The sequence below is a fragment of the Erythrolamprus reginae genome, chromosome 2, assembly GCF_031021105.1.
Source record: "Erythrolamprus reginae isolate rEryReg1 chromosome 2, rEryReg1.hap1, whole genome shotgun sequence".
NCBI classification, from domain to species: Eukaryota; Metazoa; Chordata; class Lepidosauria; order Squamata; family Dipsadidae; genus Erythrolamprus; species Erythrolamprus reginae.
In genome coordinates this window covers 312,520,949-312,642,844 of record NC_091951.1, presented here as the reverse complement: position 1 = coordinate 312,642,844, position 121,896 = coordinate 312,520,949, and the positions used below count along the sequence as shown (strand labels likewise).

Below are 121,896 nucleotides of genomic sequence, written 5' to 3'. Positions count from 1 at the left end.
AACTTCCGGCTTCGGCTTCGGGAGGCTGCTGGGAAGCCAACTTTGCCCACCCCTGGAATAGGATACCTTCAGAGTTTGCATTACTGTAATTGTATTGAAAATACCAGCGGCAGAGCCACGATGCCTTTTTAAAAAGAGAAATCAGCAGTCCTACAAAAACAGAAGTGTGTCCACACTTTGCTCTTACTGACAGGCATATGTGCGCTTGACGGTGTTTGTGTGTGTTGCAGAAATGTTCCGCATGATAATTGTAATTAGCAATTACAGAAATGCCTATTTATTTATTTATTTATTTTTATTTTGTCCAATACAAATTGAAAGTTAAAAAGAATAAAAACATGTAGTAGTAATGAACCAAATATATCTATTTTACTAATTTAATGTATGTTTACAGGCTAACAGTATAACTAGTAAATCACATAGATATGCATAATATATATTACATTACATTTATTAAGGTAATACTTAGATTTCCTTGCTTAATTCAGAAAATCAACAGAGTTTTGTAATATGCATTGAGATAACTCTTCCATCAGGATCACAAGACTAAAGGAGGTAAACCATTGCCCAAGTTGTGAGCTGAGTTTTAGATATCTTGAACAACATCATGACCTTATCCCTGAAGCTTATATTTTGAAAGAACAGCCAAAAAAACATATAAAAGATAAAATAACAATTGTGAAATTATTACCCGTACAAGAATGGACATCTCAACACCTCAGCAGAAATGATCTACCATTTGAGTGTAGCAAATGAGGGGGGGAAAACAATTATGCAATCAGGGTAAATACTATATGGAATTAAAGTTAGACATGTGTCAATAAGTTAAAAAACTGTTTTAACATGAAAAAATGCTGACGGATGTGTCAAAAAATATTACAATGGTAGTAATTCTTTCCAGATAGGCTTAGGATAGTATCCCCAACTATATGCTGGTTACTATTCCATCAATTTATAATCAAGTCAGAATTTCATGTTAGAATTTGGACTGCTCAGCTTTCCCATCAATGGGAAAACTAGACTAAAACCAAAGTTTCAGCAATATACACAATTACAGTCTTTGGAGAGGGCTAGCATACAAATCTAATAAATTATTATTATTATTATTATTATTATTATTATTATTATTATTATTATTATTACAAGTGGTGTTCTGTTACAGCTAAACTGTAAGTAAATTACCGGTAAGTAAATTATCTCAGCGGCTCATACTAACTATATCATGGAATCAGCGGGATGTGGCACCAATCAGGAAGTGGTACCAATACTGATGGGGAAGAGCTTTCAAAAAAATGGGAATCTATGGTTATGAAAAAGATAAAATTACAGGATGATTGACACAAATAAAATTTGAAACAAGTCAATAAATGATGAGAATAAGGCATATTAACTAATGTTAATAGGGTACAGTGAACTATATTCCACTACTTTATTCATTAATAATAGGTGCAGATGGCAATATAAATTTGCAAGTTAAGCTTAAATTCCTTGCTTGAGGATGTTGTTCTTTCATAATCTCAAACATGTTGAGATCCTTCTCATCAAACAACCAGCCAATCATGCTGATTGACCTGAGGTTGGGCAGTCGAGAAACACATTGAACGAAAGACTTCACGGTTACTGCTTGGCATTTGATTTGATGTGTAACAAGGCGACTGAAATCCATATTTTGTAAGGCTGGCATGTTGGACAACGCTTGAAAGAAATTCCTCCAAGTCTCTTCAGCAATGTTATGGTTGACTGAGAGGCACAGAATTTCAAGTTTTTGAAAACCTCCATCGGCAGCTACATTTGCTGAAACAGAAACAATGAGTAGGAAAATGAAATTATTTCCAAATAAATTGTACACCATGGTATTCATGTCCTGTATGCAATATATTATATATATTATATTTATTTGATTTGTATGCCGCCCCTCTCGGTAGACTCGGGCGGCTCACAGCAATAATAAGAACAATATACGGTAACAATCCAATAACTAAATAACTAAATAATTAAAAAACTAAAAAACCCTTATTTAAAATAAAACATACACTCAAACATACACTCAAATAAAACATACACTCATGCATAAAATATATAGGCCGGGGGAGATGTCTCAATTCCCCCATTCCTGACGGAAAAGGTGGGTCTTAAGAAGTTTATGAAAGGCAAGGAGGGCGGGTGCAATCCTAATCTCTGGGGGGAGCTGCTTCCAGAGGGTTGGTCCCTCCAGCCGACATTGTTTAGTCGACAGGAACTGGAGAAGGCCAACTCTGTGGGACCTAACTGGTCGCTGGGATTCGTGTGGCAGAAGGCGGTCCCGGAGATATTCTGGTCCGATGCCATGAAGGGCTTTATAGGTCATAACCAACACTTTGAATTGTGACCGGAAACTGATCGGCAACCAATGCAGACTGCGGAGTGTTGGTGTAATATGGGCATACTTAGGGAAGCCCATGATTGCTCTCGCAGCTGCATTCTGCACGATCTGAATTTTCCAAACACTTTTCAAATGTAGCCCCATGTAGAGAGTGTTACAGTAGTCGAGCCTCGAGGTGATGAGGGCATGAGTGACGTGAGCAGTGACTCCCGGTCCAAATAGGGCCGCAACTGGTGCACCAGGCGAACCTGGGCAAACGTCCTCCTCGCCACAGCTGAAAGATGGTTCTCTAATGTAAGCTGTAAATATGCAAATAATCTGCAAGAGGCATGATGGCTAGGAAATTTTGAGAATTAAAAGCCGCACATTTGAACGTTGCTAAAGTTGAGAAATTAGCATAAAGAGGAAGAGCATCCTCTTTATAATAAAAAGGAATGAACAGCGTGTCCAGCAAACCTGGAAAACAGGGAAATCAGGGAATTATCAGGGAAATTGACAGTTCGGGAAATATCAGGGAATTATCAGGGAATTCATGAAGAAAACAGAATAAATCAGGGGGGGAAACCAAACTGTATTAAAATGTTTAAAAGTCAGGGAAAACTCATATTTTTTAAAAAACGGATTGCACTGCTTGGCAGAGTCAAGCAAAAATGAGCATAACAACTTGCTTCCTCAGCTACCGATATTTCTCCATGGCTTAGCTGTTTGCTATGACATCATCTACGACTGCACCTTAACTAGATCACAAGTTACAGGAAAATATCAGGGAAATATCAGGTAATTTCAAAATGCTTTCCCCCTGGACATTCTGAATGAAACTTTTGATATGATTCATTTGAATATAAAATGGTGATGTCACAATGATGTCACCGAACTGATTCAGTCAGTGCCGGTCCGCCGGCACTGCCAATTATATATATATATATATATTCTGAGCACGCACAAAAGCTGAGTTTCTGGCATTGCATGTGGTCGCCATCTTATTTTTGGCTTGGTGGGGGCATTTTTTGGTGGGACCCAGAGGAAGAGCCTTCTCTGCAGCGGCCCCGACCCTCTGGAACCAACTCCGCCCAGAGATTACAATTGCCCCCACCCTCCTTGCCTTTCGTAAGCTGCTTAAAACCCACCTCTGCCGCCATTCATGGGGGAACTAAGATACACTTTCCCCCTAGGCCTTCACAATTTTATGTATGGTATGTTTGTATGTATGATTGGTTTTTATATAATGGGTTTTTAACTGTCTTTTAGTATTGGATTTTGTTGTACTGTTTTACTGCTGTTGTTAGCCGTCCCGAGTCTGCGGAGAGGGGCGGCATACAAATCCAATAAATCAATCAAATCAATCAATCAAATCAGTGTGCATGTGCGTGCACGCACAAGGCACACCCACACAGCATAGGAGGAAGTGAACCGACAGCGACGTAAGTAGGAACCCACCCCTGCGCATCATGTAGTTGAAAGAAATATCATTTACATCATTTGCATGACAACATGAACATTGCATAATTTATGTCAGTTACATGACAGGCATGTGTCAAAAGTTGCTCTAAGGACTTTTTAAATGTATGTTGGCTCCATGCTCATCTTTGGGATAGGATAGTTATGCCAGGCCAAATCTCTTTTCATCTGGATAATGAAGAGAGTATGGGCCTATGCTGAAAAGATGTATAGAGAATATTTGTTTTAAGAACTTACCTATTTCCAACAGGCCTTCAGCACTTAAATACAGACTAAACTGTAGCTTACGAAGATTTGGAAAATGGGAACATTGTTGAACAATCAATTTAGCTGCATGCCTTATTCCTTCTCCATTGGGTAGAACAAGTTCTTCCAAATTCGTAAGAGAGCGCAAAGCTAATGCTGCAAAGTAAAAAATAAATAAATTGGCAATTGGGTGTCTCCCAGGAGACCTACTGTCTAGATCAGGGTTCTCCAACTTTGGCAACTTTAAGACTTCTTGTGGAGTTCAACTCCCAAAAGTTGAAATTCTGGGAGTTGACGTCCATAAGTCTTAAAGTTGCCAAGTGATTATATAACAGTGATGGCGAACCTATGGCATGGGTTCCACAAATGGCACCCGGAGCCATATTTATTTGTTTGTATGTTTGTTTGTTTGTTTGTTTGTTTGTTTGTCAAACAATTATAGGGTGATAATTTGTACATATAAAACATTAGATAAGTAATGATAAAAAGCAGACAATAGGACAGGGATGGTAGGCACAATGGTGCGCTTATGCACGCCCCTTACAGACCTCTTAGAAAGGGGGAGAGGTCAATTGTAGATAGTCTAAGGTTAAAGGTTTTGGGGTTAGGAGTAGAAACCACAGAATCAGGTAGCGCATTCCAGGCGTTGATTACTCTGTTGCTGAAGTCGTATTTTTTGCAGTCAAGTTTGGAGCGGTTGACATTTAGTTTAAATCGATTTCGTGCTCGTGTGTTGTTGCAGTTGAAGGTGAAGTAGTCGTTAACAGGTAGGACATTTCTGCTGGTACGCGAGCTATTGCCTTAACTCAGCTATAACCTACATGTTTGTGCTGGCCAGCTGATTTTTGACTTGCCCAGCGACTCTGGGAGGGCATTTTTGGCTTCCAGAGAGCCTCCAGGAGGGGTGGGGGAGGGCGGTTTTACCCTCCCCCATCTCCAGGGAAGCCTTTAGAGCCTGAGTAGGGTGAAACAGGAGCCTACTGGGACCACCAGACTTTGGGAAAGAGGCCATCTCCCACCTCCAGAGGGCCTCTGGGAAGTGAGAAAGCTATTTCGCCCTCAGCAGGCATTGAATTATGGGTGTGGGCACTCACGCATACACAATAGCGCATGTGCATGCTCTTTCGGCACCTGAGGGGGAAAAAAGGTTCGCCATCACTGATATAACCTCTTCAAGAAAAGGCAACATCATAAATGCTGAATTTTCTAGACCAGCACTATACCAAACACCAAAACATATTCATCAGGAATGAAAAGTTAAACAATACCCAGGGCTGTGCCTGTTTCCGAGTTGTTGAAAAACAGCATCGCGAGATTCAGTATCTTTAATGCTGTAAAATTTGGCAAAACAGCACCTGCAACATGTAAAAATAAATATCAGCATAAGTAAACAACTACAAATAGCTGCCTTCAATTCAAATCAACAGATGATATGATTAAACCATTACCAATATTTTTACAGCAATGAATGCAATTACAAATGAATTACAATTTTCTTGTAATTCATTTATCTGAGTTTTTTTATGGCCAAAATCTGCGAGACGATGGGTGTGTCACGACAATGTAACATCTATCCTTGGGTATATGAATGTAATATCAACCTATGTACAAAAGAGTCTGGCTTTGATCACAAATATCTCAGTCACCACCTTACAGATTTTGACACAGACACTTCTGAATCTTCCAGTTCATAGGACATCTTGCTATATGAAAAGGAAATTGAATTATTTGTGAGAATGAAGTTGGAAGAAGGAACTTGCATAACAGGTGGAAGAGTCATTACCAAAACAAATAAAATAAACATCGCTTGTTTTCTCAGGTTATAGTACTGCCCCTGACTCAAGTTTCTTTTATTCAACCATCCTAGAAACATAGAAACATAGAAGACTGACGGCAGAAAAAGACCTCATGGTCCATCTTGTCTGCCCTTATACTATTTCCTGTATTTTATCTTACAATGGATATATGTTTATCCCAGGCATGTTTAAATTCAGTTACTGTGGATTTACCAACCACGTCTGCTGGAAGTTTGTTCCAAGGATCTACTACTCTTTCAGTGAAATAATATTTTCTCATGTTGCTTTTGATCTTTCCACCAACTAACTTCAGATTGTGTCCCCTTGTTCTTGTGTTCACTTTCCTATTATAAACACTTCCCTCGTGAACCTCATTTAACCCTTTAACATATTTAAATGTTTCGATCATGTCCCCCCTTTTCCTTCTGTCCTCCAGACCAGTGTTTTTCAACCAGTGTGCCGCGGCACACTAGTGTGCCGTGAGACATGATCAGGTGTGCCGTGGGAAAATTAAACATGAATCTCCAAACTACCATTTGTGCCAGATATCCCTTTTGTGTTCATCGAAACAGGCCCAGGTTTCACACTAAGTGACTATAAATACATTTAGAAACTATATTATTAACTATATATATATAATATGTACTGCGTTAGAGTGTCATTTTGTGTCATTTTGGTTGGTGGTGTGCCCCAGGAATTTGTAAATGTAAAAAATGTGCCACGGCTCAAAAAAGGTTGAAAATCACTGCTCCAGACTATACAGATTGAGTTCATTAAGTCTTTCCTGATACGTTTTATGCTTAAGACCTTCCACCATTCTTGTAGCCCGTCTTTGGACCCGTTCAATTTTGTCAATATCTTTTTGTAGGTGAGGTCTCCAGAACTGAACACAGTATTCCAAATGTGGTCTCACCAGCGCTCTATATAAGGGGATCACAATCCTCAGGATCATTCCTCCTGTCCACTGTTGCCAACCTTTTATGGTTTTTTTTTTCTGATTACAAATACGATTCAGCATATCCAGCACTCTTATTTCATAACAACGTGTGCATCGGGGCAGATTCTTATTACTGCTGCTACCGGTGTGTTGCGTGCACTGCTTTGGTTGTTTTGCATGCATGGGCGTTTTTGGTTCTGTACATGCGCATGGAAGCAAAAACATGCTGAAATCCTGTGAGAAGATGCACACCTGCATAAGATTTGGGGGGGGTGCTTTTGTGCATGCGCAGAAGCAAATAATCACCAAAATCCCATACACAAACGCACATCCCCCACATGATTTTGCTTCTGAACATGCACACGAAGCAAAAATACACTGGGACAGAATGAATAATAATAATAATTATTATTATAATAATAATTATAATAATAATTATAATAATAATTATTATAATAATAATTATAATAATAATTATAATTATAATTATAATTATAATTATAATTATAATTATAATTATAATTATAATTATAATTATAATTATAATTATAATTATAATTATAATTATAATTATAATTATAATTATAATTATAATTATAATTATAATTATAATTATAATTATTATTCATTCTGTCCCAGTTAAATAACATATTATAATTATAATTATAATTATGTTATTTAATTATTATTATTATTATTATTAATAATAATAATAATAATAGTAATAATAATATTATTATTATTATTTATTAGATTTGTATGCTACCCCTCTCCGAAGACTCGGGGCGGCTCACAACAATAATAATAACAGTATACAATGTAGCAAATCTAATATTAAAAATTATCTAAAACCCATCATTTAAAAATCATACAACACAAGCATACCATACATAAACTATATAAGCCCAGGGGAGATGTCCCAATTCCACCATGTCTGGCGATATAGGTGGGTCTTGAGCAATTTATGAAAGGCAAGGAGGGTGGGGGAAGTTCTGATCTCTGGGGGAAGTTGGTTCCAGAGGGCCGGGGCCTCCACAGAGAAGGCTCTTCCCCTGGGGCCCGCCAGATGACATTGTTTAGTCGACGGGACCCAGAGAAGGCCAACTCTGTGGGACCTTATCGGCGCTGGTATTCCTGCGGCAGAAGACAATCCCGGAGATATTCTGGTCCGATGCCATGTAGGGCTTTATAGGTCATTACCAGAATTAAAGCTGTGCCCGCAGCACAGTGTTCACTACCAGTGCGCTATCCTCAACCATACTGGTAGCAACTGGTGTGTACAGGAGAATAGAAACAAACCAAACCAGATACATCATTTCCCAATTTGTTCAAGTCAGCACAGAAGGCTGTAATTTCTCAGATACATTTTACATTAAGAACTTCTTGAATTGTCATTTTATTAAGCAAAAGTGTCATTTGGTATAAATATGGCAAAAATTCTACATTAAATCTTTCTTACTAAGGGCATGCAGATCTTCATCTCCAACGTTCAGGTCATTGAGTAGAATTTCAGTGAGCTTCTTGCAGGAAGACATTGCGTTCATAAGAGCTCCCATATCAAAAAAAGTTGAATGTTGGAAATGGAAGAGAGAGAGATTTGGAAAGTTCCGTATGAGTTCAACTATAAAAGAAAGAAAAAGAAAGAAAAAGCACAATGTAATGTGAAGGATTTTAAGTTACTTTTGACTTTAGTAGTGTCAGGTGTACAGCAGATTCACTTCATGTTAGATCAGAATCTATTTTACTTAAGCATAAGTTTATTTATTTATTCAATTTTTTATGCCGCCCTTCTCCGTAGACTCAGGATGGCTTACAACATGTTAGCAATAATACTTTTTTAAAAAACAGAGCCGGCATATTGCCCCCACAATCTGGGTCCTCATTTTAAGAAATTTCACTTCTATTCTTTTCACCCTAGGTAGGAACAAATCTGCCAGTTTCATTTTCAGCTAGTTCCTCATGATATGAATTGCAAATTTCTTCCCACCTGATTTCCACATTGGTCTATGATGTGCATATGAAAGAAATGCTATATAGTGTTCCCTCAATTTTCACAGGGGATGCGTTCCGAGACCGCCCGCAAAAGTCAAATCTCCACGAAGTAGAGATGCGGAAGTAAATACACTATTTTTCGCTATGAACAGTATCACAAGCCATCCCTTAACACTTTAACCCCCTAAATTACCATTTCCCATTCCCTTGACAACCATTTACTCACCATTATTACTGGTACTCATCATTGAATGAGACACTTAATGATCCTGATATTTATAAACATAATGTTTTGTTAACAATATTTTTTTTTGTTATTTATTAGCAAAAATTCTTAACATAACTAATGATCTTCTTCAATCATCACTCCATCGGGCACTTCTGCAATGGACGCTGAAGGAGATGGCGTGACAGACCTCTTGGTTTTCGTGATGAACATAGTTATGGGTAGTTGTTCGCGCATTTTCTTTTTCTGGGCTAACATGGTGCAACGATGTTGTCAAGGGAGGCCTTAAATTGTATAGAGCGAGTCATGTTGGGATCCCAAAGTTCCACAATCTGTTGGAGATGTGCAGTGCTTCTGTGCACTTCTGCAAGCCATTCAAGCATTAGGCCAACCTCTTCTTCTTCCTCAGTTCGTTCAGCTTCCTCTTCTTCCTATTCTTCACTTGCTGACCTGGTGAGCTCCCCCAGATCTTTGTCTGTCAGCGGTAGGCCATGCTCATCAAGTAAACCATTGACTTCATCGAGCGTCATGTCACTGAAGCATTCTCCACCCAGTAACTGTGCCAGCTTTACAGATTTCTGGACTGCAGCATGTTGAATTTCTTTGGGAGCGAATCCCTTGTAATCATGCACCACTTCTGGCCACAATTTCTTCCAGCAGGCATTCATTGTCTGTGTCTTCATATCCATTAAGGCATTCTGAATGTTCTTCAGACATGATGCGATCGTGTACTGACGCCAGTAGCCCTTCAATGTGAAGTTTTCATCAGCGTCCATTGCTTCCACGAGGCTTCCAAGGGAACGTTTAGGAGGCATCTTGGACGTGTCTTTTAATAGTTTTAATAGTTGGAAAAGTACTCACAAATAATGCACACCAGGATAACACCGCTGATTGGTTGAGATTTCGGGCAACCAGAAATGATGGGTGAAATTTTTGCGATAGCAACACTGATTGGCTGAGATTTCGGCCAATCAGCAATGGCGGATGAAAGTTTGGCGATGACATATGACATCATCGGGCTAGAAAAACCATGGTATAGAATAAAAAACCACGAAGTATTTTTTAATTAATATTTTTTGAAAAATCGTGGTATAGGCTTTTCACGAAGTTCAGACCCACGAAAATCGAGGGAACACTGTGTACCATTTTATTATTCACATGCCAAACGGGTATATGTGGGTGTGCTAGCATATGTGCACACTGCCCCTGAGTATGTGCACAATCCCCTCCCCCAGTCCCTGCGCATGCACACAGACCTCACTGAAGCCTGGGACGATGAAAAAACTGGCAAACGGGCAAACCAGAAATTCAGAAAACGTCTGATTTGCCCCTTGTGCTGGGTTTTGTAGTCCAAAGAGTTCAGGTTAAGTTTCCTGAAGCCCCGGAGTGCAAAAATAACCCAGGTGGCAAACCGGAAGTTTGGAAAAATGGACTTTCAGTTTGCCCATGGGGCATTTGTGTGTGTGTGTGTGTGTGTGTGTGTGTGTCACCCCAGGATTTTGTTAAAATATGATCAGTTAATAATTTTACCATTAATTGTATGAGTATGCATTTAAAAATAAAATTTAAGGATGAAACACAGTTACTGCCTGAAACCCCAGAGAATCCTTCACAAAAAAATTATCTATTCTGTTCCACTTAAGAGTCCTTTGAGCTGGACTTACTACATTCTGAAACAGGAACAAGAATTCTCAGTTCTAATATAACTTAAAACACATTTTTAAAGAATGGTGAAAAAGGATTAAACCTCCCAGTTTTTCATCCATATGCAACCAGTTGCACTCTGGAATTTTATACACATAGCACTTACCTAGCCAGACAGAACCTGTTTTAAACTTAAAGTTGCTGAGCATCAATTTCTCAATTTTGTTAAGATTTTTGAACCCCTCTGGGATGGTATCACACATATTCCGGCAGTCAGATAGATTCAATGAGAGTTCCTTTAAAAACATGTATTTGTCCAAATTTGCCAAGAGAGTTTCTGAAGGCAAACAGATAATCAATACATTTATTTCTATATCAATATGTAAAGTACATTACTCAGGTTTATCATGAAATCCTGTTAAGTCTTTCCTGATACATTTTATGCTTAAGACCTTCCACCATTCTTGTAGCCCGTCTTTGGACCCGTTCAATTTTGTCAATATCTTTTGTAGGTGAGGTCTCCAGAACTGAACACAGTATTCCAAATGTGGTCTCACCAGCACTCTATATAAGGGGATCACAATCTCCCTCTTCCTGCTTGTTATACCTCTAGCTATGCAGCCAAGCATCCTACTTGCTTTTCCTACTGCCCGACCACACTGCTCACCCATTTTCAGACTGTCAGAAATCACTACCCCTAAATCCTTCTCTTCTGAAGTTTTTGCTAACACAGAACTGCCAATGCAATACTCAGATTGAGGATTCCTTTTCCCCAAGTGCATTATTTTACATTTGGAAACATTACACTGCAGTTTCCATTGCTTTGACCATTTATCTAGTAAAGCTAAATCATTTACCATATTACAGACCCCTCCAGGAAACAGTACTTATTATTAACAGTACTTATTATTAAGAAAGTTCTCAAATAAATCAAGCAAAATCAAACACAGTCTTCTCCCACCACCACCACCCTTGGTAACCACTTTTCCTTCTTCTAATCCACCAGTATTTCCTGATTTATTCATGGAACAATATATTTGTATTATTTCCGCCTGGAATCTTGCAAGATCCAGCAATATTGAATATTGCATTGTAAATTAAAAGCAAAAAAGATAGAATTACTATACCTGGCACTGAAGCGCTTGACTTAATGTGAAGGGATTCAAGTGAAGACATTGAAAGTAGTAGGTTTTCTTCCAGCTCATTCAGTTCAGCATTATCTAAGCGGCAGATTTTAAAATATTCAATATTCTCTTCAATAGCCACCTTGATATTCTCAAGGAGGCCTTTGCAATTTTGCAAATTGAGTTCAATATTATTGAAAAATGAGAAGAGCAATTTTAAATTCTGAATATCAGGAGTTTCAAGGGAACTCATACATTTGACAGAAAATTTCAGATATGGAATCTTATCACCGCTTTTCACACAGAGAAATGGAGTTATTATGGAATCTGGAATCTCTCTGCATCTATAGGTCCTAAAATTATTAATAACATCAAAGTCTTCTTGTAGTTGCTGGTTAATATTACTGAAGGTTTGAAAAGCTTGACTGTATATTGGTTCGACCGATGGAACTTCCAAGTTGAGAAAAGCACTTTCCGCTGCAACCATGTCAATAGGTTCCTCTCTTCCGGTAAGCGTTTCCTCAAATCTACTTGGTAAGAACAAACTTTCTGGATAATCCATACATAATTTATGGATGGATCCACCTTTCAACAAATATAAAGGAACTGCTTTCCCAGTCAGAAACTCTAAAATCACAGGTGCACAGATGGAAACCATGTTGCTTTCATAGGCTAACTCAATAGCAAATGTCAGTACAGTTTCGGTGAATTGCAAGTGATAATATTCCGGAATCAAACTAGAGGTAGCCTTGACAAACGCATGTTGCCTTAAATTAAGGTCTGGAGTTTGCTGCAGATAAATAGAGTTATCTGAATGGCTTTCAAGTGATTTCTTGTCATTGGATAAATTCAAGAGATAGGATACTATTATGGGTACTGCTTTGGATGGTTCACTGCAAGCATGTCTCAAAATATATTGATAGCGCCCATTAATTTTCTCAAATGTGTTGATCTGCTGCAAATATTCCAGGCCTTTATTTATATCCGCCTGTACATCTGAAGCCAGGAGCTCACTCAATTTTTGTCCTGCAAGAAATTCTTGGAAGGAAAGGTGGAAGAATTTATAGAGTGGCTGGAGCCTTTGGGCAGTAAACTTGCTCAGCAATCCAAAGTAGAGAGCTTCCTCCACATTGATGCCAACTTCAGACATGTCTTTCTCACTGAAGTTAAAGAGGGATTTGAAGAGACCTTGTAAAGCCAATTCCCCACAAGCAGACATCACAGCTTTCATGCGATCCACTTCTTGAGGATATTTCAACATGTTGTACAGCTTGTAGGCTTTTAAAATGACAGTGCCAGTGAATATATTTCCATTGGGATTCTGAGCCCAGTAGGAAGCAAGGGCTGCAACGAAAAGGGGAGTCTTCAGCATGGAACGTATGGTCTCTTCATAGGACAACTGAATAAAAAAGTCTCCCAAGAGCCGAACATTGTATGAAAATAGTTTTCGTAACAGGTAGAGGGTGCTACTTAATGGGAATTCCAAAATACTGAGAAGAGTGTTGGCATATTGGCGAATCCCTCTAACTTGGTGGGGACGGACTGCAATAATCAAGCAGTGTTTATTCAAGTAGTTCTTTTGAATCAAATCTTCGATTGCATGGGAAAGCCCATTCGTTTTCTCAAACTCATCCAAAAGGAACAGGACCTCGTTAGTTAAACTTTGACAGATGTTCTTCAGAGAATCTTCAGTCAAGGCCCCTTTAAGCCCTATTACCTGACTGCAGATAAGGTCGGCCAGACTTTGGTCACGCTCCCCAGGATTCAGGGACAAATAAAAAACCAACTTGAATCTGTTGAGTATGGGACAGCATCCAGAGGCCCAAAGAATCGCTATTTTCCGAAGCAATGCAGTCTTCCCACTACCTGCCTCTCCTTCTATGACTGTAATGGAAGAAAAGCTCTCCAGGATCTCAGTCAATGTCAGCTGCTGCTGGGGTTGATTACTGATGTCCTTGGAGATAATGGCCAGATCCCCGTAAAGCAATTTCAAGTCAATGGCAAAATGAGTGTGGTCCCCAAAAGAAAGCGTTTTCCTGAAACTGAAATCATTATAAGCCTGTGAGAGCTTCCTTTGCAGCCATTCGTGTTCATCCAGAGCAATGTCTGTAAAAGCAGAAATGAGATGTTTATTTATTTATTAAATTTATAGGCCGCACAACTCCTTACGGGCTCTGGATGACGTACAGTAAATAAAATACAATATAAAAAGCAGTTAAAAACCCATAAGATTAAAAATCATTCACATCCTTTTTGGCTGGAAAGAGGCAAGGGGCAAGCAAGTCCCCAAATTAAAACCTTTGCCAAAAAACTGCAGGGACTTACATAATAATAATAATAATAATAATAATAATAATAATAATAATAATAATAATTTATTAGATCTGTATGCCGCCCCTCTCCGAAGACTCACCAAGAGTCAAAATTGGCTCAAAGACACCAAATTATATTAGGATTAAAATAAATTCATTCTTTACTTTAGACCAATGACTTGACACATATCGGGCATCATTTACAGTATACAATAAATTAACATCTACTGTACATAAGGCATCTCTTTTGATATCCAGTTGTGCAATGCAGTTGACTGTATGCCCCTCATTTGGCCTGAAAGCTTAGGTATGCTAATTTAAATGTAAGTCTTAAAAAGAAACCTGTTGAATCAATGAACTGTATACAAATGCTACCCAGGTGTTTTTAGAGCAGGGTTATTAGACCCAGAATAAACTGAACACTTCACATACTTATCTTAAAATTTAAGGTAAAATCTCTGTGATCTGTGTCATTGCATTCAGTAGAATACTTACTGGTCATGGCTGAGCTGACAGTTTCTATCTCATTTGAATTCTCATTGTAATTCTTTTGCTAAAAAAGAAAAGCATAGTAAGATTCTGTCCTGTATAGCAGTGTTTCCCAACCTTGGCAACTTGAAGGTATTTGGACTTCAACTCCCAGAATTCCCCAGCCAGCAAATGCTGGTTGGGGAATTCTGGGAGTTGAAGTCCAGATATCTTCAAGTTGCCAAGGTTGGGAAACACTGCTGTATAGCACTGAAAAGGACACTGTTTTAATCTATTGAATTTCTGTTTGTTCTCTTTAGTCTAGACCTGCTATTTAGATACTAGTGTAGAATTTGAAGAGACTCTATCAGAGTTTGTTGCATAAAAATAAAAACCAGATAACTGATTCAGCTGGATTCATTAACTTCTTTATAAACTGTTCTGTCTGGGTCCCCCCAGACGCCAACACCAACCAAAAAGAGTAGCCAGACACACTGGTAAAAAGCAAAGGCAGTTTATATAATTCCAAGCAAACACAGGTAACAAAAACTGTTCTTACAGACAGGAACACTCTGAAGCTTCACAGAGGTTTCACGAAGGCCAGGCAATAAAACAGGATTCTTGCTGGCAAAAACAACGCTGGAGATAATAAAACCCACGCCTCCCCCAAGTCTTCCAAACTTCTAGGCTACAAGCCAAGATCAGAGACGCCGAGAATCGAAGCAAGGTCATAGGACTCCCAATTGATAACTCTCCACAAGACTGTAAGGGCGGGCCTGCCTTTTCAACCCTGCTGAGGAGAACCAAACCCAAACCCAGCTGTTGCCGATTCAGGGATGGAAATACCTTTCTAATTGGCCCCATCTTTGAGCTGCACATCGCTGCCTCATGTCTATTATAGCCTGTGCGTCTTCATCCAATGAATCCAGGCTACTAGCTGGGGAGAGCCTCCCCCCCGGGGGTCTCAGGCTGCTCTCCCTCCTCCTCTTCCTGACGTTCCTCTCCCCCGTCTGCCTGGTCCTCCCCCTCCTGTTCACTGTCCTCCTCCTCTGGGCATGGATCCGGCAGAGATCCAGCCGGTCCCTGAGGAGCCTCAGGCTGAATCACAACATAAACATAGTAATATGATATATATATTTACCAATAGCAGAGTTCTTCTTCAATGTAGCAACAGTTAAAAGTAAAACACAAGCAACTTCTAGTTCAGGTTCAGAGAGTAAAGAATGGGCTGAACCATGTCCAGCCTTGGGCTTAAATTCCAGTTTTGATCCTCTGCACAGATCTGAATCTGGTTAGCTCCCATTGGTTGATTTAGTTGCTCTGCCTATTCATTGGCTAACCTTGTTAACAATGGTTCTCCCATGTCATGAATATCTCAACAGACTCCTTGGCATTCCAAAGGGAGTGTGTCTTCAGAATAGTTGGTGACACCAACTACAATCTACCCCCATTAATTTATGTAAGCAATTATTTTATGGATGACAAGACAGAATATTGTGGAACATCATAGCATGAAAACCTTTACTGCACTAGTATGGCTCTTCCACATGTGCAAATTAGGCAGTCACCATAGTGACTGAACACTGATTACTGTACATGATTTACCTGGGACACAGTTGTTGACAACAAATTTAGAACAATTCTTAAGCCACTACCACTACCTCTACTACTACCATCAACTTCTTGTGACCTGAACCTTCTTCTATTTCACTCATTTACAATTAATGGTACTAAACATTATATAAAGATCCAATACAACCAACAGATAATGTGTAATATGCAAAAGAGTTATTGTACTATATAAGATACAAAAAAATGTAGTATCCTCCTTTTAGTTTTTGATAGTCCTATAAAAGCAATCACGCCTTCTTCAGTGAAACTCACTTTTGTATGGGTCTATAGTGTAAAGTGACCAGACGTCCCAGTTTCAGTGGGACAGTCATGCTTTTTAGCAATTTGTCCTGTATCCTGCGGCACTTTTTAAAAGTCCAGATTTTTTTAAACAAGCCACCGGCTGGAGATTGCTGGATCTCTGCATCAGCCGATTTGGGGCAGCATGGAAGCTAAGCTTCCTTCTTCGCGGCTTCCAAGCACAGAGAGAAGTTTCCTTCTCCCTGGGTGGCATGGCCAAAGCGTTGGACTCCCCAACCCCTTCTGTCCCTAGCTCAGCTCCGCTCATCAGCAAGCCCCACAATGTCACCTTTGGTCGCCTTCCCCCGGCCTCGCAACTTTTTGCTCTTCGCCCATTTAGGCTCCCGCAGCTGTCAATTAACCCCTTAGGTGTCCCTTCTCACCCCCTCCTCCTCTGACAGCCTGTCTGCTGTGCTTGGGGGCCGGAAGATGGAGTGGCGTTTGTGCTGGGCGGGAAAATCCATCCGCTCCATCCAAGTAGCAGCTGGCCTGGTGAAGGAAGATGTGCCCGTTTCGTAAAAAGAAAGAAAGAGGGTTTTTTCTCCACAAAGGGCCTTTGCCCCAGCACCACCAATGGAGCGACTGAGCGCGCGCTGCCTCTGCCTCTGTGTCAGCGTCGCCTTGGAAGCAGGTGAGAGAGGCAGCACAGGTGTGTGCCACCGATGGAGAGAAGTAGAGAGAGAAGAAAGGAAGAGAGAGAAATAGAGAAAGGGAAAGGAGGAAAGAAGAGAGAAAGAGAAAGAGAAAGAGAAAGGGAGGGAGAAAAGGAGAGAAAGAGAGAGAGAAAAAAGAGGAAGGAAGAAAGAAAGAAAGGAAGGAAGGAAGAGAGAGAGACAAAGATAAATAGAAAGGGAGGGAGGAATAGAGAAAGAGGGGGAGGGAAGGAGGGAGAGAGAAAGAAAGATAAAGGGAGGGAGGAAGAGAGACAGAAGATAAAGAGAGGAAGGAAGGAAAAAGAAAGAAAGAGGGATGGAGAGAGAGAAATGAAGAAAGAGGAAGAAAGGAAGAGAGAGAAAGAGGGAGGGAGGGGTAGAGAGAAAGTAAGAGAAGAGAAAGGGAGAGAAAGGGAGAGAGGAAAAGAGAGAGAGAGAGAGAAAAAAGAGAAAGCCACATTTTTTTCCAATAACACCCCCTCCCTCCCCCCCCCCCCCCGGCTCAATGGTGTCCCTCTTTATCAATTTTAAAATCTGGTCACTTTACTATAGTGGCAACCTGAATTTCTAGCCAAAATCTAAAATTTGTGCATACCAGGGACAATTTCTTAGAATATTACAATAAAACAAGTCTTCTTTTTTCCTCTGACACTTCTATTTATATAAATGGAAATTACTTTCTATAATGAAAAACTTAACCTATCAAATCCTAGCTACCCTCTGTTTTACCTTTTCATGCTGTGACTCTGGTTGCATTTTGCTATTTTCCGATGACAGCCGTCTTTCTGGATCTGACAGCTTACAGCTGCAATGCATTTTTAAAGAATAGCTGTGTTAACTGAGATCAACAAAATGAACTGTATCAGATACCACTAGTATTTGTATATCCTTAGATAGTGTACCATTGAATGGTTGAACCTTGCTATTTTATCTGGATGTTCTAGCTGACACTGTTCTAGTTTGCCTTAAGTTACTTTCTTTTTTTGAAATAAATAAAACTATACCTCTACCTGTATCAAAGCCTAGGATCCATCAATAGACTATCTCCATGATGGCAAACCTGTGGCAGCGGAGCCATATCGATACAAAAGCCGCCCCGAGTCTTCGGAGAGGGGCGGCATACAAATCTAATAAACTATAACTACAACTAACTAAAAGTGTTAGATATTTACCTGGGTGACCTACCCAGACAGGGTAAAAGTCAAAAGTTCAGATTTGTTTATTGCATGTTTATTGGTTGCCTTCTTTTGGTGCTTAAAATGTATCTTTGTAAAACTGCCCTGTTGCTGGCCTAGATCGTATAAATAAAAGAACTGTCATTGAATAGAGTTCTTAATACTCCATTGCTTCTTCACTGAATTGATTTCCTTGTCCTGTTAGTGAAATAAACCTTATTTGATTCAACCTTGCTTTGAGAGTTATTACATTGGCGACGAGGAAATCGACCTTCCGTGTGCTATCATGGCTACTCCATCGGTAGTCCAGCCACCTGAATTCTTTGACCCAGAAAGAATGCCTGCCTCTATCCCAGTGATCAAACCTATGGCACACATACCACAAGTGGAACATGAAGCCATATCAGTGGGCACGTAAACTCGGGTCCGGCATGCATGGGCACGTGGGCCAGCTCGGAGTTGGGAACCAGGCTGTTTCCAGCCTCTGGAGGTGGTGGGAAAGGTCTGTTTTTTGCTTTCCCCAAACTCCAGAGCCTTTCTAGGAGACGGGAGGGTGAAAATGGCCTTCCCCACCCACCCAAAACCCCTCCAGAAGCTGGAAATGTTGGATTGGAAGTCCTGTTTTTTCACTCTCCCCAGGCTTCAGAGCCTTTCTAGGAGCCTGGAGAGGATGAAAACAGCCTTCCCCATCCACTTGGAGGACCCAGAGACCAGAAATGGCCTATTTCCCAACTTGAAGATATTCTACTTATCTTGCTATGTTTTGTTCAACCCCTACCAATTAAAAAATACACATTTATCCAAATATATATTTTAATTATTATTATTATATTAATTTCTGCAAGAGTATGCATTATTTGTAACTTATAAACAAACAAATTTATACCATTTTTATAAATTATATTGCAATGAGATAATTCAGTACAATCTTCACTTACTGAGGGAAAATTTTCACATGTTCTTCCCAAGGATCATCAGTTTCTTTCCAGTTTTGCAGACACCCATTACAGTAAAAACACTGTACAGTATCATTTTTTCCTAAAAAAAAGAGGCAAAGGCAGTTTAACACAGTGGGGGGGGGTGCATGTACACACAGTATATCCACAAACAAACATGGAGAGAGGGGAGCTCAATGTTTGATCAATCTTTTTCTTTAATTATTATCAAAATCTGTAATGGTGTGTCCCTGAGCAAACAGGCAGTAGCAGAATCCAGAACCCACCCCTGGTATTATATATGTCAAGATATATTACTTATGTTAAATTTCCATCTCCTTTTTTTTACACTTTTGTACATGGGTCCTTAAACACTTAAATACAACAAATATAGAGCTAAGCCCTCAACCAAGCATAATTGCTTGATTTTAATGAACAGCCTATGAAAGGATGAAAAAGCATGCTGACACTTTAAGGAATACATTATTTAAAGTCGAAGTATCTCTTAAAGTAACTGAGCTGCCTTAATGTGTACCACAAAAGTGCTGTGTTCACACTTACTCAAAGCTAAAGTTATTTTTCTATGAATCATTTTCCAAGCATGCAGAATATTAGCAAACAGTAGTAAGATTAAATATTAAGAGTAGTGTGGTTAATGTTTAACTCTACATCAGCGTTTCTCAATCTCAGCAACTTTAAGATATGTGAACTTAAACTTTCAGTATTCCAGGAACTCTGGACATTGAAGAGTACATATCTTAAAGCCACCAAACCTGAGAAACATTTCTATATAATACAAGGAATTTTTTAAAAAATTAAAACACATTTCCTAGGCAACTGAATTAAAAATTCTTCAATATGGTCATCATTTGCAAAAACTGTTTTTTTATTTGACTTAAAATAATGTACAAATGTTTTCAAAATATTATTTAAAATAGCAAAAAATTACAAAGATGTGGGTTAGATAGAGAAGGTTATTAATTAGAACTGAATGCAAATATGAAAATTTTAATCAAACTCCAATAACTCCAACAATTGCTGACCTTGGTAAATAAGGGTTAGATTATGGAGGGTGGGGGAGAGGAAGCAAACTTACCTGTATAGAAGAAACCTACTTTAGCCAGAATTAGTGGGTCAGCATGTGCATCTTGTGGCCATGTTTTGAAGGATTCCAGACGAATCTCTTCATCCTTATAGATGTTCAGTAAGGGTTCTAGATCCTCTATTGCAATCAAAAATATCACAGAGTTTAGGAAGATATGCCTGAGATATCATCAAGTAGATATATTTTCATGATTTATAGAAAAAAAAGGAAATGTATGCTGTTTTTAAAAGACCTAGAAAACTGTAAATAAAGGAAACTGAAATATTTTTGACTATTAGTGTTGTGGTTAGCTCTGGCCCAGCTCATGCCCGAAGGACTGTGGATGTGCCGCAGGCCTGTTTTGCTCCCGGTGGAATCTGCTGATGAAGGCTCCTCTGACCAAGAAGACATGAGTGACAGGGAGGAGAGTGTGGCAGACAGCTCAGAAGGAGATCAATTATCTAGCTCCTCCTTGGATTCGGAACAAGAGTTATGCATGCGGAGAGCGATGCATAGGCAACAACAGCTGAGAGATTATTATCAAAGAAAACGAGGCCACCTGTGGTTGGGTGGGGCTGTGGTAATTAGTGAGGGTGGGTTTGGCCTGTGGGTTTGGCCTGTGGAGGATTATCTGATCGTTGTGTTTCGTGCCTGCATTGCTGACTTCGACCTTTGCATGCTGATTTTTCCCCGCTTTGAAACTAAACCGGAGCAAAGTGTGTTTCACTTTGTGAGAGAAGAAGGACTGTGAATTGCCTCACAGATGCAAGCTAAGTATCTAAGAACTGATACGGGACTTGTACAAATTACCAGGTTATTTGGAGACGAGTGCTCTTTGCTATACAAAAAGAGGGCTTAGTTTATTTGAATTTTCGGTATAAAGAACATTGTTTTGAATTTTCAAACGTGTGTATGTGTCTGAAATTTGTCTCTGTGAATTTTTGGGAGGATTCTACCAGAGAGCTCGATAGAACAATTAGTAGCTCGGGTTGGTAGTTATGTTGTGGGTTTGAGTTCCGAGCTTGGTGATTTGGTTACAAATGTTTCATCCCCATTGGAGGTGACATTTTCAGTGTGCTATGTTAGTATTCTGTACAAATGGTTGGGTTGGTAATATATAAACAAGCCAACAATGTATGGTTGTATGAGTTGATGTAATATGGCTTCAAAATGTATGCTATGTTCAGTGATGAGCTCCTACGGGTATGGTCAGGTACGCAGAACCAGTAGAAAGTTTTGGTCAAGTATGCAGATCCGGTAGAAAAACTTATGAATTTTTTTCTTTTTCCCCACTTCTGGGCTCTGGGTATATTTTTCCTATTGCAGTAAATGAGGTTGAATGTGTATAATTTTAGAAGAGCTGTGCATCCGTTTGCGTATACACCTATAGTTTAATAATGTATATTTTTGTGTACCTGTACATAATATGTATGAACACATATGGCATATATACATAGAATTAAATAGTATATTTTGGATTTTCAGTAATAGTAAACAGATAGGGAAATTGTATCTCTTTGAGGCGAGGAGAGACCAGGCACCCTAACCCTAACCCAAATCCTTGATGTGAGTGACATAATGTTGACCACCTTTAAGTCAGTCACATGACTAGTGTTGGGCGAGTCCGCGGAGAGGGGTGGCATACAAATCTAAATAATAAATAAATAAATAAATGCACAATTCGCGTCCGTACCGAATTTTGCGGTGTTCGGCATGCACCGCAAGCAAAGGGAGGTCTTTTCATGTAAAAATTTTTATTTTTATTTTTACGTGAAAGGACCTCCTTTTGCTTGCAGCGTCACTGCGGCGTCCTTTTTAGTAAAAATAAAAATAAATAAAAATTAAAAATCTGTAAAAATAAAAAACAATGGGATTCCGGGGGTGGAGCTTTGACACCACGGACTGTTCGGGTTCGGGTTCAGGTTCAGCCAAACTTTGCGTGAAGTTTGTCCGAACTCGCCGAACCCGAACACCGTTGGGTTCGCCCATCACTACACATGACCTTTAAGCCACCCCCAGACACATGATCGTCAAGCCAATCCCACCTGGTCACACGGCCAGCAAGCCACACCCACAAAATAAGGCACGGCCCCAGGGTGGTAGTAAAAAATTTTGCGGCCCTTTATTGGCTATGTTCTGATTGGCTATAGTGATGCAAGTGGCCAGAAGAGGGAGCTAGAGATCATGGCTTATTGTGTCTATTATTTCATTCTGATTTATTCTTTGACTTGATAGTGTTATGCTCTATTATTCTCTGTTATTCTGATGTGTTTGTAAGCTGTAATATCTTTGTTGAATGTATATGACAAAGACAAACTGGTAAGAAGATTATTATACTTCTAGAGATTGACTGAGTTGACCTGGAATGTTGATTTGGACTGTTCTGTTTCTTAAAGTAAACATTATATGCACTTTAACATATCTGTGTGTATGACTGGATAATTACTCATATGTACTGCATTACCCCATTTCTATGTGCATGTCCTTGATAACTCAAGGGTTGCTCTGCACACACCTTAACATGCTTATCCAAAGTGTACTGAAGATGACTTGTTGAATGGGGATGAAATGTTTGCAACCAAGTCACCAAGCTCGGAACGCAAACCAACAGCATAAAAAATCTGAAAATCATCATTTCCTTCTATGTTTTTTTTTTCATGTGTAGAGAGACATTTATACAACACTCACACTTTATCCATACGATGAGATTAGAAAAGAAAATTATTGTGAGTTAAATTGTACTCCATTGTGAGTTCGGAGTGATAGATGTTTAAATTATTAATTATTTTGAGTTAAATTTTATTCCATTGTGAGTTCGTAATGAAAGGTATTTAAAATAAATACAGTGCTAAGTAAATAAATAAATGTTTCAAAGCTTTGACAAAATAATTAACTGGGCAATGTTATCCATTGCAATCAAGTCCTGCCCTGTCCATACTGAACTGATATATTTGCTTTGCATAGACATCTACAGTATATGATCACAACCACTGATAATAATTCAAATTGTACAAGCATAGGAAGCAAAAAAAAAAGCATGTGATTCTATAGAAACTGATTTGATGTTGAATTTTCATTGCAGTGACTGCACTTTGCATCATGGTGAAAGTCTATGCACACTAAAAGTTAGTTTTAGCAGGCTACAATAGGAAAAGGGAACTCATAATGGAGGTTATATGGCATTTGGGACCTCGTGACCATTAGCATGGTCTTGCAGTCTCACATTCTTCAGATGTTTTTGATAACAAGATCCATCAGAGCCAGGCATTGAGGCCAATGGTCAAGTTTGAACATCCAAAATATCTACGCTGCTTCCTTGTGATTTAAAATCACAGGCATAGAATTCTATTTCCATTACTGTACCTGGGTCAGAAGGTAAACATTTCCTGGCAGACGCTGCAAAATGCTTCCCCTAAAAAAAAAAACCCAAAGAAAAAAAGCCATTAGAATTATTTTTATTCATGTTTCTATTTTTCATATTATTTTGATAATAGGTTCCATTGATTCTTTAAATTCAGTTTATAGATACTGTATATAAATTGCTAAATTTATGTACAGTACAGTATTACATTCCTTTCTTTGATCTGCCATGAGTTTATACTTGGAGAAATAATTATGTCTTGAAGAGGTGCAGTTCTTCCCTCTTTCCCTCTTTGGTAATCCTCCAATTAGGATTGTCCTGACAGCCCCTCCCCACCTGGTCTCAGCATTAGCTAACTGCTGCTTTAATTTCCCACAATACTAAAACAATCAAATTTTTAATTATGTGAAGGAAGAGAACTCAAGAGAAATACTTTATTTGTTTGTTTGTTTATTAGATTTGTATGCCACCCCTCTCCGTAGACTCGGGGCGGCTCACAACACAATAAAACAGTTCATAACAAATCTAATAATTTACAATTTAAAATATTTTTAAAACCCCATTATTAAGCAGACATATGTACAAACATACCATACATAAATTGTATAGGCCCGGGGGAGATATCTCAGTTCCCCCATGCCTGATGGCAAAGGTGGGTTTTGAGGAGTTTACGAAAGGCAAGGAGGGTGGGGGCAGTTCTAATATCTGGGGGGAGCTGGTTCCAGAGAGTCGGGGCCGCCAAATGACATTGTTTAGTTGACAGGACCCGGAGAAGGCCGACTCTGTGGGACCTAATTGGTCGCTGAGATTCGTGCGGCAGAAGGCGGTCCCAGAGATATTCTGGTCATGAGGTTTAGTTAGATTTTCCAACACAAAAATTAAAACCTGAGGGTAGAACCAGCATCGGATGAGACAGTTGCTTCCCAGCTGATCAGAGACCCTAAAATAGGGTCAGAACTGGTCCGGTGAGTGGTGAAAAAGGGAAGCACATTGGGACATGCTACAGGGGGTTGCCACAGACCCGCAAGGCAGCCACAGCCCAGCTTTCTGGCCATCGGCTGTGTCGGAGGCTAGAGAATGCCATCAGTCCTGACGTCAAAGCTTTGAAGTGAGAAATTGAAGATTGAAATCATTTATTTATTTATTTATTTATTAATCAGATTTGTATGCCGCCCCTCTCCGCAGACTCATCTGGGTGAGACCACTTTAAATACTATTAGTGGATTAAACTCGGCATAAAAGAATGGAAATAATGTTTTTCTACTTTTTTTAATTTGGATGATTATTTAAAAGAACTGCAAAAAAAGGAGGAAAGTGGAAACTTGATCCACTTGATTTAAGCTGAGGAAAAAGCCTGCAAAGACTTAGGGCTGGGGAAAAATCTTTTTCAGAGGGAGAAGGAATGAAAAAGTCCTGCAAGCTGGGAAGATCTGCGGCAGTTAGGGCTGAAAAAAGCCTTTCAGGCAATAGCAATGAAAACAAGCCTGCAAGCTGGGAAAAGCCGGGAAGACTGCTAGCACCTCATTAGGGCTGGGAAAAATACTTTGAAAAAGATACATTCGGAGTATAAGACGCACCCAAATTTTCAGCCTCTTTTAGGGGGGGAAGGTGTGTCTTATATTTTGAAAAATACAATATCCCATTAAAAGTATCTCCTTAAACAATCATGTTTCAATAAAATAAAAATGAAAAAAGAATACCGTAATGCCAAAAAATCCAGAATAACTTTGAATATACTGTTTAATTTCATCTCTGGACTTTTTCCTTTGAAGAAATTCACATCTATAATATAATATAATGGTAATTTATATATTTTAGATTATCACAATAGATACAAACAATTATTTGACCAAGAACTTAAAGCACAAATATAAACATGTAGTAATGGGTACACTGTATTGTGGAGATTTTCTACAATGAGCAAATTGAGTTTCATATTACAAAATAAGAAGGAGGTGTTGCTCTTGTTTTTATTCTGGGGATTATTATACTTTTTTGCTTTAGAACTAGCATACAAATATCCAAGAACAATTCTGGCGCCTGCCAAAAATGTTGGATTATAGATTCCACTTTCTGCTGTAGCAGTTTATTGGCAATGCTAGTTGGCAATGATTATTAACAAGAAAGTAAGTTGTGAAATGCCAAGATATTTTGAAGGTATCAGTTTAGAATTTTGCCCACTAGAAATGAATGCATAAATTTACCTGTTCATAGTATTTACATTGTCTTTCTAGTAACAAAACTACTATAATGAAATCTGACTACCATTTCAATTTTCAGAATGGTAGTGATAGAAGATGGAACAGTAATAACTTGGGATTGTTAATGGTGGAAAGGGTGTTTCACAGACACAGAACAAGAAAGACATTCTAACAACATTTTTGCAACTGAGAATGCATAAGGAATTTGCATTTCTACACAAGTAACCCAACCCCCACCCACCACCCCATTGCAATTGCCCTGTGGTGGATGTGTATTGAATTATGTTGTTCTGAGACTATATTACTACCACCCTACAATGATTGGTGCTTTCCTTTGAGGATAATCTGGAGACATGGTCAGCAAACAAGCTTGTGGTTGGTGATCGTAGATCAAAGATATTGTTGGCTCTTCTGTTCATTTGGATTTGCTTCAAGGAATCTGGTAGTGGGGTCTCAGCTGCTGGGAATAGAACTACAGCGCTGCTATCTTCAATACAGTGATACCTCGTCTTACAAACGCCTCGTCATACAAACCTTTCGAGATACAAACCCGGGGTTTAAGATTTTTTTGCCTCTTCTTACAAACTATTTTCACCTTACAAGCCCACCACCGCCGCTGGGATGCCCCACCTCTGGACTTCCATTGCCAGCAAAGCACCCATTTTTCTGCTGCTGGGATTTCCCTGAGGCTCCCCTCCCACCTCCAGACATCCATGTTTTTGTGATGCTGCAGGGGAATCCCAGCAGGGGAATCCCAGCAGCGCAAAAACGGGCACTTCACTGGCAACGGAAGTCCAGAGTTGGGGTTTCCCAGCGAGGGGAGTCTCAGTGAAATCGCAGCATCACACAAACACAGAGGTCTGGAGGTGGGGTTTTGAGGACTTTGGTGTTTTTGTGATGCTGTGATTTCACTGATGCTCCCTTCACTGGGAAACCCCACCTCCGGACTCCTGTTGCCAGCGAAGCGCTCATTTTTGCAATGCTGGGATTCCCCTGCAGTATCACAAAAACACAGAAGTTTAGAGGTGGGGTTTCCCATGTAGGGGAGCCTCAGGGGAATCCCAGCAGCACAAAAACGGGCGCTTCGGCTGGCAAAAGGGGTGAATTTTGGGCTTGCACGCATTAATCGCTTTTCCATTGATTCCTATGGGAAACATTGTTTCGTCTTACAAACTTTTCACCTTAAGAACCTCATCCCGGAACCAATTAAGTTTGTAAGACAAGGCATCACTGTATTAGAATTAGGAATAGAAAGACATTGTGAACTTGTCTCGTGTGTTACTCACTCAGGGAACCATTTTGCATGTTCTTTCCATGGATCATCACCTTCTTCCCAATTTCCCAGGCACCCAGAGCAGGTAAAACATTGAACAGTATCTTTTATGCCTGTATGAAAAGACAATTACACTGAGCTGAGCTATTCATCTGACTATATTAATCATTCTTGTTTACACAAACCAATAGATTCATCCTGTATGCATGGTATATATATAAAATGCTATATTGAATTTATAGACTTAATTGTAGCTTCTACTGGGCATGTAAACTTCTACTTGGCTGACCAAGAAAAAAATAGCAATAATAATGGCACTCACACTGATTTTCTTTACTGCTAGTTCACTTCCTGAAGTGCTGCATGGGTGCAGGGGTAGCATTAAAAACCCAGCTTCTGCGCATGCACAGAAGCAAAAAATAAGATGGTGGCATCTATGGCACCACCAAAAGAGCCGGTTCAGGGGCGTGGCAGGCCTGGGTTTCTGCCAGTTCACTACCATGAATATTACTATAAATATTACTTATATTTTTGATGACATTGCGCAGCTAGGTGGATAGGATAAAAACAGCATACAATAATTGTCTTAAAGTACCCTTACCTAAGTGACTTATAACTAATCAAGTACAGACTCAACTGTTATTCATTCTATAACTCTTGAAGAGAAGCATTAAGTATTAAGGAGAAGACACTAAGAAAAGTGTGGAACATTTCTTTAATTATGTCGACAACTTTTACCAAAACACTAAAAAAACCAACCCCATCAGGAAGCCCAAACGGGGGGAGGGAAGGGGGTATATGTTGTACTGTCTTACAACAGACATCATACAATTGTATTTACAAATTGATAATACAATGGTCTGTTTCTGTTTTTAATATGTATATAATCCAATAAAATTTTATTAAAAAAAAAAAAAGAACCAGTCCAAACTGGAAAGAACCCACCTCTGATACTGCCTCATAATGCTTTACAGCACTTTCTGAACAGTTTACAATGTCAGCATATTGCCCTCAACAATCTGGGTCCTCATTTTATCAACCTCAAAAGGATGGAAAGCTGAGTCAACCTTGAGGATTGAACACCAGGCTGTGGGCAGAATTAGCCTATAATTCTGCAGTATGAGTCCAACAGGACTCAAACACCAGGACATTTTGCTTATGGATTGGCATTGCTGCCTATCTTACATTTATTTATTTATTTATTTATTTGATTTTTATGCCGCCCTTCTCCTTCGACTCAGGGCGGCTTACAACATGTTAGCAACAGCACTTTTTTAACAGAGCTAGGCTATTGCCCCCACAATCCGGGTCCTCATTTTACCCACCTCTGAAGGATGGAAGGCTGAGTCAACCTTGAGCCGGTGATGAGATTTGAACCACTGACCTTCAGATCTACAAGTCAGATTCAGTGGCCTGCAGTACAGCACTCTACCTGCTGCGCCACCCCGTCTCATGCTAATAATACTGGGTGGCTTACAAGCAGCAATAACATAAAAAATAATACCACCATTTAAAACAACAACCACCACCCTCTTGAAGCCCCAGACAATTATTTTTGTCCATGGGTTTGTGGTCCAGGCACCTCCTGCAGAAAATGAATAAGAATCCTGCATTTCCCAAAAGCCCAGTTAATATGAATGAGCCGCCAGAAACAGGAGTAATGGGACTTATCTGGGGTTTTCGCTTGGTGTACAGTGGGAAAAGTTCAGTGAAGATCTGCAAAAAAAATTACTACCACACTGTGGGCGTGGTTTGTTGTGTGGGTGTGGCTTGTTGTTCATATGATCAGTTAGGAGTGGCTTACCAGCCATGTGACCAGGTGGGAGTGGCTTGACAATTATGTGACCAGGGGTGCTTAAAGATCATGTGACTGGGTGGGAGTGGCTTGCTGACCAAGATAAGTTTTCAAATAGGTGCTTGGATTAAGCACCTTGTTGATTAAGTCACATTATTTGAATAGCCACAAAAAGGACAAATAATAGACAGCATTATTTGTTGAGGAGCACAGTAACATTTTAAGGTTTTGGACTGAACCCACAAGGTTCAGTATGATAACAGATTAGGTGAATTGCTCAATTTTCTTTAATTGCTATAAATGTTCAGTTCTAGATAATGATTAAAATGAGCAAAGGATTTATGGGTGAAAACTTACTATTTAATTATTTCCTATTTTAAAAATAATTAAGGATCATACTAAGGTACAAAAGAAGGAAGAATATTTTTTTTAATTCAATAAATATTTTCAATAGTGCCACTGATCAACATAAAAAGATAATATTTCTCAACACAGAGTGTTGGAAATGTGCAATAATTTAAAAAAAGCAAATTTTAATACTATTGTTTAGCAGCCTATTAGCCAAATTTTGCATTCTTAACCAAAACCTGTAATGTTTTATGTTCTCTTTGCAGTGTGGGGATTTTATACATTAGAAAACAAATATGCTTTGGGATTACCTGTAAAGAAAAATCCAGCCTCAGCTAGTAAAACAGGCTGTATCTCTTTGCAATAAAATGGCCAGTTGCTGAAGGATTCAAGTCTTGACTCCATTTCTTGGTGGTTATTTTTTACTTCTTGGGAATTGTTCTCTGGATTCTGTACTCGAATGTCATATTTAGAGATATTACCAACCTCTTTGCCTAAAATAAAGTCGCAACTGGGCCATAGCTTTTTATGTTCCTCAAAAGGTGACCTTTCAAGACTTCTTGCAAGCAAAATTAATCCACAAGAAAAACACTGTATTGCAGTCTTGACATTGATGTAAGAGAAGCCAGCTGCAGCCATTTCTGAAGGTGCCCAACCTGATTTACCATCATTAGGTACAGAGAGGAAAGTTTTTAACCTTTTGGCTTCACTTCTCATTGTAGGATTAAACCCTCTTTCATGTTGCTTGCGAATTTGCTGGTATTCCAGCTCCATTTCTTCCATAATTTTGCTAAAATTAAAATTTGATTGAGGGAAAAAACTCTCAATATAAGTGGGATCCAGCTCTGAAATGTCACTGATATCTGCAGAAGTCTCTTCGGCAGCCATTCTACAGTGTTGAATACAAAACAAAATTGTAAGTCAATACATCATAAATGATTTGGGCTCTGAAATTACATACTGCATTGCACAAAGTGATGATAATCATGGTGCTTATTGTTTTCCAAGGAGTCAACAGAAAGTAGTCTGGGTCTGCTATCTCAAGTAGTATATTTTGCTACTTTTTTTAGAGCATTAAATTTTTAGTGCACAGCCAGATTGATTAATCAATACATTTTTTACTGCCAGCAACCGAATAGATTGATTTCCTCCATTATAATCTAACCCCATGATGGTGAATCTAAGGCACACATGCCAGAGATGGCATCAAGTGGCCTGTCAGTGGGCACATGAGCCATCGCCCCAGTTCAACTCTGCTGTGCATGCATGGCAGCAGCCTTTGGGTCCCTGCTGTGCATGCTAGGGGGTGTTGTGGTTAGCTCTGGCCCAGCTCCTGCCCCAAGGAATGTGGATGTGGGGGAGACATCCACATGCCGCAGGCCTGTTTTGCTCCCGGTGGAATCTGCTGATGAAGGCTCCTCTGACCAAGAAGACATGAGTGACAGGGAGGAGGAGAGTGTGGCAGACAGCTCAGAGGGAGATCAATTATCTCTCTCCTCCTTGGATTCGGAGCAAGAGTTAATGATACAGCCACGCATGCGGAGAGCGATGCATAGGAAACAACAACTGAGAAATTATTATCAAAGAAAATGAGGCCACCTGTGGTTGGGTAGGGCTGTGGTAATTAGTGAGGCTGCTATAAATAGCAGCCTGTGGGTTTGGCCATTGTGTAGGATTATCTGATCGTTGTGTTTCGTGCCTGTCTTGCTGACTTCGACTTGTGTGGTGATTTTTCCCCGCTTTGAAACTAAAGCAGAGCAAAGTGTGTTTCACTTTGTGAAAGAAGAAGGACTGTGAATTACCTCACAGCTGCAAGCTAAGTATCTAAGAACTGATAAGGGACTTGTACAAATTACCAGGTTGTTTGGAGACGAGTGCTCTTTGCTATACAAAAAGAGTGCTTAGTTTATTTGAATTTCCGTTATAAAGTGCAGTGTTTTGAATTTTCAAACGTGTGTGTGTCTGAAATTTGTCTCTGTGAATTTTCGGGAGGATTCTACCAGGGAGCCCGACAGAATACAGGGTTTGTGCATGAATGTGCCGGGGGCATGCAGGGGCCCAAGCATGCATGTGTAGGGATGGGACACATGCACAGGGGCAATACATGTATTGCATTTTGGGGGTTCCCATGCACGTATGTGTGCTTTGAGCACTTGGTCCAGAAAAAATTAACCATCACTGATCTAACCTTAACCTGTTTTTTTTTCATGTATTCCAATGATACACTCATTGCCAAGGTTAAAATATAGAATAATCCATGAGACCTTGAGGTGGCATAAATCTCCCATAATAGTTGAGTTATGAAGATTCGGAGTACTGTACTACAAAGCTTGGAATTTACTATACGAGTGGCTTGACAAAAGGAAACAAAATAATGCATTAAAATTGAGTAAATATTTATAAATAAAAATAATAAAGAATAAGATAATGTACAATATTAATACTAAAATTGAGAAATATGGATATGAATAATGCGTGTTATAATTAAATCTCCAATTGATGTAAAGTGAACAATGAAGTTAACAAAGCATAGGAGTCGATATGTGTACTGTAATAGGATTAATAGATATCTATGTATATTTGCTGTGTAGATAGTTTTGATATGTTTTTTTATAATGTTAATTTTCTTTTCTTTTTTTCTGAATGTCTTTTTTGTGTTTTTTTTCTCTTTGTGGTGTTTTTTTCTTATTTTGTACTTTGTTTTTAAAGTTTATACACCAATAAAAATACTTTTTTTAAGATCGTGCAGAACGCGGCCGCAAGAGTCATTGTGGGGCTTCCCAGATTCGCCCACGTTTCTACAACACTCCGTGGCCTGCATTGGCTGCCGGCCAATTTCCGGTCACAATTCAAAGTGTTGGTTATGACCTTTAAGGCCCTACATGGCATTGGACCAGAATACCTCCGGAACCGCCTGCTACTGCACGAATCCCAGCAACCGATAAGGTCCCACAGAGTTGGCCTTCTCCGATTCCCGTCGACTAAACAATGTCATTTGGTGGGCCCCAGGGGAAGACCCTTCTCTGTGGCAGCCCCTACCCTCTGGAATCAATTCCCCCTGGAGATTAGAACTGCCCCCACCTTCCTTGTCTTTCATAAATTACTCAAGACCCACCTATACCGCCAGGCATGGGGGAGTTGAGACACCTTTCCCCCAGGCTCTTTATATTTTATGTTTGGTATGTATGTGTTGTTTGGTTTTTAAATATGATAGGGTTTTATATGCTTCTTTTTTATTATTAGATTTGTTTCGCTATAATATGTTTTTTTATTATTGTTGTGAGCTGCTCCGAGTCTTCAGAGAGGGGCGGCATACAAATCTAATAAATTATTATTATTATTATTAAAAACAGTTGAGTCTTATTTCTAGGATGGTAAAGAGTGCTTCTTACAGTTTTAATTCAGGAGAAGTTTCAGAGGACAAATTGGTTGGTTTCCTTCCCCTCCAACTGAGCTTCAACTGCTAGCTGAAAAAAACAACTACTCATCATCTCTACCCATAAAATCTGCTAAAGAACATCTAGGTCAGGGGTGTCAAACTCGCATCGTAAGTTATTATGCATCTAGTTATTATGCATCCTATATTCTCTCTTCTATTCTTTCTCTAATTCTATTTCTTCGAAGGTGTCCTCTATTACCTTCATTGTGTATTATTGTGTATTGGACAAAATAAATAAATTAAATAAATAATAAATAAATAATGGTGGTGTCATGTGATGTATCGAGACCTCTCCCCTTCGCTAAAGCAGGCAGGGGTGGGGCCAGCACATAATGCATCCATCCCAAGGGCAACGAGTTTCATACCCCTGGTCTAGGCTTATGAATGTTTAAAAGGTTAGAGTACAGATTTTCCATCCAGTTAAATCTAACTCTAGGGGGCAGTGGTTATATCTATTAGCTGACGGAGCCAGCGTTGTCCAAAGACTCTTCTGTGGTCATATGGCCAGCATGTCTGTACCCTAAGGTACATAAAATGATGTGACCTTCCCACCAATGTGGTACCTATTTACCAACTTGCATCTACATGCTTTTGATCTGCTAGGTCAGTGATGGCGAACTTTTTTTTCTTCGAGTGCCAAAAGAGAGTGTGTGTGCTATTGCACATACACGAGTGCCCACACCTATAATTCAATACCTGGGGAAGGTGAAAACAATCCCCTGGAGGTCCTCTGGAGGCCAGAAACTGCCTATTTCCCAACTTCTAGTGGGCCCAGTAGGTTCGTGTTTTGCCCTCCACAGGCTTCAAAGACTTCCCTGGAGCCGGGAAGGGTAAAACTGCCTTCCCCCATTCCCCCGGAGGCTCTCTGGAAGCCAAAAATGCTCTCCCAGAGCCTCTGTGTGAGCCAAAAATCAGCTGGCCGGCACACACATGCACGTTGGAGTTGAGGTACGGCAACAGCTTGCATGCCAACAGATATGGCTTCGCATGCCACGGGTGCCATAGGTTCGCCATCACTGTGCTAGGTTGACAGAATGAATGAATGTTGGGTTTAGCCAATTATCAAGTTATGCATCTAGCAAGCTGCAGGATCGGAAATGCTCCATGCCTCCAGTTTGTGAGTAAAACTATTTTTGAATATGTGATCTTTTCAAATAGCTTTCATTCTTTCATTATGTGTTCATTTTTTACTGTTGCAACATGACAGCTGGATCAATTTTTGAAAACAAATTTAGCAATTTTTGAAACGCACGCCAGAAATGTGTTCAGGTTTATCCTGGAGAAAAGATTACAGGCATGAAGGAGAGTTTCCAAGGAATATCAGGAGAGCATCTACCCTCCTATTTGTATCCATTCTCCATACCTCAGGTTACCAGTCTAGGATGAAAGGGACAGGATTCATTCATAGACTTTAAAAATTCTTCCAAAGCCATGAAATTGTTCAAGATTTTGCTTATCCCAGCATATTATGAACATTCACTTGCTGGAGGATGGCCCTTGAGTTCCCCTGCCAGGCCGTAGAAACAAAATCTTTGGCAGGATGTTAATTATTAATCTCAAGTTACTTTCTGATTTAACAAATTGCTTCCTCCTCTCCCTTTTTGCTCCACTAATGGAAGGGAAATTAGCTATTTTAAAAGCCCATATAAAAACTCCTGTGATTCGTAGTATGATTCCGATATGTCCCAGCAATGTAGATATAGCAAAAGAAAAAAAATGTAAACCTAAAAAAAGAAATATCAATGAAATTTATTTTCAAAAGGACTTACACTGATATAGAGGTAGATTTTGTGCACATGGTATTTATGCTTCTCTCACCATCCCCCCGCCCTTTTTCTAATGTTTTTTCCCTGTTCAATGCAAAAACAAATTTCCAGGAAATTTTCTTATGCGTGAAGATGAAATGCGTGTGAATGTCTTGGAAATGTATACACTCTGAATCCAAATCAGAAATTATTACAAACCTCCTTGCTGTGGTACTAATAAAAATCATGACTTACAAGAAAGAAATTTTATATTTAATTATACATATTTTAACTGTGGCTAGGATTATATATGCGCAAAACTGGAAAGGGGAGGATATCCCCAAAGAAGAAGTCATTACAAAAATATTAGATTGCGCTGAAATGGATATGATGACAAGACGCTTAAATGATCAAGAAGATACGGAATTTTATGAAACATGGAACAAAGTTTATATATGGATAAATAAGAAGAAACAATAGAAGGTTAAGATAAATAATTAAATAAATGAGTAAATTGTTTCGGCAAAGATAAGATTTATGTGCTATAATAGAATTACCTAGAATATGTTTGTTTTAGAAGTATATTAGAATTAGTTTATATATGAAGAATTATTATGAGAAGAATTTTGAATTTATATTAGAATTAGTTTTAAATATGAAAAGTTTTAAATATGAAAAATTATAATGAGAAGTTTAACAAATTATTTCTTAACATTTATAATAATGAATTGTATTTAAATATGTATTCTTTTTTCTGTATTCAAATTTATACTTTTGAGATAAGCGGGGAAAATACAACCCCACTTTTATGTTAAATGTATGTGTGTCTGTTCGTCTATTTTATGAAAATTAATAAAAATAATGGAAAAAAATAAAAAATAAAAATCATGATTCTAACATTAAAAGAAACCTTCATTCTCACCCATGCAGGCAGTGTTCGCTATAATCTGCAGGAAACACTTCAAATTAACACTGCCTCTCTTTCCCTTTAAGTTTGAACTGCATAGTCTTGTAAAACCCACTGTTCACGAGGTCAATTAAAGTTTAAACGTAATGAAGGCAAAGAATAGGTTGGAACAGATATGTGACATTGCAAACTGAGCCAAATAGCAACAACCGCTTCATTTCAGCCACTCCCAAAATCAAAACTGGCACCAAATGGAACACGCAGGAAAAAATATAGGAGGAAATAGGAATGCATATTTGTTTTATATCGTCACAATATTCTTTGACATTATATACTGAACGTCAAATGCATTCTCAAATACAGTTCAGTTCTACTTAAAGGCATTTCATTACCCAAACTAAGTGACATCATTATGTCTGTCACCTAGTTTGGATAATGAAACATCTGCAAGAAAACAAGCAAATTCAGACAGCACAGAGGATCCTTCATTTCAGCTCTGAGCTACAAATATCATCTTTATTGATCCTTCAGCTTAGCACTGGAACTTACCTGATTCCAGATCCTGATTCACCGGACGGTTGAAATGAGTTGCTTCAGGGCAAAAAGGTTCTCTCAGCCCATATGCCAAAAGAAAACCCTCCCTTTACAGGAAAGAGGAAGTAAGAAAAATGGACTTTCCTCAATTGAGAAATGTACCCGTGGGAAGCAAAACAAAGGAAGAACAGTTTCTGTAGCAAAGTCTCGGGTAAAAATGACTTTATTGCTTGTGGTGGGGAGGTGGGAAGGCAGAGATTTTTAGATTATTTAAATCAAAGGAGTCTTCACATATTTCCAAGCCATGGAACTTGTTAGAAAAAAATCCTGGAACCCCAATCAAACGTTATAGTGTCGATAATACAAATTTGTTAATAAAATGAAAAGTAAACTGTTTGTTGTACATGCCAAAAACAAAAATGAAAGTTGAGTTTCAGTTATCGGAGTGTTAATGTTTTAAGTAAATAACTTAGTTTCAATCAGGGGTAGGTTCCTCCCAGTTTAGATCTGTTCACTCGAACCGTTAGCAACCCGCTGGTGACACCATGATGACATCACCGAATTAGGTTGGTCGGTGCTGCTCTGCGGACACCACCATCTTTTTTAAAAAAAAAAATTAAATTAAATTTTTAAAAAACTTTCCTCTTCTGTGCAGGTGCAGAAGCTCAGTTTCTGGCACTGCGCATGCATTGCCATTTTGTTTTGGATGGATTTGGTTTTGTTTTGTTTTTTCAGGTGGAGGTTCCTGCCCATCCACCCGAGTGGTGGGCAGGGTGAAGGAGACCGCTTGGCAGCAGGTTGCTCAGAGGACCCCCTGTTCTCTCCTTGCCTGCCGTCCGTGCACAAGTATGCCTGCCCTGAAGTCCTCGCCACTCCTGTACTAATGCCCCAGCCCGACTCACCTGTGCTTGTTTCTCCCGCCACTGAGAAGAGAAAAAAAGAAAGAGGAAGAGAGAGAGAGAGACAAGAAAGAAAGAAAGAAAGATAGGACAGGATAGGAGGAAAAAAGGAAAGGAGGAAAGGAAAAAAGGAATGTAGGAAAGGAAAGAAGAAAGGAAAGAAGGAAAGAGGGAGTGGAGGTGGAGAAAGAAGGAAAGGAAAGGAGGAGGAAAGGAATAGAACAGAGGAAAGGAAAGGGAAGTTAAGTTAAGGAAAGGGAAGAGAGAGGGAGGAGAGGGGAGGAAAGGAATGGAACAGGGGAAAGGAAAAGAAAGGAAAGAAATGGAACAAGAGAAAAGGAAAGGAAAAGGGGACGGGATGGACTACAGCTACAGCTCTGGATTATGGGACTGACTTTCCCATCAAAATCAGCAAGCCACCGTCTCTGCCCATCTTTGTTTTCCTTCACTCAGATTGACCAGGTGTTCTGTCCCAGCGACGAGCCACCCCCCCCCCCCCAAGAAATAGGCACACACACACTGATTTTACAATATTTGAGCATGTAATTCTAGCATTTTAGGAGCAGTGAGGTTTGGATTTAAAAATTCAGCAAAAAGCAAGAAATAGGTCTTTTCAGTGCCAGCTGCTAATTAGCGTTCCCACAATGGGCCAGTATCCAAACAGAAACCAAAACAACCAGATATTTGCTTTGATCACACAGATCTCATTCACAAACTGACTTTGAGTTGGCAGGAAGCCCAGAGATAATGATTATTAAGTACCTTCATCTTGTGTTCACATTATACACAATAATTACACAATCATGAACGTCATCATTTTAGTATCATCATGAGTTGCTTTGAATGTCATTGGAGAATCAACCTTCACTCTAGATATTAGCAGAACTTGTTAACCAGGTTAAGAGTAATTTTTAAAATTATATTCCCAGTCTCACTAATTACAATTACATCTCTAATATAGAAAAATCACTTTAAACAGATCTTATGCTTAGAGAGGGCAGCTTTCTCTTCTGCCGATGGAAGCTAAAGAAGAGTTGGACATTTCTAAAGTTTCGTTTTTAAAATGTAAACAATGTCACAGAAAAATACATAGTACTTTAAAATTATTGACATGGAAGCAAACTAATTATCTGGAATTAATTTCAACTTTCCCCTAAACTTACTGGAATGGACAAAGGAAGCTAAGATACACAGGGCACTATCACAGAAAAGAAGCATCATGTTCTGTAAATTCAGACATAATATGAAGGTAAAGTTTTCCCCACATATGCATGCCAGTTGTTTCAGCTCTGGGCGGTGGTCATATCTGTTTCTAAGACGAGGAGCCAGCGCTGTCCGAAGATGCCTCCGTGATCATGTGGCTGGCATCACTAAACGCCAAAGGCACATGGAGCTCTGTTTACCTTCTCACCGAAGTGGTCCCTAATTTTATACCTGCATTTTTTACGTGCTTTCGAACTGCTAGATTGGCAGAAGCTGGGTCAAGTAATGGGAGCTCACTCCTCACTAGGGATTTGAACCGCTGAACTGCTGATTTTTTAATCAACAAACTCAACGTCTTAGCCACTGAGCCACCACATTCCACAGACATACTACAGAAGTACATAAAAATCAATTCCATAAAGTATTTCCAATTAAATATCAGATTAAGTGCCTTTATAATTTCAGAAATTATATTTAAGGAAAGCAATATATAAATAATATTCATATTTTTTCCGGGTATAAAATTTTTCTTTATTTTTCTTTCAGCATACAATAAGCAATATGAGTGGGGAGGGATTCCCCTCTGCCTGCCGCCATCTCAAAAACTTTCAAGGCGGGTGGAAGCTCCAGCTCCCATCCATCGCCCGTTTGATGGAGCCTGACACTTCCCCCCCCAGCCTCCGTGCCTCTGCCCGGCTGTCAACTTCTGAGAAGAGGAGGAGCCGGGCGCCGGTGGCGGCAGAGGAAGGTGAACGCTGGAAAGCTGTCAGCCGGTCGGGACGCTGGAGACAGCAGCAGGAGGAGGAGGGTGGGAGGTTGGGAAGAGGCGTGGTCGGCCCAGCCGAGGGGGAGGAGAAAGGCGGGGAGAAAGTCCTGACACCGTGCCTTCCTGTCTTTGCAGCCGGCAGGAGAGCAAGTGAGCAAGCGGGTCTTCCACCCCCACCCACCGCCGCAGAAGAACGGGCGAAAGCAGCAGCGGGGTACTTCGCTGATTTAAGGCCCTGCTCGCTCACTTGTTCTGTTGACGGCTGCAAAGACAGGAAGGCGGCTTTGAGGACTAATCCCAAATCCAGGAGCTCCTCGCAGATTTCAGACTTACACTTTTTGGCCTTCCTGTAAGCAGCATAACTGCCCAGTGCAGTTGAAGGGCGAGAGATGTAATCGTGCTGGTGAAGATCAAGCTTGACAAAAATGTAAGTGTCTGAAATCTGCGGGGAGCTCCTGGATTTGGGATTAGCCCTGAAAGCCGCTACCGCCAGCAGTGGTGGCTACGGTAAAAGAAGACAAAAGCAAACTGATCACGGGGAATGAATGGGGCGCCTCCAGCTCGATTCATCTCGCAGAGTTATGATCCGCCCACACATTCGTTTCAATATCCACTTTTTCTATCTGTTTTGTTAATTCTAACATAGTCCATATCATATCAATTCTAGACCAAGATCTGTGTCTAGATGAAAAAAAGGTGTATTGTTGTTCTCTCTTATGTCTATGTCTCCAGAGATCAGTCAGGTTCCATTCCTCTATCATATTAAAAGAGGTTTTAGGAAGTATACTTCTTTTTGTTTTATTTTGTTTGTTAGTCTTATAGTTTAATCCAATATTTGATATTGCATTAAAGTCTCCTAATATACAAATATTTTCATACTTTAATTAATTAATCTATTTATGTAATCTTGGGTAGAATATTTCTTGGTTATCATTTGGTGCATAAATCGCAACCAATAATATATTTTGATTGTTCATCTTTATTTCAACCATTAGAATTTTTCCTTCTTGATCAGAATATATGTCTTTAGGTTCTATATTCTTCTTAACATACATTGCCACTCCTCTTTTACTCTGATCAATTAATGAAACATACAATTCTCCTAGAGATTTATTTTCCAAAAACTTTTTATGTTGATTTTTAATATGTACTTCTTGTAAGCAAATTCCGTCCATATTTAATTTTTTAAGTTTAGTAAATATTTGATTTCTCTTATTTGGTGCATTAAGTCCATTAACATTCAATGAAATACATTTAAATTTTAAATGCATTTTATTTTTCCTATCTTAAGGCTTTTGCCTTTCTGTTGCTGATCTGGTCATAACTCTTTCTCTCGTTTCCTTAGCCGCTATTTGTTTTTCAAATTCTTCTGCAATTGAAATATTTTCAAGTGGTAGTTATAGTATTGGTTCTATCCCCCCTGCTGCTATGTCCAATAAATTCATATTTTAAGTGCATACATCCAATTTAATACTTTCAAAATATATTTGGCCCATTATTCCATATTATTACAAAAGAACATTAGCAAAAACAAATACATGTAACACAGAGAATTATGTCTCCTTTAAATACATCATCGAATGGATGTGCAAATTCATATTTAGATACGCCTCCGGCTGATTAATTTTCCTTATCTTTCTCTTTAACTTAATTTACTGACTTTCAAGAACTGGTGAGGATTCTCTTCTGAAGAAGTAATATTTAATCAGTGGCATCAAATTCATGGTGGACCAGGATGGCTGTGAATGCAACCTGGACAGCAGTGCAAGGTATCATGAGCAAAAAGATCACAGTCAACACAAAATGCACTATGACAGACTTTACAAATGTAGACCTGAGAAGAGAAAATGAAAATTGACAGTTACATCTTAGCACAGTGATGGCAAACCTTTTCGGCACTGAGTGCCCAAACTGAAACGCGCATTCATGTGTGCTCGATGGAGTGCCAACCCCCCCAAAACCAGCTGACTGATGCATTTTGCAGGCCAATTTTCAGGACACGTTCCGGCGCTCCATTGCCTATGAAGATCAGCTGGCAACGGCACACATGTCCATAGAGGGCTCTGTGTGCCACCTCTGGAACCATAGGTTCACCATCACAGTCTTAGCACGTCACTGCATTGTTAATAAGATGGTAATGTCCTCATATGGGGCTCTCTACATGGGGCTCTCTACATGGGGCTACCCTTGAAAAGTGTTCGGAAACTTCAGATCGTGCAGAATGCAGCTGCGAGAGCAGTCATGGGCTTACCTAGGTATGCCCATGTTTCTCCATCACTCCGCAGTCTGCATTGGCTGCCGATCAATTTCCGGTCACAATTCAAAGTGTTGGTTATGACCTTTAAAGCCCTTCATGGCATTGGACCAGAATATCTACGAGACCGCCTACTGCCGCACGAATCCCAGCGACCGATTAGGTCCCACAGAGTGGGCCTTCTCCGGGTCCCGTCAACTAAACAATGTCGGTTGGCGGGCCCCAGGGGAAGAGCCTTCTCTGTGGCGGCACCGGCCCTCTGGAACCAACTCCCCCCGGAGATTAGGATTGCCCCTACTCTTCCTGCCTTCCGTAAACTCCTTAAAACCCACCTTTGTCGTCAGGCATGGGGGAATTGAAACATCTCCCCCTGGGCATGTTTAATTTATATATGGTATGCGTGTGTGTATGTCTGTTAGTATACGGGGTCTTTTAAATCTTTAAACATTTTAAAATTGTTAGTTTATTTATGATTTGTTGTTACATGTTGTGAGCCGCCCCGAGTCTTCGGAGAGGGGCGGCATACAAATCGAATAAATAATAATAATAAATAATAATAATATGCTTTTAAAAATTTTGCTAAGCAAATGATAATATCTATTAATTATAAGCAATATTTTTATTACATTGTAATGAAAGCTGGTGTATTCTGTGAAGATTGAAAATTATTACTTTTCAAGGCCCAAAATCTGAAATATAAACAATATTTTTTGCACTATAAGACGCACTAGACCATAAGACTCACATTAGCTTTAGAGGAGGAAAACAAGAAAAAAATCTGGCTCTGCCTCTGCCTCCCAGCATCCATCCAGTATTCATCTGGCTAGCATCCTTGCAATGAACAACAACAGCCTGGACATCTTCAGAACGTTATCATAGCCCCAGCATGTGGCTTGTCAAGGCTCCACTCCGTTGCACTCACCACTGGTCAGCTGAGCTGAGAAATGTCTGTGCATCTTACAGCGTGAATATTGTGGGGGGAGGGGGGTTGGTGTAGCAGCAGCAGTATTCGCTGCTGCCTGTCACTGCTGCCGCCATTCGCCACTGCCGAGGAATGCTAGAGCCTTCACTACTGAGCAGCTGATTGACGCTTGGATCATAATACCTGGAATATCACCAATCAGCTGTTCTAGGTGGCAGGGATCACCGCCTCTTATTGCCACTGTCGCAGATTGCTGCCATTCACCACCACTGCTGATCGCCACCATTTATGATCCCCACTGTCTTAAAATAGTTGATCGACAGTATTCCGGGAGGCTGATCCAACCGCCGATCAACTGCTTGGCAGCAAAGGCTCCAGGGTTCCCCAGCGGTGGCAAATGATGGCAGTAGCGAATGCTGCTGCTGCATCAACATCCTTCCCCCACAATATTCACGCTATAAGATGCACAGACATTTCCACCTACTTTGGGGGGGGGGGCGTCTTATAATGAAAAAATACAGTATATGAAGATGTTTGGATGGACATAAAATATGAACTTGTTTACAATTCAAAGTTAAAATAAATACTTACATGACGATCTCTGATTTCTCCCTGACATCCCTGACAATACCTGTTTAAAAAATATTTGCAAATTTCTATTAGGAAATGTGTGTTTATCTTTTTCTTCCAATTTATTACCAGAATTAGAAGATTGGTGGTGCTATCGTAAATACCATATGGTCCCTTTATTTAAAATAAATAAACAGAATACAATGGTTTCCATAGAGAAACATTTAACCAAGTTTTCTTTAGGGATTCACACCATGCAATGAATAGTATTCAATTGCCCGAGATGAAGGTAGGAAAAGGACTTCCTTTGTTTACTAGAACTCTGCCTCAAACCTTAAACTAGTCTTAGAAACAGTAAGTAATAAATGAAGAATCAAAATAAATCTTTTCATAAACTAAAAATAATAATTTGGAAATATTTACTTAGTAGTGAATTTGTTTTAGACAAGGGGCTAGTCAAACACTCAACCAAAAACATTAAAGGATATATCATGTAGGCGGGGGAAAAAATTCCTGGAATTTTGGATCCTAAGTATTTTTTACGTACCTTTCCCCCATATACTGCTCCAATGGAACTTCCTCAAAGACATCCAAAGGAAATAGGTGATGGTATGATCGAGCCAGATGTGGTGCAGACACTAGTGTAAGCCCTGCATAAAATAGGTTCTGTTGATTTTCAAATCTCTGTTCCTCATTCCAAAATAGTATGTCCAATATATACTGCTCAAAAAAATAAAGGGGACACTTAAACAACACAATATAACTCCAAGTAAATCAATCAAACTGTCCACTTAGGAAACAACGCTGATTGACATGTTGCCAGCACATTCACATTCACATGTTGCCAGCACATTCAACTTTGTACAGAACAAAGTATTCAGTGAGAATATTTCATTCATTCAGATCTAGGAGGTGTCCTTTAAGTGTTCACTTTTTTTGAGCAGTGTATAAAAGTTTCTTGTTTATTTTCAGCCATGTAACCTTGAAAATGAATAAGCTTATTCTAATTCCCTTAGAGGGGGTTGAAGTAAAAGTATGATGATGAGCATATGGATATGGAAGTGTAGTCCTAACAGAATAGCCACAGCCAATCTAACTGTCAGGATGAAGCCATTATGTGGAATTAGAGACTTTGGCTTGCCACTGTAGCATAGTATTAGGGGAATTGAAAGAGGTAGTTGAATGAAAGGGAAAGTTACTAGCCACAGCAAATTCTTTCTTAGAGCCCAAGGTCATTTTTTGTTCTGCATCAACTGATGAAAAGAGGAAGTTGGTGGAATCCCTGCACTCGGACTGGTCCTCGTGATGAATCTGTGGGTGTGGGGATGTGAAGTGAACCTTAACCTGGGTTGGGTACTGGAAAGAAGTTAGTACAGTATTGGAATGGTATTAGCGTGACCAACATGGCTCTGATAATAAATCGAACCTTGAGTGAGAGAATTGGTCTGGAATCTGATTTATTTCTCAGATGCTATTTGGGGTGTTGATACTAACATCTGTGATTAATTATCATGATTTATAGTTGAGTCTAATTTCAGTCCTAGTGAATTGTGGAATTAATTCATTCAGGTGTTATCAATTAGGAATGTCCTGCACACAGGAATGGAATTAAGTTTCTAATGAAACATGGCAAATACAAGGCATGTGGACTTCCCATTCCAATAAAAATATATATATTTAATGGACCAGCAACAATTTTAAAGTATTATTATTTAAAACACTTAGGCAGAGATGTATATTACTATTAAATCATAATCTCAACTCAGGCCATAAAAAGGACAATAAATTTATAATCCCAAAACTACAAAAATCCATTCAGGTATCTCAAAACATATTTGTATTCAAATCTAGCAATGCGCTGAACTGCAAAAGATTAATAAGCTAGGTATGTTTTAAGCATTAATAGATATTTATTAATGGAGCATCAGATAAGCAAACCACAGTTTTAAGTACAGGAGAAAACTTTAATCAGCTCTACATTGTTAATTTTTGTAGTAGTAGCAACAGTTCAAATTACAGTTTATTTGAAACTGTTTTGTATTCATTCCATAAACAAATTATTTCTACCTTAAACTGCAACAAATCTTTAACCATTGTTCAGACTCCAGTAGATTAACTATACTTGAGTTGGATTTTTAAATTGCTAAATAAGTCATAATAATAGCAGCCTACTTGGGACCCATGGAACAGTTTTCTAGGGCAGTGTTTCCCTACCTTGGCAACTTGAAGATATCTGGACTTCAATTCCCAGAATTCCCCAGCCAGCATTCGCTGGCTGGGGAATTCTGGGAGTTGAAGTCCAAATATCTTCAAGCTGCCAAGGTTGGGAAACACTGTTCTAGGGAATGTAACACAATTGAAGCAACAATAGATCATTTATGAAAGATGGAGGAAGTGTCATTTAACCATAGTAGAAATGCTACTATGTCACTACTAAATGTAACTACTTTGTGGGAACCTCATTTTTAACTATAAGAACAAAAAAAGAGTATGTACTATTAGGCTCCATTTATGGTAGACAAGTATAAATACCCTGATACTCACCACACACTTTGCATTCCACAGGGAGCTCACAATATTTGGCTCTACACTGGGGACAGAAATATCCTCCTAGTGTAAGGCCTGGGTCGTTGCTGTTTTCCAGATGCCTGTATTGAAATATATTGTTTCCTGAATACTTGTACTGAATGTGCTTGAATTATTTGAACAAAATTAAAGAAGAATATATTAGGTTGTACTTATATACTTAGGAATGTCCATTCCTATACTGTACTTATAATAAGTAATATTATGATTAATTCTTACAGAAACTGCCATAATCAAAAAAATAATGACTATCAAATGCTTCTATTTTATAATATATTTTTCCAGCAATTACGCTACATTTTATGGGGAAAATAGCAATAGAATTATTATTGGCAATTCGTATATCTAAAAAGATCACTTGAGTAATATTTTTGGAATGAACAAAAGAAGGTGTTGGTGAAAGCTAATTTTGATTGAAATTTTAAAATAGGAAGAAAAGGATCGCATCAAAAATATATTTGCAGTTTTCAAAACATCACTCCCTATTTCTGATGGGTGAACAAGCAAGATGGAGTTTGCCTACATTACAGAGGAGATGTAGAAAATGTATCATAAGCTACTGGGTGATCTGACATACCTTACAATTGTGCCCTTGTGAAATGCAATATCTAATACGTAATCACATATTACTTACGCCATGCTAAAAGATGGTTTTGCATCTTGGTCAGCCATTAGTGCAATTGTGTGCTGAGGAAAGCCTATGTAAGAAAAAAAAATACTTAGAATGTTTGATATTGTCCAAACGTGCATTCAGGCAAAATATAGGACACAATATCAAAAAATGTTCCAATCTGTGCAGCTGCTTAACAAAAGAACTACCCTTGGTGCACATGATTACATTTTACATATGGTAAAACAAGTTACTATTAAGACATTGCATGCTGAACCTAGAAGCAAAAAAAGACTTGGTGGAATTTTACTTCTGGGTTTCCATAATATGACCTGCATTTCTCATGTTAAAACAATGGAATAAACAGAATTGCGTAGAACATTTACAGAAATCCCGGGTGTTCAATACTGAGCTCTTAAAAGTAACATAATTCTTACCCATTCGAATAAGAGAACTTTCAGAACTAGAACTGGCTGGTGGTGGACTGACATGATGCATCAGGAGCTCCTTATAATGGCTTTCGTCTAAAATAACATGGTAAGTTCCTGCCATACAGAAATAATACAATGGAAGTTACAACCACAGAATATGTATCAAAAGCTACTGACTTCATTGCCTGGGAAGAATGACTCTTCACAAGTGAGTAAGTTCTCTAAAAAGGAAAGGTACTGTTTTCTCTTTTGGACTAGCCCAGCACTGCGGACCAGTGATAGAAGTAGCAGGGATGGGAATGGTTTTGGGCACAACCTAATCCCACACATGCGCAAATGGAGCCTCACATGTTACCCACCGCTAGCTTTGGCCAGTTCCCAACGGACCACAGCATGGTAACCAGGCCATGGACCAGGGGTAAGGGAGCCCAGTCTAGCCAATACATAGAGAACAATACAGAGCCGGGTGGCGCAACAGGTAAAGTGCAGTACTGCAGGTTACTGAAGCTGACTGTAGATCAGCGATGCAAATCTCATCACATGACTCAGCCTTCCATCCTTCTGAGGTGAGTAAAATGAGGACCTGGATTGTGGGGGCAATATGCTGGCTCTATTAAAAAGTGCTATTGCTAACATGTTGTAAGCCACCCTGAGTCTAAGGAGAAGGGCGACATGCATGCATAAATACATACATACATACATACACACATACATACACACATACATACATACACACATACATACATAAATAGCAGGAATAGTGAAACCATTTATGCACTGGACTTTGAATTTTTTTAAGGCTGATTAAAAAAATATTAGTGAAACATTGATTACATTGATTGAACCTATTACAATTTAACAATTTTAATAATTAACTTGGAATAAAATACTTAGGATCAAATTCAATTGCAAAGTGTCAGAAAGATTTGTTCAAATCTGATTGCCAGATACATAATTTATAAGAAATACTAAGGATTTTTCACCTTCTTTTTCACTTCAAAGTTACCATATGCTCCTAATTTATTTTCTTGTTATTAAAACCTGGATTGTGGGGGCAATATGCTGTTTATAACATGTTGTAAGCCACCCTGAGTCTAAGGAGAAGGGTGGCATTAAAATCAAATAGATAGATAGATAGATAGATAGATAGATAGATAGATAGATAGATAGATAGATAGATAGATAGATAGATAGATAAGATAGATAGATAGATAGATAGATAGATAGATAGATAGATAGATAGATAGATAGATAGATAGATAGATAGATAGATAGATAGATAGATAGATAGATAGATAGATAGATAGATAGATAGATAGATAGAAGTGATGCAGTGCAGTGCACTACAGGTGACCTAGAGGTGGAGCTCTTGCCTCGCAATCAGGAGGCGGTGAGTTTGATCATAGATAGAGGCAGATAATTTTCTCTGGGCACACTGAGAATATATCTGCTGAACAAAACTCCACATTGGCAATAGGAAGGGCATTCGGTCATTAAAACACTCTGCTGGCTCCATTCAGTTGCCCTTACTGCAACTGCAAGGGATTATGGGGTCGTTAAATGAAGATGATGATGATTAAAACAGAAAATACATCAATAATCTAAAATTTCCTGCAAAACAATTGCTTGAAATATGTAAGCAGCAATAAACTATCAGAGGCCCAGGGCTGAAATCTGCTCCAAAATCCTCTTTGTAGCATGTTTTTGTAATCATTTTGAAGTAGAATACACTTTTAAAAAGAATTCTGCAGTATAAATATTAAAATAGCTAACATAATTCAAACCGGAACAAGTCCATAATTTCCCTTTAAAATGCAAGGAAATAACTCTTTTAAAATCACATCACCAACTTCCTTCCACTGTCACCCTTCAGTTGCCAGAGCCTCATTACATGTTTAGTGTCACCCATAACCCTCAAAAGTTTCTCCGCTATGCTTCAAATGCACAATGGAAAGGAGAAATTGGTATAGTGAATGTTTTCCAGGGAACAAAGAATTCAACATTTTACAATGGTTATTGAACACAACCGGAAGCATATTAAAGATATATTAGACAATGGTTACAAATAAAAATTCTTGATATTGCATAGTCAGGAAAAATAGAGGACTATAATATATATTTATGAATTCATTTTATGTATAATATACATACCACCAGTTTCTCGGGCAAGCACAGTGCATACTCGAACTTCAGCAGAAAGACCAATAACAGACACTCTGATCTTAGAAGATTTTAAGGACTTTGGATGAAAAAAATGCAGAATTTATTTTAAAAACACCATCAGAATAAAAAATTATAAAAGAAAAGAAACTTCCAATATTTCATAACACCCCAATTAATTATTTAAGTATAAAAATGACCCAGTATGACAATTAAATAATAAAAAAGAATAAATTCTGTACCTTTATTAGATCATATATATTTGAGGGATCACATGTTGTTAGGCTGCTGAGTATTACTAAAACTTCTCGGCTTGTATGTCCTGGCATGTGCCTAAAGACAATAAAATATTCACATCTAATAGTTGCAAGAACAAGTTCCAAATGTATTTGCGGTTATATTGAATATGTGCAGTCTGTTTGAACATAGAAACATAGAAGACTGACGGCAGAAAAAGACCTCATGGTCCATCTAGTCTGCCCTTATACTATTTCCTGTATTTTATCTTACAATGGATATATGTTTATCCCAGGCATGTTTAAATTCAGTTACTGTGGATTTACCAACCACGTCTGCTGGAAGTTTGTTCCAAGGATCTACTACTCTGTCAGTAAAATAATATTTTCTCACGTTGCATTTGATCTTTCCCCCAACTAACTTCAGATTGTGTCCCCTTGTTCTTGTGTTCACTTTCCTATTAAAAACACTTCCCTCCTGAACCTTATTTAACCCTTTAACATATTTAAATGTTTCGATCATGTCCCCCCTTTTCCTTCTGTCCTCCAGACTATACAGATTGAGTTCACGAAGTCTTTCCTGATACGTTTTATGCTTAAAACCTTCCACCATTCTTGTAGCCCGTCTTTGGACCCGTTCAATTTTGTCAATATCTTTTTGTAGGTGAGGTCTCCAGAACTGAACACAGTATTCCAAATGTGGTCTCACCAGCGCTCTATATAAGGGGATCACAATCTCCCTCTTCCTGCTTGTTATACCTCTAGCTATGCAGCCAAGCATCCTACTTGCTTTTCCTACTGCCTGACCACACTGCTCACCCATTTTGAGGCTGTCAGAAATCACTACCCCCAAATCCTTCTCTTCTGAAGTTTTTGCTAACACAGAACTGCCAATGCAATACTCAGATTGAGGATTCCTTTTCCCCAAGTGCATTATTTTACATTTGGAAACATTAAACTGCAGTTTCCATTGCTTTGACCATTTATCTAGTAAAGCTAAATCGTTTACCATATTACAGACCCCTCCAGGAATATCAACCCTATTGCACACTTTAGAGTCATCGGCAAATAGGCAAACCTTCCCTACCAAACCTTCCCCTATGTCACTCACAAACATATTAAAAAGAATAGGACCCAGAACAATTGAACCTTCAATTGCAAACAGATGAATAAGATTTTATTAAATTCTTTCTTACTGAAAGTAGCAAACACAAGTTTCTGATACAGATAGACAAAGTTATACATATATCTAGTTTGAAAAAGTATGGCTATATACAAACAGCTTTTCTAATCATGTTCCCCTAGCTTTGTTGGATTTCAACATACAGAAATCCTGATAACTTTTGTTACTGGAAGGTGTACAGTCTTTCATGATTACTAAAATAAGCTAAGACTCTGTTAGGATAATAACTTTATCAAATTGGTCTTATTATTAATGATTTTGGAAAATTGCTTTCTTTTTGTTTGTGTTTTTTATCTTTTATTACTATCAAAGTAAAATTTGCATTCTAAAATTCTTATATTTCAAAAGGGTTAAAGGAACAAGAACAAATTAAGGCAGCCAGTTTGGCATGCAGGCAAGGCATATATTTATTAAAATATATGCAACAAAAGATGATTAGGGGTCTAGAGGCTAAAATATATAAAAATCGGTTGCAAGAACTGGGCATGGCTAGTTTCATGAAAAGAAGGACCAGGAGAGACCTGATAGCAGTGTTCCAATATCTCAGGGGTTGCCACAAAGAAGGACGCAACCTATTCTTCAAAGCACCTGAGGGTAGAACAAGAAGCAATAGGTGGAAGCTGAACAAGGAGAGAAGCAACTTAGAATAAAGGAGAAATTTCCTGAGTTAGAACAATTCATCAGTGGAACAGCTTGCCTCCAGATATTGTGAATGCTCCAAAACTGGAAGTTTTTAAGAAGATGTTGGATAACTGTCTGAAGTAGTGTAGGGTTTCCTGCCTAAGCAGTGGGTTGGACTACAAGACCTCCAAAGTCCCTTGCCAACTCTGTTGTTATTGTTATTATAGTTATTGTTATTCAGATTTAACGAGAAATTAAATGAAGAAAAGGACCAGAGAATGAGACAAAAATACAAACTCAAAAAGTATTCAAACTCAAAAATTATTTAATTGCCCTGTCAATTTTTTGCTCTTTTAATTAGTGAAATCATTTACAGCTATTTTAAAATAAAATTTCAAAAAATCACTTACATTTCCAACATATACTTACTTTAATGTTTGGGTGGCTAAATTTAAAGCATTATATAGAGAAGGCTCTCCTAGGCAGGTCATATCTACAGCTTTTTTCAGAGCTGTCACATGTTTCCTTGGATTCCCTATGAAAAGAAAAGAACCTGTTATTACTTATTAATGTCCTAGCTCACTCCCAGGCAATGGAAAATACTCCCTTAAGGGTTGCATTTGGCTGTTACTCTGTCTGCCTTTAGAAAATTAAAAATGCATTTTAATGTATGTGTTTACAAGATCAAATAGATATATATTTTATCAAAAATAATGGCCATTTCAGGAAGAAATAAGAACTGAGGAAACAGAATCAATACCTGAAAGTTCGGTCAGTTTTTCAGCTCTTTTACTCTTAGTTACAACAATGCCAATCTGCAAGAAATTTGTTTGCCGTTAACAGGATTAATTGAGCAATGAAAATTACATCTCAGAAAAAATATGGCTATATTTGCATAATAGACAGAGTAAGATGGCTCCACATTCAAACAGTATTGTTTCTCTTTGTATTACCACAGATTTTGCTGGGAAAAAGACTTAGTCAAAACAGTTCTTGCAACATCTTTACTGGAGCAAAATGCTTTAGGAAATATTTTGTAGTGTGCATCTTAATGAAGTTATATAAAGAAGTTCTTTGTTGCTTAATTGTGCTATAAAATCATGGAATCTGATAATGTAGATTTCAAAATGCTACCATATTTCCACGAAAATAAGACCCTGTCTTATATCTTTTTGAACCTTGAAATAATTGCTTGGCCTTATTGCCATGCACTCAAAAGCCCGACTGGGCTTATTATCAGGGGATGTCTTATATAGGGGGAAACAACGTAGGAACCATTGATCTCTCCTCCCATTTTTTTTAAGGTTCCTAATTTATTTGGCTACAAAACAGGCTTGATAGATGCTGCCTGATAAAATCAGAAGCCCAAGACCAGCGGTCCCCAAACTACGGCCCGCGGGCCACATGTGGCCCTCTGAGGCCATTTATCTGGCCTGCGGATCTTTTTCAAGGCCGCACTGGAAAAGCAGTGAGAACGTCCCCTTCAATCTTATCTCACCCGAGGTAAAGTAAGGCTTGCCGAAAGCCGAGCTGGGCACAACACACACACATACACACACCTCCTCTTTGAGTTGCTAGCTCCCGTTTTCTGAATGGGGATTGAATGGGAGTCCAGGGTCGGTGGGTGGAGGCTTGTCGAGTGAGTCCTCCACGGGGAGAGAAGAGGGAGGGTGAAAGAGGGAAAAGAGAGAGAGAGACAAGTGGAGAGAAAGAAAGAAAAGGGAAAAAGAGCAAGGGAAAGAAGTGGAGAGGAAGGAAGGAGGGAGGGAAGGGAGGAAGGGGGAGAAAGAGAGGGAGAGAGAAAGGGAGATAGCAAGAGAGAGAAAGAAAGCAAGAGAGAGAGAGAGAAATAGTGAGTGAGTGAGTGAGTGAGTGAGAGAGAAAGAAATAAGGTATGTGCAGTGTGCATAGGAATCTATTCACAGGTTTTTTTATAGTCCGGCCCTCCAACAGTCCAAGGGACAGTGAACTGGACCCCTGTGTAAAAAGTTTGGGGACCCCTGCCTAAGAGCAAAGGAAATCACAATTCTAAAAGTTAGAGCTTCAAGATTATCATGGCCTGTTTCTCCAGGAAACAAATATTAATTACATTTACGTAGATTGCAGAACCAAGCTGGCTTTACTCTTTCTAAGCTATGCCAAGAATCCACTTGCAACAACTGGGAAAAAAGAAAATATGCTTGCTTCCCCAACTCTAGATGATTAACTAATCACTATCATTTACCAAACATTAAGGGAAAAAGTTAATTATAGGAATGGCTGCTCTATGCATGCAGCATCCTGCCCATATAATTTCAAACTCTATATAACCCTTTTTCTTCCATTATCTATTTCATGCTGCCTTACCCAATAACAAAGTGTTAGCACAGGATTAATATGCACTGTAGCTTTGATATCCAACAACAAGGTGTTAGTACAGGATTAATATGCACTGGAGCTTTGATTTTTGCTAGGACAGAAATTAAAGTTTCTGTTTTTCTACTATATATTGCTTAGACACTAGAATCTTTTTCCAGAACTTCAAAATAAAAAATAATTTATTACTGCCATCAATATTTAAAGACAGATTTTATTTTTAAACAAATGAAGTATAAGCAACAACTCTGAAACTTTATTGTTTTCAACAGTGCACATACCTGGCTTATAGGATTTTGATCAAAATATTCTTCAACAAAATATTCCAGTAGCTACAGAATGAGAAACATTAAAACAATATATCAAATATCTTATTATTTCAGAATATTTGTGTAAGTTCATTAAATTAAGAAATGATCACTGGTCAATGGTCAACAATAAGAATTTGTGTCCACATTGTATTTGCTGTACAGATTTTGAGCCCTTCTGAATTATTTCAAAAATAATCACCTTTAAGGTACATGTTAATCTATTAGGTTTTAAATCTTGATCTTCCATTGTTCTTGATCCATCTACAACTACATACAGGTGGCGCATCTATAAAGATTAAAAACATAAAGTAAATATTATAGTATTGCATTCAAAAATAGCATTAAATATTAACTTTATATAAAACTTAACTTAAAATGACAAATGTTTTTATATACTAGTTTTATATACTAGCTTTCAAAAATTATATCATTCCTTTAATGTAGAATTACAAATTGCAAACATCCATAAATTTGTTTAAGATCCAATTAATCAAATATTATACATAGATATAGAGACTGCAAGTATCAGATTTTTTTTATGCTTCACTCTAATCTCTTTGCCTCAAGCATTATAAAATGTATTTGAACTAGTCCAAGTAATTTATTACTTACCAGAATTAAAAATAAATGAATTTATAATATATTCATTTATTTATTTATTATCTAGCCTTTAATTTCTATAAATGAGGCAAACATACTTAATACTCCTTCCTCCTCCTGTTTTCCCACAGCAACCCTGTGAGGTGGATTGAGCTGAGAGTGACTGGTCCAAAGTGATCCATCTGATTTTCATGCCTAAGGCAGTACTGGAATTCAGAATCTCATGATTTCTAGCCTGGTACCTTAATCATTGATCCTTTCACACCAAAGCCCAAGCAAGAAGCTGCCACTCACTTAATACTTAAGTCTAATTTAAGCAATTTATTTGAAGCAAAATGAGAAAATGAAAGTGTACCATCCCAAGTCGAACTTGTCCATGATGTTCAAAAGTTCTAGAAAATAAGAAATAATTGTTGTAATGTTCCTGATCTGTAGGTAAGCGGTTTGTACATTTCATTTTGTAGATTTTCTGAAAGGTATACTGTAATCCATGTAATTCATGCACTGGTCATTACCCACCAGGATTACTGTAATACATTCTATGTATCCTACAACTGGTCCAAAATAACATGACAAGACTACTACAGGGTTAATCGTCTCGTTGTAGGATAATGCTTCTAAAATTACTGCACAGGCTACCAGCTCCAATTCAAATCTCTGTATGACCTAAAAAGCCTTATGTAGCATAGCACATAGTTGTATGAAGCATCTTGATAGAATAAAATCTGCCCATCTAGTTGTTATATCATTATGCTATCTACAAAGTTTACTTGAATTCAATTTTTACCTTCTCAGTCCAAATCTCTTTTTCTTTTTTTGACATGCGACTTCCTACTTACTTAATATTAGCATTAAATATGGTACCAGCTTAATTTTAAAATCACTCTCAGTGTTTTTAAATGAATAACGGAGTTAAATGTTCAAATAAACAAACAAATTTTACTAGAACATATTTTATAATTTTAAAATAAAGCACTAAAGATAAGAACGGTGCTATATTTCATTCATCTGACTGAATATAACCATGATGGCAAACCTCTGGCACATGTGCCAGAGGTGGCTGCTTTTCTAGTTTCCAGTGTGCTCATACATGCCGGCTAGCTTTGCACATGCCAAGAGCCACAGAAACCTGAAGACCAGCTGGCCAGAACGCATTGTTCATGCTGGAAACCAGATCAGGTAGCTGGCGCACTTATGCACACTGACCAGCTGGTGTTTGAGTTTCTCCGGCTCCAGCGCGCACATACACCCGCGAACCTTTTTGGCACTTAGCACTATCCCTGGAATATAACTTCAAACAACTTCAAACAAGAGAGATCTGAATATTCCATATCCAAATGGAATGGAATTAACTACCTTTAAATTTACACATTTCTTACAAAATTATATCAATATTTATTTATTATATTTTATTTATTTATTATATTTGTATGCCGCCCCTCTCCGAAGACTCGGGGCGGCTCACAACAGCAATAAAAACAATATAAAAGTGGAACAAATCTAATATTAAAAACATATATCATTACTTAAAAACCAAACAGCAACATTCATACCAAACATAAAACAAAGTATTAAAAAAGCACTATATACCACACTCAATAAATGCTTACCTTTTTCTCTTGGCCTTGAAGAGAATATCTTCTATACTCGCTTTTAATGACCCAGATTCATCTTCTTTAAGAATTTCCCTAGGGGAAAAAAAACCAAAAGAGTAAGAATTATGTAATGTATTTACAGCAGGATGCCACACTTTTTTTAAAAAATGGAGGGAAGCTTAAGTACTGAAAAAGCAAGCTTACCATGTTCTTTCGTAACCCCCTTCCCACCGTTTGGTTCTTTCAGGTTCATCATCCATTTCTTTGAATCAATGTTTCCTAATTAAGTAACAAAAATAATTATCACAATCTAATTAAAATACTGTACTAATAGCCACACAGATGCATATATTCACACACAATGCATACCTTGAAATGATAAAAACTAATATAACCACCTCCCTGAATCGTTCAAACTATATTTATGTAACTATTTTCCCTCCATTAGTAGATATTTGCTACACGGAAAACATAAGACTTAATAAGACTTAAGTCTTAAAAATAAGACTTAATTTTTTTAAATTTGTCAAGTACGTATTTGTAATACAAATAGATATAACATTGTTTATATATAAGATGGGTACTGATAAGAGGGAACAGTTGGACAGGGACGGCAGGCCCGTTGGTGCACAATCCTAAGATTTTTATTAATATTGATTGTTTCTTCATTGCTTATTTGACCCCTATGACAATCGTTAAGTATTGTACCACATGATTCTTGACAAATGTATCTTTTTCTTTTATGTATGCTGAGAGCATGTGCACAAAGACAAATTCCTTGTGTGTCCAATCACACTTTGCCAATAAAATTCTATTCTATTCAATTATGCATGCCCTTTACTGACTTCTTAGGAGTCGAGTGAGGTCAACAATGGATAGTCTAGGGCAGCGTTTCCCAACCGGTGTGCCGCGGCACACTGGTGTGCCGCGAGACACCGTCAGGTGTGCCGCGGCGAGAGGCGGCGGAGGAGAGTGGGCGGATCGGGCGGGCAATGGGGCAGGGCGGAGAAGCCAGGGGCGCGTTTGGCTGGAGGCACCGTGGGGAGGCAGGGGTAGCCGCAGCTCCCTTAACTTCTACTGCCGCACCACCCTGCCCCTGCTCCCCACGGTGCCTCCGGCCAAACGCGCCCCTGGCTTCTCCGTCCTGCCCCATTGCCCGCCCGATCCGCCCACTCTTCTCCGCCACCGCCTCCTGCCTTGGGGCGAGGAATCCGGGAGTCCGGGACTGTGTGGCTTTGCGCCATGAAGAGAAAATGGCCGACTTTTCCCTGCTGCCGTTTTCTCTTCATGGCGCAAAGCCACACAGTCCCGGACTCCCGGATCGCTCGTTTCTCCGGTCAGCAAAGCCATCTGCCCAGGAAAGCGCCGCGCTGGCCGGAGAAGCGAGCAATCCGGGAGTCCGGGACTGTGTGGCTTTTGGCCGGGCTAATGGGAGGCGGCGCGAGGCCGGGCGCTGGGGACGTCTGGGAGGGCGAGGAGGCTGATGGCTGCTGCGCACTCCACTCTCTCTCCGGCTCTCTCTCGCTCTTTCTTTTTCTCTCTGTTGCTGGTGTGGTGAATGAGAGAGAAAGAGAGAGAAAAAGGAGGGGAGAGAGAATGAGAGAAAGAAAGAAAGAGAAAGAGAGGGAAAGAAAGCAAGAGAGAGAGAGAGAAAGAAAGGGGGGAAGGAGGGAGAGGGAAAGACATAGAGGGAGGGAAGGAGGGAGAGAGAAAGAGCAAAAAAGAGAGGAAGAAAGAAAGAGGGATGGAGAGAAAGAAGGGAAGGAAGGAAGAGAGAGAAAGAGGGAGGGAGAAATAGAGTGAAATGGAGGAAGAGATATTTTTTTTGTCCAAACTTTTCTTTAGCCCCCCCGCCCCCCCCTTCAGTGTTCCCCAAAATTTTGAAAACATGAATAATGTGCCGCGGCTCAAAAAAGGTTGGGAAACACTGGTCTAGGGCAGCGTTTCCCAACCGGTGTGCCACAGCCAGGTGTGCCGCCAAGCTCCTAGGGAAAAAGGAGAGCTTAAGGAGAGCCCTGCCCAGCTGGAGATTCCCTGGCAGCACCAGGTAGAAGCCGGCAATGCAGCACCCTTTTCCAGTGCCGCACAAGGAGCTGGGCGTTGGAGTTTGGGGTGGGGAACGATGAAAGTGCGGAGGCCAGCGCCGCGGCTGCCCCCACCCCCTAGTGCCTCCGTTCCCCTCGCGCCCCTGGCTTCTCGCCGCTGACGCCTGCCCACCCGCCCGCCCTCCCGCCCTCCCGCTCGATCTGCCCCTTTCTCCAGCTCCTCCAGCGAGCGCTCGGAGAAAACCTTCTCACAGCGGAGGTCGGAGAAGGTTCTTTGGAATGTCGGGGGTGCGTGCGCGCGCGCGCCCTATCCCCCAGCCAGCCTACCCGGAAAAGCTTTGCCGGCCTCCACAGAGAAGAAGAGAGAGAACAAGAGAGAGAAAGAAAGGAAGAGAGAGAAAGAGATAGCAAGAGAGACAGAATGAGAGAGAGAGAGAAAGAGAAAGAAAGAAAGAGACAGCAAGAGGGGGAAGGAGGGAGAGAGAAAGAGAGCCAAAGAGAGAGGAAGGAAGGAAGAGAGAAAGAAAGAGATAGCAAGAGAGACAGAATGAGAGAGAGAAAGAGAAAGAAAGAAAGAGACAGCAAGAGGGGGGAAGGAAGGAGAGAGAAAGAGCAAAAGAGAGAGGAAGGGAGAGAGAAAGAAAGAGATAGCAAGAGAGACAGAATGAGAGAAAGAAAGGAAAGAAAGAAAGACAGCAAGAGGGGGGAAGGAGGGAGAGAGAAAGAGCAAAAGAGAGAGGAAGGAAGGGAGAAAGAAAGGGATGGAGAGAGAGAGAAAGAGGGAGGGAGAGAAAGAGGGAGGGAGAGAGAAAGGGAGAAAGAGAGATTTTTTTTGTCCAAACTTTTTTGCGCCCCCCCCCCGCCCCCTCAATGTTCCCCAGGATTTTGAAAATGTGAATAATGTGCCGCGGCTCAAAAAAGGTTGGGAAACACTGGTCTAGGGATAAAGTTTTGGGGGTTTGGTGATGAAACCACAGAATCAGGAAGTGAGTTCCAGACATTAACCACTACATTGCTAAAGTCGTGTTTTCTACAGTCAAGTAGCAGCAACCCCACCTGAGTATATCCTTGGAATTTATGTAGAATTATTTTTATTTTATTGGAATTAGATAAAAACGTATCACACATTACTCTAAGTTACAATAAAATTTTATTGTAACTTAGAGTAATGTGTTATACGTTTTTTTAACACGTATATTTATTCAGATAAGTAAAAGATAATTCAAAAAAATAAAGAATATATAAACAATAATATATAGCCAGTAATGTCAAAATATGATTGATTAGAGAGGTAAATACATGACAATCGAACAAGGGGCTCTAAGGTGAACTTCAGAAATGGGAAATAACACAAAAACACGAGAAAAAAAACTTCAATGTCTGAATATGGAAGGTTCACTTTGCTGGAGCAGCAAAAAGACATTTTAAAAGAGAAAAGCATTTTGTACTCACAGCGTTTCTCAGCTGACAAGAGTTTAAAAAAACAAACAAACTCGGGACTAGAAGGATTCACCAACCCTCCTTTTTTTCCTTCGTCAAAACTCTGGAAAAAAACGTGCAGACGGACAAAAGCCCACCCACCCCACCATCCACCTACCCACCCGTTTCCTGAAAGAACCGGCAACAGCCCAACCAAACATCGCCTTATCTCTGATTCCGGTCCCTTCTTTAAAACACTCCGGGTCGAAGCGCAATAACGGCGCAACATAGTTCCGCCGAAAAAAAGCTCGAGATAGAAGGGGAAACATCATAGGTGCAGAATAAATATTTGGGGGGGGGGGGGGTTTCTCCCCTTGTTCTTAGGGCAATGGCCCCCAGAGGCTTTAATCCTGGAAAGGGGACTTCTGGAGGAGACCTTTCTAAGGCACCTTCTGGATAGAGAAAGAGTTCTGCTGAGTCGAAAAGAAGTTGTTTTGCGTAGTTGTTTTTTTAAAATTTATTTATTTGTCAAACATAGTACTACGATAGTAGCAGTTTGTTACACCGTCTGTGTCACGTAACATAAGGAAAAAGTAACGATAAAAGAGGACAATAGGGACGGTAGGCACAGTGGTGCGCTTATGCACGCTCTTTTTGTGTCATAAAAGTTGTGTCAAAGATAAAACTCAATTCCTGAGTTTTGAATTTTATTTCTTTCCGTATCAACACCGCATCGTTCTCTGTTTCGTTTTTATGTGCAATTAGACCTTGAGTGAGAGCAATCTATAAAAAAATTATCGGAGAGGATGCAGGTTATTTATTGCAGTGCAACTGTGATTGAATACCAGTGTGTCTCCGTTCCAACTCGCTACGCAGCTACACGTTTATTTTATTTTATTTTATTTTATATATACTGCTCAAAAAAATAAAGGGAGAACTCAAATAACACATCCTTGAGCTGAATGAATGAAATATTCTCATTGAATACTTTGTTCTGTACAAAGTTGAATGTGCACAACAGCATGTGAAATTGATTGTCAATCAGTGTTGCTTCCTAAGTGGACAGTTTGATTTCACAGAAGTTTGATTTACTTGGAGTTATATTGTGTTGTTTAAGTGTTCCCTTTATTTTTTTGAGCTGTGTGTGTGTGTATGTATGGTCGAACAGGTATAGAATTGTAGTTTGTATAAGCATAACATACAGGGGTGGACAAAAAAATGGAAATACCTGACTTTTTGGCATCATGTTTGAACATGTTCGAATCAATCAAAGCTTGACATATTTTAATGTCTTTTTGGTTTTTTAGATTGTTATTTGATATGATTTTTTAAAACTACTTTTTTTTACAGAAATTTAAGGAAATTAGTTATAACCTTCTAGAAATGGCAGACCTCTCAGACTTTCAAAGAGGCCAAATTGTTGGTGCTCGAATGGCAGGCGCTAGTGTAACAGAAAGTGCCCGGATGTTTGGCGTTTCAAGATGTAATGTCTCAAAAGTAATGACTGATTTTAGAAGAGAAGAGGAAACGTCCTCAGCCAAGCACAGGTCTGGTTGAAAGTCGAAGTTGTGTGAGAGAGACCATCGAACTCTAAAGCGAATTGTTAGAGCGGATCGCAAGACCACAGCTCCTAAAATCACTGCAGAGCTCAATAGACATGTACAGAACCCAGTTTCCACAAAAACTGATCAAAGGGAGCTTCACAGATCAGCAAGATTTTTCCATCCCCCCCCCCCCCGTAAGTAGTAAGTAATGATAAAAGAAGGCAGTAGGACAGGGATGGTAGGCACAGTGGTGCGCTTATGCACGCCCCTTACAAACCTCTTAGAAACAGATTGTAGACAATCTGAAGTTAAAGATTTTGGGGTTTGGGGAAGAAACCAGAGTCAGGTAATGCGTTCCAGGCATTGATCACTCTATTGATAAAGTCCTATTTTCTGCAATTTAGTTTGGAGCAGTTTATGTTAAGTTTGAAGTGCTTGTGTGTTGTTGCGGCTGAAGGTGAAGTAGTCACTAACAGGAAGGATATTTTGGTATATGATTTTATGAACTACTGTTAAATCAGATTGGAGGCAAGATAGTTGTAAATTGTCTAATGGCAGTTAGAGCAAAAGGAGGAAGGGCTCAATTTGACTGAATACATTCCTTTCCATTAATTAGGGGGGGGGGGAATCATCAGAGTATACAATATACCCACATGCTGTCTGTGTAAATGTGGAACATTTTAAATCAAGAGCACAGCTGATTTCTGAAGATGCAACTAATTGTTTGGTTGAATTGATCTGACATGGAGGAGTCAATTTAACAAAGTTATATGGGTATTTTATTTTTTTCATCAGGTCAGATTTAAGTATAAACAAGACACGACAGTAGACATGCTGGTGTGCTTATGCATGCCTTATGCATAGGAAGGGTTTCGTTCAAAAGACACTGTTTGCTTCTTACTATGATCTGTACCATCACCACTGGATAATTGTAATAAATCACACTTTCTTAACCCATTGACTTTACATGCTGGAAACCAGCTGGGAAGGTTGCAAATGATGATCATGTGACCTGCACCATGCTTCAACCATCATAAATATATGCCAGTTGCCAAGTACCCAAATTTTAATCATAAAACCATGGAAATGCTGCAAGAGCAGGCACAAGTTCTTTTTTAGCGCCTTGCAACTTTGAATGTTGCTAAATGAGTGGTTTTAAATTGAGGATTAGCTGTGATACTTCAGTTGAAGAAGTATTGGAAATATATTTTATGTTTAATAATAATAATTTATTAGATTTGTATGCCGCCCCTCTCCGAAGACTCGGGGCGGTTTAAAGCTTAATATATGTTTAGTTCTATTAATAGCTGATAATTTACATATACTTCACAAACTTTACAATGTGTTTTTGTAAGTAGTACACTCCCATATGAAACAAATACACACAATTATTATATATTTTAAGATCAACACAATGATGTTCAGTTTCATAATTTTAATGAGGCTGTCCTTCATACTCCAGAGGTCTTGTATTACTCTTCAGAAATAATACATATATTTTCATCTCTTTATTTTGAGGCAATTAATAGAATCTAAAAAATGTTAAGGAAAATGTCATGAAACAATTGACTTCAATCCATGGCTACAACCTTTTTTTCTTAACTAAAATTGGAACTTGGTATGAACCATTTGTGTTATTTTTTCTACTTTGGAAATTACTTCCCTGTGGTATAGGGCAGATCCAGGTATTTACATATCCCAGTTTAAAACAGAAGCATCAAACATTACTCTTAATCAGATAACTTTCCAACTTAATGCTCTTAACAAAACATTCTTCTAGCAGGAGATAATTTCTTGCAACACCTGAAGGGATAAGTTTGGATGAGTTTGTGAATCAGAATACCTTGTGATTCTAATGTTTAGCCTTCTAACTTATTTCTCAATTACTTCATTTGTTCAGGAAATCCTAAAGACAATTGTTTGAGCCAATGGAAATATACAATTATAAAGTACATTCAATTTCCATCATGGATAAATTTGCAGGTCCCAAGATTCCACAAGAGCAGAAATAAACTATTTGATATGAAGGTACAATAGATCTTTAAAAATAACTAGATTTGCATTAAGGTAAGTATCTTTTATTGCCGACACTCAAATGCTTAATAGAAAGGGACTAGATATATACATACTAAAATATTTGTTATGGTTCATGCGATTAGTATAAATTGGTTTAGGCTTGAGTTACTGAGATTTATTTCCTTATATAACCTGTTCCCATTAGGTTTAAAGAGATGGAAGGCTGCTATCAAGTAGTATATATAAAGTATATGTTGCAGACAAGTTACAAAAATGAAATTATAACAATGTCTAGTTGATTAGTATTGCTGGTGTAATAGCTCCCTTGCTTACTTTAATAGGAAAACAGACTGAAACTGAAATGAACAATCTCTTGGCTTAGATTTATTTAATGCATACAAGTTATATACTTTGACATTTTTATTCCCCCTTTTTGCAATATACATACAATTTTTAAAAAACTGTCTTTGTACAATATATAACAATTTATTAAATTTTATTAACTCAGTAACTTTAAGCCATTAATACAGTAATAGAAGTTACAAGAAAATCAAAAGAAGATAAAAGTTTGCAAGTAACCTGATGAAATGAAGTGAGGAATCTATCTCACTAAAGTCCTGGGTGAAGAGTCATAACAAAATAACAAAATAGGAGTCACCTCAATTTTAAGGGGAACAATTCAGAGTAGGTGATGCTACAAGGAAGGCACACATCTGGATTCCTGATATATGGACATGTGTCCATTACTTTATTACATCTAAACACATTGGCATCTAATTGCAATCTCTTTTTTTAAATTCTTTTAAACTGTTCTTTAATTCCATTCTATCTCCAGGGATTGACTCTAATACCTATTGCTTATACAATGAATAGACTAATATACCTATTAGGATTGCCAATAATAGAATCCCAAGCTATGCCCTCAAATTTATCAAATACTGATAAAATATTGCATTTCTAATTTGCAGATAAATATTTCAAAGACATTTCTGTAGGTGCAAGAAATCGGGAACCAGGGTTGGTCAAATGATTACAAGTTTACTCCATGGTAACGCTCTACAAAAATCTGTACTACTAATAGTGAAGGCAAGTTGGCAGTGGATAAGATTCAACAACATTCAAGGAGGGTGGGACTCAGATGTCTTGTTGGTATGAAGTGATTAAGTGCCTGACCCGTCCCTTGGCTCAACCTAATCATCTCCTACAATTTATTTGTTCCCCAAGGTAATGGTTCTGAACTCAGTCTTGGTTATTTTTCACAGAGAAAAGAATTGATACATTTTTCTAAATCTCTAATTTGATCATTCACGAAGAAACTTGAGATAGTCTAGACATGAAACTAAACCTAATGTTCCTATGCATATGATATGAAACAAAACAATTGATTTGTATTGTTTATACATTGAAAAAGGTGGATTTTATTGACACTGTATCACAAATTACAAAATGAAATCCAGTCTTTCAATATGTAAGCATTGCATTCTAGTCACATATTTTAGACATAATTTCCATTATTGTTAAAAAAGTGATATTAAAAAACCCCAAAATAATTACAGTGGTTATACAAATGTACAATAGATGGATCCAAACAGTCACATTTTGATGTGTGGGACTTATTAATTATGGCTGACTCCTACTGGACTCAAATATTTTTTTAAAACAAATCATGGTTCAACAGATCCAGCAACAGAGTCCAAAAGACCCTTGGACTGCACAAATTTCTGGTGTCCTTTCCAACTGTATGGTTATGGTTCTACAATGAAAGTTGTCCGCAATCCTATTGTTTAGACCAGAGGTCCCCAAACTTGGCAACTTTAAGACTTGTGGACTTCAACTTCCAGAATTCCCCAGGTAGCTGGCTGGACCTCTGGTTTAGACTCATCATATACCTCTGCTAATTGTATGGCATGCATTCCTTTTATTCCTCATCATTTCTCCCCACCTCTAATCTAAAAGAATTCTGGATGCAGCCACTGTCAGAAACCTAAAATCGGGCAGTTTTAAGGATTCACCCCCCACCCACCCCAAAAAATATTCTCCAGTTCCATTCATGAGGTACAACACTGGGACACATCCGAAATGAATGCATCTGGTTTTCCAATTCAGTGCTTATAATTTTTTCATAACCTGTAGGGTTTGATATCCGCACCAGTGTTCAATTAATAATCAGCAGATATAATTGTCAAAAGAGTACTCACATTTAAAACTAACAGAATTAGAATTAATATAAAAGTTAAGTTCTCTTGCCTTATAGTATTGTTTTCATGTGAAAATTTATATTATTTAATATATTTTAATATTTCAATATTGTTATTACATTACAGCATTAAATATATTACAGGTAGTCAGCAGTTAACATTGGTGATTTGGACTACAATTTGCATTGCTAACCACCGTGGTTGTAAAGCGCAATATCATAGGAACACATCACTTTCTTACAACACTCCCCCATTAGTGTTGTTAAACGAAGTTGAAGAGTCATTAAGCAAGTTCCAGACAGTTTGCAAGCAGGTAGGGAGGGCATATGGTATGAACATGGCAGAGCCAGAGGTAGTTTCTGTTGGGTGGGGGAGGGCGTGAGCAATCTATGAAGGAAACTTGTAACCTTTTCTGTTGGCTTCCCCATTGACTTTGCTTGTGGGAAACTGGGAGGGAAGGTTTCAAATTGCGATCATTTAACTGTGTGAGCTACTTGGCAATCACTCAGATTGCAATCACATGACTATAGGGGTGTTGGAACATCCAAAACTTCAAAGACTGGTCAAAAGTACCAATTGTTCAGCATCACTATAACTTTAAGCAGTTGTTGAATGAGTGATTGTTATACAAGGACTTTACTCATAATGTGAATACATTTGCTTTTAGTTCTGTTTTATCATTTGGCCATGATATCATATGTGTTTACAGAATAGTCTAGGGGTTTTTGGCAGATTAAAAGGATTGGTTAAATGTGCATACAATATCAGAAATAAACCCTATTGATTTGGGACTTCCCATTAAATTTGTATAGAATTGTAGTTGTTTTATATAGTCAAATATAACATACAGGCATTTTATAAGAGTTACAAATTGGACAGTCAAGTCAAATACACTAGTAATAAAGTTATATTTCTGTAATAAACTGATACTTAAAATATAAGTTGAGATTTTAACAGAATAAATTTACATTCAGTTTTACATTGTCAGTAAAAATATATTATACTGGCTGATCAGCAATGGGTCTATTTAGACACCATTTAAAAGTAAAGTATGCTAGTTTTTTATTTACAAGTAACCTAGGTATATAAAATTGGTTACGAATAAGAGAGGAAGACAGGCGTTTCAGATAAAGGACAAAGCTTATATATGATGTAATGAAAACCTTTTTCTCCTTAAGTTAAGATTTCAATATGCTGAGAAAAATGGAATGAATTAGCAAAGACAGGGAAAGCAAAAGCTCAAGCTGTCCATTGTCGATCCTGAAAACACAGGTGGTAAAATTCCTTGACTCAGTGAAACTATAAAAGATCCCATATACTGAATTATTATTTCGTGGTAAACATGGCACAAATATTGTAAAGAATATAAAAGTATACAAAGGATCTCTCCCACTATTGTCCGTCACAAAGGTATTCCAGCTTAATGAAAATTGGTGTTCTTACGCAACCTCATTTGTTTCCTTCTTGTTATGATTTCCGACTGTCATAATCATTGACCATCCTTTTGATATGGGACAGTTTACTCTTTAGCATCTTGCAGTGTGCTTTTCGGTTCTTATAATCTGTGGACTAAGGACAACGTGAAAGCCGTATTAATGTCAAACTTATTAAAAGTTAATGTTAAGAATACAATGCTAATGTAACCAATACTCTTGTTTTAATCCATAAAAATAATCACAGCAGAGGGCAGTAGCTAGCCAATTTTAGCTAATTTTTAAAAAGCTAAGCAATTAAGAAACCACCAGCACTTTGCTATTAATGACAAAGAAGACAATTGAATACTTTTTGACATGAGATTTATTTTACCAATAGTTAGAAAATAAAAACAAAAGTTAGAAATGCATGGAATATAAAAAGGATAAATGTTAAAACAGAAATTTGATAAAATAGATCAACAAAATATTATTATTATATCAATGTTATTGTGATGAATGTTATTGTAAACATTTTGATTATGGTTGCCTAAAAACAACTTTACCCAGACAAAACAGTTTGATTGAAATGGAAATTTTATGTTATTCAAATAAAGTAAATAAAACATGATGTTTACTGATATTATTTCTTTGTTGTTGTTATTGTTTGTTTGTTTTTTATTATTTATTTATTTTTCATTGTTATTTGTTTGTTATTTCGTTGTTATTTTGTTATTTATTTGTCTGTTTCAAAATATATTTGAAAACCAATAATTTCCCCCCCCAAAAAAACATGAAGGGGTGGGAGAAGAAAGAAAGAAACCAGCAGGACATCCCAGGGCTTCCAGGAAGTCATAAAACATCCCACAGAACATAATGAAAAACCATTCTTATTTTAAGGTCAAGAAAACAACAACATTTATGTATCCATGAAATCTCCAGGAATGAGGTTTGACTTGAAAAAAGCTATTTCACAACAGAAAATAGTAATAAAATTAAACTGTCCTATATTTCAAAATTAAGAAATTGTAATTCTTATAGCCATAATAGCAGAAAAGATACTTAGATGGCAATGTGCTGAACAAACTAAAACTCTTTGTCTTTATATTTGGCTAGATGCTTCAGAATGCAGAGAAACTTGAAAGCAAAATGTACTAAGAATTACTGAAGCAATTGGGTCTATTTCTAGAACTGGGCAATCCCACTTCAGTTATTTTAATAAGTCCTATTTGTGCTCTTGAGCATTGTGAAACCCTTTTTCCAAATTGAATCCAAAGAATTCTACTGCCTTAAAACAAGCAAAAAAATATCTCTACCTATGCTCTGTTCTTACAAAATGTATGAGTTAATTTGCAACATCCAAGAAGAGTCATTGCAATTTTTAGAATCTTGCAGTCTTACACCCTGATAATTAATTCCTGTTTGTTTTTAATGGAATTGTGAAATAAACAGATTCAGAATTGCAGTTTAAAAATCAAATTAAGTAGCTATATTAAATCAAGCAGTTCTCTTTTATTAATGGAATAGCACTTCTTCATAATGGACCAAATATGTGCTCTAGGATGTTATAAATCAACAGTGGGATGAAGCCAAGTCAGATTCTATTAGATTTAGAGTAACAAATTGAGTAATTTAAACTACATTACTGAAATAAGAAAGACTTGGGGTAACCAGAATTGAATTTGTGTTTGAAATACTTGTAGTGCTGATTAGTTCTGATAATTTCTCAGCTTTCAATTCTAGTTTATGTCTCTGACATCTGGCTCTGACAGATCTTACAAACTAGAAATCTGCTTATTACTATTACAGATCTGTATGAACTTGTGTTTTCTTGTGACTAACTTGTGTTTTGTCAGCTAGTACAGACATTAAGAAATCTCAACATTTACTAGGGACAGAGGTGAACAAAAAAAAGAGAAATATTTGTTTGCTTTGGTTCTGATATCATAAATCGAGAAGACTAAGCTATGCTGATATGCTGGTATCTTCAAGAAACATTATACTGTTAACTATTTTATTGAATAGGGAGTTAATTTTACATTTACATACACAGGCAAAGTTGAGCTCTTTTTAATTTTATAAATTGGTACACACATTGATCCTATATTTCTATCCTTTATTAGAATTGGAACCATCACTTGTATTAGTTCCATCACTTGAGCCTTTGAATTCATTTCCTATCTTCTGTTTCTGGGGATATAAGGTCTATCACAATTGCTTTAACTGTGGCAGCTTTCTTTATACATTCAAATCATCTACAGGTGATGTCTTCCCTGCACCTAAATAAAGGCTTTGATGGTCTTTACAACCACAATACCCTTAAAGGATGCAGATAGCGAATGCCTTTCCACCTTTCCTTATCTGAGATGGATTAACAGTCAATTCTTAAAATAACAACACACAGCAATTAGAATGACAATTGTATTCTTGTGAAGCAAAGTGCCCTAGGTACAGTATAAGAATATTCTTTTTCCCAACAGTCAGGATTCCTAAGGCAACCCATCTGCATTTCCTACTACTGGTAGTTGAAAATTCTTTCTGTAAGAAGATGAAACTTTTCTTGTGCCCTTTTTTTCTGAACCCTATGTATAAGATATGCTGTGATCAGTCTATGCACTCTTAGATCTTGAATCACTGTGATTATTGTAAATGCGACAACTATATATCTCTTTCTTTACTTTGACTTGTTTCTTAATATTCAGTATCGTAAAGCTCTAATAGACAGAGAATTAGCTCCGGGGAAAGTGCCTTTGCCTTCTTTGGTCTGTTTCCACAAGATGGTCCTATTTGTTGTTGGTTTGAACTCCGAGCTTGACAATTTGGGTGCAAACATTTTATCCCCGTTCAAGAAGGCATATTCAATACACTTTGGATTGGGCTTTTCTGGGGGGCACTGGCCTTTAAATACTTTCTGAGTCCCGGTCTGATTTTGGGTTGTTATTGACTGGCTGTAGTAGCTGCGTCACAGTCCTTGGTTTAAGTACCATCCCCGTGATGTAAATTAGTGCTGATGCTAGAACAACTCAGTAACTACAACCAGTCAACATAACCTGAAATCAGGACAGGACTCAGAAAGGTCTTTAAAGGTCAGTGTTCCCCCAGACAAGTACAATAAAAAGGCCACTGAAGATGTCTCCTTGAATGAGGACAAAACATTTGCAATCAAATCGCCAAGCTTGGAGCTCAAACCAGAAACATAACTACCAGCCTGAGCAACTAATATTCAAAAACATTTCAATGGTCCTATCCATCTAGAGTGTTTGGGAATTGGGATGTTGCTATTAAAAAAGAGTTATGATGAGCAGCTCACATAGCAGCCTGGAGATAAAGAATGAGTAAGGAAAGAGGAAAATAAACTAAATAATTTGAAAAGTAAATGAAGAACCTGAAAAGATTCAACAATGAACATTTAAAATTAAATTTGAGTCTTGCCACCCTAATTCACAAACCTACTTACTGATTTGATATCCTTCAATCTGTTATATTCATCAGCTGCAGCCTATGGGGAGGAAGAAAAGACCCAGTGTCAAATTAGACAACCATGTAGTAGTTCATTACAGTACTTCCAAATCCTTTTAGATAGATAGATAGATAGATAGATAGATAGATAGATAGATAGATAGATAGATAGATAGATAGATGAGAGAGAGATAAATGGATATAAAGAATTCTTTATTGACTAAGCATGATTGGACACACAAGAATTTGTCTTTGGCGCATATGCTCTTAGTGTACATAAAAAGAAAAGATACATTTGTCAAGAATCATAAGATACAACACTTAATGATAGTCATAGGGTACAAATAAGCAATAAAATCATACTAGGAAACAATATAAGTTGTAAGGATACAAGCAACCAAGTTATAGTCATACAGTCATAAGTAGGAGGAAATGAATGATAGGAACGATGAGAAGATTAATAGTAATAGCAATGCAGACTTAACAATCTTGTTTATCACTAATAAGAAAATCCTTTAAATTGGGTAAGGGGTTTGCGTGTCATTACCCAAAGAGAATAGCACTTTTACCTAATTTCAGGTAACTTACTCACTGGGTTGAAACCCAATGAATTTAAAGGCAAATCACTGGTAACTCTTTACATTTGAAATATTTGAAATATGTATAGATATGTTACAACATGCAGAACATGAGCCTCTCTTTAAAGCGACCGTGTCTTTTTTTCAAGCTTTCTGGCGAGTCTGAAGAAATCACTTTCAGATGGCTGAGACTGCTGAAGGCCCTAGGCCCATGATGGCGAACTTATGGCACACATGCCACAGGTGGCACATGGAGCCAAATCTGCCAGCACATGAGCCATTCCCTTAGCTCAGCTCCAGCACGTCCAGATGATTTTCTGCTCATACAGAGGCTCTGAAAGGGCGTTTTCAGCCTCCAGAGGGCCTCCAGGGAGCAGGTGAAGGGGTTTTTTGCTCTCAGAGGGCTCCAGGGAAGCCTCTGAAGTCTGGGGAGGGCAAAAAACAGGCGTACTGGGCCCACCGGAAGTGGGGGAGCAAGGGAGGTTGTGCACCCATGCCCGTGGAGCATGTGGGAGGACATTGAATTATAGATATGGGGCACCCAAGGGGAAAAAGTATTTGCCATCACTGCCCTAGGCCGCTACCTCAGGTCTGACCCAGTGCTTCTGCCTACTGCTGTGCTGTGTGGCTTACACTGTACCTAAGGCCTTTGGGCATTCCACTTAACAACCCATACAATTGCTTAACAACCACAACTGTGAGTGCTGAAATTGCAACCAGTGAGTGAAGGAGTCATGTCATCTCACTTAGCAACTGCAATGACTTACAAATGAAATTCTGGCCTTAGTTGTGTTTGTATGGAGAGGAACACCAAAAAAGATGATTGGCAGACAGGAACAAGAAAAACTTCACTTTTAAAAGGAGCCCATAGCATTTTTCTTAGTCATTGCTGAATAGAATGGAAGGATATCAAAACCCCAAAATAGTATTCTCAGACTAACTGCAGAATATGAAGCTGATCTTTAAGAATGTTAAGATTTCAGGGAGGAAAAAGCAATCAGAATTGAGACACAAACCTTCCTCACAGGAAAGCTGAACTAGTGAATATTTTTTACTTTGTTAATGACCATACCAAATAGACCTTATTGTCTGAACAAGTTTTAAAAGTTTCCTTAAATTGCCATCTCCTCTAAATCAGGGAGGCAGAATTTATATCAAATGCTGACAGACTCCAACTCCCACCAAGAGATTTAAAAAAAGACTTTTAATCACAGTCAGACTTACTGGTTAGATAAACTCCATTGTTCTGTGAAATTCATAAACAGAAAAATGCTTGTAAGCCTTTAAAGTATGATAAGACTAGTTTCTAGGAAACAAAATTATAGTGGTTATAAATGCTAATGTGCTTTCCCCTGGGTTCTGTTTATAAATGAATTTTTTCATCTTAATTCTTCAGCATCCTAAAAACATCTGAAAACAAAATAATGTAATAGTCTTTGATCCTATTATTGATTTCGCAAAAGTATGTACTGCTTCAGGTTTTAGAACATTTCAAAAAACAAAAATAGGAAGCTGTGAAGCAATCCCAGTCATGTTAAATGAGTCTGAAGGTGATTCACTCAGTGAGACAGCTGGAAAAGGTTTAGATAATTATTGCAAATTACTTCAACCTATTTTCTGAACATGACCTGAATAAAAAGTAGTTGCAACATCCTTAAATCTAGGATCAACTGTAGGGATAACTTTTCGGATAACATTAGGACCAACATTAACTACAAGCATAATAATCCTTTTCCTTATATAATTTAAAGTGTAAAATACATGAATTATCTGTTTACATAAATAAAGAGGCTACCTTATATTCTTCGCTGCCTTCAATGTAGTCATCCAGCTCTTTGTCAAGAGAAGAGAGTTCTTTACTGATCTCATCAAGTTCTGCTTGCAATCGTTTGTATTCCTGTAATCCTGCATCAAAATCTCGCTTGTATGCTTGTCTTTGCTGGTCTGATGATACAGATGGATACTCTCTAGATGGGAAGCAATTTAAAATGGATTTTGTAAAATGATTTGGGTCCATAACTATGGTCAGATTATACTCAAAATAAACTGATTCACATTTGCAAAAAAAAGTATATTGACATAGCAGTTAAGTTCATCTTTCATTTTTGCTCTCCACTACAATGATCCCTTGTTTTTCGTGGGAGATGCGTTCCAAGACCACCCGTGGAAAAAAAAATCCGTGAAGTAGAGGAAATATATTTTTTAATGTATTTAACGAGTATTTGGACTTTTAAAACCTACCCTTTGCATTAAAAAGTCATTCTATAATGTTTCTTAGCTGGAACTACGTGATATCCTACCAGTTTCTTTAATAGAGTACACTAGTACTGTAGAAGAATTTTATTAATTTTTAATGGATTAAAATTTTCAATGGATTTAAGACCCCTTTGAAGACCCGTGAAGTAGCAAATCCATGAAAGATGAACCACGAAGTAGCGAGGGATTACTGTACATATATAGCACACTTAATTGAATACTCTTTTCTATAAGCACGTACATATGTACAAACATGTACCTGTGCTCTGTTATGAAACAATGGGATCGGGATTGATAAATCGACACTTACAGCTTGGAAATTAAAGAGTAGTTAGGATCAGCCTCTCCTCTCCCTCAGGCTTGCCCCACAGAAATGTCTCCTATTCTATCCCCTTCTTTCCCTCAGCTTTGCCCCACAGAAATGTCTCCTATTCTATCCTCTTCTTTCCCCCAGCCTTGCCCCACAGAAATGTCTCCTATTTTATCCCCTTCTTTCCCTCAGCCTTGCCCCACCGAAATGTCTCCTATTCCCTTCTTTCCCCCAGCCTTGCCCCACAGAAATGTCTCCTATCCTATCCCCCTTCTCTCCCTCAGCCTTGCCCCACAGAAATGTCTCCTATTCTATCCCCTTCTTTCCCTCAGGCTTGTCCCACAGAAACTCCAACCAGAGGTTGGCAAATGGCTCATTTTCTGCCTCCAGAAGGTCTCTCAGTGGGGGGGAAGCCATTTTCACTCTCCACAGGCTCTGAAGCCTGGGCAGAGCGGGAAATGGGCATGTCATTGTGTGCAAAGGAGCGGGGAAGGGGTTATGCATGCATGCACGGAGGGGGGCGCTCACATGGAATTCTGCCTGTGGACCCACACAACCCACACACACACTCCCCCACCTTTTGGCATGCAATCCAAAAAAGGTTCATCCTTGCTCTATCTTATCCCCTTCTCTCCCTCGGCCTTGCCTCACGGAACCCCGCCCAATCCTATCCGCTTCTTTCCCTCAGCCTTGCCCCATAGAATCCTCACCATGCTATCCCCTTCTTTCCCTCAGTCTGGTACCACAGAAACCTCCTCTATCCTATCCCCTTCTCTCCCACAGTCTTGCCCCACAGATGCTTCTCTTATGCTATCCCGTTTTCTCCAGAGTTATTTTATTTATTTATTAGATTTGTATGCCGCCCCTCTCCGTAGACTATTTTCAGATTGGGAAGGGGGTTAGAACATCTAATTAGCACCAGTGTGTGTTAATAATATAAGAAATACTAATAATGTGATGGCCATTTTAAAAACTCCTTTCTTAGCTAGCACCTAGAAGCCAAGAGGAACATAAGTGCCAAATTTCAAGTTTGTAGACTTTGCGGTTCTGGAGATTTGGTGATTGCAGCAAGAGTGGTTTTCGTGTGTGTATGTCTGTGTGTGCGTATGTGTGTGTAACATATTTTTGCTAATAATTAAACAAAGAAAATATTACATAGACACACACACACACACACACAATGGTATAAGGCAGGGATTGAGTTAGCAAGATTTCTGGGCTGATACAACTTTAAGAACCTGTATATAATAATAATTATTTATTAGATTTGTGTGCCACCCCTCTCCGTAGACTCGGGGGTCTAGATAGAGGCCCTGTGAGGGCATCTATCTCTTTTCATGTGTTCTTCCAAGCTATAGTTTATTTTTATTTGCAAATTATGATTTGGGGCTGTTTCTCTGCAAAGGGACAAGGACGACTGATTGGTGTACATGAAAGAATGAATGGGGCCATATATCGTGAGATTTTGAGTGCAAACTTCTTTCCATCAGCAAGGGCAGTGAAGATGAAACGTAGCTGGGTCTTTCAGAATGACAATGATCTCAAGCACACTGCCAGGGCAATGAAGGAGTGGCTTTGTAAGAAGCATGTCAAGGTCCTGGAGTGGCCTCACCTGTCTCCAGATCTCAACCCTATAGAAAACCTTTGGAGGGAGTTGAAAGTCCGTGTTGCCCAGCGACAGCCCCAAAACATCACTGCTCTAGAGCAGTGTTTCCCAACCTTTTTTTGAGCCGCGGCACATTATTCGTATTTTCAAAATCCTGGGGAACACTGAAAGGGGGGGGGGCGGGCTAAAGAAAAGTTTGGACAAAAAAACCCTCTCTCTTCCTCCCTTTCGCTCTATTTCTCCCTCTTTCTCTCTTTTCCTTCCTTCCCTTCATTCTCTCTCTCCATCCCTCTTTCTTTCTTTCTTCCTCTCTTTTTTGCTCTCTTTCTCTCTCCCTCCTTCCCTTCCTCTATGTCTTTCTCTCTCCCTTGCTCTCTCTCTCTGTCTCTCTTGCTATCTCTTTCTTGCTTTTTTCTCTCTCTCTTGCTCTCTCTCTCTCTTTCACTGTCTTGCTATATGTCTCTTTCTTTCTCTTTGCCTCTCTTGCTATCTCTCTTTCTCTCTCTGTCTCTCTTGCTATGTCTCTCTTTCTCTTTCTCTCTCTCTCTGTGCCTCTCTTGCTAAGTCTCTCCTTTTCTCTTGCTATGTCTCTCTTTCTTTTTCTCTCTCTCTGCCTCTCTTGCTATGTCTCTCTTTCTCTCTCTCTTTCTCTATCTCTCTTTCTCTGCCTCTCTTGCTGTCTCTCTTTCTTGCTCTGTCTCTCTTTCTCTGCCTCTCTTGCTATGTCTCTCTTTCTCTCTCTCTCTGCCTCTTATATGTCTCTCTTTCTCTCTCTCTCTCAGCTGACTGCAAGCGGGAGCCCTGACGGCGGGAGCTGGACGTGGTGCTGGACACCGTATATGCCAGGCACGCAGCGCCAGCATGTATGACGTCCAGCAGCACGTCCAACCGCCACCGTCAGGGCTCCCACTTGCAGTCAGCTGAGAGAGAGAGAGAGAGAGCGATCCCTCTCGCCGCCGCCATCTCCCCCGACTGCCTGCGGCCGCTGCGGCCACCACCACCCCGCTCCCATCGGACACTTGCCGTCGAGAGAGAGAGAGAGAGAGCGATCCCTCTCGCCTCCGCCATCTCCCCCGACTGCCTGCGGCCGCTGCGGCCACCCCCCCCCCCGCTCCCATCGGACACTTGCCGTCGAGAGAGAGAGAGAGAGAGAGCGATCCCTCTCGCCGCCGCCATCTCCCCCGACTGCCTGCGGCCGCTGCGGCCCCCCCCCCCACTCCCATCGGACACTTGCCGTCGAGAGAGAGAGAGAGAGAGCGATCCCTCTCGCCGCCGCCATCTCCCCCGACTGCCTGCGGCCGCTGCGGCCCCCCCCCCCGCTCCCATCGGACACTTGCCGTCGACGCCAGAGGAGCTCCAGCTGGGCGGGGCGCTGCCGGTACTTCCGTCCTGGGGCTCCCGCTCGCAGCTGTCCCCCGCCTCCTGCTCGATGCCGCGGTTTTCGGCGCTCTCCTGCTGGGCCCCAAAGAAAGAAGGCGGGAAAAAGGTGCCAAGAACGGAGCTCTCCTTCTTCCTGCCTTCCTTCTTTGGGGCCCAGCAGGAGAGCGCCGAAAACCGCGGCATCGAGCAGGAGGCGGGGGACAGCTGCGAGCGGGAGCCCCAGGACGGAAGTACCGGCAGCGCCCCGCCCAGCTGAAGCTTGGCGGCACACCTGGCCATGTCTCGCGGCACACCAGTGTGCCGCGGCACACCGGTTGGGAAACGCTGCTCTAGAGGATATCTGCATGGAGGAATGGGCCAACATACCAGCAACAGTGTGTGCCAACCTTGTGAAGACTTACAGAAAATGTTTGACCTCTATCATTGCCAACAAAGGAAATATAACAAAGTATTGAGATTAACTTTTGTTATTGACCAAATACTTATTTTCCACCATAATTTGCAAATAAATTAGTTAAAAATCAGACAATGTGATTTTCTGGATGTGTTTTCTCATGTTGTCTCTCGTGGTTGAGGTCTACTTAAGATGTCAATTACAGGCCTCTCTCATCTTTTTAAGTGGGAGAACTTGCACAACTGGTATCTGACTAAATACCTTTCCCCCCACTGTGTGTGTGCGTGTGTGTGAATATATTTGTGTGGAATCACCCTGGTGTATTGAAGGAACATCACAGCTCCTTATTTGCCTCTCGGCCCAATGCTGAATTTGAAAATTAAGGGAGACTAGGATAGATCTATTTCGGCCTTATTTTGGCCTCATCAGCTAGCCATACCCACTGGGACCTGAACCTGCAACCTTTGCCTTGTAAGGCAGAGAATTATCCTCTAGGCTACAGTATCCAATCCCTTCAGCTCTGCACCAGGGAAGGGTTACAAGGCAAAGGTTGCAGGTTCAAATTCCAGTGGATATGGCTAGCTGATGAGGCCAAAATAAGGCCAAAATAGATCTATCCTAGTCTCCCTTAATTTTCAAATTCAGCAAAAAAACATGTGACACATACAGATAGAATTGTCGGCTATCAATAAAATTAACTGCCTTGGAAATGGCCCTGGGTTGGGCCGAGAGGCAAATAAGGAGCTGTGATGTTCCTTCAATACACCAGGGTGATTCCACACAAAAATATGTAACCCTTCCCTGGTGCAGAGCTGAAGAGATTGGATACTGTAGCCTAGAGGATAATTCTCTGCCTTACAAGGCAAAGGTTGCAGGTTCAAGTCCCAGTGGGTATGGCTAGCTGATGAGGTCAATATAAGGCCAAAATAGATCAATCCTAGTCTCCCTTATTTTGCTCCTGGGTTGTCTCAAAATAGTCACACTATGTGCTCTCTGACACACTACTAATACAGCAACTGCACCTACCATATCTTTCTAATGCATTCCAAAACCTTAATGTGTTGTGTACCTGCTTTCATAAAAGGCCTGAGCTTCATCTCAATCATATATAGGATTAGCATTTTTCTTGGTAACAAGAAGAAGTACAGTAATCCCTCACCTATCGCGGGAGTTACGTTCCAGACCTTGCCGCGATAGGTGAAATCCGCGATGGGGAATTTATCCTCCTTCCCACCAGCTCCGGATGCCTGGAGGCGAGCAACGGCCGGCTAACCTTTCCCCCCCACTACTACTTACTCTGTTCTTTGCAGCAGTTCGGCCAAATGTTGTGTTTTTTGCCTTGCCCCGGCTGTAAAGTCCCTGGTGAGCTGCCCCGGCTGTTTCTTTTTTTCTCTCTCTCTCTTCCGCCCTCGAGCACTTCCTCTTCCGCCCTCGAGCCCAGTCTGGAAATCCCCGCCGCGTCGCGTTCCTTTCTTTTTTTTCCTTTCGGCACTGGCGAGGGGGATTGAACGAGGGGACGGGCCTCCGCCGGAGCTCAGTCCCTGCCCCGCTCATCATTTGGGAGTCCCGCTGGGGGATTCTAGCGCTTGTTTGTATGGCAAAATCATTCAAATGAAGCTGACTTCAAAACCCGCGATGAAGTGAAGCCGCGGCAGGTGAAGCGCGATATAGCGAGGGACTACTGTATTTCATCCATTTTTTGTCAAAATATTAGCTGATGGTTCCTAACATGAGACTGAACCCCAATTTTTATTCCTTCCTCTTTCCACAGCACATAAACATTTCATAGAGTTGCTGGGAATCATGCAGCATATACGTTTAAATCATCAGCATCATCAACTGTCATACAGTTACAGATATTGCTAGAACTAAAATCTTCTACTGCCCTATAGACCTCACTGGCTATTAGTGCTATAACAACAACCAAATAGGAGGAGTAGCCAATACCTGTCCCAGTTCTCATCCAATTCATCACAAGATTCGCCACCTGTGGTATAATCAGCATCATAACCATCATTGTTGGGTCTTCTTGTTCTTCCTCTTTTCTTTTTCTGTTGGGGCTCCTTAGCTGACCCATTGTAACTGCTGGTGTTCACATACTGGGTCTGTTTGGGGTCTTTGGTTAAGGGAGCAACAACTTCAGGTACCCTGTTAAAAAGTAAAGATAATTAGTTCCCAGGTTCATACAGGGGGCTAATTGGATTATGCATGGGAAAAAATGATATAAAAGAAATATGTTACATGGATTTACAGATGAACAACATGGCAATTTTTCAGTGGCAAATGGCATAATAGTCTTGTATCTATATTGTTTATATTCTATAAACCAATATCTTTTCCCCAAAGGCACAAATAATAAACAAATTATTAATTGTATATCTAATAATTAGAATTGTAATTACATTTTAGCTCATTGGTAATTACCATCTCTGTTTGTAATTACCTAATAAATAATTAAAAAAACAAGCAAAAGAATGTATTGAATTGTGAATATAAATTATATTTGTATTGAAAATATTTATTCTTCGGAACATTGAAATAGAATGAAAAAACACAAGGTGATATTAACTGATTATTATGGGCTTCCATAAAATTGAAACATAATTACTTGGCATTAATGACTGGGCGAGTCACTTCCAGAATCTGAAAGGCTAAATACAATTGTTGCCCTTTACACAATGGACAGACTGCAAAGCTTAGAGCATACAACAGTTTTCAAACATAGTGACTTTGAGATGTATAGTATAAACATCAATTGACAGAATTCTGGGAATTGAATCCCACCATCATAAAGGTGTCAAGTTTGAAAAAACTAGCATATAATCACTACTTTCAGGAGCTAATAAATCAAATAATTGCATACTCTCCCCATTACTACTTCTTTCTCTCTTCTTTGTTGTCTTTATTTGTGAGTTATTTATAAGCTAATGAATGACATGAATCAAGGTGCGGTCTCCAAGTTACAATCCTTTTAAGTACAACTTAATGCTTACTTGACAAAAATGGTTTTATTGTAAGCTCCAGTTAGTTAGACCCTGTTTTTTTCTCTAATGTTTGTTTATCTAGCTTCACGCTGTAAAAGTTAAGGAAAGGGAAATATTGTTTATTTTCTACTATTCAAGTAACCCTGTCCAAATGTTTTGATATGAAAAGAAAATCTCAATCTTCCCTTCTATCATGTAGATCCGGGAGGCAAAATGTGACCATGCCCTCCCCCCTATGCGCATCAAAAATTTGGAGCATCTACAGTAGGTGGGTTTGAAAAAACAAATTGAGTGCTTTAAATGTTTCAAATTCTTTGGTTATTTATTTCATCCCTTAAAACCTTCTCAAAATGAACATTGAAGCTGACATATATCTATCCATTTTTAGTGTAGCCTTTATCTATTATTTTCTTAACTTTCCATAGGTTTTCTGCAAAGGAATTTAACGGTATTTCACATTCACCACATTCTAGTAGCAGGAAGCGGGGTTGTAGAGATATGGGGGGAATGTTATGTCTAGGGGGCATTTCTTCCCGTGGGAACTGAGATGGTGCCTGCAGCTGGAGGAAGGTGGAGTTTGGAGTCATCGGACCATGGACTGAGAACTGATGGGTGGAAGTTTGAAACTTTTGCTTTGTACTGGGTGTAATTCTGAAGTCTGGCCAGAGTCAGAATTGCACCAAGATCTTGCCAATTTGATATTTTCCTAATAAACATACTTTGAAAAAAAAAATGGATGCCTTGGATTTTTATTCTGGGGACCTAGTTCTTAGAACATTGACACAAACCTGTACTAACTACAGTGTAGCATAGGGATTCCCAAACTTGGGAACTTTAAAACTTATGGACCAGAATTCTGAGAACTGAAGTCCACGAGTCTTAAAGTTGCCAAGTTTGAAGACCTCTGGTGTAGCATGTGACAAGACCTGACTATATCTATATCAAATATATCTCTAAAGTGCGTATTTTAAAGTGTTGAAGGGCACTCTAAGAAACTAGTAGGACAAGTAGTAGGGCTTTCTGTTTACAAAATAGCTCCATGGTAGTTTCAAAATACTTCTTTATCAGAAAGCAAACTCATATAGATGCCTCCTGGCAGTATAGCATATATTACTAGGAAACCAAATAAGTAAGAAAAAACAAGCCAGGCTTGTAAACAAAAGGAAATATCTTAATATACCTCTCTGAAAAGCCTTGCATCTCTCAAATAATCTAAATTACTGTATTTTAGGAGTATAAAACATACCTTTCCTCTCCCTAAAGGGGGCTGAAAATTTGGGTGCGGTCTTATACTCCAAATGTAGCTTTTACTAAGCTGTTTTTTAGCCCTAATGAGGTGCTAACATGATCTTCAGTGCTTTGCTAGCTAATTGATCTTCCCTTTGCCTGCTACTTTCATTGCTGCTCTCTCTGAAAATCAGCTGAGCCTTTTTTCAGTCCTAATCAGGAGCTAACAGTGAAGCAATCTTCTGTAGTTTGCTAGCAAGCGATTCTCCACCTTTTTTTCAGCCCTAACATGGTGCTAATAAATGAAGCAATCTTCTGTGCTTTGCTAGGGAAGCAATCTTCCCCTTCGCCTGGTTTTCTCATTGTTCCTCTATAAAGACAGGGAGAAGTGAAGTCTTTTAAAAACTGTTTTTTATTCCCAATCAGGGGATAAAAAGCAAGCATTGGGCTCAAAACCAGCAAACTAATCTGCTGAACCTGACCAGATTAAAGACTAGCCAGATGAATACCTGGTAGGCAGATTATTTTTTCCCTATTTTCCTCTCCCAAAATTAAGGTGTGTCTTATACTCCAAAAAATACGGTACTGATGTTTCTCATTTAACGCTCTTGCAAAAATAGTTTGTTAAAAACATGGGAGAAAATGAACTAAAAGAATCTTTCTAACATTATCATATTTATCCCAAAAGATGACAAATTTACCACCATCTTCAATGAAAAAGTAAACAAGAAACATTTATTCAGACATCCTGTGCATTATCTGTTTTGCTCCACTTTACTAATTTAGAGTCACCATGTCCCACTGAAACCATTCTGAAATATTTTAATGTAAGAAATACATGCATGTGAAACACTTGCATTTGCATAATGTGTGTGTGTGTGTATATATATATACAAATATATATGCATGCATTTATATATTACATGCATGCGCACATGTGCGCACACATATGTCAAAAGCTTATTAAAAAAAAAGAAGAAGAGCCAGAACTAGTGGTTATGGGGGAGAATAAATTGAATTACAACTATATCCTGGATTTAACACACTAGCATGGGAAAGCAGTATCTAAGAAAAGAATGACCATTAAATCCAAATGATACTGTAAATGTAAATGTTTTTTGCATGGGGACACAATTTTGCGTATGCATATTTTATTCATTCTAAGTATTCATATTTCTTATTTATTCTAAGTATGCATATTTCATGCAATAGGAAATAGGTTTTAAGGCATGCATAAAATGGCAAACAGGATTCTACACATTTGAAGGAAATTACAAGTTACAGATTTTATGCATAGTATCCAAAGTCCACTAAACAAGGCTGTTAGCATCCAAAGTCCGCTAAACAAGGCTGTTAACTCAAGGGTTAACTTGTATTAACTACTGGTGATTTTAAATGATCTCATTAAAAAAACTAATTGGCTTCTGCACCAAAGAACTTCTGCCTCTCTCACATAAAAATCAGTGTCCTCTGCAAAAATGCACAAATACACTCTGACATACAGTACTTCTCTTTCCAGCAGAAACAGTATAAAGGAGGTAAAAAACAGGATGGAGCTGGAAGAAGAAAAGGTTGCTGTATTTGGAAAGAAAGCAGTGAAAAAGGAGGAGACAAAATTGGGTGGAAATTATAGGACGAGATGGGAAGGTACAACAACAGGAAAAAAATACTGTAAGATAGAACATCTTGTTAAAGATTAAAGAACAAGTCGAATCTGGCAGGCATGTAGTCCCAAACAACAAATCAGGATAACATTCTCAATTCACTGACAATAATCTCTCCATTAGGTATTGACAAATGAAGGAAAACTGAATATTACTGCCAATCAGGAAGCCAAAGTAGATTAATTGCCTTAAGACCCAGAAATATTGGCTTCATGCCTTTTGTTTACTGTAACTTTCATCATCGCTTCCTTTAATCATATTATTCAATCTAAACTGCAACACAAAGGTGATGTTGTAGTAGAAAATACTACAAGAAACAAAGACAATATCATGACGGTATAACTTATTTCAGATGGAAAGACTGGGGTTCCAGAAAGCAACTTAAGCCAAAATTAAAGCCTGGGGGGAAAAGCTACATTTAATCATTTGCCACTGTGTGACAACTCTGGGAGCGTCTAGTGGCTGCCTCCAAGACTTTATGTGATCCTGGATCGCAAGACTGTCTATCTCAGTTCTACTTTTCTACCTAACCCTAGCAATCTTACAGAGCATAGGGTTCGCCTTAATTATGTATTTATATACTACGTTATCAAAAGGCAAATTGACTATTCTTATCCAAACAATGGCTATCTTATACAAATAAAGATTAGAATTGGAACATACATATAAGACAATCATTAATACAAAACTACATTTAAACAGACTGCAGTTTCCCCATTCCCCATTTAGAACTTTTTTTAAAAAAATTGGCCATTAGGTCTGCATAAACTAAAACCTTTCCGTGTATTGAATATGCTTGTAGAGCACCAGGTAAAATTCAATTTATGGACTAAATTTAAATACCACAGTTAATAAATCAAGCACAAACAAGTAAAAGATTAGAGTTCAGGGCAAGCATGATTCCTGGTGAATGTGGAGATGCCAATTGTTTGCCTTCTTTGGGTTTTCAACATCCTAGTCTAGCTACAGTCTGGCAAACCTTAGAAGCCTCTCATTCTAGAATTAATTAGGACCAATTAATTAATCTATTATTTATTCATTTATTGGATTTATATGCCGCCCCCTTGTATTTATATTTATTAGTGCCAGTTATTAAAATTGTTAAAATATTTGGGTTGATCATGTGCAAGCATATTAATATTTAGTGGAATACAGGTGGTAATAATAATAATAATAACAAGAGTTGGAAGGGACCTTGGAGGTCTTCTAGTCCAACCCCCTGCTTAGGCAGGAAATCCTACACTACACTACTGAATAACAATTTTTTTGGATCAATTTACGGTCACAATTCAAAGTGTTGGTTATGACCTATAAAGCCCTTCATGGCATCGGACCAGATTATCTCCGGGACCGCCTTCTGTCGCATGAATCCCAGCGACCGGTTAGGTCCCACAGAGTTGGCCAGAGTTCACCAACAGCAATATGAGGATTCATGGTCTGTAAAATTGCTCTCGGAAGGAGGAAATTCTCGTATTGCGTGCCCCCATGTCTTTCAAATACACTCATGCATTTATTCAAGCAAGCAAGCAAGCATAAAAATAGGAATGATTACTCACGGGCTAACTGGGTAGTTGTCCTTGCGAATCGGATGTGCAGGAGCATCAGAAACTGAGTATCCAAAAGAACTGGCAACTCGATCTGGATAGTCAGCCGCTGGGGAAGTAGCTGGTGGTACACTCTTAACCTGGAAACGTACACACAAGATAAATGTTTAACGTTGAAAGGGATTTTATTTATTTATTTATTTATTTATTTATTTATTTATTTATTTATTTATTGTTTGTTTGTTTGTTTGTTTGTTTGTTTGTTTGTTTGTTTGTTTGGACTTCTAGGCCTTGGTAGACTCAGGGCGGCTGACTACACAAAAATACAAAATTACAGCATGTGGGAAATCCAAACATTAAAATCTATAAAACTAACCATAAAGCCCTTCATGGCACCGGACCAGAATATCTTCGAGACCGCCTTCTGCCGCACAAATCCCAGCGGCCGGTTAGGTCCCACAGAGTTGGCCTTCTCCGGGTCCCGTCGACTAAACAATGTCGGCTGGCGGGACCTGGGGAAGAGCCTTCTCTGTGGTGGCCCCGACCCTCTGGAACTAGCTCCCCCCCCGGAGATTAGGATTGCCCCCACCCTCCTTGCCTTTCGTAAATTCCTTAAAACCCACTCTGCCATCAGGCATGGGGGAACTGAGATATCTCTCCTTGCCTATGTAGTTTTATGTATGGTATGTTTGTGTGTATGCTTTTTAAATAATGGGTTTTTAGACTTTTAATATTAGATTTGTTATTTTAGACTTTTAATATTAGATTTGTTACTGTATATTGTTTTATTACTGCTGTGAACCGCCCCGAGTCTGCAGAGATGGGCGGCATACAAATCTAATAAATAATAATAATAGTAGTAGTAGTAGTAGTAGTAGTAGTAGTAATAATAATAATAATAATAATAATAATAATAATAAAACCTAAAACCTATAATAAATATTAAACTAGTCCTAAAATCCCCAATCATAACCATTCAACCACACTCATCCATACTTCAGTCATATTATTGGCCGAAACAAGATGTCAGGACACAACAGCCCTAAGGCTGCCGGCAAAAATAAGTTTTTAAAGACTTCCGGGAGGGTGGGAACAGTGCGAATATCTAGGGGGAGTTGATTCCAAAGGGTCAGAGCCACCACAGAAAAGGTCCTTCCCCTAGGCCCTGCCAGGCGGCACTGATTGGTTGAATGGCCCTGGAAAAGACCAAGTCTGTGGGCTCTATTTGGACCGGGAGTCACTGCTCACAGTCACTCATGCCCTTATCACCTCAAGGCTCGACTACTGTAATGGCTCTCTACATGGGGCTACCTTTGAAGAGTGTTCGGAAACTTCAGATCGTGCAGAATGCAGCTGCGAGAGCAATCATTGGCTCCCCTAAGTATGCCCATGTTACTCCAACACTCCGCAGTCTGCATTGGTTGCCGATCAATTTCCGGTCACAATTCAAAGTGTTGGTTTTGACCTATAAAGCCCTTCATGGCATCGGACCAGGATATCTACGAGACCGCCTTCTTCCACACGAATCCCATCGACTAAACAATGTCGTCCGGGTCCCGTCGACTAAACAATGTTGTCTCGCGGGACCCAGGGGAAGAGCCTTCTCTGTGGTGGCTCTGACCCTCTGGAACCAGCTCCCCCCAAAGATCAGGATTGCCCCCACCCTCCTTGCCTTTCGTAAACTTCTTAAAACCCACCTCTGCCGTCAGGCATGGGGGAATTGAAACATCTCCCCCTTGCCATGTAGTTTTTGTGTATGATTCGATTGTGTGTTGTTTTTTAGATATTTGGGGGTGGGGTGGACTTTTTAATCTAAAACTGTAATCTAGATTTTTAAATATTACATTTGTTACTATGTACTGTTCTTCACCATTGTTGTGAGCCGCCCCGAGTCTGCGGAGAGGGGCGGCATATAAATCCAATAAATCTAATCTAATCTAATCTCTGGCCGGCTGCTGGGATACATGAGGCAGAAGATGGTCCCACAAGTAACCTGGTACCAAGCCATGTAGGGCTTTACAGTGGTACCTCGAGATACGAGTTTAATTCGTTCCGGACCTGCGCTCTTAAGTCGAGCAGCTCTTATCTCGAACGACTTTTCCCCATAGGAATTAATGTAAATAATTTTAATTGGTTCCAGCCCTCAAAAAACTCACAAAGTTAGTCTAAATTATGCAAAAAGACATTGCAAGAATAAATGTAACTTTACTTATTAATAAGATGATAAGCTGAGAGCTTTCCTTCCCTTCCTCTTTTTACCCAAAACAATCAACATGGCAAACTTTTATTTTTATTCATTAAACTGTAGTTATTTATTCAACTTCACTGCCACCCAATCCTGTAGAGGGAGGAAAGAAGGGAGGAAGGAAAAGGAAAGCAAGAAATGGAGGGAGGAAAGGAAGGAAGGAAAGAAAGGAAGGAAGAAAGAAAGGAAGAAAGAAAGGAAGAAAGAAAGGGTGAAGGGACAGAAACAGAGGAAGGAAGCAAGGAAACTTATGAAAGGGGAGAGTAACTTCACTCAATCCTGTAGAGGGAGGAAAGAAGGGAGGAAGGAAAAGGAAAGCAAGAAATAGAGGAAGGGAAGGTAAAAGAGAGAAAGAAAAAGAGCAAGAAAGAAAGAAAGCAAGAGAGAAAGAAAGAAAATGAAAGAGAAATAAAAATAGAGAGGGAGAATGAAAGAAATGGAAGAAGGGAAGGAAGGAGAGAAAGCAAGAGAACGAAAGAAAGAAAGAGAAAGAAAGAAAGAAAGAAAGAGAAAGAAAGAAAGAAAGAAAGAAAGAGAAAGAAAAAAGAATGAAAGAGCAAGAGAGCAAGAGAGAAAAAGAAAGAGAGAGAGAGAGAAAGAAAGAAAGAAAGAAAGAAAGGCAACTTCAAAGAAAGGCTCACTGAGCATCTCTCACTCTCTCTCTCTTTCTATCCCTCTCTCTTTCTCTCCCCCCTCTCCCCCCCTTTCCCTCTCTCTTTCTCTCTCTCCCTCTCTCTTTCTCTCCCCCCTTTCCCTCTCCCCCCCCAGGCCGGCAGCGATGTTTTAAAACAGCCGCGCCGTTTGCGAGCTAACTCCTGAGGTGCGGAAGTTCGCCTTTGGCGTTTGGGCCACTCAGAATGTGAAATTCAAAACAGCGTTCGGATCCCCCCACCCCCAGCAGAAGCCAAGGACCCCCAGAGTGGGGCGGCAGGGGAGGCGATCGCCTCTCCACTCACCAAGTGCCAGGATACGAGCCGAGAAGAGCCGGGCTGGCTTACTTTCCTTCCTTCCCGCGCTGATGCAGAGCCACTCGAACAAAGCGTCACGCCCCCCTGACGCTTTTGGCGGCAAAAGAGCCCAGCGTCGCTTCGGAAGCTGCCGAAAGCATCAGAGGGGCGCGACGCTTTGTTCGAGTGGCTCTGCATCAGCGCGGGAAGGAAGGAAAGTAAGCCAGCCCGGCTCTTCTCGGCTCGTATCGCGGAGAGGGGCGGCATACAAATCCAAGTAATAAATAAAATAAAATAAAAAAATGTCTCTCCTCTCCCAGCTCTTATCTCGAGTAGCTCTTAAGTCGAGCAGCTCTTATGTCGGGGTTCCACTGTATAGGTCATAACCAACACTTTAAATTGCCTCCGGAGACCAATCAGCAACCAATGCAACTCACGGAGTGGTGGTGAGATAGACACATGCCTTGGAAGGGTCAGGGCAGCTCACATGGCTGCATTTTGCACCAACTATTAACCTAGTACTTCAGATTTTAATTGGTTAGATTTTGTATATTTAAATATTACATAACACTATCAGGAAACAAACAAACAAAAACAACTTATTGGAATGCAGAAATGGCATTAGCTTCTGCAATAGAAGCACTCCACTAATAAAGATATGGGGGTTACAGTGATAGGCCACTGTGTTCCAAGTGTAATTTTTCACTATGTTTTCTTTGGTACAACAGGAATAAACAGGAATCACTGCAATTTAGCCGAGGAAACAAACACAAGAGTGTTTATTTGTTTAATATAGCCACCCATTTAAATTTCATATGAGTCTAGATTGGATTAGCCACCAATGGAACCTCAACATATCTGGATATCTGTGAGACCGCCTTCTGCCGCACGAATCCCAGCGGCCGGTTAGGTCCCACAGAGTTGGTCTACTCCGGGTACCGTCAACTAAACAATGTCATCTGGCAGGACCCAGGGGAAGAGCCTTCTCTGTGGCAGCTCCAACCCTCTGGAATCAACTCCCCCCAGATATTAGGACTGCCCCCACCCTCCTTGCCTTTCGTAAACTCCTTAAAACCCACCTCTATCATCAGGCTTGGGGGAACTGAGACATCTCCCCCTTGCCTATGTAATTTTGTGCATGATATGACTGTGTGTATGTATTTTAGCTATTGGGGTTTTTTTTTCTTTTTAGACTTTTTAATGTAAAACTGTTATTTTAGATTTTAATTTTTAGATTTGTTATTTGTTACCATGTATTGTTTTTATCACTTTTGTGAGCCGCCCCGAGTCTACAGAGAGGGCCGGCAAACAAATCTAATACAATAATAATAAATAATAATAACATTCATGGAGAATAAGATTAACAATGGCTTCAATCATGACTATAGGGTCATTCTTTGTCAAGTGGATCAGATGAAATAAGCCTTATTTGAAGAGAAACCATCACAGAAACAACATACATGATTGAAAAAAGTGTGCTCTTTCTCATGAAATAAAAATGAAGGTGATTGAAGGTGAGAAAACAGAGTAATAGAGAAAAACTTGCTCTTTTTAATGAAGGTGAGGAAACAGAGATCTCTGTTTTCTCATCTTCAACCATCTTCATTTTTATTTCATTAGAAAGAGCACACTTTTTTCTAATATATATGTTGTTTTTGTGATGGCTTCTTTTCAAATAAGGCTGCAAAAATCAGTCAAGTGGACACCTGGTCCACTTGACAAAGAATAACCCTATACTTGCTATCTCTAGAATCAGAAGTAGCATTGCTCTGAATTCTAGCCACAGGAGAATATTGGACTGCCATCTCTGTAATCTCCTTGTCTACTTCTACTTTCCATCTGATGAAATGATTGGACAAACTGGACTGGATGGGTTCTCCTTTCATTCATCATGAGCATTTCTTCTAGGACCGGGGTGTCAAACTCAAGGCCAGGGGTCTGGATCTGGCCCACAGGGTACTTAGATCTGCCTGCGGAGTTGGCCTGGACTGGCCCGCGGTGCTTCTGCCAGCAAAAACAGGCTTCCGAGCTCCAGTTTCAGCTGCCATGTCTTCCTGCAACTCTGCCAGCAAAAACAGAGCTTGGGAGCCTGTTTTTGCTGGCAGAGTGCTCAGATCACCACAGGCCCCTCCAACAGGAGTGACGTCAAGCTGGCCACGCCAACCATGGCAGCTCCCAAGGTCGAACACAACCCTGATGAGCCCTCAGTGAAACTGAGTTTGACACCTCTGTTCTAGGACAATAGTCCCCAAACTTTTCCACTGGTGGCCCAGCAAGTGGGGGGCGGTAGTAGTTCTGCATGAATGGCAGTGAGATGACCGCGTGACCACCGGTCATGTAAGTGAAGCTGAAAGCATGGGCACTTGCCTGCCAAAGCCCAATTCTGAACAGGCTACAGCCCGGTAAACGGCTGCAGCCCGGAGGTTGGGGATCCTATTCTAGGAAAAGCAACACTTACTGCTGTCGTCTTAAGAATTTTCATATATAGGCTTCAGCTAGAAAAAGCATGTAGTAATTCTTGACTTATGATCACAATTGTGACCACAATTTTGGCTGTAAGTTGTTGGACTCATAAGTTGAGTCAGATTCAATTTTAAACAATTCTTTTGCCAGTCATTAAGTGAATCCAGCTTCCTCAAAGGTTTTTGGGAGGTTTTTTGCCAGAAATTGGTCCAAAGGATCATAAATCATGATCATTTGACTAGACACTGAACTAGTCATACATACAAGCTGGCTATCAAGTACCCAAATTGTGATCAAGTGACTACAAGGGTGATACAATAGTTGTAAGTGCAAATAGAAAAAAAACAAGAGATTGTAAATCAATCCTCCCCCCAGGTTGCTGTAGCTTTAAAGTGACATTAAACAATGTTTTTAATTAGCATATGTGTCCTGGAGGACTGAGCTTTTTTGAGATTGCTGCTTTCTTACCTTGGCATGATAATTGTTTACACTGATTTAATTGAGATGTTGTTGCTTCACTGGCTGTTATGTGATAAAAGAATGAGACTAAATGTCTGTCTTTGCTCCTTTTTTACTTGATCGGAAGAAAACTTTCTAGTAAAACTTCTGTTCTTAGTGTGAGCAGTTGTATTCAAGGATCACAACTGAAAGACGGATTCAGTGACACACTCAAATATTGCTGAAATAAAACTCACTCAGTCCTGACCACTGGTCATACTGTTTTAGGGTGGAGCGGCACTATGATTCATTAATGTCTGGAGAACAGATTTCCTACTTTGCACAATCCTAGGAACTATTGTGTATCAGTATGAGATACTTACACATGATTAATTTACACAGTGCATTTGTTACCCAATCTCTGGGTTCATACAAATCTTTGAACAAGAAACAAATTACGTACACTATGGTTGCCTGGTTTTTTTTTTAATGTAGCATACAGCGTTTGCATTTTCCAGGATTACAGGTAGTCTTTGCCTTACAGTCATTTGTTTAAAAGCTTAACACACATGCCAATCAGCCAACTGAAGAGCAAAAAAGGTCTTAAGAGCTGCCACGTTTTGAAACAAAAAGAGAGCCAGCAGGAAATGTACTCTGTTGAAATTCATTCAACAGAGAAGACCTAATTCTGCACCTGTTTTAACTCAGTGTTCAAAATAGAACTTAAGGACATTTCCCTTTCACTGAAGGATCCGCCTATAAGCCCAACTCCAGTATTAATATCGACTGGACAGATTGACAGATCAATAAGTCATACCCGAAAAGAATTTCCAAGCAAAAGTGAGAGTGACACATTTATATGTTCGGGAATGTTCATCACAAAACATTAGAATTTGTTAACAAGAATGATTAACAATGCTAACTGCCATGGCAAGATGTCACAGAAATAGACATGGTCAGTTAAATAATGTGCTATAACTTCAGGCTAAGAAGACCATGTGGCTGAAGTGATATCTGCTATCTAAAGACAGAGATCCATTGATTCCTTCAAGGTGCAGTAGTGCTTAAAAATTTATAAATCCTTTCGAATGTTCGATATTTCTGCATAAATATGGCTTAAAACACAATCTATTCTCCACAGTCATCTTAAAACTAGATAAAGAGAAGCCAATTGAACAAATGAGTTAAAAACATTGTACCGGCAAATTCCATAGAAGAATATCTATCCATGAATTGAAGTTCAAGATAAAGTGTGTCATGTGATCCCAAGCACACATGTTGCATGGCCAAAGAATGGTTCATTCAGAAGAAAGTTGATGTTTTGGAATGGCCAACAGTCAATGTCCCGACCTTAAACCTAGAGAAATGTTGTGGAAGGACCTGAGTTCCTCAGGAAACCTATCAACATCCCTAAGATGGAGCTATTCTGTAAATGCTAAATTGCCTCCAAGCTGATATGAAAGGCCAATCAAGTTATCAGAAACATTTAGTTGCAGTTATTGCTGCCCTGGAAAAAGGGGGAAAGGGCAGTTTTATCTACAAAAAGTCACTAAAGCTAAAAAAATATCCAAATTACACATGATCTCACTTCCTGAAACCATCATCTGTGATCTGTCCTTGAATACTACACTTTGCTTCCTACTTTGGTACAGAGCCCCAGACTATGCAAATAAATTAACCTCACTGCTAAAGTTGGCAACCTCCTGCCCATAACCCCTTATCTTTCTTAGAGACCTCAATCTAACTCTCATTAACTAGACCAGTGTAGTCATATTTGAAGTCCAAATATCTTCAAGTTGCCAAGGTTGGGAAACACTGAACTAGACCCTAAACCAGTGATGGGGAACCTTTTTTTCTTGGGTGCAGAAAAAGCATGGAGGTATGCTATCACACATGTGCAAGTGCCCAAACCCATCATTCAATGTGTTGGGAGGGCGAAAAAAGCTTTCCCCGCCCCCTAGAGACCCTCTGGAGGCCAGAAACTGCCTGTTTCCCAATTTCTAGTGGGCCCAGAAGGTTCATGTTTCACCCTCCCCAGGCTCCAAAAGCTTTCCTGGTACTAGGGGAAGATAAAAACGCCCTCCCCTATCGCCCCCGGAGGCTCTCTGGAAGCAAAAAAACACCCTCCCAGAGCCTCTGTGTGAGCCAAAAATCAGCTGACCAGCACACACATGTACATCGGAGCTGAGCTAGAGCAACAGCTCGGTGCCAGCAAATATGGTTCCGCAGGTTCACCATCACTGCCCTAAACAAATGCATGACTGAACCCATCCATACAATCCTATAATGCTATTACCAGTCTGGGACTTGACCAACTAGTAACGAACAATACTAACTCAACAACTGCCTTAACCTCATATTCTGCAACAGCAAAAGTGCAATTTATGGACTAGAAATAAAAGAACCCTTTTCCAACAGTGATCACAGCATGATAGACTTCAGACTCAATCCATAACTTTGCAAAAGCCATCTTAATAATGGTACACCCAAATATAACTTTTTAAAAGCCAACTATGATGGCAAAGGTAAGACGCCAACCTTGCAACTCTTCACTGGCAAACTCTACTCTCTGGTTGGAACGCTGTTGATGACCTCTATAACATCATTTTGCTAGAAGTCAAAAGAACTATCAGACTAGTACTACTGATTGATAACATAGAAACATAGAAACATAGAAGTCTGACGGCAGAAAAAGACCCCATGGTCCATCTAGTCTGCCCTTATACTATTTTCTGTATTTTATCTTAGGATGGATATATGTTTATCCCAGGCATGTTTAAATTCAGTTACTGTGGATTTATCTACCACGTCTGCTGGAAGTTTGTTCCAAGGATCTACTACTCTTTCAGTAAAATAATATTTTCTCATGTTGCTTTTGATCTTTCCCCCAACTAACCTCAGATTGTGTCCCCTTGTTCTTGTGTTCACTTTCCTATTAAAAACACTTCCCTCCTGGACCTTATTTAACCCTTTAATATATTTAAATGTTTCGATCATGTCCCCCCTTTTCCTTCTGTCCTCCAGACTATACAGATTGAGTTCATTAAGTCTTTCCTGATACGTTTTATACTTAAGACCTTCCACCATTCTTGTAGCCCGTCTTTGGACCCGTTCAATTTTGTCAATATCTTTTTGTAGGTGAGGTCTCCAGAACTGAACACAGTATTCTAAATGTGGTCTCACCAGCATTCTATATAGCGGGATCATAATCTCCCTCTTCCTGCTTGTTATACCTCTAGCTATGCAGCCAAGCATCCTACTTGCTTTCCCTACTGCCTGACTGCACTGTTCACCCATTTTGAGACTGTCAGAAATCACTACGCCTAAATCCTTTTCTTTTGAAGTATTTGCTAACACAGAACTGCCAATACAATAGTCAGATTGAGGATTCCTTTTCCCCAAGTGCATTATTTTACATTTGGAAACATTAAACTGCAGTTTCCATTGCTTTGACCATTTATCTAGTAAAGCTAAATCATTTACCATATTGCCGACGCCTCCAGGAATATCAACCCTATTGCACACTTTAGAGTCATCGGCAAATAGGCAAACCTTCCCTACCAGACCTTCCCCTATGTCACTCACAAACATATTAAAAAGAATAGGACCCAGAACAGACCCTTGTGGCACACCGCTTGTAACCTGACTCTTCTCAGAATACTCGCCATTCACAACAACCCTCTGGTGTCTATGCTTCAGCCAGCTGCAAATCCATTGAACTATCCAGGGATTAAGTCCAATCTTCACTAATTTATCTATCAGCTCTTTATGTGGAACCGTATCAAAGGCTTTGCTGAAGTCCAGGTAGGCAATATCCACGGCACCACCTTCATCCAACACCTTTGTGACATAGTCAAAGAAATCAATGAGATTAGTCTGACATGATTTGCCTTCAGTAAAGCCATGCTGATTTGGGTCCAATAAGTTATTGTTTTTTAGGTGCTGATTTATCCTCTTTTTCAGTAGAGTCTCCATCATTTTAACGACAACTGATGTCAAGCTAACTGGCCTGTAGTTACCAGCTTCTTCTCTACTGCCCTTCTTGTGGATAGGCACAACACTTGTCATTCTCCAATCCTCAGGAACTTCTCCTGTTAACAAGGATTGGTTAAACAAATCAGTCAGGGGGGTAGCAATGACAGATCTGAGTTCTTTAAGAACTCTGGGGTGGATGCCATCTGGACCCATTGCCTTATTTATCTTTAATCGTTCAAGACGTTGTTGGGTCATTTAGTGGGGGAGGGGGCTTGAGAAGACATCGGCTTCTAAGATCACTGGAGCTGAATCCATACAGTTGGAGGCAATGCTATATCCCTCTATAGTCTGTCATCTGTCTCCAGAAGTTCATCATCTTCTTCTCTTCCAGATCCTTGCATGTGTGATAACCACTACTACCACCATTGATAACCACCATAGACAAGAAAAACAAACTACCCATATCAATAAGGAAATTACAATGCAAAAAAAAAATCACTCTGGTGAAAAAACAAAGCAGGTTAGGTAGCTAACTTCAAAAACTGTTACAAAAATATATCCCACCAAATAAAGACCGACTGTTCCAACTATCATAGCAAACAAGAGGAAAACCTTCTGCGCACAAAATTGAACTGTGCCTTCTACAACAAACTCAAGGACTCAAGCCCCCTCCCCCACTAAATGACCCAACAACGAAGAATGCCATGATGAAACAATCAAAGCTAACCTTTTCAACCATTCAACCATTATTTGGCTCAGTCTTTGTAAATAGCAATGGCTCATGCCCCAAATTCCCTAATCATACCACAAATCACCGTTCCCTGTAGGCTGCGCACGTGAGCGCACGCGCACCCCAAAATACCGGGTCGCGCGCCCTTTTCCATGGGCGCGCAGTCCCCATTTTCCATGGGCGCGCAGTCCCGCGGGGGAGGGTGGGGAGGCGCCGGCAACAGAAGGGAAGGGAGCCGCAGTAGCCCCTGCCTCCCCATGTTGCTTCCGGCCCCCTCGGCCTTTCGTCGCTGCCCCCCGCCCGATCCGCCCCCTCTGCTCCGCCGCCGCCTCCTACCTTTGGGCGCGGCTCCTCCGCACCCGGAACGCACGCCCTGCCCGTCTCAGTCCCTTTGCTGAGAGCACTTTCATCCCGGGCTCTCAGCAAGGGGGTTGCAGGAGAGGCGGGGCAGGTTGCGCACGCTCCCTATCTCCATACCAGGCCACTCGGAACATTCAAAATAAGAAAAACTTTCACCAGCGAAGCCTGGTATGGAGATAGGGAGCATGCGCAACCGCGCACGCGCCCCCGACCTTGAATATCACCTTCGCCGGCCTCTGCTGAGAGAATGCCTGCCGGCGAAGGCTTTTCTTATTTTGAATGTTCCGAGTGGCCTGGTATGGAGATAGCGAGCGCGCGCCACCGCGCGCGCCCCTCCGACATTGAATATTACCAGCCTCCGCTGAGAAGAACGGAGAGAGAACGAGAGTGAGTGAGAGCAACAGACAGCAAGATAGAGAGTAAGTGAGAAAGAGAGAGAGAGAGAAAGGGGGGAGAGAAAGAGATAGCAAGAGAGAGAACAAGAGAGAGAAAGAGTGTGAGAAAGAAAACAAGAAAGAGTGAGAGAGAGAAAGCAAGAGAGGGAGAAAGTGAGAAAAAGAAAGAGACCAAGAGGGGGAAAGAGAGAGAAAGAGAAAGAAAGAAAGCAAGAGAGAGAGAGATGAGAGAGGAAGGAAGATAGTGAGAGAGAGAGACAGAGAAAGCAAGAGAGAGAGAGAAGAGTGGAAGGAAGAGATAGAGAGAAATGATAGAAAAAAGGGGAGAAAAGAGAAATGAGAAAATGATTGAGGCAGAGAATGACAGGAGAGAGAAACAGAGAGAGAAGTGACTTGATTTAACCCTGCTGTTCTGTTCGGGTCGTATGTGACCCGAAACCAAGTTTGAGTCCCTGTAAAACATTTTCCCTGCATATCTGAAACTTGAAATTTCATGACTTTTCATCATTTCAGGGGTTCTCTCTATGAGAATTTTTTTTGGGGGTGGGGGGCTTAGTTTTTGCTGGGCAAAAAAACTTCCTAATGTTATGTTCGGGTCACATACGACCCGGACCAAAAACTCTTCATTTGAAGTGCTTATGTTTGGTCAATTTGAAAACTTTTTTCACTTGGAAAGTAGTCTGAACATTTCTGCACACAATGATATGAAAATTGAAATGAAAAAAGTAAATCTTATTGGTTTATTTCGTGGATATAATGCATGCCCCCCCCGTTTTTGTGAATTTTTTTCAATTTTTCCAGTTCAATTTTTTCAATTTTTCCAGTTCAATTTTCATATCATTATGTTCAGAAATGTTCAAGCTACCAATCCCACACCAACTTTAGTAAAATAGAATGGATTTTGCTAGCAAAACTATCCATAAAGTGAAGACTATTTCAAAAAAACGGAGGGGCATGCATTTCATCAACAAAATAAACCAATATGCATCAATTTTTCCAGTTCAATTTTCATATCATTATGTTCAGAAATGTTCAAGCTACCAATCCCACACCAACTTTAATAAAATAGAATGGATTTTGCAAGCAAAACTATCCATAAATTGAAAAAATTCACAAAAACGGGGGGGCATGCAATATATCCGCAAAATAAACCAATAAGATTTACTTTTTTCATTTCAATTTTCATATCATTGTGTGCAGAAATGTTCAGACTACTTTCCAAGTGAAAAAAGTTTTCAAATTGACCAAACATAAGCACTTCAAATGAAGAGTTTTTGGTCCGGGTCGTATGTGACCCGAACATAACATTAGGAAGTTTTTTCGAACAGAACAGCAGGGTTAAAGCATATGGTAAAAGCACTTAAATAATAACAGAAAAAAACCCCAGCCCTCACCTGTTTTTATTAATAGTTATGTTTTTGGTTTTGCTGGTTGATTTAGTTTTAATAGTAATGGATTTTGGTTTTTTTAAATTATTAATTTCTTTTAATAAAAGGGATTTTTTTCTTATTTATTTATTTATTTATTTATTTATTTATTAATTATTCTATGCCGCCCAGTCCCAAAGGGACTGTCGCTCAGACACTATACTTTTCCGCCCACACCGGGAAAAAATTAGAGGGTACATTGCCACAAATACTCATGATTTAACACAAATAGACAATGTTGAAAAAGCACTACCTGGCCTAAAACCTTCCCTGTGAATTGAACCTGATGGACTATGTGTATACTTCCTAAAAAAGCACCCCACAGCCATTGCTGAACCAGTAAGCATAATCTTTGAAAAATCCTACAGGGCCAGTTCCCTACTAAACCTATGGTCACTAGCCACAGTCATACCCATCTTCAAAAAGGGAGATCCCAGTCTAGTAAAAAACTACAGACCAATATCTCTATGCTGCATCACATGCAAAGTCGTGAAATCAATCATAAACCAATCCATTACTCCCCACCTAGAAACTAACAACTTACTTTCACACAAGCAATTCGACTTCAGGAAAAAATTATCCTGAAATCTACAACTACTATACTGTAAAAACATATGGACCTCAAAACTTGACCAGGGCAAAACAAAAAACACAATTTATATAGACTTCTGTAAAGCCTTCGACTCAGTGGTTCATGATAAACTACTTCTGAAACTAAAATTCTTTTTTTTTTCTACGCCATCTCTGGACCCCTACATGACTGGATAATTGCGTTCCTGTCAAACAGACGAGTGGTCAAAATAGGGAGCACCCTATTTAATTCTGTTCCTGTTAACAGCGGTGTACACCAAGGCAGCGTACTAGGACCAACATTCTTTATACTCTATATAAATGACATTACAAGCAACTATGTTCTTTTCACCGATGATGTAAAATTCTTCAAAACCACTGACAACACTGCTACCCTCCAAAAAGACCTTGCTCTGCCCTGCACATTGGCAAAAAAATCAGAGCACCAAATACAAGCAGAATAAGAAGACCTTGCAGATGACCCTCACTCTGTCAAAGATCTTGGAATACTCGTATCAAATGACCTAAGTGCCAAAGCTTAGGTCATTTGTTGGGGGAAAGATCAAAAGCAACATGAGAAAATATTATTTTACTGAAAGAGTAGTAGATCCTTGGAACAAACTTCCAGCAGACGTGGTAGATAAATCCACAGTAACTGAATTTAAACATGCCTGGGATAAACATATATCCATCCTAAGATAAAATACAGAAAATAGTATAAGGGCAGACTAGATGGACCATGAGGTCTTTTTCTGCCGTCAGACTTCTATGTTTCTATGTAAAAAGGCTTCAAGAGATTTTACCCTAATCTTACGTAGCTTCTCCTCCGGTAATATCACACTACTAACCAGAGCATACAAAACATTCGCCAGACCAATCTTTGAATAAAGCTCATCCGTCTGGAACCCACACCGCACATCAAACATAAATACATTAGAAATACATCCAGAGATACTTTACTAGAGGAGCCCTCCACTCCTCTACTTGCAACAGAATAACTTACGCAACCAAACTTGAAATCCTGGGCTTAGAAAGCTTACAACTATGTTACCTTTGGCACGATCTAAGCATGGCTCATAAAATTATCCGCTACAAAGCCCTACCTGTCAATGACCACTTCAGCTTCAACCACAACAATACATGAGCACACAACAGATACAAACTCAAAGTGAACCACCCCAAACTTGACTAGAAAATATGACTTTAGCAACAGAGTGATTAATGCCTGGAACTCATTAGCTGTGGTTTCATCACCAAACTTCCAAAACTTAAACCTTAGATTGTCCACTGTTGACCTCACCTGATTCCTAAGAGGTCAGTTTATACAATTCATCTATCATGTAAACCATTGTTTAATAATTACTGAATAAATCACAATTGTCTCTAAGTTTAAAAAAAGTTTCCAAATACTGTACATGATTAATACACTACACAAATCATATAATGGCTTAGGGTTTTTTGTGCACTGTGCTATGCCAAATATTTTCCACAAAAATATATTGCCAGATGTCCGTTTATTGATACAGGTAGTCCTCAATTTACAACCATTCATTTAGTGACCATTCAGAATTATAAGGCTACTGAAAAAATGACGTATGACTATTTTTCACACTTATGACCACTGCACTATCCCAATGGTCACATGAGCAAAATTCAGATGTTTGGAAACTGGCATGTATTTATGACAGTTATTGTGTCTGTATAACAATCAAAGCCAATGGGGAAGAGCCAGATTTATTTAACAACCATATTATTACCTTAACAACTACAGTGATTCAGTTGTTAACTGATGGCAAGAAAGTAAAATAGGATTTAAAAATTCACTTAACAACTGTCTTTCTTAGCTGTATAAACTTTGGGCTCGATTAGTGGTTGTAAGTTAAAAACTATTGTAATAATTTCTTTTTCTAGTTGCTTTAGCAAGAATCTCCCAAGGTAGGTAACTGACATTTCAGCTGTGTTCCCACAGGGCAAAATATTTCTTAATCTTAGGTTAAGATTATTCAATATCTGATCAATATGTACAGTGACCTAGGAGACCACTAAGAATATGGTGTTAGCCTACTATATTTTGTAATTTAGTATACGCAGAGATAGGCTGCTAAGGTGGAACGGTGACGTGTGCTCTGAATGCTAGCAGAGTCCAGCACAATTATGCTATTGCAGTGTTTTTCAACCAGTGTGCCTCGGCACACTAGTGTGCCGCAAGACATGGTCAGGTGTGCCGCGAAGCTCAGAGAGAGAAAGAAAGCAAGAGAGAGAGAGAGAGAGAGAAAGAGAGAGAAAGAGCGAGAGAGAGAGAAAGAACAAGAGAGAGAGAAAGAGAACAAGAAAAAGAAAGAGAGAGCAAGAGAGAGAGCAAGAGAGAGAGAGAAAGCAAGAGAGAGAGAGGGAGGGAGGGAGAGAGAGAGAAAGACATAGGGAGGGAGGGAGAGAGAAAGAGAGCAAAAAAGAGAGGAAGGAAGGAAGAGAAAGAAAGAGGGATGGAGAGAGAGAGAGAGAGAGAGAAATATGAAGGGAGAGAAAGAGGGAGGGAGAGAGAAATAGAGCGAAAGGGAGGAAGAGAGAGAGGGAGAGATTTTTTTGTCCAAACTTTTTTTAGCAGCCCCCCCCCCCCCCCCCCGCTCAATGTGCCCCAGGGTTTCGTAAATGTAAAAAATGTGCCACGGCTCAAGAAAGGTTGAAAATCACTGTGCTATTGCACCTGGGCATGTAGCGAAATTGCACACGGACACGCAGGTCCGATTTCACTACCTGCCCAGGTACAATATCATAGTTGTACTGGACTCCGCTAGCACTCAGAGCCACGGGGGCAAACACACATCACTGTTTCATCTTAGCAGCCCACCTCTGAGTATACGGTGTGTTATAAATACATACTACAAAAGCATATTTCAAAACTGCAGCTAATATTCAGTGTTATATAGACTTAACTCTCAAACTGGTATCAGTCTACGTTCACTTTAGGATTTCCTCTAACAGAAAGGGAAAACAAAAAAGATAGTGTAACTGGTTCTTCAAGCTTTTTATGAAGCTTTGTAGAAATGTTTCTTTCAAAGAAAAAGGGAAAGGCATTTTTAAGTGCTTGACATTCTTCTGTGATTTGTTTCTTGACATTACCATCTCAAAAAGAATTGAGGTAAATTTAAATTGAAAAGGAATTGCTAATAGCCTACACATTTAACATATACAGGAAAAGCACTTCAGATTTCCAGAGCACAGTAATAAAAGCAGCCAGTTCTGGTGAGGTCTTGCATTATGCTAAAGCATACCAGACTTGGTTTGATTCTGGGTTAGTGTGATATATAAAATGGATTATCTGATCTGTAAATTGTACTTTATGGATCACATTACATGTGAAGCAGCTCACAATGTTCCAATAAACTATAGTTAAACAATATATAACAAAGTAAGTACACTCACCTGGTGTGAGAGGAAGAAAACTCACCCTACAATGAAAATGAAATTACTCAGAGAAAAACTTAACATATATAGTGCTGGGAAAAACTACTTTATTGAAAGAATTCTCTAGCAATAAGTCTTTCCCATATTCCCAGCACTCTGCACTGAATAAAACAAGTATTTATTTATTTGTTTGTTTGTTTGTTCAATTTTTATGCCGCCCTTCTCCTTAGACTCAGGGCAGCTTACAACATGTTAGCAATAGCACTGTTTAACAGAGCCAGCATATTGCCCCCACAATCCGGGTCCTCACTTTACCCACCTCGGAAGGATGGAAGGCTGAGTCAACCTTGAGCCGGTGATGAGATTTGAACCACTGACCCATAGATCTACAGTCAGCTTCAGTGGTCTGCAGTACAGCACTCTACCTGCTGCGCCACCCCGGCTCATATACATACGTGTTTTTATTGTTTTTGTTCTTGATCTTTGTGGTGGGAGTACTGCTACTATAAGCAAATAGTCCAAACTCCAAATTATGAAAAAATTGTGTTTTTTTAAGTAGCCATACAAATGGTACACAATGTTTTTTAAAGAGTATAGGAAGAATAGACATGTAAAGAAAGAATGTAGTATATAACATTTCAACACTTAAAACTTTAAAAATATAAAATCTGAATGCGAACACAGTATCTTATAAGTATTCTTGGTAGATCTATCTATATGGTGAGGTGTACGTTTATGCGGAGTTTATCTGTCATATCCGAAAGAATTCTAGCTAAATTGTTTGGGAGTGTTTACGAACACTGAATCAAGAATTGTGGGTGTTTCTCATTGTTCCCAAATAACATAAGGCCCATTCATATGTATAGTATAAACTAAGCAATGGTTTAGCAATCTGGGAATCATTGCATAGACACTCACTCAGAGCTCCTAATAACATATCCTGTCACACGGTGAATGACATTTTTCTGTTAAATATGCAATTACCATCTTTAGGTAATCACAAATCAGGAAGTATTAATTAACTGTGCTGTACAAGAAGAATTAGTAAAATAAGGAAAACATCTCAGTTTAATGCTAGACTTGTTCTTACAATGCTAGACTACTAATGTAGTCTAATGTTATTTATTGACTAATTAAGTCAATAAGTAGTACTAGAATAAATCTAGATGCTAGATTACTATTTTTACATTTAAATCCTGCCCCTCTCCCCTGGAACTCAAAGATGGTGTATAGTTCAACAATGACATCCTTGTAAAAGACATTGATCCACCTGCATAGGCACATGCTCTTGAGACTAAATTTCAATCTAGATCTGCATTGTTCATACTTTCATGTCAGGTGTATCCAGCCTTATGATTTTCCTGGCCCACAATGAGTAAATAGGAATTGTTTCGGGCCGTGCATACAATATACAGTATAATATAATGTATGTAAATAACAAACATCATATATATATACAGTATATATGACAATCTTATGGTGCCATATTACTAGCTGCATGTGACAAGTTAGACACACCTTACATACAAGACCACAAGGGCCCTGTATAATTTAGCAGTATAGTGATTCACTAATTCTGGCATTAGCTGCAGACTGAACAATATCTAAGAAATAACACTAGGTCACATAGATTTGTTTTTGTAGGTAGGGGGATGTACCTTCTTCATATGATATAAACACAATATTAGATCTCTGTGGACTCACTAAATCCAAGCAAAGATCACAGTCTCACTTTCATAAAGGTATTTTTCAGCACCCAGAGAATGCATTAGCAGTGCTTCCCAAACTTGGCAACTTTAAGACTTGTGGATTTCTACTCCCAGAATTCTTCAGCCAGCTATGCTATGCTATGCTATGCCATGCCATGCCAGCTGGAGAATTCTGGGAGTTGAAGTCCACAAGCCTTAAAGTTGCCAAGTTTGGGAATCACTGCATTAGAGAAACAAAGGCATTACCATTACTTATTTATTTATTTTGTCCAATACATACTTGACGCAAGGAAAAAAATAGAAGAATATTCTGTTTGCTCTTACCCTCAAAGAATCATTTTCCCTTTTCAAGGGAAAACTGCTCCCTCTTATTTGAACTAAGGCAAGTAACAGTGCTTGACACTACTCAATGAGAGAGTATTCTACCTTTTTCTTCTTAAATGATCCTCCATTCTGCTTTGAAAATGCTATAGAGAAATTACAATGTCCAAAAAAAAAACCCCCAGCCAGCTTAAGGGCCTCAGAATGATTTAGGATAGTGATGGCGAACCTATGGCACACAAAGCCATATCTACTGGCACTGAGCCATTGCCCTAGCTCAGCTCCAATGTGCATGTGTGTGCTGGCCAGCTGATTTTTGGCTTGCACAGAGGCTCTGGAAGGGCACTTTTGGATTCCAGAGAGCCTCTGGGGAGATGGGGGAGGGCGTTTTTAACCTCCCCCAGCTCCAGGGAAGCCTTTGTAACCTGGGGAGGGAGAAACAGGAGCCTGCTGGGTCCATCAGAAGTTGGGAAATAGGCCGTTATTTGGCCTCCAGGAGGGAAGCTGTTTTTGCCCTCTCCAGGCATTGAATTGTGGGTGTGGACACTGGTGCATGCACGATAACATGTGTGACCGCTCTTTCAGCACCCAAGGAAAAAAAGGTTCACCATCACTGATTTAGGACATTTCAGAAGCAACTTCCAGCAGCTTCGCAGACTCAGATTGACCTGGCTCTGCCTCAATTGCATTTGGGATCAAAAGTTGTAAGGGCATAGTTGGCTCCAAACGGTGGGAAATGACTTTTGTGCAGATGCACATAAAGCACTTTATATGGTTTGACAATCTCTGCTGCAAGTCTTGCGACAGCTCATCTGCTCAGGTTTTACGGCTCAACACCCTCCGCACTGCTGAAACCATTTAATGTTTTGCTCAGTTACAATAACTGTATTTAGTCTCTAACCAAGGCCATTTAGTGGACATAAAGAACACAACATCAATCTTGCGGTCTTCTGCTTAATCCTCTGGCAATTTTGGTTAGCAATTATAATCGAAGAGAAATGGATTCATGTCCTATAAATGGCTCTGCATACTGAGTAATTCTGAGTAAGTTGTTATGTACATTTCAAAGTCCTCCAAGAAACAGAGAGAAAAAAATAACAGCACAAGTGCAAAGAAGCAATAATGTTCCTCCCTCCACCGAGCCTCCTGTGCAGACAAATTTTCTCCAAAACGTTTCTTTACATAACTTTGCTATGACTTCCACAAAAGATTGTTTGTCCATAACAAACACATAAAACTTAAGTCACCAGAATGTGGTTTTCTTCCCTATTTATTTTGCAAAACAAAAAGCAAAACAAGAACAAAACTGTGAACAGAATTGGGGAAAAAAACCTACTACCAAGACCAAAAACATAATATGAGGCGAGGAACTAATCAAGAGTCTACACTTACACACAAAAACAAATTACCGGTACTCTTCTGTGATAAACACAAAAACCACAGCCACCAGTTATTCACTAGGATTTGATTTGCCGTTTGGTTTTACTCTCTCCTCTATCAGGTGAAGCATGAGTAAACAAGTTCATTAGCTAATAAAGAACACGCCCTGAAACTGTCTCACCGAAACATTCACTTTGTCTCATTTAAAGCCCTGGATGAAGTAACCAGTCCCTTTACAATAAGCTTCTTGATAAAGGTCAGTGCAAAAGGGAGAGGGGCGGCACACAAATCTAAGAAAGAAAGAAAGAAAGAAAGAAAGAAAGAGAGAGAGAGAGAGAGAGAGAGAGAGAGAGAGAGAGAGAGAGAGAGAAGAAAGAAAGAAAGAAAGAAAGAAAGAAAGAAAGAAAGAAAGAAAGAAATGTCGCAGTTGGGGGCGGCATACAAATCTAATAAATTATTATTATTATTATTATTATTATTATTATTATTATTATTACTACTACTACTACTACTACTACTACGGTACTACTACTACTATTATTAAGTCATAAGGTGCAAGGACGCAGTGAAATAGTACAAAAAAACAAATAGGCAATTTATATACAAGATTTATGCTACTATTTTTAGTTTCCAAGTCCTCTATGTAGTGGACAACTAAGACAGTAAATTACCTTATTATTTCCAACACTATAAAAAATATTTTAATCTATAATGCCTATTGGTTTTTAGATGAAAAAGTTGTAATTGGATTCACTTAAGAGCTTGTCTACTCATTTAGGCCAATAATCTATTTTGCATAGCAGGACTGCTGTAGAGAGAAGTGGGCCAAGCTATTTTCCAAAGCACCAAAAGGCTAGATCAAGAATAATGGATGGAAACGGAACAAGTAGAAATCCAATCTGGAAATAAGAAGAAATTTTCTGACAGTGAGAGCAATCAACCCATGGAAAAGCTTGCCTTCAGAATTTGTGAAAGCATCATCACTGGAAGTTTTCAAGAACAGATTGGACTGCCATCTGTCAGAAATGGTGTAGGGCAGTGATGGCGAACCTATGGCACAGGTGCCACAGGTGGCACGCGGAGCCATATCTGCTAGCACACGAACTGTTGCCCTAGCTCAGCTCCAGTGTGCATGTGTTTGCTGGGCCAGCTGATTTTTGGCTCACGCAGAGGCTCTGAGAGGGTTTTTTTGCTTCCAGAGAGTCGCTGAGGGGATGTGAAAGGGCGTTTTTAACCTCCCCGGGCTCCAGGGAAGCCTTTGGACCCTGGAGAGGGTGAAACATGAGCCTACTGAGCCTTCTGTAAGTTATGAAACAGGCCGTTTCCGGCCTCCAGAGGGCCTCCAGGGGTCGGAGGAAGTTGTTTTCGCCCTCCCCAGGCATTGAATTTTGGGTGTGAGCACTTGTGCATGCGTGATAGTGCATGCCTACACTCTTTCAGCACCCGAGGAAAAATAGGTTCGCCATCACTGGTGTAGGGTGTCCTGCTTGAGCATGGGATTGGACTGGATGACCTACAAAGTCCCTTCTAACTCTGTTAATATGTTAGAATGGATCCAGGGTATCATGAACTTCCAGGCACATTTTCCTGCCAATGGTGCTTCAATTGCTGTAGTCCGTTTGGCTGATGTACTTGAGTTGTTCAAGGCTAACCCCATCATTTTTTTGGTTGCACCACAAAGTGCCAGGAACGCCCTTCATCCTAGTCTGTGGCCAACAGCTCCTCTGCTACCACAGGTTAGGGTGAGGGACAGGGGTGGGCTCCAATTTTTTTTACTACTACTCTGTGGGTGTGGCTTATTTCATTTAATTTAATTGATTTACATGATACCCAATCCCGTAGGATTCAGAGCGTCTTATTTTGTGGGCATGGATTGATGGTCATGTAATGGTGGGCATGGCTTCGTGGTCATGTGGCTGGGTGGGAATCGTTTGGCAGTCATGTGACTGGGTGGGAGTGGCTTTGCGGTCATATGATTAGTTGGGGGTTGCTGGGTGATTATGACTGGGTGGCCAACTTGATGTCACTCATGTCAAGGGTTACGGTTAGGGTGCCTGGTCTCTCCTGGTCTCAATGAGATACAATTTCCCTGCCTATTTACTACTACTGAACATCCAAACTATAGTATTTAATCCTATGTATATATGTCACATGTGCCACCTAGACACACAAAATATACATTATCTACTATACATATTGTATGTGTATGAATACACTCATGCAGACACAGAACTCTTCTAAAACTACACATTCAACCTCACTTATTGCATTTGGAAAAACACACCCAAAGTCCACTTTCTGCCACACATTTAACCATACCTTCTGTACATTAGAATATTACACATGCCTTCAGATGTTCTTCCTTAGTTTGCACATGACTGTTAGAGCTGGAATTGTCATGGATTAAGTAAAATGTACTGAAATCCATTTAATAACGCTCTTGCTTAGCAACCAAAATTTTTGGCTCAATTGTGGTCACAAATCGAGGACTATCTCTGCTTTCCTGTGCATGGAAGCCTTGTCCTTTCTAACAATTTTCCTCTCTGTTAGAGACACCAAGATAATCCAGACAATTTAAGATTTTATGCTGTAGCACAGGGTTGGATTAGATGATCTCTGTCATATCTTCCGGCCCTAAATTGCTGTGCTATTTCAAAGTATCTTCTGAAGCCATGTCTAATGGCAGGGTTTGTGGTGCTTCCTTCCTCTTCTTCCCCTCTCTCTCTCCTCTCCCTTCCTCTTTCTCTCTTTATTTCTCATTATTTCTTTCTCTCTTTTTCTTTCTTCTCTTTCTCTCTTTCATTCTCTTTCCTTTTTTCTTATCTCTCTCCCTCCCTCCCTCTCTCCCTCCCTCTGCCCCCCTCTCTCCCCCCCTTCCTTTCTCTCTTCCTGTGTGGAACCCCAGAAGGGGAAAAAAGACATTTAAAATTGAGAACATGCCCACTGATCATCAGACATTCTTAGAGCCACACTGTTGGTTAGCTTAGAAGGGTAGCTTAACAGCCACTTACAAAAAGCTCTCAACTCAAACTCTTTCTTTCTTTCTTTCTTTCTTTCTTTCTTTCTTTCTTTCTTTCTTTCTTTCTCCCTTGAAGGCCCCCTGCATCTCTTTTGGGCCTTTATCCCCCTGGTAGTCAAAAAGAGATGCCGGGGGACCCTGGAAGCAGGGATGATTTCTAACTTATTTTGCTACCAGTTCACTTTGCTTCCTTCTGCACTGCATAGCAAAAAAACAAAGCCAAAAAACAGATGAAAAAACAATTTAAAAATAATTTTTTTAAAAAAATGATAGAGGTACCAATGGACGAGCACTGACGGATCTGCTTCGCAACCAATTAAGCAGCATTCTATATAATTGTTACCTTTTAAATAAAATAATGAAGTGGATAAACTGTTCTCTCATATTAATTATTTTCTTATTTGGGGTTCATAAACTACATAAATAGTAAAAAAAAATGGGCTGTTTAGTTTTGTGTCCTATGGAATTGTATCAATTTCTTTTCACTCAGGAATTCACTGAAACAGACAATTTGACCAGATATGCTGAAACATTTGGATGGATAGATGGATAGATAGGTTGACATCTGCCCAAACCTACATTCCTCTTCTAAATAGAGGCAAGGCCAAGAGGCAAATTAAATTAAATAACTACTTATTAAAACGAATTGCCTATAAAATAACATATAAATTCTACTTATAAAAGCAATTGCTTATTTGCATATATTATCTTGATTGGCCAGAGGCCGTAATAAAAATTCATTCATTCATATACAGTTCATTTTTGTTTCATAGAAATCCATTGATGTAGAAACCTTCTCAACTGTCTTCCAGCAAAGAAAAAGAGAGATGCATTAAAGTATAATTGGCAGAGAAGGAAAGGAGCAAGCCATTATCAAAAGGACTAAAATCAGTAAGGATTATGCTCCCACAAAGTGACAGCTGGTCCTGAGACTAATCCTAAAGATAACTATATTTTTCTGCAGCAATCTTTGCAGCTCTTTGCATATTTACATGTTCTCTTTTTTTCCCCACTCTCATTTATTTCTCTATAAACCTCCTCCAACAATTCAACAACTATTTATTAGAGAAATAACTAGCCTCTTTTCCCCAAAATAAGACATACCCTGATAATAAACTCAATCAGGCTTTTGAGTGCATGGCAATAAGGCCAAGTGCTTATTTCAGGGTTTTAAAAAAATATAAGACAGGGTCTTATTTTCAGAGATTACGTACATCAGCGTGGACCAAATCCCAGAATTCTCTCTTGAAGTTCACACTTCTTGCAGTTCTTGAGGTTAAGAAACACTTAAATTGATGACTATTCAAAATTGACTATAACGTAATTCCAGTAGAAAGAAAAAATATGACTGTCTTATTCTAAATGACCTCAACACCTACACATTATTTCAGCAAGGCACGTATTTATAAAAACAAACTCAAATGCTTCAACAGTCCCAAGTAAATATTAAATAGTTAACTTACCCATTCTTCTACATTAGGAGTTTCATCATAACCTTTTGTGGTGTCCCAGAGTATACTCATTTTGCCATAGTAACCTATTTTATTTCGGGTCTTTACTGCGAAAAATATTATTATAGCCAAAGCTGCAGCAATCAGGAAGCCTAACACAATGGCAATAGCCTGGGGAAAAAGCAGATTAGTATGTTTAGACTACTGCTTTTACAACCACAAATATTCTTAAGTAGAATGTCTGTCTTTTTGCAAATTACAAATAAACAACATGAAATCATTATGTGGTATATGAGTCAAAAATATATTCAGCCTGCTGTTTCCACTATATTGGGAAATTTTGATTTATATGGAAAAGTAAATAAATTGGGGAAAAGCTTCTTAAACACAGAAATAAGCATTATTATTATTATTTTTATATGAATGCACACAGCATGCATTATTTTAACAATAATATTTATGTAATCAATAAATATGTGCCTTATATTTATTTTACTGAACTCAGTCTGATGGAACATTAAGAAAAAAGAATCTAATCTTCTCCATGTTTAATCTACAGTATATTTTTCCAGTCAAATACATACATTTTGAATATAGTAACAAAATATGCAATAAAGTTAATTTTTTTCAATAAAATTATAAAAATCCCTTTAATGATCAGATAAATTCCACCTCCCCCACTGATATTGGTTTGCTTACAATTGCATTAGATATATTTAACATTTTTATCCATTCACAGAACTTCCCTTGGCCATAGTATGTTAGTCTAATCAAACAGAAATAACTGCAGCCAATATATTTAACAAAACATTTATATATGTAGAATTTTAATTAAGGAACAGAACGAATAGTTGGACTGAAAATGTACAGATATGAGCATATATACGAATGCAGTCAAATCACTGTTAGAATCCTGCACTTATATAGTAGAATAAAGCAAGTTTTAGTTTCCACCTCATAATTTTGTAGGTTAATTCTTAGCTAAACTGGGTAGCTATGGAAGTGGTATTCTCCAAGTTAACTGCACTAGAATTTCAATAATCCCATAGTTATTGGCAGGGTATTATTGGTGTTGTAGCCCAAATTATCAACAATGTTGAAGCATTGATGATGTTATCTAGTTTGGATCATGAAATGTCTGCAATAAAACAACCAAGCTTATAAAGAACCAAGATCCCCCCCAAAACATCTAGCAAGCATTGTGTCAGAATTTGTTTAGAAGGAATGAGATCCAAGTTTGCTTTTTTTTTAATTGTTTTCCTATAGTTAGACTTTTTTTAAAAAATCATACTGCTGCAAAAATGGGTGACTAAAATTTGATGTCCTGGACAAACTAGTGAAATCACTTCTGTACAAAACTAAATTTTAATTCTATTTTTTACAACAAATACAGCGGTACCTCATCTTACGAACGGCTCTTCTAACGAACTTTTCAAGATACGAACCCGGTGTTTAAGATTTTTTTGCCTCTTCTTCCGAACTATTTTCACCTTACGAACCCAAGCACCTGCTGCTGTGATGAAGGGGTTTCTTCCCCCCTTTCTTTTAAGAAAGAAAGGGAGGGGCAGTTTGGAGGAGTAAAGATTTTGTATGCTTGCAAAGGCACTGAAAGGGTGTCTTTTTAAGAAAGAAAAGGGAGGGGCAGCTTGGAGGAGTAAAGATTTTGCATGCTTGCAAAGGCACTGAAAGGGTGTCTTTTTAAGAAAGAAAAGGGAGGGGCAGCTTGGAGGAGTAAAGATTTTGCATGCTTGCAAAGGCACTGAAAAGGTGCCTTTTGAAGAAAGAAAAGGGAGGGGCGCCCCCCTTGCCTTTCTTCCTTCCCACTCACCCTTTAGCCTAGCCTTGCTTCTTCCACCCACCCCCTTTAGCTGCTCCTCCCTGCCCTCTGTTCGCCTCCCTTCTAAAGTTTGGGATTTTCCTGAAGGATTTGCACGCATTATTTGCTTTTACATTGATTCCTATGGGAAACATTGTTTCATCTTACAAACTTTTCACCTTACGAACCTCCTCCTGGAACCAATTAAGTTCGTATGATGAGGTACCACTGTACAACTAATATTTTGCATTGAGAATGATACTAATTTATTTACATACCTCCTGAGGTTCCACCACGCAGTAGTGATATAAGTATTGATTCACGAAGATCCCAGTAGTTACGGGTGTGTAAAACTGGCTGCACAACATATAGATCTGATTGTAGTTCACTGATCCAGAAGATTGTGCAGTTGGGTTGACTGCTAATGTATATACGATTGTAGCAATGAACATCAGGAAGAGTAATATAGAGCTTACTATTATCACAAAGAGATAATATTTCCTTGTCCTGGCCATGTTAGACTTTGTAACACCAGCCACAAAACCCATCAATCCAGCAATAAAGCAAAAAGCTGCCATTGCAAGTATAAAACCTTTTGCTCCTCGTGGATCAATATAAGTTCCTCCAAGGCCATATGCACTATTATAGCCACCATAACCTCCAAAACTGCTGCCTCCAAGGTATCCACCATAGTTGCCTCCATAACCTCCATAGCCAGAAAACCCCAAACCAGTTCCTACTCCATACATGTCCATATCCCAAGCCAGAGTAGAAGCAACACAAGCAAAGACCCCAATAGACATGACTAGTATGAGAATTGACATGATCTTGATTATTCCTGGTGGGGAGGACCATTTGTAGAAACGTTGCACTTCATCTTCCGGATAATAAGAATAGGCTGGTTGAGAATGCGTAAGCTGAGAATGGAATTCACCACCAAATGCATTGTTGCTTGGTAAATAGTTTGAAGGTACGCTACAAAGATTAAAGAAACTATTAGACACTATTTTATCAAAGCAAATAATATTAAACATCAAGTTTACTTCTTTACGCTGCTCCAAAACATATTTATGTATGCTACATCCGTGATGGAAAACCTTTTTTCCCTCGGGTGCCAAAAGAGCGTGCATGCGCGCTATTGCACACACACAAGTGAGTGCCCACACCCATAATTCAATGCTTGGAGCGGGTGAAAAGAAGCTTTCCCTGTCCCCCAGAGGCCCTCTAGAGGGCAGAAATGGCCTCTTTCCCAACTTCCAGTGGGCCCAATAGGCTCGTGTTTTGCTCTCCCCAGGCTCCAAAGGCTTCCCTGGAGCCAGGGCCGAGTAAAAATGCCCTTTCCCATCCTTCCGGAGGCTTTCTGGGAGCCAAAAATGCCCTCCCAGAACAGCTCTGTTAGCCAAACATCAGCAGGCCAGCACACACATGCATGTTGGAGCTGAGCTAGGGCAACGGCTCATGTGACAGCAGATATGGCTCTGCGTGCCACCTGTGGCACCCGTGCCATAGGTTCGCCATCACTCTGCTACATATAATCTGCCATGATCAAATACAATATACATGTAGAAAATCCATAGGATTTCTTGCTTCTTCCAAAAAAAAAGTTTATCATTAAGTAATGTTCAGCTGCTAATGTCTGACCAAATGTTTTAATGAAGTAGGGAATTATGTGCCTGTGCAATACTATTTGAACCATGGTGAGATGGAAGTCAATTCCATAAATGGTACTTTTTAGACATGGGACAAAATTAGAAAATGAGGTGGAAAAGATAGTTTATTAACATAGTCATTAACATTGTCAGTCTGGATCAGCAATTAATATTTCTTCCATTAAAATAAATACTTTGGTGAAATGAAGCTATGACGAATTATTGTGATTGTTCTGTCACTGGGGAAGGGAAAAGGAGGTACATTTTACCTCCTTTTCAGCTCAGATTCCTATTTCATGAGATTCAAAGCTCCCAAACATTTGTGTGCCGGCTGTGAAATATTCAGTTAGCCTTGAAATATATAAACCTTTTTTAACAAAATGAGCAGATGCTACAGTGTATCTCAGCTTTGGTCATAATATATGTAATACCAATCACTATACATACATTTTAACAGCTTTGACATTGTAAATAATTAAGAAACTGTATCAACAATAGTTTAATAGTATACTTTACTTATTTATTGTAAATGAAATAGATATTTACAATTCATCTGGGCGATAGGGTGGAGGACTTTCAAAAGGTTTGGGTGACATAGTGGAACTTGGGTTGTGACGTTTTTACCTATAAAGAAAAATAAGTTCCTGTAAATTATTTAATATTTTAACTTAATTGAAACAAAATGCTAATAACTATAGTATGTGAAATGCTAATTTTCAAGATTAAGTTCAGGGCGCAACACAACTCTTTTAGCCAAGAATACTTGGAATGGTGAATTAAATTATTAACTCTCTCTATCACAATATGTATTTTTAACAGTATAATTTACCTTGGTAATTCAGACAACTATTTAGATTCATTATGCAATCATACAAAAAAGCAGGCATTCTTCACTCAATGACCACAATTGAGACTAATTATTCTAGCACTTCATAAGTGAAATGGTCTCTAAGTGAAACTGAACTGTGTTCATGTTTCTACTTCCTTTGCTTTATGCTGTAAAGGTTGTTCCATAAATGCAAGATAGGTTTCAAGGTTACTTTTTCAACATCACTGTATTGAAAACTAAATGATGTATAATTTGGAGATTAATTCTTCTGCATTATTTGGTGTTTATTTCAAACATATGTACACTTCCACTAAAATATGCATCATAGATCCTACTCACTTAAAGTAGTCTGTTTAGTCTAAATAAAAACTGCAATTTCACATTCTGAACATATTTTATAAATAAGGAGATCACAGGAAATGACAAAGGAGCTCCTTTCATAATGCTCCTTTTATTAATGAAACATTTTTTCACCTCTTTCAAAAAAAAGTAACAATCAGAAAAAACTTATAATATCACACTACAGACAAGGCATGCACTTATTTATTAGGGGTAACCCCAACAACAAAAAAATAGTTCAAACTTACTTAAAAATATTCTTGCTCTCAAAACACTTGTAGTTATTTAAATAATAAAATGTAATTTAAAAAACCCCAATACCGTGCAGAATGTTTTACAACTATGAACCAGAACGAAGACGATAGTAACATATAAATTGCTATATTAAATTAATACATCAAATTATTAATACCATAAATATTTTTATTTAGAACACATCTGAATAAATTAAAGATTTTTTAAATATATATTTTTTACTGTTTACATATAAATATATTGAATACAGTGTTATTGTCCTAGAATTCTGCTTATGATAAAACAATAGTAAAAACTGAATAACATATATACTATTATTAAAGGAATCACATTAGTGGACAGAATGGTATCATTGCAAGAAGCTGGGGCTGTTGCACTAGGTAACACAGCCTAATACCAAAGACTTCAATTTTTTAGCAAATTTCCTGAAGATTTGTTTTTAGTTCTTTAAGAGCAAACCTAAACATGTTTGCAACCATAGAATAGAAAACACAACTCAGTGTAAAATACAAAATGATTTCATTTTCAAAGAATGGAAAGAGCCAAATATCTGCCAGATATATTTAAATTGGGCAAATTTGTAAGTGAAACTAATACTAAAGGAAAGTAGGCATTAACATTACTAGAAAGTGTTTTTCAAAGTCTCAGTAGAAGAAAACAGTGGCACTTTAAAAACTGGTTATACAATCAGTTTGTATGTACTGTGTTTATCAAATGCTTAAACTGCTATCAATACATTTATGTAGAGTAGGTATAGTACAAAATGTAAGGTGGCATACAATTTTGGATGCTTCCTGCCAAGGTTTTCATGTGGCATAATCATCTCAATCGTAAAATGCTATGGAACATGTAGGATTTTCTTTTTACTCATGATATCTCCCTGTTTGGTTTGTTCCTTCATTTGTTTTTCCCCTTACATCGAAAATAACAGGGAGCAGTAGAATAACTACAGAGATGTTTATTTGCCAACTTTTAAAAACAATCTCTGTCACCTAAGCAATGCTTGTTACAAAGCAATATTTGCTACAACTAAAGAGCGCAGCTACCTGGCGTATGGAAACACGTTAAGTCTTGATAAATGGATATTTTAACCGAAATTCTTTCCAAAGGAAAAGCAGACAAGATTGAGGCTTAGCACACACATTAAGCTAAGTTTAAAAACAACAACAAAAGCCAGTTTGCTCCTTGGAAAAGGGCAGCCTCCAAATTCAAAAGTTGGTAGTCACTTAAGCATAAACATCCCAGAGGGATCCTTATCAATAGATAAATATAGATAAATAGATCCCTTGAAACTTAAGGAGAAAAACAAAAGAGACATTCGCCCCCCCCCCCTTCCCATTTCATAGAAATATAGATGATTGACAGCAGAAGAAGACCTCATGGTCCATCTAGTCCAGTGTTCCCAACCTTGGCAACTTGAAGAGATCTGGACTTCAACTCCCAGAACTCCCCAGCCAGCATTCTCTGGCTGGGGAATTCTGGGAGCTGAAGTCTAGATCTCTTCAAGATGGCAAGGTTGGGAAGCACTGATCTAGTCTGCCCTTATACTATTTCCTGTATTTTATCTTAAGATGGATATATGTTTATCCCAGACATGTTTAAATTCAGTTACTGTGGATTTACCAACCACGTCTGCTGGAAGTTTGTTCCAAGCATCTACTCCTCTTTCAGTAAAATAATATTTTCTCACGTTGCTTCTGATCTTTCCCCCAACTAACCTCAGATTGTTCCCCCTTGTTCTTGGGTTCACTTTCCTATCAAAAACACTTCCCTCCTGAACCTTATTTAACCCTCTAACATGTTTAAATGTTTCGATCATGTCCCCCCTTTTCCTTCTGTCCTCCAGAGTCCAGACTATACAGATTGAGTTCATGTCTTTCCTGATTAGGTTTTATGCTTAAGACCTTCCACCATTTTTGTAGCCCGTCTTTGGACCCGTTCAATTTTATCAATATATTTCCTGCGTTCCTTTCGGCTCCCCCGCCCCCTTTCCCCACTTCTTCGGCCACTATTGCTCAACTTTAGGGAGAAGCCTGAACAAACTAGTTTGATCCAGAGAGATCGGAGGTATGCGGCTCAGAAGCCGGGCGACCGACATACTTTCCCAAGCCCCGACGTTTAAGGCGACCGCGACACAGGGACACTTAAAAGAGTCCATTCAGAGCCAAAACAAATGAGGGGAAAGAATTCCTCCCGGGCTCCCCTTTACGCGCTCTCCTCCCCCCACCCCCGAGCGCCTCTATAACGTTGCTCAGCCCTGACGAAAGGCAACCTTACCTCGCGCTCACCGAGCTCCAGCCACCTGCTGAGGTTTCGCACTTGTTTAAGAAGACGCGCATCGCCTCCTTCGGCGGACCCAGGCGGGCTCACTCTATCGCGCGCGCGCCACACCCAAGCCCGGAGAGGGCATGCGCAATACCTACATACCTGGGGAAAGGGAGGGGGAAGAGAGAGAGAGAGAGAGAGAGGCGCCTTCGCCCCGCGCTCGGCTCCATTGGCCGAGCGTGCTTTCATTCCAGGCCAATTCGGGGGGTGGGCGGGGCCGGGCCGCTGAGGCACCCGAGAGGCAAAGAGAAGCGCCCTTTTGTCTTTCCGTGTGACCCGAACACCTGAAACTCGCCTGCGGGGGAAGCTGTAGGTTGGTCGGATGATTCCTTCAGGGCGGGAGAGTCCCTTTCAAACGCGAGGAGGGTTTGTTTCCAAGGCATTTGTTTCGCTGCCGTCTGACAGTTTCAACCACAACCACCAGCAGCCACAGTGACAAATAATTAGACTTAAGGCTTGTCCGGCGTTTTTCGATTGCTTACTGTAGCCATCTAGATAGCGAGCCCTTCCAAAGGGAAGGAATTTGTTTTCCTGCCTGGCTTCCGTGGAGGCGGGATCTCAAAAGAAAGAAGAGGCGCTTCGGAGCAGCCACTTTAGAAAACTTGGTGCTACATACACATCTTTTTTATTGGGGGGGTGGGGGTGGAGGATGATCGAAAGTTTCAGATGAGATTTCTATCAATTTTATTTGTAATTATCACGCGCACACAAAGTTTTGTTGAAAAGGAATTCTCTTTTTCTTTTTTTGCCATATTTTTATTGATTTTTAAATATTGACATCTTAATATTTTCAGGTGGGTCGACATCCATATACATTGCTCAACAAAATAAAAGGAACAATTAAACAACACAATATAACTCCAAGGAAACCAAACTTCTGTGAAATTAAACTGTCCACTTAGGAAGCAACACTGACTGATTGACAATCAATTTCACATGCTGTTATGCACATTCAACTTTGTACAGAACAAAGTGTACAATGGTACCTCTACTTAAGAACGCCTCTACTTAAGAATGTTTCTAGATAAGAACCGTGTGTTCAAGATTTTTTTGCCTCTACTTAAGAAACTTTTCTACTTAAAAACCAGAGCCCGGAAAAATTTCCCAGGAAATTTGAGAGGGGCACAAAGGCCCGACCAGTTTCCTGCCATTCCCCCTTTAATCCTGGCCATCTCAGGCTTTTCTGGGCTGCCAGAGGAGCCTTTTGGTGGCGCTTAAGGAAGTTTTGGTAGCCCAGAGCGAATGGAGGGAGGCGTGTGCTCTTCCTCACCATCTCAGAGTCCCTCTTTTTTTTTAAGCCTTAAAGTTTTGAATTTTTTATATTTTTTTATTCCCCTCATCTCACCTTCTTCCTTCAGCAGGGACTGACCTCCTCCTCTTCCTCCTCCTCCTCCTCTTCCTCCTCCTCCTCCTCTTCCTCCTCCTCCTCCTCCTCCTCCCAAATTCCAAGCTTTTATTTCTTTCCTAATGGCTTTGCACACATTATTTGCTTTTACATTGATTCCTATGGGAAAAATTGCTTCTACTTAAGAACTTTTCTACTTAAGAACCTGGTCACGGAACGAATTAAGTTCTTAAGTAGAGGTACCACTGTATTCAATGAGAATATTTCATTCATTCAGACCTAGGATGTGTTCTTGACTGTTCCCTTTATTTATTTTTTTGAGCAGTGTATTTTCAGGTGGGTCGACATCCATATATTGACCTTCATATCAAATGTATTATGTATTTATACATTGTATATACAATCCTTTTGATATTCTTTTGCATCTATCTCTTTCTATTGTTTTGCATTTCTTTTTTGTGTCCATTTGTACAACGTTGTCCAACTATAATAGTAATCCGAGTCCTTTTGATTGTTTAGTTCCATCATTAATTGGTCCATTTCTGCACAGCCATATATTTTTTTGCCTCCTTTTCAACAGGTGTCTGTGGGTCTTTCCAACTTTGTGTATAGGCAATTCTTGCAGCTGTTACTATATGTAGTATTAAATGTTTAATATTTTTAGAATACGGTTTTCCAACAAAAAGAATTCCAGCGTGAATTCAATTACAGTGTCTGTTATTTCTTGTAACCATTTTTGGAGTTTCCTCCAGTACTTTTTCACTTCCAGACATAACCACCATAGATGAAAGAATGTGCCCTGCTCTTCTTCACACGTCCAACATGCCTGATTACAATTTGGGTATATCTTCACCAATCTTTTCGGGGCTAAATGCTAAAAGTTTCAGATGGAGTTTCTATCATCTTTATTTGTTTGTAATTATCACTGGAGTCATAATGCATAACTATGCACCGTGCACGCACACATAAAAACACACACACACAGTCACACACACACACACAGAGTTTTGTTGAAAAGGAATTTTCATCTTCAGGAAGACAGCCCCTATCTCAGAATTATAAGATGGGAGATGAAAAGGAATTTTCACCTCCCATCTTATAATTTGTTGAAGAGGAATTTTCATCGCTATGTGTTTCTCAACTTTAGCAATGTGAAGTTGTCCCTGCTTTAACTCTCAGAATTCCCCATTCAGCAAAAAAAAAAAATCACTGTGATAAGGCGAGGTGCATATCAAGTGGCCTGGAGAAATTTGGAAGTGGCTCCTAGACAGACACACCAAATAGTATTAGCAAACATTTGATTGTTTGTGTGACAGAAGAGAAATTATTGAATACCCAGTTGAAGAGAGGTCATGTCTAATTTTAAATATAAATGAAAGAAAACAATTTCAGGGTTGTTGTGCCATCTCTCAGTACTTTTTGGAATTCCTTCATTTATTTATTCAATTTATATAGCCACCCAGCATCACTCAGTGACTGGGTGGAGCCTAGCAATAAAAACAGCATTGAAATCAAAGTAAATGAATGAAAACAATAAAAACAAAGATAGGACATGCAATAAAAACTACATTAAACACACAAACACCACAATAACCATATAGACACTAGCAAATCCAAGCAATACATCACATTCAACACAGCAATTGTAAAAACTACCTACCATTACAAACCCTCAGAACAATGTCAAAGTTATTACACAACTTTCAACCAGTTTTCAATTTCTTTTTAGGAAAGATTGTTGAGTGAGTAGTGGGCTGAATGAAGTGGGCTCTTTTCAGTCAGATTTCAGGTTGGGTTGTAACATTGGGACAAGGTTAATCAGACTTGTGGCTGACAGATTCAGGACAGTGGTAGGTAGTCCATCTATTGTGATCTTCCTGGATCAATATCATTGACTATAGTTTCCTTACTCTGTGAGCTAGGAGTGGAAGCGCAGTGATTTTCTTACTTCATGTCAGGTTCAAGTTGGGTTTGGGTAGTGGGAGATAGGTCAAACCCTAGGTCTCTGTGATGTAGAATGGCTTAGATAGAACTCAGATTTCACCCTTCCTCTTTAACATCTATATGATGCTGTTGGGAAAGCTCATCCATCTATATGATGCTCATGGGAAAGCAATATTATCAATATATTGGTGATACCCAATTGTATATTTAGATACAGCTGATCAAACAATAGTGTCCCAATGCTGGCCCAGTAAGTTGATGCTGTAAGGCAGTGTTTCCCAACCTTGGCAACTTGAAGATATCTGGACTTCAACTCCCAGAATTCCCCAGCCAGCATATTTTAAACAGTAATCTAACTTTATAAGATCATTTGTAAAACATCTGGTTTATTTTGGTTTACTTCACAGTACCTTTATTCAAAGCCTCTAGTTGGGACGCTATTGTTTTCTCTGCAATTTTTTCATTCTCATAGAACAGTAACTCTTAATCCAAGGACTTTTGTCTTAGAGCAGCATTTCTCAATTTTTTTCTGTTATGCCCCCGCACCCCCACCCCGAAGAAGACCAATGTTAATTTAACCCTAGTGAAATACAGTGGCTCAGGGTTTTGATCCCCCTGGATCCAGTGAGATATCACCTGACTCTTGTCAGATTGCAGCCATGGGTAGGGTGGGAAGAGTCACACAATTTATCCCGTGCATAGTTCCTATTATGCTCACAGTTATTCACATCCTAGTCATTTCTTGGTTGAATCATTGTAACATGTTTGTCAGAAGGTTTCCCTTGAAGGCCATGTGGAAATTGCAACTGGTTTAGAGTGCAGCAGTGCAGATGTTTTTGGGCAACGCATGGTTTGTCCGTGTTATACAGTTGCTGCACAAACGTTTAGTTTTTTCAGGTGTAATTCAAGATTCTGATATCACTTTTGAAGCCCTGAGTGGCACAGGAGCATGTTGTTTATAAAATGCTTCTCCCTGAAGGTATCTGCCACAGGACCACGTCAAATGGGGTGGTTGCATCCAGATCCCTTCCTTTAAATATTACCATATCATCACTAGCAGCCCTTGCTTCTTCGTCTGAAATTTTTTCCTACTGATGCGTTGGAATATTGTTTTATGCTTTTTATTGTTATTTGTAAACTCAGCAATATTATGGTACATGATGGGTAGCTTAAATCAATTAATGTTGGGCCAAATCAATATTCAATATCATCCTGGGCTATGGGTTAGGAATTATTCTTTTAAGGAGCATTTGAAATGTTGGAATATGTATACCCTTGGGAACTTTTAACAATGTTCAACATAGTTCCCTCTAAGCTGAGCAGTGAGCAATCGCTCACTTAAAAATCCTCATCAACTCAGAGTTTTCCAAACCTGCCCAGAAGCCGATAGGGAAAGAGTGAGAGGGAAGGAGAGAGAGAGGAAGAGAGGAAGAGAGAGAAACAGATAGAAAAAAGAGAGGAAGGAAAAGAGAAAGAAAAAGAATGGGAGTAAGGAAGAGAGAAAGAAAATCAAAATCTACTTTGAAACTAGCTCAACTATTTAAGTGGCATTTTGATATTGATAGAGTTGCCCTATTATGAGCTCACTGTTATAGACACACAGTACAGTATTTTATTTTGAAATTCTCTGAGGCAAAACAGGGTGGGTTTTTTGTTTGTTTGTTTGTTTATTAATTAATTAATTATTTCTGTGCTGCCCAGTCCCTTCGGGACTGCCGCTCAGACACTATACTTTTCCACCCACCCCCCAAAAAAATTAGAGGGAACACTGATGTTTAATCTTCGTAATAGTAACAGGGCTGGGTGGCATTTCTATACCAAAAAAGGCACCTTAAAGAATATGAGGGTCCCAGGAAAAGAGGTAGCCTCTATTAAAAGTTCTGAGAAGATGCTTCATTCAAACTTCCACTTGTTCCAAAGCATCAAATTTATTTATACTTAAATGTAACTTGCTATACCAATTGTTGAATAGTCTCAGCCGTTTATAAGGGAAAGGATAAAATGACAAATAACAACAATAGCAGGTGAAATTAATAATCGTTCAAATTAGCAATTTAACATCTGCACAAAAATATGTGTTTTAGAGGTTTTTAAAAAGCTCATAAAGATCTTAAGTCCTTCAGATCCTAAACCACCAGGAGCCATTAGAAATTAGAGCAATGCCAGCAAATGCAGTGATTCTGCAGGGCATGCATTCCAAACAGCTTGAATGGCAACAGAAAAAACCTGTTCACCAGTTGTTATAGTGGCAATTCTCAGTAAGCATAGAAGTGCATACAGAAAACTCTGTTCTCTCAAATAATCTGGGTCTAAGTAATGTAGCATAGTGAAGATAATTTAGTATACTTTGTACTTTGCTCAGAACTGACAAATCAATTTGCCCTTGAATGCAAAGCCTTGCACAGCCCAATTAGTACTAATTTACCTGCTTTGCCCACAAGGAAGGTACAATCAGGTGGACCCCATAGCAAAAGATCTATTTTCTGATTTCAGTATCACACCTTTCTGAATTTCAGAGATACTTCTTACACATATAACCATGCTAACCAATGACAACAACTTTAGAACCATTATTATGTAATTACATATTTTCACCCAATGAGATAAGATACAATACTGTCAAACAGAAAAATATTTGACATCTGAAAAAAATGAGCCAGTTTGGTGTAGAATAATGCTTCTCAAACTTGACAGCTTTTAATATATGTGAGCTTCCAACTCCCAAAATTCTCCAGTCAGCACGCTTACTCTATCCATTCTGTGATTCATTTAATAAAAATAATGAATTAAAGAAATTGATGTACTGCAGTGATTATAGATAGGTTCAGGTTGTTATCCTTCTACAGTATTTACATCTTTTTTTACACTTCACATTCCATTGCCTTGCAATGGAATAACGTCCTAAGCATCTTTCTCTGAACCAATTATCTTGAAAAAACAGATGTCAAGCATTTAAATGAGTTGCTAACACAAAGATTAACATTTTGCAAATGGCAGAATATAACATAAAGCTGTTTGCTGCCTCAGGACACAAACCTCAAAAGCAGGTTTGATTAATACTTAATTTAGTGGTGATGGTTAGAATATAATCACTTCAAAACACTTGCCGTTTTTGAATTTTAAATATAAGTGTGGTAGGATCAGTTTGAAAAGAAACTGAATGAATAATAATAAACTATTGTAGGATGCAATTACCATTTATGATACGCCCATATTTGGCCAAGCACTTTACATACCTACTGCATTGTCTAAATTCACCTTATATGCAGTAGGAAATAAAAGGCAAAAGATTGCG

General features: G+C 39.2%; 3 protein-coding genes across 4 annotated transcripts; all 3 read right to left on the bottom strand.

Annotated features, from left to right (window-relative positions):
* Positions 1-276: 276 nt before the first annotated feature.
* NAIP (NLR family apoptosis inhibitory protein) lies at positions 277-36,346 on the bottom strand. The gene is made up of 15 exons (XM_070743111.1): positions 35,942-36,346; positions 29,613-30,190; positions 27,172-27,271; positions 25,385-25,466; positions 23,687-23,735; positions 20,336-20,461; positions 19,243-19,342; positions 17,859-17,934; positions 14,593-14,650; positions 11,789-13,891; positions 10,828-10,998; positions 8,259-8,420; positions 5,335-5,421; positions 4,058-4,222; positions 277-1,794 (listed from the first exon to the last, which is right to left on the bottom strand). The coding sequence occupies exons 2-15, from the start codon at positions 30,187-30,189 to the stop codon at positions 1,430-1,432; spliced, it is 4,221 nt and encodes a 1,406-aa protein (XP_070599212.1). The 5' UTR covers position 30,190; positions 35,942-36,346; the 3' UTR covers positions 277-1,429.
* A 3,894-nt stretch (positions 36,347-40,240) lies between these two features.
* GTF2H2 (general transcription factor IIH subunit 2) lies at positions 40,241-58,941 on the bottom strand. 2 transcript variants are annotated; one of them, XR_011558350.1, is made up of 16 exons: positions 58,726-58,884; positions 55,433-55,507; positions 55,244-55,321; positions 53,989-54,025; positions 53,233-53,319; positions 53,004-53,054; positions 51,128-51,182; positions 50,797-50,902; positions 48,570-48,660; positions 48,319-48,406; positions 46,174-46,281; positions 45,761-45,824; positions 45,085-45,188; positions 43,088-43,260; positions 42,562-42,601; positions 40,241-40,628 (listed from the first exon to the last, which is right to left on the bottom strand). XR_011558350.1 is itself a non-coding variant. In XM_070743113.1 (16 exons), exons 2-16 carry the CDS (start codon positions 55,486-55,488, stop codon positions 40,515-40,517), a joined length of 1,182 nt encoding a protein of 393 aa, XP_070599214.1. In that variant the 5' UTR covers positions 55,489-55,507; positions 58,726-58,941; the 3' UTR covers positions 40,241-40,514. The 2 variants fall into 2 exon arrangements, 1 of the variants encoding a protein (XP_070599214.1); XM_070743113.1 differs by having other exon boundaries at positions 43,088-43,190; positions 58,726-58,941.
* Positions 58,942-62,614: 3,673 nt separating this feature from the next.
* Positions 62,615-115,605, bottom strand: OCLN (occludin). The gene is made up of 9 exons (XM_070743110.1): positions 115,265-115,605; positions 112,111-112,188; positions 110,194-110,890; positions 108,112-108,270; positions 83,277-83,404; positions 77,793-77,993; positions 71,695-71,866; positions 69,320-69,361; positions 62,615-66,019 (listed from the first exon to the last, which is right to left on the bottom strand). The coding sequence occupies exons 2-9, from the start codon at positions 112,158-112,160 to the stop codon at positions 65,918-65,920; spliced, it is 1,551 nt and encodes a 516-aa protein (XP_070599211.1). The 5' UTR covers positions 112,161-112,188; positions 115,265-115,605; the 3' UTR covers positions 62,615-65,917.
* Positions 115,606-121,896: the final 6,291 nt, after the last annotated feature.

Excerpts from the sequence above, each read along its gene's own strand:
- NAIP (XM_070743111.1), bottom strand. The coding sequence starts at position 30,189 with ATGGCTGCCGAAGAGACTTCTGCAGATATCAGTGACATTTCAGAGCTG. Across the intron at positions 20,462-23,686 it reads ATGTTTACCTTCTGACCCAG|AGGATCTAGAACCCTTACTG; the intron begins GTACAGTAATGG and ends TGATTGCAATAG. Across the intron at positions 4,223-5,334 it reads GGAAACAGGCACAGCCCTGG|CATTAGCTTTGCGCTCTCTT; the intron begins GTATTGTTTAAC and ends TTTACTTTGCAG.
- GTF2H2 (XM_070743113.1), bottom strand. The coding sequence starts at position 55,488 with ATGGATGATGAACCTGAAAGAACCAAACGGTGGGAAGGGGGTTACGAA. Across the intron at positions 51,183-53,003 it reads ATCAAAATCCTATAAGCCAG|ATTGGCATTGTTGTAACTAA; the intron begins GTATGTGCACTG and ends AATTTCTTGCAG. Across the intron at positions 48,407-48,569 it reads ATATATATGATCTAATAAAG|TCCTTAAAATCTTCTAAGAT; the intron begins GTACAGAATTTA and ends TTTCATCCAAAG.
- OCLN (XM_070743110.1), bottom strand. The coding sequence starts at position 112,160 with ATGTCACCCAAACCTTTTGAAAGTCCTCCACCCTATCGCCCAGATGAA. Across the intron at positions 110,891-112,110 it reads CCCTATCGCCCAGATGAATT|CGTACCTTCAAACTATTTAC; the intron begins GTAAATATCTAT and ends TAATCTTTGTAG. Across the intron at positions 69,362-71,694 it reads AAGGCAGCGAAGAATATAAG|GCTGCAGCTGATGAATATAA; the intron begins GTAGCCTCTTTA and ends TCCTCCCCATAG.